Genomic DNA, 144,179 nt, shown 5'->3' on the forward strand with positions numbered 1-144,179 from the left:
GCAATACACCCTGAGGAAGCCGCCTTGCAACAGTTGGCGAAACGTCGGAATTTTACACTACTGGCCATTAAAATTGCTACACCAATAAGAAATGCACATGATAAGCGATTATTCATTGGACAAATATACAGGGTGTTACAGAAAGGTACGGCCAAACTTTCAGGAGACATTCCTCACACACATAGAAAGAAAATATGTTATGTGGACATGTGTCCGGAAACGCTTACTTTCCATTTTAGGGATCATTTTATTACTTCTCTTCAAATCACATTAATCATGGAATAGAAACACGCAACAACAGAACATACGAGCATGACTAAAACACTTTGTTACAGGAAATGTTCAAAATGGCCTCCGTTAGCGAGGATACATGCATCCACCCTCCGTCGCATGGAATCCTTGATGCGCTGATGCAGCCCTGGAGAATGGCGTATTGTATCACAGCCGTCCACAATACGAGCACGAAGAGTCTCTACATTTGGTAACGGGGTTGCGTAGGTGAGTTCTTTCACATGCCCCCATAAATGAAAGTCAAGAGGGTTGAGATCAGGAGAGCGTGGATGCATGGAATTGGTCCGCCTCTACCAATCTATCGGTCACCGAATCTGTTGTTGAGAAGCGTACGAACACTTCGACTGAAATGTGCAGGGACTCCATCGTGCATGAACCACATGTTGTGTCGTACTTGTAAAGGCACAGGTAGAGTATCCCGTATGAAATCATGATAACGTGCTCCATTGAGCGTAGGTGGAAGGACATGGGGCCCAATCAAGACATCACTAACAATGCCTGCCCAAACGTTCACAGAAAATCTGTGTTGATGACGTGATTGCACAATTGCGTGCGGATTCTCGTCAGCCCACACATGTTGATAGTGAAAATTTACAATTTGATCACGTTGGAATGAAGCCTAATCCGTAAAGAGAACATTTGCACTAAAATGAGGATTGACACATTGTTGGATGAACCATTCGCAGAAGTGTACCCGTGGAGGCCAATCAGCTGCTGATAGTGCCTCCACACGCTGTACATGGTACGGAAACAAGTAGCACTCTCCATACAGTGACGTGGTCGACGTTACCTTGTACAGCAGTAACTTCTCTGACGCTTACATTAGGGTTATCGTCAACTGCACGAAGAATTGCCTCGTCCATTGCAGGTGTCCTCGTCGTTCTAGGTCTTCCCCAGTCGCGAGTCATAGGCTGGAATGTTCCGTGCTCACTAAGACGCCGATCAATTGGTTCGAACGTCTTCCTGTCGGGACACCTTCGTTCTGGAAATCTGTCTCGATACAAACGTACCGCGCCACGGCTATTGCCCCGTGCTAATCCATACATCAATTGGGCATCTGCCAACTCCGCATTTGTAAACATTGCACTGACTGCAAAACCACGTTCGTGGTGAACACTAGCCTGTTGATGCTACGTACTGATGTGCTTGATGCTAGTACTGTAGAGCAATGAGTCGCATGTCAACACAAGCACCAAAGTCAACATTACCTTCCCTCAATTGGGCCAAATGGCGGTGAATCGAGGAAGTACAGTACATACTGACGAAACTAAAATGAGCTCTAACATGGAAAGTAAGCGTTTCCGGACACATGCCCACATAACACCTTTTCTTTATTTGTGTGCGAGGAATGTTTCCTGAAAGTTTGGCAGTACCTTTTTGTAACACCCTGTATTATACTAGCACTGACATGTGATTACACTTCAACGCAATTTGGGTGCATAGATCCTGAGAAATCAGTATCCAGAACAACCACCTCTGGCCGTATTAACGGCCTTGATACGCCTCGGCATTGAGTCAAACAGAGCTTGGATGGCGTGTACAGGTACAGCTGCCCATGTTGCTTCAACACTATACCACAGTTCATCAATAGTAGTGACTGGCGTATTGTTACGAGCCAGTTGCTCGGCCACCATTGACCAGACGTTTTCAATTGGTGAGAGATCTGGAGAATGTGCTGGCCAGAGCAGCAGTCGATCATTTTCTGTATCCAGAAAGGCCCGTACAGGACCTTCAACATGCATTAACCTGCTGAAATGTAGGGTTTCGCAGGTATCGAATGAAGGGTAGAGTCACGGGTCGTAACACATCTGAAATGTAACGTCCACTGTTCAAAGTGCTGTCAATGCGAACAAGAGGCGACCGAGACGTGTAACCAATGGCACCCCATACCATCACGCCGGGTGATACGCCAGTATGGCGATGACGAATACACGCTTCAAATGTCTGTTCACCGCGATGTCGCCAAACACGGATGCGACCATCGTGATGCTGTAAACAGAACCTGGATTCATCCGAAAAAATGACGTTTTGCCATCTTGCACCCAGGTTCGTCGTTGAGTACACCATTGCAGGCGCTCCTGTCTGTGATGCAGCGTCAAGGGTAACCGCGGCCATGGTCTCCGAGCTGATAGTCCAAGCTGCTGCAAACGTCGTCGAACTGTTCGTGCAGATGGTTGTTGTCTTGCAAACGTCCCGATCTGTTGACCCAGTGATCTAGACGTGGCTGCACGATGCGTTACAGCCATACGGATAAGACGCTTGTCATCTCGACTGGTAGTGATACGAGGCCGTTGGGATCCAGCACTGCGTTCCGTATTACCCTCCTGAACCCACCGGTTCCATATTCTGCTAACAGTCACTGGATCTCTACCAACGCGAGCAGCAATGTCGCGATAAGATAAACCGCAATCGCGATAGGTTACATTCCGACCTTTATCAAAGTCGGAAACGTGATGGTACGTATTTCTACTCCTTACACGAGGCATCACAACGTTTCACCAGGCAACATTGATCAATTGCTGTTTGTGTAAGAGAAATGGGTTGGAAACTTTCCTCATGTCAGCACGTTGTAGGTTTCGCCACCGGCGTCAACGTTGTGTGATTGCTCTGAAAAGCTAATCATTTACATAATACAGCATCTTCTTCCAGTGTGTAAAATTTTGCGTCTATAGCACTTCATATTCTTGGTGTAGCAATTTTAATGGCCAATAGTGTACATTTGACAATGCAGTCTCAAACCCAGAAGAATTTTATTGACCGTGATAACGGTCGTGGAAGCCTACGTTTACATCTATGTGAACGTGTTCATATCGTTGCTTGGTTGGGGCAAACTGCCAAGAGGTGCCCTGATGTGTTGAGTGATTTTGTTACTTTGACAGGCCAAAAACTGGTGCACAAAAGCTTTATTGGCACTGTCCATATTCGGCCACACAAAAAATTACTTAATCATACAAATCATGCAAAGACGAGGCTGCCTGTTGATGAGATTTCGTTGTCACAAATAGGTATGCATTTGATACGGAAACATCACAATAAAACGTTACGTTGGAAAGAAGTATCTGGATCCGACGAAACTGTAAACCAGTTAGGTGTTCAAGGAAGTCTTTCGGTTCACTCTCATGCTGCTGTACCAAGACGAGTGCTGCAGAGTCTACTTTGGCTGTAATTGTGCCTGCGTGACAATGTTTCTTGTCAGTGCATTTTGTTCCACATCGACATGGACGACAAGTGTCGAAACTGACATGGCGATGCTTCGTCTGGCTTTTGACAAAAAACATACGTTAGCAGCTCGTGATCAGTGATCAGCGTACTCCTTCAGCCATCAAGCTTATGGTGGAATTTCTTTACAGAAGCGTTATGTGCATATAACTCGCGGTCATTGTTGATAGCTGTGCTGTGATGGAGATATTTTATGACTGAAGAAAGGCTGCCAATGTTAGTGTATATATTACTAAAGTTCAGTTGCAGACGTGTCAGTCATTAAAGTGAGAGACGTTTGCGGATGAGGGTGTTCTTGAAAGTGTAACCACAGCGATAGCACTCCTCATGTTGCTAAAGGCATTTTCCGCTTCACTAGTCCTCTGAAAATTGTCACTTGGTTTCGGTGAAACTCGTAAAAAGTCACTCAGTGGAGTGGCCTGAAGCTCTTGGTTATGCCAAAAGTGACGGTAATAGTTAGTGACACGAGAAATCTTCAGAACTCAGGGACTGTCACAGGCTGTGAGAAGTTTTTTATGGTTTCCATTCTCTCCTGCGACGGCCAAATACCTTGGACATTAATGACATGATCTAGGAACTGAACTCCTGACACTTCAAACGCGCACTTGGACGAATGATTAAACCACGTGAACGGGAGCGAGCGAAGATTTGCCGTGAGTGATCCACAAGTTCCGTTTCAGAGCCAGAGATAAGCAAAACATCGTCAGTATACACGGTGTCCCAAAAAACACCCAAGCTTTAGGGCAGCTTCCTTACATCAAAACAAGAAAAAGAGTCTGGTAAACATGGGCTATGAGGAACATACATTAAGAGCTACAAGCACTTATTCATCTTCGATTCTGTGAGACAGATCTGTTCTACTAAAAGAATTTTGATTTCCATATTTTGGATTTTGGGAGAAGGAGTATGAAACAAACCAAGAAAAAAGTGTCCGGTAAATATGGGGTCTAAAATGCATACTTTAAAAGCTATCAGCACTTATTCGTCTTCACTAGTGTGAACCTGACCTCTTCTACTGAAATACTGTTTATTCCAAATATATCGTGACCCTGATTTCGGCAAGATGTGGTTCACGCAAGACGGAGCTCGATCCCATCAAAGTAGGAGACAACAACGATGTTTCGACACTTCAGCGGGTCATGCAAAATTTCGCTATTCGTCTGCGTCACATCATCGCCAATGATGGCAGGCATATCGAAAATGTCATAACCAAATCCGAATATCTGTAGTGACGTTTACATGTTGAATAAAGTGTGTGGGTGCCGTAGCTTGTAACTAATTTATGTTTCTTTCATGTAGTTCAATAATTGTCACCCCATTTCCTCCAACCTGTATCAGATCAATATGTCATCACAATCAGTTGTTCCTTTTTTGGTTCATGCTCGGTTGGTTCAATAACTAACAACAAAACTGTGAGTAAATGCACGGAAAAATTTCGTGACAGCAGCTATTAATATTACGTCACTGGCCAAAGCCAATGACTCATATCGAACATTTCTCTTGACCGCAATAACTGTAAGAAACAACATTACAATTATACCCCTTAATCGTTTCACTAGCAACAATTTAACTTGTGCTTTTAAGTTCCGTCTAACCTTACCCTCGGAGATCGATCAAAATAACGAGAGAAACAGTTAAATATCTGTGAGAAAAAATAAAAATATAGTCACTATTAATTTTTTTATCGACAGTAGAAGGTGTGGTCTCAGGATCCGCCCAGACTACACCATCATACTAAAACAAGTACGTCACGATATATTTGGAATAAACAGTACAGTTTACAAACATCATACATTACACTAGTAACTAACACAATCACAAGTAATGCTTAATAATTTAATAACAACCCGCTGTCATCCTTCCATTCACCTCCATGCATTCTTCGCAACGTAAACTCTTGAGGTCACTCAGGACGCCAGGAGTCAAAGCAGGCGGGTGGAATCGGACCGTGCGCTTGAGATAAAATTTTTGCGGACGCCAATGCTTTGCATACGTAGCAGCAACAATTGTTCAGCACTGACGTTACTAACAAATATCTTTTTCTAAAAAAATAGTGGAATAAATAACGAAATTAAAGTTTCAATTTTAGTTGACAATGTAAACAAGCAGCGTTATACATAAGTCAGGTGACAATTTCGATTTGATTTTGACCGAACGTCATGTGGCAGGTCATGCTCGTTTCAAAACAATTCCCGCAAAGATGGCGTCATTTTGACGTCAAGCTCAATGTCGACGACCACATTATCGGCTATACACTTTGTGACAAGGAAGGATATGTATATTATTGCCCTCGATTCATTCGCAGCAATTTAAGCTGTTCTCTTAGGTTCCTGCCTAGCCACACACTCGGAAGTCACTACATATTCGAAAACAGATACAAATATTTGTCGGAAGAAATATTCAAATCTTAATGCAGCTGATTTTAGTCACACCATTTAAAGCTGTCCTCTTAGGTTCCAGTCTAACCACACGCGGAAATCGCCACGTATAGAATATGCACTTTATTGCTGCTTGTTTCAGTCGCAGCAATTAAGCTGTAATCATAGGTTCCTGTCTAATCACGACCTCGAAAAACGCCACACATTCGTAAATAAACAGCGAAATATTTGTGACAGGAAAAAATAGGAATGTTAACGCTCCTCGTTTCACTCGCAGCAATTTAAACTGTCCCCTTAGATTCCTACCTAAACACAATCTAGAAAGGCAGCACATGTTCGGAAATACAGAGCGAAATATTTAGGAGGAGGAAGAATCTGAATTTTATTGTTGCTTGTTTTAGCTGCAAGATGTCCTCTTAGGGCGCTGCCTAACCACATACTCGGAAATCGCTAAATATTTAGTTCATCCTTCGTTCTCAGATCAGAGTGTAAATAACATCCAATATTACAAAAAAAAAATGCTTGTATTACTTTCGTAAGAATGTAGCAGAACGTGTTAACAACTCTAACATGAAAAAAATTGTACGTAACAGGGTGTGAACCAACAAGTTTCGATTCTAGAAAATGCGATGTTATTCATTACGCTCGTAGTTAACCACGTGATGTTTAACTCCGGACTTGGTTATCATATTCTATCTTCGAAGCTTGTATCGGTGATGCATTATTAAGTAACATTAAATTTGCAATGCTCCGTTACACTGAAACGGGATATTGCAAAGTATAAAAGAAGTGTGTTCATTCTTAATTTGTAAATTATTGACGATAATAATTCACTGCTAAGAGAGCACTCTTATATGAAAGCCTTAACCGTCGGTAAATCATACGTACAGCAATAATTACAATAAATCATTTCAATAATGACGTGTTTTTGTAAGTCTCCGGTACGCGTGCATGAAATCTTGTCAGAGGCCCGTATAGAATGCTAATGAAAGTTGATAGCCCATCATGAGATTGTCAATATAGCGCGTGATGTCAAAATGACGTCATATGTGCGGGAATTATTGTGAAACGAGCTTTATCTTTCTGTGGTTCACTCCATAGATATGCCTATCCATAGATACAAAGTTATTCTTTTCTGGTCTTGTGATCTATGCTGCCAATGACTGTTTACAATCTCTGGCGTCTTCTCTTACCTTGTTTTCCGTTATTTTGTAGTTGCTCATTTGACGCAACACACAATATTTTCTTCGAGGTGCGAAATACAAGCGCAGTTGCCCGCAAATATACGTAGTGAAGTTAGCTTCAGTTTGGTTACCAAATCGTTTACACATTTTTTCGCACAATGTTTGGCGAACCGCCTCCTCAAGATGAATCGAAGATATTCGAGATGGCGATGATGGAGCTGAAACGAGTGCAACATCAGTACAATGTGCTGGCGAGAGGGAAAGCGCCGCATCCACCGGGGACCAAGAGAATCCTTCTTAAACAGAGGTTAGTCTCAAACTGGCAACTCGAAAACTGCAAAGCAGAGTCCGCGCACTTTTTATCTCGACGCATCGACTGCCCACGTCCGTATTCTACAGAAATCGAGAAAGCACCGTATCTATTTTATTTTATTCTGTTGGTCTTATGTATACACTACACAGCCATCTCAGATAGTTACATCTGACACCTCGCGGTTCACAACTTTTCTTTTTATTCATATGTAAATGACGGAGTAGGAAAACACGCATTTTGTACATTATTGACACAAAAAAGGCTAGTATCAATACAAGGTAGCTGTCTGAGTTTCTAAAACCTTGAAATATCTGCGAATATATATTCATATTTAGGCCTGTGTACTTCATTACACTCGAACCATGGATCAAATTTGTATTTTTTATTCTTTCGTTTTAAATAAATTTTGATCTGTCACCGTAAGTTCTGCGATGTAGAGCCTACTATTAATTAGGAGACACAGAGCGATTATGGGTGTCCTAAGTTCCTTTAAATATATAGTTAACTTGTCTTCTGCTTGTTTCATGTAGTGGGCACTGACATAAGATATAGTTGTGATTACCTACTAACTTTTGGTGGCACTATAATGTTGGAGTCCCATAAATTCGTAATTTATAAAGGTTGCTTCGATGCAACCACGGTTATATACACACATTAAAAAAGTTTTGCACCACCTCGGTTCCGAGATTTCCAGAACATAAGCATCATTTCCGGCCTTTTTATTGCTCATGAAAACCACACATTGCACGTTGATCCACCATACAGCGAGACCTTCAGAGGTGGTGGCCCAGATTGCTGCGTATACACTGGTACCTCTAATACCCAGTAGCACGTCCTCTTGCATTGATGCATGGCTGTATTCGTCGTGGCATACTATCCTCAAGTTCATCAAGGCACTTTTGGTCCAGATTTTCCCACTCCTCAACGGCGATTCGGTGGAGATGCTTCAGAGTGGATGGTGGGTCACATCATCCATAAAAAGCCCTTTTCAATCTATCCCAACCATGTTCGATAGGGTTCATGTCTGGAGAACATGATGGCCACACTAGTCGAGCGAATTCGTTATCCTGAAGGGAGTCATTCACAAGATGTGCACGACGGGGGTGCCAATTGTCGTCCATGAAGACGAATGCTTCTGCAATATGCTGCCGATATGGTTGCACTATCGGTCGGAGGATGGCATTCACGTATCGTACAGCCGTTACGGCGCCTTCCATGACCACCAGCGGCGTACGTTGGCCCCACATAATGCCACCCCAAAACAGCAGAGAAACTCCAACTTGCTGCACTCGCTGGACAATGTGTCTAAGGCGCTCAGCTTGACTGGGTGGCCTCCAAACACGCCTCCGACGATTGTCTGGTTGAAGGCGACACTCTTCGGTGAAGAGAACGTGATGCCAATCCTGAGCGGTCCATTCGGCATGTTGTTGGGCATACCTGTACCGCGCTGTAGTATCCAAGATGGACCTCGCCATGGACGGCGGGAGTGAAGTTGCGCATCATGCAGCCTGTTGCGCACAGTTTGAGTCGTAACAGGACGTCCTGTGGCTGCACGAAAAGCATTATTCAACGTGGTGGCGTTGCTGGCAGGGTTCCTCCGAGCCATAATCCGTAGGTAACGGTCATCTACTGCAGTAGTAGCCCTTGGGCACCCTGAGCGAGGCATGTCATCGACAGTTCTTGTCTCTCTGTTTCTTCTCCATGTCCGAACACCATCGCTTTGGTTCACTCCGAGACGCCTGGACACTTTTCTTGTTGAGAGCCCTTCCTGGCACAAAGTAACAATGCGGACGCGATCGAACAGCGGCGTAGACCGTCTAGGCATGGTTGAACTACAGACAACACGAGCCATGTACCTCCTTCCTGGTGGAATGACTGGAACTGGTAGGCTGTCGGACCCCATCCGTCTAATAGGCGCTGCTCATGTATCGTTGTTTACATCTTTGGACGGGTTTGGTTACATCTCTGAACACTCAAAGGGACTGTGTCTGTGATACAATATCCACAGTCAACGTCTATCTTCAGGAGTTCTGGGAACAAGTGTGATGGAAAACTTTTTTTGATGTGTTTAGTATGCAGAGGTTCGACTTTGAACAGCATATCGTTGGTATTCCATACTATTTTTGGAATTTTCTGCTTAACGCAACTACATCTATATCTGCACTCAGCGGAGCTGTTTACAGTGTGTGGCGGAGTGTACTCGTGTTAAATGCCGAAGAACACCCTCTTCTATTTATTGTATAATACCATTCATCAAGCCATTTACAGAACTGTAGAAACTCTTCACCAATAGATAAATTCTCAGTCCGTGCCTCCCTTTCCGCCACCCTGTCTATTTTTTAATTGCTAGCATCCTTCTCAGGCCTTCGCTCAAAATTACTTTACATTTCATAAAAAGGAGCACGTGTGGATCCTGAGCAGAATTCCGTATCCCACACGGAATACGTGCAAGATCTTACATTTCATTTAGCCCCCTCAAACTAGCAAGCTATTTAGTGTAAATATATGGAGCTGGAATCAGTGTGTACTGAAAGAGCTGGGCCATGTTTTCATTTTAATTTTATTTACTACAACAAATAATTAAGACGATGTAGGACAGTTACGAATAATGTATTTCCTGACGTCGTCACCGAATTTTTAACATGCTGGGAAACTTTTCTGTTATGGAATTTAGGTGAACACATTAGGCAAACGAAATTTTAAGGACGCATCGTATTTTCATCTCCTCGAAACGGAAACTCTGACAGAGGTTTCTAACGTGAGTTACTTTGAATCAAATGTGAAGGATTAAGCTCTGTTGGTGCGTCAAAAGCCTGGCAGCCACCCATTCGGTTTCATTTTGAGAGTAGTTGCATAAAGCCATTTCTGTCACACTTTTGATATAAAAGTAATTATGCAAATAAACTAAATTGATGAATTAATTAAACCCACATTCTGATGACATCACGGGTTTTCTCCGGCCGGCACGTGGGTCCCCTTCCCAGCCACCCCTCTGCGAAACACCAACCCCTCGCCAAGCTTTCCCACAACCCCACCCACTCCTGGAAATGGAGGGAAATTCAAATTTATTGGCAGGAATATCATATTTTGTTTGTATACCTTGGCCACCTCAGTATGGCTTTCAATAGTGGAGCTCGGCTCGTTCTCCCCAGTACTGCTACAGTGGCACTCACCAGAATATGGCCAGAAGACTCTGTGCCGAAATATCGTGGCAGGACGTTAATGATAGCCGGCAGTTCTCCCGCGTTTTTATGGGACAATGCTACTGATTTGTTTGACTGATGGGGCTGCCAAGTGCTATACCACCTACTGCACTCCCCTGACTTAAGCCCTCGTGAGTTCAACTCGATTTATAAACTGAAGGAAACACTTCACGACCTTCGGTTCAGAACTGCTACAAATTGTCGGGCAATAGACCGCTCGCTCGAACTGTCAACACAACTGGCACTGCTAAGAGTGTCCTACGACTTTCACATCGTTGAAAACGGGTTCTGCACAATGCTGGTGACTACTCTCAAGGTCAGTAAAACTTCGAAACACGTATCTATCTTGTAAGAGCTGTAAATAAATAGCTGCCACTGTTAAAGCCCCATCTTTTTAAAAGTATCACCTTGTCATTGAAACAGTGAAGTTATCAGTCAACTCTTCTCTTCGCTTTGCTGTATGTGCGCCCTGTCAGTGAGCATTACGCACAACAGTTGTTAACAATGTAGACAAGTAATACGCAAGCCATTTCCCTCAGCTGACGTCGAGTGCCGGTGTCCTGGCCAAGAGACTGAAGGTGAACGTTTTCACTGGATAACATTCATTGACGAATTTGTCTCCGACATGATTCAGCATCATTCAACATACAATAAGTTATGGTAATCTATGTATATATTTACAAAAGTCATTACAGCAAGCTGCCTGAAAGTAATGAAAGAAGCAAATCTTGTAATGTGGTGATGAAAGTTTGGCAACCCCAAATGGTTGCTGCAGCTACACGTCCTGTAGGATTGGCTGAATATGTGTTGGACTTTCCGTATGAGACTCACCCCATCGCCGCTGTCAATCCAAAAGTAATTTTGGAGAGAGCGCGGTTACTTATACAGTCTAAAACACTCTAAGATTCCAGTTATAAGTACACTGGATCTCTGAAAAGCTCTTACGTATTCAATAGCCTTTGATAGTTACAGTCTCGTATAGGAATGCTGGAGTAAAGTGGAAATTGCGGTACGACATGTCTTGTTTGATCAGTGATATACTAAACATATCGGCCATGCGAAGGACAAAGTAACCAACATAATTAAGAGTGATACTTTGTTCTTATGATCGACAATAAATGATTCAGACCATTTTGATTATGAGAATCTTGAGTATCAGAAATAACGTAAATCGAAATAAGACGTCCAGTCCCAAATTAATGGATGGAACATCCATCGGAAAGAAAACAAATATATCATCACATAAGGACATGGATGTAATAGAGACGGCTATACACAGGAAATATATTAACAATAGACACACACACACACACACACACACACACACACACACACACACACACACACACACACACACACACAGTCCATGGTCTCATCCTAACCTAATGAATCGATATCGTCCAAATTTGGTACCGAAGCAGGCCTAATGTGTATCAGCAATGTGGTGTTTATAACCTCCTAAGTGGAAAAGGAGCAAGTATATGGGCAAAATGAATTTTTTACAGCACTGACATATAGTCTGCCCTGCATGACAGGCACTTGTGTGGGAACAGTAATGAACCTGCTTTGCAGGGCAGCCTATATGTCAGAGGCAAAAGACGGTTTTCTGGGCTCCAGCATGTAGACTAACCTGCATGATAGGCTTGTTAGAGCAGTATTAGCCTGCTTTATCGATCTGCTTTGCATGGTGGCCTGTACCTTAGGGACAAATGACATAATTTTCAAGAACCTGATGTATAGCCTGCCATACACGATGTGTTTTGTGGGAGTGGTAACAGCCTGCTTTGTTCAACTGTATTGCAGGGGCTAGACATACCGATGAACATGGCTGGGAAAAAATTGAGATGGATAGAGAAAGGGATGGACAGAGTGAGGGGAAGAGGAAATGACAGAGAGAAAGGGAGAAGAGCGAAATACATGGAGCAGATACTGTAGAAGGTGCAGAGGGTAGTGGATGGGTTGAAAAGGAGGAGGCGAAATGATTATCGAGAGAGAGAGAGAGAGAGAGAGAGAGAGAGAGAGAGAGAGAGGAGGAGGAGGAGGAGGAGGATATGGTCAGATGGAAGGGAAGAAGGTATGGTCAGAGAGAGGTGGTGGTGGAAAACAAAGACAGGAGGAGGAGGAGGAGATGAAGAGATGGAGAGAGTGGGGAGGAGGAGATAGGCAGATATAGGTGGGAAAGAAAGGTTGACACAGACATGGGGAGGAGGTGCTTTGTTCAATAAACGTATCAAATGCATATGCAAGCAAAGCTACTGGTGAAAGCCTAATATCAAATCTAGGAAAATAAATAAATACACTTTATGCATAAAGCTAAAATGGAATCTGTGGTCCACACATAAGTGCATCAGGACCAAACTATTGAGAACCTCATTCCTTAAGAAATATTTTGGTAGAGCCCACAGTATATCACTACTGTGGTGTCATTATCTGCCATAAATCTGTTAGTATTCTCTCCTGCCCTCTTCGATTATGCTCAGTGGCAGGTAGTTAACGACCTGGAGTTTAGTGATGACTTCCCCATCTGGAGCCGGCCGAAGTGGCTGTGCGGGTCTAGGCGCTACAGTCTGGAACCGCGTGACCGCTACGGTCGCAGGTTCGAATCCTGCCTCGGGCATGGATATGCGTGATGTCCTTAGGTTAGTTAGGTTTACGTAGTTCTAAGTTCTAGGGGACTGATGACCACAGATGTTAAGTCCCATAGTGCTCAGAGCCGTTTGAACCATTTGTTCACTTGCAACGATATTCTCTGAAACGATCCATGAGCCCCTTGGGATGGCCTCAAAACTAGTAGTCCAGGGTACTAAGATCCAGAGATCTGGTGGGCAAAGCAGCTGGTCCCAAGCGACCTATACTCTTATAAGATACACAACATTGAGATACCATTTTGTCTCAAAACTGTAATGTACAGAGGCATCATCTTGCATAAGTCGTGAGTTGGCTCATGTAGCGAGTGAGACGTCATGAAATGGACCACCCAATTCATGTTCCAAAAACTGTCTATACACTCTGCCTGTCAGGCATTGTGGAATAGCATGGTCCCTCCTCTAACCATCTCAACTTGTCCCAGCCACACTCATTGTCACATATAGCCTCTGCAATACAGTCCAATAAATCTGGCTGAAACTACTCCAACAATGAGCCTATCATGCTAAGCAGGCTACACATCAGGGGCTTCAAAATCTTTTATTTGGCCATAATGTACAGGCTGCCATGCAGAGAGATTGATAAAGTTGGCTGATACTACTCTGGCACAATATGCCTGTCACGCAAGGCTGCCTACATGTTGGGATCTGGAAAACCATTCTTTGCCCTTCAAATGTAGGCTGCCCAGCGAAGCAGGTTGATATGGCAGGCCAGTACTGTTCCCATACAACATATTTGTCATGCAGGGCAGCCTGTACACGAGGGGCCAGAAAAAGATGTTTTGACTCATTTCTCTGCTCTTACTGGAGTGCTGGCCTACTGTTTCTGTGCCAAAATTAGTTGAATCTGATCTAGGAGTGTTCGAGGAAATCCCAGCCATACACACGAACACACATTGTGCTTCTATATATAACAGATAGAGTAGCCCCTTCCCCTTGCCTGTGTTCCACACATATAAACTATGTGATCAAAAGTATCCGGACACCCCCCAAAACATACATTTTTCATATTGGGTGCATTGTGATGCCACCTACTGCCAGATACTCCATACCAGCGACCCCAGTAGTCATTAGACATCGTGAGAGAGCAGATCGCTCCCCACACCATGATGCCGGGTGTTGGCCCTGTGTTCCTCGGTCGTATGCAGTCCTGATTGTGGCGCTCACCTGCACGGCGCAAAACACGCATACGACCATCATTGGCACCAAGGCAGAAGCGACTCTCATCGCTGAAGACGACACGTCTCCATTCGTCCCTCCATTCACGCCTGTCGCGACACCACTGGAGACGGACTGCACGATGTTGGGGCGTGAGCGGAAGACGGCCTAACGGTGTGCGGGACCGTAGCCCAGCTTCATGGAGACGGTTGCGAATGGTCCTCGCCGATACCCCAGGAGCAACAGTGTCCCTAATTTGCTGGGAAGTGGCGGTGTGGTCCCGTACGGCACTGCGTAGGATCCTACGGTCTTGGCGTGCATCCGTGCGTCGCTGCGGTCCGGTCCCAGGTCGACGGGCACGTGCACCTTCCGCCGACCACTGGCGACAACATCGATGTACTGTGGAGACCTCACGCCCCACGTGTTGAGCAATTCGGCGGTACGTCCACCCGGCCTCCCGCATGCCCACTATACGCCCTCGCTCAAAGTCCGTCAACTGCACATACGGTTCACGTCCACGCTGTCGCGGCATGCTACCAGTGTTAAAGACTGCGATGGAGCTCCGTATGCCACGGCAAACTGGCTGACACTGACGGCGGCGGTGCACAAATGCTGCGCAGCTAGCGCCATTCGACGGGCAACACCGCGGTTCCTGGTGTGCCCGCTGTGCCGTGCGTGTGATCATTGCCTGTACAGCCCTCTCGTAGTGTCCGGAGCAAGTATGGTGGGTCTGGCACATCGGTGTCAATGTGTTCTTTTTTCCATTTCATGATATCCAGTATTACAAATTTACTCTTTCTGGCAGACACATGTCCATATCGTCCGCTCTTAAAATTCTGCCATCTCTCTCCCCACATCCACCACTGCTGGCGGCTCACCTCCAACTGCGCAAAGCTACGCGCTGTTAACAGCCAACTGCCCAACACCACAGTAGCAAATTCCAACAATTTAAACCAGCCACAAACTGCACACAGCACAGTCAGTGATTTTCATACAGAGCGCTACATGGCGTTACCAGCATAAAAACCTAAACAGCCTACTTACAATATTGATCAGCTTGTTGACTCAACATTATTTGACTTTGCCATTTCATAACGAAACTATCGTCTTCGAACGGAGCCTAGACGTCAGGCAGTGCTACAGATTAGTCTGTCATCACAATCAATATTTCAAGGGAGTGGATGACGGAGGGGGGGGGGATACTATCTCATTCAGCCAGCATCTGTAAGAATTGCTACTGACACTTATTCTTGCTTCTAACGATAATATTTTCTGTTAACAGGGATGCCAAAGTTTCTTAGTCATAAACACTATCTTCGTCAGAAACACTAAATGAACATTGGTGATGTGACTGCTCATGTGTATAAATGTTGTTTGACCAAAACTGTTGTCGAGTTCTAAAGCGGATGTTATTTTTCTTAGCGGCAACAGTTGTAAGTGGAGGAGACATGGGCATATTTTGTCCATGTCTCCAGAAATGGTTCGAAAAACACTTCGTAAAATGTTAGAGGTAGGGCCTGCTACTGCCTTTCAACACCAGCTTATGACACATTCAGCCGGCCTAGAGAAGTGAAAGTGTAAGGGCCAGCACAAGTTTCTGGAACAAACACGTACTGTCAGTGGCTGCTGTGACGTCACTTGATGGTGCACATTCTAAATTGTATTTCACTTTCGTATGCAGTTACGAAGAATGTTAAATTGTCAGATTTGCCAGTGTTAAAATATGCTATAAAATCGAACTCACTTTTGGTCTGAATCAAGCGTCGAAGCGATTAAAGCAAAAATAACTTTTGTGGTCAAGATTACAAAACGAATATCACAAAAAAAGGTCTATAGCTGGAATGGAAACAATGCGTAGTACCACCGAGAAACGGTCATCATTTCTGCTTGAGATATTTGGCTGAAAATTATTTTATTATACTGCCAACGGTCTTGCCACAGTGGGAACACCTAAGTTAAGCGTTGTCAGGCTGGGCTAGCACTTCGATGGGTGACCATCCGGTCTGCCCAGCGCTGTTGGCAAGCGGGGTGCACTCAGCCCTTGTTAGGCAAACTGAGGAACTACTGGATTGAGAAGTACTAGCTCCAGTCTCGGAAACTGTCATACGGCCGGGAGAGTGGTGGGCTTACCACATGCCCCCTCCATATCCGCATCCTGTGACGCCTGTGCGCCGAGGATGACACGGTAACCGGTCGGCACCGTGGGGTCTTCCAAGGCCTTTTTCGGATGGAGTTTTTTTTTATTATACTAGTTGCGGTTTCCGTTCGGTAGATACATATTTTTGTTAGCCTATTTGATTCGTCTTTTGTGTCTTTGTCATCGTTCAACTGGTAAAGCTTTCAAAATGATACATGATTTCCTTCATTTGCAATGAAAAGTTGAACTATTTTTACGACAACAACTTCGATTTATTCCTTATTCCTACATATGGGACATTCAAAATGTCGCTTAGCATTTTCAAGTTGTAGGCTCAAACACCCTTGCTAACACAGCTGGTTTTATTTGTTGAGAAGCTGCAAAAATGATGTTTTCAAATGTTGAGGGTTATTGATTTTCACTTCGTATACCTCCGATTCGGTAAATCCTAGACGAGAAAGTCCACTGGCGTCAAATCAGGTGAGCGGGCAGCCCAGTGTCTTGGAGGTGCACGGCTAATCAGTCTCTCAAGAAAAATGGCATTTAGATAGTCACGGACAGGTACGTAGTGTTTCATCGTCACTGAACAGAACGTGCTAGATTAAATTTGCGTTAATAGCCGCATTCAATAACTCATAGCAAATAGCTTCTCTAGTGGCATATTCATCATCTTTATGCTTTCGGACAGTTTGAAATTGGTAGGCACGTTTCTTCAATTTGAATCGCAGTGTTTCCCACACTGTGGTGCATGCGTTTCCAAGTTCTCTGCTTAGTCATCTGCTAGTAATCGATTTCTTATCCTTTCCACAGTTTCATCTGCTGCTGCTGATCTTCCTGAACGCTGTTCGTCACTAACACACCCAATTCGTTTTAATTTGTTGACCGTGTTCTAAATGCCATGTGTGGTAGGAACTGGATTGTGTAATTCACGCGTGAATTTGTTGCGCACCTCGTCATACAACTTTCCACGCAGTCGGTATGCAACAACAGCTGTTCGTTCTTCTATTGTGTGCAATCATTTAGATTGCCTGCAGAAAGTAAAAATTTTTAATCTTACGACAGAAATGCTGACTTCATAAACACAATGTATAAGAGTGTGGGTGAGTGTGAGTCTACGAATTTAGGACGCTCAACAACGAGTTATTAACACCTCTATTCAAATAGTCAGAGTCGAATTTAATTAAAACACTCCGATTTTTACTTATGTCCACCTTCCCGGTCGTATGCAGTTACGTAGAATGTTAAATTGTCAGATTTGCCAATGTTTAAATATGCTATAAAATCGAACTCACTTTTGGAATAAAGTCTAAAAAGATAACTCAGGAAAGTTGTGCCTGACTGACCACTGGACAGTGCGAGCTAACCTCATAGCGCATCACATTCTTCTCCCTTAATAGTATCTGGAACAACTCACATTCTTCACGGAGTCTTAAAAATCGTTTTCTAGTCATCCCATCACATGCCAAACAGAAAGAATGAGTCGCTAGTAAATAAATAAGCATTCAATTGAGAAGTGCCGTGCTGTAAACCAAAGTTCGTAGCCACCACACATTGGAGGATCCTCCTGTTGGAGTAGGAAGGAATGCGCCATCGGACTCTCCTACATTTAAATGCGAGTGATAAGTAATTCATCTCTCTAGTTGGTCTTACTAACCGCAACTTATTGTCCGTCACTTCCAGTCAATCTTCACCCCAGCGGGGACACATGACCCTTTACTTCAACACAGACGACATAGCATGTTGGGGGTAGCACATTGAGTCATCTGATTTGGAAGACATGCTTCCTCGGCTGCTTTATCTGCTAATTCATTTTCCTGTATACCCGTGTGCTTTGGCACCCTCTAGAATGACACATCCTTCCCCGGTCTTTCCAGATGTAGGAGGGAGTCCTGGACGTGCTGAAGAAATATGGCTGCTGCGTACATTCATTGAAGAGATTTAAGAGTACATAGAGTTGAAAGCAGATGAGGAATTTCTTAGCACAGACACCTCCCATCTCCTTCTGTGCCTTTAAGATTCAATATAGCACTGCAATGAGTACAGAAAATTCGTTTGGTAAACTAATCGTGAGGACACACTCTGGGCAACAACTGAGGAGCCATGGGTCTCCCCTTGCTTAGATGCTTCTGCAAATACAGGTAAAAAGCTGCGATGTTGGTTTAAAATTTCATCAAAAATCTAATGACAAACATATGCAGGAGTGCAGTCTCAGCTTACTAAGTCTTTTCAGAAGCCAATAAGGCACTTGGCTTCAACCATGATTTACTGTTGGCGTTTGTCCCGAATTAAGTGCCACTTCATTATGGTTTGCATTAATTCCGAACCACCTCTTTGTCGCTGACGCTTTGTGAAAATTGCTTCAATGGGACAGCGAGTAGCAGTTTGGTATGGCGGTGATTCTGGAACGGCGAAGAACCTGTACACTTGATGCACCATAAGGAGCTGCGGCCAGATGGCAGGTGGAGGTTCCGCAGTCTTAGCCCATAGGCTATATACAGGTCTGTTGCTATAAGAACTTGAGGTCAGCCTAATCCTCTCATGGTGGATAGCATCGACAGTCTCGAGGTGACTAGGTCTTACTGATCCATAGACCATGCACACCCACAATTCAATTGGGGCTATACGAATGCTAAATAAAACAGAAGCCCAGTGTGCACTCCTTAAAACCTATGACAACGGTAATTCAAAATATTCAGTGCGTTGAAACATATTTCCTTTAGCTCGAATTGATGAGGTAGAAAATGTAAAATGCAGATGAGCAACACATTCTTCCGAGTTTCTAATGGTAAGTTGCTGCTGGCGCAGTAGTATGGCTGGGAGAGGAACAAAAGACAGCAAAGTCTTCCACGAATGACGACCTCGACTGTAAACAATGGTAAGCTTCACTAGATGGAAAACTGAGTTATTGCATAGAAAACATAATAAGGGATGTGCTTTAGTGCTCTGAGTTGAAAGTTCCACAATAATCTCAGAGGTAGCAGCTCCATCTCGAAATTCAGATTGTAGCTAGCAGCGGCTTTGGCGGGATATTGCATGTAAACAGTCGTAAGTACCACGGACATGGGTGTCTGCTGTAAAGTGTGCGGTGTCCGTGTCAAACAAATACTTTCCAGGGACGAGCTGACAGAAATGGTGGATGACGTGGATACATAGAACTCCGATAAAGATCCAGCATATGTTCCTGAACGGAAATGCGTATCAAAATATGTCATTCATATTATGTAAATTGAAGGTGGAGGGGGAGGGGGGAGAAAGGAATCTGTGATGTCAACTACATCGGGTCTTTACGCAGAATCAGCCTCGAAGAGTGAAAAATGTGTGCCGACCCAGGATTCGAATCCCAAATCTCGCCCTTACTAGGCGCTTGTTAATCATTGTCCCAGCCCTACACCGTGCTTATATTAATTGCGTGGACTATGTCGGCACGACTCCCGGCTGACCAACATATTGATCTATCGCCACCTATCCCCTGTCCTCGTCTATGTTCTCCACGCTCGCTACTTTGAGATTCCCGCAGGGGGTCGAAAGTGAGTGTGCATCCGCACTGAAGATGACGGATTCATTCCCCATCGACGCGAATCAATTATACTATTTGCTTCGTGTCTGTTATTTCGGGCATGTCCTAAAGAACAGACATCACATATTCGTATAAACATAAGTCGCTTCGTTTCCCACAGTTTACGTATATTTACTGGACAGTGCGACGGCAGGCATGTCAAGCGCCATCCATAACATTGCACCATAGTAAGGTGCTCGCATTGGTTTCTTATAAAACATTATCTACACTGTATCCAAATCCAGAAAATCATACGAACAGAAGTCAATTATGTATGCATAATGAAGTCAATTATGTATTATAAGGATCACGGTGCGTGTATACGAGGTGCGTTCAAGTTCTAAGGCCTCCGATTTTTTTTCTCTGGACTGGAAAGAGATAGAAACATGCGCATTGTTTTAAAATGAGGCGGCGTTCATTGTCAATACGTCCCAAAGATGGCAGGACCGTACGGCAGATGGGATTTTACCGCCAGCGGCTAGAATGAGAACTGTTTTAAATACTTAAAATGGCGACGTTTTCCTTACTAGAACAGTGTGCAATCATTCGTTTTCTGAATTTGCGTGGTGTGAAACCAATTGAAATTCATCGACAGTTGAAGGGGACATGTGGTGATGGAGTTATGGATGTGTCGAAAGTGCGTTTGTGGGTGCGACAGTTTAATGAAGGCAGAACATCGTGTGACAAACCGAAACAACCTCGGGCTCGCACATGCCGGTCTGACGACATGATCGAGAAAGTGGAGAGAATTGTTTTGGGGGATCGCCGAATGACTGTTGAACAGATCGCCTCTTGTTGGCATTTTTGTGGGTTCTGTGCACACAATCCTGCATGACGACCTGAAAATGCGAAAATTGTCATCCAGGTGGGTGCCACGAATGCTGACGGACGACCACATGGCTGCCCATGTGGCATGTTGCCAAGCAATGTTGACGCGCAACGACAGCAGGAATGGGACTTTCTTTTCGTCGGTTGTGACAATGGATGAGACGTGGATGCCATTTTTCAATCCAGAAGCAAAGCGCCAGTCAGCTCAATGGAAGCACACAGATTCACCGCCACCAAAAATAATTCAGGTAACCGCCAGTGCTGAAAAAATGATGGTGTCCATGTTCTGGGACAGCGAGGGGGTAATCCTTACACATTGCGTTCCAATGGGCACTACGGTAACAGGTGCATCCTACAAAAATGTTTTGAAGAACAAATTCCTTCCTGCACTGCAACAAAAACGTCCGGGAAGGGTTGCGCGTGTGCTGTTTCACCAAGACAACGCACCCGCAAATCGAGCTAACGTTACGCAACAGTTTCTTCGTGATAACAACTTTGAAGTGATTCCTCATGCTCCCTACACACCTGACCTGGCTCCTAGAAACTTTTGGCTTTTTCCAACAATGATAGACACTCTCCGTGGCAGCACATTCACCAGCTGTGCTGCTATTGCCTCAGCGATTTTCCAGTGGTCAAAACAGACTCCTAAAGAAGCCTTTGCCGCTGCCATGGAATCATGGCGTCAGCGTTGTGAAAAATGTGTACGTCTGCAGGGCGATTACGTCGAGAAGTAACCCCAGTTTCATCGATTTCGGGTGAGTAGTTAAAGAGAAAAAAATCGGAGGCCTTAGAACTTGAATGCACCTCGTATTTATACATTGCGAAAAAAATATTAGTACACTTAGAAGGACGACGTCGGTTTTGATCCGATGACGGACTATGCCACATAGGGGACAGTACATATACGATAATGGTTTCAACGTCGTTCTCCAACCGAACGTACAGTGGCATAGCTCCCAGAGCGCCAACTGTGTCTACCCTTTACTACGGAAGGCTCAGTGGGGTGTAAACTTGTGAAGCAAGAAGCCAACCATTCCACAAAGACGCACTCGCGCTTCCTATAGCCAACCAAGCAGTAAGAAGCCAACCATTCCACAAAGACGCACTCGCGCTTCCTATAGCCAAGCAAGCGAGTCTGAAGGGGATCAAATTACGGCCTTCACAGAAATGCCACACACATTGGACGAGCAGTGTCTGGCCCGGCAGATCCCTGGATCTTAATGCCCTTTGAGGCCGTCCCAAGGAGCTCATGCGTGGTGTTGCAACTGAGAATGTAGCACAACTGCAACAGCGAATTAAAAATGGCAGTGCAATTATGCACAGAGTGATGATAGAGTCGGCAACATTCCGAGAGCAGTAAGACGTCGAGCACGTCAATGCCTCAACTACTTGAACACTGTTCTGTGAACATGTTTTGGGGTAAATGTGTACACTACTAGCCATCAAAATTGCTACACAAATAAGAAATGCAGCTGATAAACGAGTATTCATTGGACAAATATATTATACTAGAACTGACATGTGATTACATTTTCAGGCAATTTGGGTGCATAGATCCTGTGAAATCAGTACCCAGAACAACCACCTCTGGCTGTAATAATGGCCTTGATACGCCTGGGCATTGAGTCAAATAGAGCTTGGATGACGTGTACAGGTACAGCTGCCCATACGGCTTCAACACGATACCACAGTTCACCAAGAGTAGTGACTGGCGTATTGTGAGGAGCCAGTTGCTCGGCCACCATTGACCAGACGTTTTCAATTGGTGAGAGATCTGGAGAATGTGCTGGCCAGGGCAGCAGTCGAACATTCTCTGTATCCAGAAAGGCCCGTACAGGACCTGCAACATGCGGTCGTGCATTATCTTCCTGAAATGTAGGGTTTCGTAAGGATCGAATGAAGGGTAGAGTCACGGGTCGTAACGCGTCTGGAATGTAACGTCCACTGCTCAAAGTGCCATCAATGCGAACAAGAGGTGATCGAGACGTGTAACCAATGGCACCCCATACCATCACGCCGGGTGATACGCCAGTATGGCGATGACGGATACACGCTTCCAATGTGCGTTCACCGTGATGTCGCCAAACACGGATGCGACCATCGTAATGCTGTAAACAGAACCTGGATTCATCCGAAAAAATGACGTTTTGCCATTCTTGCACCCAGGTTCGTCGTTGAGTACACCATCGCAGACGCTCCTGTCTGTGATGCAGCATCAAGGGTAACCGCAGCCATGGTCTCCTAGCTGATAGACCATGCTGCTGCAAACATCGTCGAGCTTTTCGTGCAGATGGTTGTTGTCTTGCAAATGTCCCCATCTGTTGACTCAGGGACCGAGACGTGGCTGCACGATCCGTTATAGCCATGCGAATAAGATGCCTGTCATCTCGACTGTTAGTAATACGAGGCCGTTGGGATCCAGCACGGCGTTCCGTATTACCCTCCTGAACCCACCGATTCCATATTGTGCTAACAGTCATTTGATTTCGATCAACGCGAGCAGCAATGTCGCGATACGATAAACCGCAATCGTGATAGGCTACAATGCGACCTTTATCAAAGTCGGAAGCGTAATGGAACGCATTTTTCAGTCTTACACGAGGCATTACAACAACGTTTCATCAGGCAACGCCGGTCAACTGCTGTTTGTGTATGAGAAATCGGTTGAAAACGTTCGTCATGTCAGCACGTTGTAGGTGTCGCCACCGGCGCCAACCTTCTGTGAATGCTCTGTAAAGCTAATCATTTGCATACCACAGCATCTTCTTTCTGTCGGTTAAATTTCGCGTCGGTAGCACGTCTTCTTCGTGGTATAGCAATTTTAATGGCCAGTAGTGTAGTCTGCAGAGAAGTTGAATTTCGGGGCCTTTCGTATCCTTGCTTTCTGAGAAGAATTAATTTTATGGTGTTTGTGGTGCACATGTGATCTCAGCCCTACCGCATATCTCGGAAATAAATCAATTGCAGGCAGAACTTTATTTAACGTGTCACTCTTATTTTGATGGATACATTATACCGACGAAGCGTGTACAGTCACTTTTGAATCACTCTATATATTATAGTGTTGTTGTCACGTTAAAGTAAACATTGTAGAGATACAAAAATTTCTGTGGTGTATAAAAGAGAGAGATGTTGACGAAGTAGATGTGTAAATAAGGAACATAATTTTTTGATGTTGTGTGAAGACATGTGTGATGAATATTAATGATAAGGCAGTACGTGTTGAATATTAATTATAAGGCAGCACAGTAGGCGAGGGACGTGTAGAAATATTTGGTCACCGTTATCCTGCATACTATTAGGAGGAGATTATGGTCAAAGGCGGATGATGGTTAATGGAGATTTATGAACAGTAGAGAATGGTGGGCAATAGAGAGAATGATGGTCAGTGGTAAGTTATGGTCAGTAAAGAATAATGGTCAATAGAGAGAATGATGGTCAGTGGAAAATCATGGTCGGTAGAGAGAATGATGGTCAACAGAGAGAATGATGGTCAATGGAAAATAATGGTCAGTAGAAAGAATGATGGTCAAAATTTATTGTAATGTGGAAATCAGAGAGATGATGATATTGATGAGGCAGACGTGAAAATATTGTACATAATATTTTTGATATTCTTGGCAAACTTAATGATGGGAGTTGATGAGGCAGATGTGGAAATATCTAACCACCAAAAAATGGTTCAAATGGCTCTGAGCACTATGGGACTTAACATCTGAGGTCATCAGTCCCCTAGAACTTAGAACTACTTAAACCTAGCTAACCCAAGGACATCACACACATCCATGCCCGAGGCAGGATTCGAACCTGCGACCGTAGCAGTTGCGCGGTTCCGGACTGAAGCGCCTAGAACCGATCGGCCACCGCGGCCGGCATCTAACCACCACTATCCTGTATACTACTAGGTGGAATGGATCATGGTCAATGGAGGACGATGGACAATGGAGAATGGCGGCTTATGGCCAATGTGAGAATCATGGTCAGAACGACGGTCAATGGAGAGGAAATTATTTTGGGTGACTGCAGGAACAGAAATACCTGTTGACATGTTGTGTGTAGTGGAACCACTAGAGGAGAATGTCGTATTGGATGCAACATGATGTTTTTACTTAGAAGTATCATACGTGTACATGATACAGGTGGTGACAGGGCGGTTCCTGTCAACGTGGATAATTTCGACGTTAATGAAGTATGTACGGTTAACGTACGGTTAACGGGTTACTAGTTGCTAACTTAGAAGTGCCAGACGAAGAAGGGCTAGACAGAAAACGGCCAATACAAAAAATTTGAAGAGGTCTAGGAGACTAGCTATGGCTAAATTTTTACTGGAACTCAAGGAATTGTTTAATCCTCTAGGTCAGCTGCCGATGCCATCCGTAACACAACATAGAACTCGGACGGGAGATAAAACACCCGCATATCGAAAACCAGCATGGAACCACCATCACTTGGAACAACCGGTATAGAAGAATTTATCATAAGGAAATTGAACGATGGCATAATAAAGAAATTGATTATTTCCTGGGGAGTTGCTGTCGCCATTGTGCCAAAGAAGTCATCAGACAGAATCAAGAAGTATAGATTTTGTTGTGTGGTTATCACTACTTAAATGGTAGAATAGCGAGAGATGCATTTCCTATACTTAATGTTACAGAAACTCTTGATAATTTAGAGTAATGTAAGTACTTTTCCACAACAGACCTAAAGAGTGGTTGTCATCAACTAGTGCACTGCAGGCAGTTGACAGGGAAGCAAATTCGTGGTTGCTGGAGTACCGGCAGTTCTTTGTGTTTTAACGTCCCTGTGAATACACGACAATTAAACGAAGATCGCACTATACTAATCGCGGACCGCTAAATTGAATGAGCACGTGAAATTCCACTTCCACTTCAAAAATAATTTTGTTCGCAACAGGAAACGAATTGACGTTTTCCGTCGACACTGCTTCCTTGAAAGACATGATGAACCAACTGCAGCTATACTTCGCGAAAGGGAAATTTCAAATATTTGCCGAAAAACCGAAGAATATGCACCTAACAACTTTTAGAAGGAACACTCTGCATCTCTGATCGTTATGACAGAGCATTATGAAACTCAATAGAGGGAAGCCAAGCGCTCCAAAAATTTGTACTGTGGAATGCCTTTTTCTTGCAAGAATCGAACTGAGCCATTCCTCAGTTTATTATTTACAGAGGATTGCCACCGGTCGAACGAAGAAATTGAATTTTTGGAAGAGAAACGTATAGAATAACATTTGATGACGCTGGACTGTACCGCTGGCGCAGCAACTTCCGAGACTTCCTTTCTTGTACTGAGGCAAAAAGAAGTCGTATTGGTGCCAGGCGGGATGGGATGGTGGTCAGGAGATGAGACAAAGCTGTCTGCAGAGGGTGCACCCAGTTGACATAAAGCAGTCACACCTAGCTGGGAGCATTTTCCTCGTGCTATCCGCACGTTGCAGTCACTTGTTTAGCAGCCATTGGTGGCTGTGGTGGCAGTACAGAACGGTGCAGTGGGGTGCGCGAACCTTACCTGTGGTGACCTCTGAGACTGGCGCTGAAGAGATCCCCCCCCTACACATTTCATTTGTTTTAAAGAAAGATCCAAATTCATACCTCTCTCAGTTCTCTCTAGATCTGGAAGATTTCCTAAATAAATAGACCATGCTAAATAACTTTTTTGAAGTACACGTCTTTTATTCTTAGCACATTGCTGGTGATGTCTGTAGCAAGCTTTTTAAGACAAGACTGCTACATATACGTGAGAAATATTCGCAAATAAATAGAGCGTGATTTCTTACTCGGATTTTTAAATGCGACATCATATAACACTTCTCATATCCAGTGTCTTGGGTCATAAATGATACTAATTGGATAATAAGGTCCCAAAGTTCTGGCAGCCATGTAGGCTTATTCCAGTATTTCCAAGCCATCGGACATCACACCATCCACGATTTGTGAATTTCCTCCGTTTTTATGCATTTGCCAATTGACATAGAAGTGTGGGGGACGGGGGAGGTGGGAGGAGAAGGGGAGCGGATGACTTTGAGCTTGATCTTTCGAGAGCACTGGCTACAATGCGACCTGTGTGGAACGAACACAACCCCATTACTTTCAATTGAAATTGCAAGCTGTATGCAGGCCTTGTGCCACTGGCTACAACACTCCGGTGGACGCACAGCCTTTAACAACACCTGCCAACTAGTTTAAATTAGACTATAGCAAGTGCTAATATCAATCTCACTCGATTGTGTAAAGCATTTCTAATGTTTAAATCTGTTTACAGGAGCATCTTGCTGGGACTGGAGAAAGACAAAGAAAAGCTGATGCAAAGTATTCGCCCAGCGACCTCTCCCGAGAATATAGCGAAGGACAACAAACTGACTGTGGGTATCAGTACCCTTCTTACACAACGGCAGACGTACAACGACTTGGTCAGGCAAGAGAAAGACACGGTATGTTTTAAAGTGAAATAGATTTTTGTATAACCATAGGTCTTTCTTCAGACTCTATTCTGCGAATGTTGAATTGTTAATAAAAAAGCTGCAAATGTGTCAGGTGTGGTCTCCGACATCCATAGGGATTTTTCTCGAAAATTATATGTCCAAATCTTTTCTGCGTGAAATGCCTTGTAGTTAAATACTTAATAAACAATTAGAGTGGGACGTTATTTGTAGTTTCCCTGAGTTCAGGGTACAAAGTCAGCTTCATAGTTTCAAATAGGCGGGGTGGTCAGAATTACTGATCACATCAGACCGAAATTAGTGCCGGCCGCTGTGGTCGAGCGGTTCTAGGCGCTTCAGTCCGGAAACGTGTTGCTGCTACTGTCGCAAGTTCGAAACCTGCCTCGGGCATGGATGTGCGTGATATCCTTAGGTTAGTTAGGTTTAAATAGTTCTGAGTCTAGGGGACTGATGACTTCATATGCTAAGTCCCATAGTGCTTAGAGTCATTTGAAACGAAATTAGTGACTCCCCCCGCACAGGAGACATCACGATAGCCTAAATTCGGTACAGTTCACAAGTTCTTCAGGTACGCCACATCCAGCTGAAGCCACTCATATATGATCAATTTCCATATAGCTTACAAATTGCAGGTGTATTTATTTCTACATTCCACAAGCTGTTCCAGACATAGTGCTGTGCAAAACTTAGGGAGGAAAGTAACTTCCGTGTTATGTGTCACAACCAAGTAACATAGCTCATTCAGATTTGGACCATAAATACGAAGACCTGCCGAAGTGTAGTACAGAATGCAACTGAAAAAATGCGCACTGAGATGAAAAGAAATGAGACTTTTATTCAAAGGCAATAATTACACTGAAGTCACCGAGATTTATTATTGTCACCTGGACATTACAGAAGGTGGGACATGGTTCTTATAAGGTGTGTGACCACCACAAACAGCAGTGCATGCTCTGCATTGTGCTCCCATCCTGGCTACAAGAGTGGTAAGGAGTTCTTGTGGTATGGCATCATGGTGTCCCATTCCTCCACCATAATGGTTGACAGTTGCTGGATGATCGCTGCTGCACATGGACGTTCTGCAGTGCGTCCCCCCCCCCCCCCTCCCCCACTGTATCCCACATGTGCTCGACGGGATTTGAGTTGGGGCAGAGGGCAGGCCAGTCTTTTTGCCAAACATTCTCTCATTCCAAGAGCTCCTCCACCTGTGTAGTTTGACGCTGTTGCACGCCGTCTCCCATCATATGGTGACAGGTAGGTACACAAATGCAACTAGAAACATCGTCAAAGATGATCGTTTTGGTGATCCAGGTATTGTGATGTACCATAGGCGTACTGATCTCCTAATCTTTGAACGTACTACAATCATCGCTCAACATTATTGTGACACAGTATATCTTCTACATGTGCGTTTTTTCAGGGATGCATTCAGTCTTGACTTCGTTTTCTCGATGACAGTGCGCGACCGCAATGAAGTGCACAGGTGGGAGTTCTTGTGGAATCAGAGGGTATTCGGCAAACAGAGTAGCCTGATCGTTCCCCCAACTTATATCCCATCGAGCATGTGTGGTATGCGTTGCTGGCAATTTTACAGCATATCTACATGCATTAACCACCACCCAGCTGTAGCCAACCACGGTGATGGAGGAACAGAATGCCCTGTCACAACAATTTCTTACCAACCTTGTGACTATGAAAGGAGCACATTACAGACTATGCACTGCATTTTGTGGTGATCACTGACCCTATTAAGAAGAAAGCCTCACCTTTCGTAATGTCTAGGGTATCGTCAAAAATCATGGTGAGTTCGGTGTAACTATTGTTTTTGAATGAATGTATGTATATTAATGAATTTACTCATGGCACTTTTGTTAGCTACGCTAATGATAAATTTCAAAACTCAAATTAATCATCAAATTAATTAATTTAATAAGATGAACCTCAAATTGCTGATGTACCACCATAATAAAATAAAACTAGTGAATAATTGCGGGGGTATTAATGAGAAGAGAGCCGTATTTAAGTTTACAAGATAACAAGTTTTATCAGTACTTTTGTAACTACAACTGACTAATGAATCGTACACAAGAGAAGACAAACACAAATCATAAAACGAACGGTGTTTTATTGGTAAAGCATGCATAGGTATGCAAGCTATACAAATTCTCCCCTGAATTAATCCGTTTTACAACGCAGTCTGACTTTGTTTACATTAATCCGCTGTGAGGCCCAATTCTATTCAAATGGAATCAAGTACGACCAAGTATTTCAGGAACTAAGTTTCACCCTGGAACAGGGAGCTGTGAATATCATTTGACAACCCTACGCTGGCGCTGCAGTACCTTATCCTTTCACCCTGATTCAGGTGGCAGCAGTGAACAGCGCACTGTGGGAGAGGAGCTGTAATGTTCTGACGTGTCCACGAAAATTTGCAAGCTATACGGTCTGGCGTTCTGATTATCAGAACGTGGGAAACTTCGCTATCAGACACCTGGATTCAGTGTGAGGTGCACCCATTCTCTGGCCTGGCCACACCAATTCGACTCACTGGCATGACGGTGCATGCTGGAATTGCTGAACGTCAACACCCCATTCAGGACGGACAAGTTCACCCTCATGACACATGATACGTCCGAAATGATATGCAGTTCCACTGTCGGTACAGTTGGAAACTGCCACTGGTTCTTAGTCTACCACAAGATACAGATCACAAGCCTCATACACTGGGAAAGGACCTGGACATTTCCATCGTGAGAGGACCAGAAGACAAAGAGGGGAAAGAATCACATCCACTTCTCACCAAGCCTCGGGCTTGCCGCTGTGTCCGAGCGGTTCAGGCGCTTCAGTCCGGAACCGCGCTACTGCTACGGTCTCAGGTTCGAGTCCTGCCTCGGGCATGGATGTGTGTGATGTCCTTAGGTTAGTTAGGTTCAAGTAGTTCTAAGTGTGTGGGGCTCATGACCTCAGATGTTAAGTCCCATAGTGCTTAGAGCAATTTGAACCACATGAACTAAGCCTGGGTATGGGAGATGAATCAGCAAGAATTAAACCATCCCCACATTTCCCAAACCAATCGAACTATCCTCTTTTAATTTAATCTCCCCTCTTGACTGTTGTGTTATCCTGGTAGTCAGTCGAAACACAGCAGCGGTGTTTCCATGCTTGAGGAGAATGCTTCCAGTCTGCATATCCAAGGAGGAACCAGTTAGCAACTCCAAATCCCTCCTGTCGGAAAAAGAAGATTTTAGTATAGTGAGACGTCGTTCTCACGGTAATCATGGCCATGTTTTGGCTGACCACTGCCTCTCATTCAGGAAAAGGTACAATCCTTCCTGCCCGACCATTTACAATTTCTTAAACAGGACTGTTAAGCTGCTCAGACAGTTGTGCGTGTGAAATGTATGTTTTTTTCCGCTCGCTTAAAGAAACTGGAGACTTCCTTGCGTCAAGGAGGTTACGGTCTTGCCTCCTCTACACACGTGCACCAGCCACTCTGTTCGTATTGCCTCAGCTTCTAACATGAGAATGCACGAAATTTTGTGGCATTCCCACCGTTTGCACAAAGCATCAATTTACAGCAGTCTTTCTTAAATGCCTTCCTTCACCCACTTTCTGCCAACTGGCCAATTTTGCGATGGACTGCCACTAGGCCTAAGTAAAATGTGTTGTGAACGGGCGCTCTTCTCTCCAACCCTAAGCCGAAGGACGAGAGGGTATCAGCCAGAAGTCCCTCTGCCGCTGCGGTCCACTGAGTGCTGCTACCCAGAATCATTCGCACAGCCAGGTAGCTGCACTCAGCATTTATGGTTCCCAATTCATATCTCTCCCTGTTCTCTTTCGCCTCCACTATGGTCCGTCGGGTATAAGTTCTCTACAGGTTAGACCTGCAGCTAAATGAACACTCTATTCACAATTTTCTCATGTTCAAAGTCATTAACTACATACAGCAAATGTAGTACTGGGAAACACCGAGATTATGACCTAAAATATGAACATTAATCTGACTGACAGTGTTGTTTAAATGAGAAGAGAGTGATATGCCACATCTCACTCACTACCTTCCTGTTACCCAATAATTTATGGGCGGGGATTGCCACACTTCAATAAAGAGGTTAGCTTGACGCAAAGCAGAAGAAATTACGACACTGTAACTGGGTCTTTGAGAATGACATGCCGGACCAGGTCAGCTTTGCCAACCAAAATCAAAAAAATACCACACCCTGTCTTGACACCATTCAAACAGGAGTCATACACACACTCACTGCTTCATGCCTGGAAAAGTTTTGTGATTTTCTGGGTGTGAGAATTGTTCCTGTGGACCCTCAGGAATTGTTCATGCGAACCCTCTGGAATCGTTCTTGTGGGCCCTCAGGTGTTTGACATACACCCGTGGCTATCAATACAATGACTGTACGGTTAAATGGTCATGCAGACATTTCACTAACCCATTCACACTGAGGCTGAGGTCAGAGATGATTAATGTCCCTAACCACAATACAATATTGTTGGACACTGATCATTTTCTGCGTCAGAGATTTTGTTTGTTCGCAGAGGTTCGATCTTCCATAGAGACAATAACATGACAAATTCTATCCAAGAATTCAGTAAATCTAGTTCTGCCTATTGGCTTCTGTCTCAGGTTCTTCGGCCGACGTTCATCTAATGATTTTACTGGCATTTCGCCAGCACGAGTGACTGGCATTGTCAAAGCTTCACCCTCCATTGACGGTGGTGAACTGTAATGGAGGGTGAAGCTTTGACAATGCCAGCCACTCGTGCTGGCGAAACGTCAGTAAAATCATTAGATGAACGTCGGCTAATAGGCAGTTTGTCAACAAGTGGCCACGAAAGCCTTAACAATTTTGTAAATCTGGTTCTTTTAGTGCACTGGAGTAAATGGTGTTAATACTAAATAAATAACATTTAAATGACATGTGAAACGTAGTGAGACTTTACACAAATGACAAAGACAAAATATAAACATGAGTCAGTTTCAAAAAGTGGTTCGAATATAAATGTATTTGTTGTGTGTGATATTTTGTGAATATTAGATTTTAAATGAGAGTGACCTTATACCACAGTACACATTTAAAACTGATGTTGCTCCTCTTGACAAACATATAAAGAAAGGAAAGTGAAAAATTACATTTAACCTAATAAAATAGATACTGCAAGGTACACAAAAATAAGAATTAAAGAAGACAAACACATTTTAAGTCTCCTACTGCTCCCTTTTCAAGAGTCTTTAGGGATCCCAGAAATTAACTCTATATTAGTCATATGACTAAACACAGAACTACACTCACGAGGTATGTAACAGGTTGGAAGTGGAGGTGTAGGGGTGAGATGGTGCTAAGAGAAGGGTTACCCTTTGCTTAACAACCTCAGTTGTGGCAGTGGCGTCTGTGGCAGGATCTGTCTCCAGTCTGTGGCGGTAACAGATATGCATCTGAACTACAGACAGACGAGAGATGGGGCAGCAGTTGACAAACTGTCACTCTTGTTGAAGACAGTCCTCCAGCAGCAGTTGTCAGCGTTGTGGCATAGTATCCCGAGAAGTTAATTGCTTGGTCGGGCGCTCTCTAATCCCTCCGTTCTCATTGGCAGTGGAATTACCTTCAGGTCTGGTCCCTCGAGACTCTTTCATCAAAGAGCGGTGGTCCCAAGAGGATGCGAGCCTCCGTTACCTGCTAGAAGCAGGCGAGGCACCCCTGCCGATGCCTTCACTCTCCATTGGCACGAGCTCTGTATGCCTCTGTAGCCTTTGAGCTGCCCCAGTGTCATCCCGTCAGCCGGCAGCCTGTAGCTGAACTGCCAATGTGGCCATGCAGTGATGTCACGTCAGCTGGTTGCTTGCTGGAGGTGGCACTCTACTGTGACATCCCGCCGACAGCTGCGTCCCAGTCAACCTCTTATCTAAAAGACATAAACTAACCATTTTCTAGTGGTGAAGCTCTGTTGCTGTAGCATACGTAAGAGTTTTGTTAGTTTCCCAACACTCTGAAAAATTTTTCAGATAAAAACTATTGAACGTCTAACACGTGAGCTGGAGAAGGAAGTGGCAATTCTGCGAATGAAGGACATGGATGACCACAGGAGCAAGAAGCTGGCATCGATCTCCGAGAAGAAACTCGTGAGGCTCGAGAATAAGCTACACGTCGTATGTATTCGTGCACTCTGTTCTGTGATAGTTAATGTCTCGTAGCCGCTGCAGTCTTGACAACAACGATCTACTGCATCTTAACATTTATATTACCGTAATAAAAAGCAACACATTTTTATATTTCTACGGTCTACCAGAATATACATAGCTTCAATAAAAAAATATATTATGTTGCAGGAGACAGTGAAATATAACAATATTGCTACAGAAAAAGATCGGCTGAGGGAAGACATCGATACAATGCTCATTGAACACGAGCTCTTTGAAACCGCCTACCAACAATTACTTAAGAAGCTTGTTACTGGCAAAAAAGTCATGTCAGACCTTATGAAGCTTGCGACCTCCAACTTCGACCAGAGGTAAGCTGCTGCTGGGTGAAACACGATTCACTGTTTCCTGTATCGTGGCTCCAATATGCTTCATTTAGACAATTATGGAACTATTTTCGTACTTATAAGGAGAGCTGTAAAAACAGCCTTCTAAAGCAATACTGTATAAGTACTAGAAAATGTAAAGCTTTCGGAGCTACAAATAAATCACACCACCTTAATTAGAAAACCCATTGCCTACAATGTATAAAGCGCCTTAGTTCAGCTACGTGTTGCAGTACGTATGGTTACTACTGCAGGCGATTTAAAAGAGAAGCTTGTTATAAGAATTATATTTGGTACTAATTTTGAGGCATTCTGCAGGGATCTCTTCAAAAACTATGGCAATTGATATCTCGATAACAACTTCACAATCTGTTTTGTACAGGGTGTATCAAGAGGAATGGTAAGTGTGCGGGGATACGACAGGAGCAAAAAGCTTCATATGAACATATGCCCTATTCCGAATGGTTTTCGAGATAGAACACATTTAAAGCACATTGTTCTTCATTTTTTTGTATTGTGCATTACCTTGTCTTTGTTTATAGCGTATCACAGTAGCGTAGAGAAAGTCCAGATGAACAATTTGGTACAGGACAAATGTGGTCAATGAAGCTGGGGAGCAAACTAAAACTGGGCCACAAAAACTACCTAAGCTACAGCGTATGGCCGCCGTGCGAGAGTCTCAATATTCTCTCACTCTTTTCGCGCAAAATATTAGTCCTAAGGAAAAATGAATCAGATCTTTTTTGTACGAAATTTGATGTAGTTTAATTTTATACTGAAAATGGTTCAAATGGATCTGAGCACTGTGGGACTTAACAGCTGTGGTCATCAGTTCCCTAGAACTTAGAACTACTTAAACCTAACTAACCTAAGGACATCACACATATCCATGCCCGAGGCAGGATTCGAACCTGTGACCGTAGCAGTCGCAAATAAATTTTATACTGATACATGTACTCGCTAGAGGCTGCGGTTTTCGAGTTACTAAACTACTGGCCATTAAAATTGCTACACCGCGAAGATGATGAGCTACAGATGCGAAATTTAACCGGCACGAGGAGATGCTGTGATATGCAAACGAGTAGCTTTTCAGGGCATTCACACAAGGCTGGCGCCGGTGGCGAACGTGCAAGGTGCTGACATGAGGAAAGTTTCGAACCGATTTCACATACACAAACAGCAGTTGACCGGCGTTGCCTGGTGAAACGTTGTTGTGATGCTTCATGTAAGGAGGAGAAATGTGTACCATCAAGTTTCCGACATTGATAAAGGTCGGATTGTAGCCTATCGCGATTGCGGTTTATCGTATTGCGACATTGCCGCTCGCGTTGGTCAATATCCAATACTATCAGCAGAATATGGAATCGGTGGGTTCAGGAGGGTAATACGGAACGCCGTGCTGGATCCCAACGGCCTCGTATCACTAGCAGTCGAGATGACAGGCATCTTATCCGCATGGCTGTAGCGGATCGTCCAGCCACGTCTCACTCCCTGAGTCAACAGATGGGGACGTTTGCAAGACAACAACCATCTGCACCAACAGTTCGACGATGTTTGCAGCAGTATGGACTATCAGCTTGGAGACCATGGCTGCGGTTACCCTTGACACTGGATCACAGACAGGAGCGCCTGCGATGGTGTACTCAACGACGAACCTGGGTGCAAGATGGCAAAACGTCATTTTTTCAGATGAATCCAGGTTCTGTTTAAAGCATCATGATGGTCGCATTCGTGTTTGGCGACATCGCAGTGAACGCACATTGGAAGCGTGTATTCGTCATCGCCATACTGGCGTATCACCCGGCGTGATGGTGTGGGGTGCCATTGGTTACACGTCTCGGTCACCTCTTGTTCGCACTGACGGCACTTTGAGCAGTGGTCGTTACATTTCAGATGTGTTACGACCCGTGGCCCTACTCTTCATTTGATCCCTGCGAAACCCTACATTTCAGCAGGATAATGCACGACCGCATGTAGCAGGTCCTGTACGGGCCTTTCTGGATACAGAGAATGTTCGACTGCTGCCCTGGCCAGCACATTCTCCAGATCTCTCATCAATTGAAAATGTCTTGTCAGTGGTGGCCGAGCAACTGGCTCCTCACAATACGCCAGTCACTACTCTTGATGAACTGTGGTACCGTGTTGAAGCTGCATTGGCAGCTGTACCTACACGCGCCATCCAAGCTCTGTTTGACTAAATGCCCATGCGTATCAAGGCCGTTATTACAGCTAGAGGTGGTTGTTCTGGGTACTGATTTCTCAGGATCTATGCACCCAAATTGCGTGAAAATGTAATCACATGACAGTTCTAGTATAATATATTTGTCCAATGAATACTCGTTTATCATCTGCATTTCTTGTTGGTGTAGCATTTTTAATGGCCAGTAGTGTAAAAAAAGAAAAAGAAAAACGTGCAAAAGTTACAATAAATGTGTTATGTCTTGGCAACCATTCGGAATAAGGCGTATGTCCATGCGAAGATGGTTCATTCCTCCTGGGACACCCTATATATTTATTTATTTCTCGATTAGGACGTCTTATTTCTTTCGACTATTCAGATTTAAGTTTCTCAGACATTTCTGTTACATATTCGCATGGTCTGAAGTGATTTGTTACGACCATAGCAGCGCGCCTTTGAATTCTTTCAACGTATGCTGTCATTCCTGGTTGATAAGCACCCAACTGCTGGATCAATGCTCTAGAATTGTTCGCACTAGCATGTGCTACGCATTTTCCTTGCATTTACCCGAGACCCTTCTAAATAAGTCTTGAATAGAACATCATCTCATCGGAAAGTACTTTGTCAGTCTAATGTGGTATCTGTAATGATGGTCATCCTAAGATCACAAAATAAAGGCCATGGTTCACCTCCACCACTGCGGACAGCATGCTGTCAATCAAACGTGGTTTCTACAGAGGTGACCGTCCTCGGATCATGAGGTTGAGTCCCACCACAGTGGAAACTACGTTTTCCGTCTAACATTAGACTGACAATGTGGTTTGCACGGGGATGGGACTGAATCGTCGCCTGTCTTTTATGATTTGAGAATGGCCGATGCTGTTTAACATCGGTCGTTTCTGTTTAAATAAATATGATGAGGCCGGATAACTGAACTGTTTTAAGTCTAAGTATTCCAATCGCTTTCCCTGACACTGACTGTACGTTATCGACCCATTTCATACCGGTTCTTAGGTTCACGCCCCTAAATTATTATACAATGTGACATTGTATATCTGTATTGTGACAAGAGGTTCACTACTAATCTTGTAATCAGATACTATCAGATTCTTTCTATTTGTTGTAGACAGTACCTTACATTTGTCCACATTTAAAGCTACCATTCATGACAGAAAGTGGGAATTTCATCAAAGACTTTCTGTAACTGCTTATACTCATGCAACGATGATACATTCTGGTTCTCAACTGCACAGTTAGACGCCATATTATGTGTCCTTGGGACACATTCAGTGTCACTTTAGTTTCATTTCTCGCCAAGTATAATGTAAAGGTTTCTATTAGCCAAATATTTCTCGAAGCAATGAGATGTTTTGTGAAGGTACTGTGGATTGTTGCGACTCTGACTCAAGGGTCGTGGGTGCGTAGCATTTCCTCCGGTACTGAAGCGAGTGCAGAGATACGAAAGCGAGAGCAGTTTGCATTTTATTTATCGACCGACACCCTGCGTACAGAATTCGTCAGTAGCTCAGTAGCTGCAATGGTGCGGCCCCTGTTTCATAGATAGGTCGTACCTACGTCCTTGTGACAGAATGGTGACTCGGCGCCGGCAGTGCTATTGTGGCTCGTGGCGCCGGCGTCCTTGCTGACCGCGTAATGTGTCAACTCTGTAGCTCAGCGACGTCTATCAGAAAGCGTGCAAACATCAAGAACTGAACACAGAACCCTCGCAGACCAGCTGATGCATCAGGCAATGTCAACCACTGAGCTGCCCCACCTGGGATCGCAGGGCTAACTCGTAGAACATCTGCTACGACTAGTAAATGTAACTACGCCGAGTAAAAGTGTGGCGCAGCTGCACATTCGACCAATAACTGGCTAGGAGTCTGGGCCAGTCAAATGTGTACCACGCTCGTAGATCAGCTGCTCGTACTAGTAGTTGAAGCTGCATTTTGAGGAACAATATGGGCTAGCTGTACATTCGATCTATGACTGGCCAGGAGACTCTGGAAGCGTATCGCCGGTTTGGTTGCGAAGTATCTTTGCGAGCGGCTGCTTTTTGCAGAGTCTAGCGTGGGACACGGGGCGGCTATGTTGTGTTGTGGGTAGGTCCGCATGCGTAAGTCATTATTATGGAAGTTCAAGTGTTGCTACAAGTGCTATTACAGTGAAGTAATGAGACATGGAAGTGGATTCAGAGTAAAGTACATAAAGAAATGCTGATAACGTACTTGAGAATCCGCCCGTTTGACTGTCGTACAGTACATCAATAATACGCGCCGTGCTCGGCCTCCCAGAATGAATTAATATGAATCAGTAATTCAGTGTACCACAAAAGAAAGTATTCAAGTGCCAGTGTTTGTAACGAGCGTGAGAACGTGCGTGTTTGGCCATCGCGTTACCGCTTCTACAATCAGCCGCTCCGCGACGGTTACGCGCATGCTCTTGCAAATGAGAAGTGTGGAATGTAATTTAACTTATGAACAGTGTTATATTGTTACAAGTGTCAAGAAGGACTGGTACCAGATATCTGTTTGTACGTGATGAGCGTTTCGTTCGACCATTCGGATTCCGCATTATCAACAATCAGCCGCGTCGTGTCGGTTATGCGTACTCTCGTGCAAGTGATATTGTTGACAGATAATCATCATCATAGCCTGTGTATCTATCGGCGAATGTTCGGCCGGAGTAGGACTGTGAAATAAGTGAGACAACGTAAAGTAGAATAGTGACAGACATTAACTTCGTCATGAATACTGTGCAGTAACACAATAGTGATAATTATGGGCAATCATCAAGAATGTTAATTGGCGTCAACACTTACGACTTAGAGTGTAAACAGTGCAACCTGCGACTGTTTTTAATCGTCTCAGAATATAGTTGTTCACGCCAGACGCAGGACAGTGTTGAGTTTAACGTTGAGTGGCTCCCCTAAACCCTCTTGAATATTTAGATACATTATTTCAGGCAAGTCAGTAGCAGTGTGGAGCAGAACAATACGACCGCCGCAGGAGTATCAGGTCGTGGTGAGGACACGGTGCATGGTCAGTGTAGAACAGATTAAGGGTCCCCCACTAGCTGTACCCCCTGGCGTGTTACAACTCCACCAGTAAAATTTATAACTGGCTCGTAGATCAGTTGCTCCGACTAATAGATGAAGCTGCACTTTGAGGAACGGTGTGGCCTAACTGTACATTCGATCGATGACAGCCCAAAAGACTATGCCAGTCAAATGTGTGCCTGGCTTGTAGACCAGCTGCTCCTACTAATACACTGAGGTGAGAAAAGTCATTGGATACCTACCAATAACATGTTGGACCTCCTTTTGCCCGGGGTAGTGCAGCAGCTCGATGTCGCATAGATCAACAGGCCGTTGGAAGTCCCCTTCATAAGATTGTGCCATGCTACCCCTATAACTGCGAAAGTGTTGACGGTGCAGGATTTTGTGCACGAATTGATCTCTCGATTATGTCCCTTTTATGTTCGATGGGATTCATGTCGGGCGATCTGGGTGGCCGAATCATTCGCCCGAACTTTCCAGAATGAAACCCGACGCGAACAGTTGTGGCCTGGTGAGATGCCGTACAGACATCCAGAAAAATTCTGTCGTTATTGGCTCTAAATGGACTCCAAGCAGCCGAACTTAATCATTTCCAGTCATTGGTCGGTTCAGTTGGACCAGAGGACCCCATCCATTCCATGTAAATACAGCCCACGCCACTATGGGGCCACCACTAGCTTGTACAGGGCCTTGTAGAGAACTTGTGTTCATGGCTTCGTGGGGAGTACGCCACACTCGAACCCTGCCATCAGGTGTTACCAACTAAAATCTGGACTCATCTGACGAGACCAGGTTTTCAGTCGTTTATTGTCCAAACAATATGGTCACGAGCTCAGGAGGGGCACAACAGGCGGTTGTGCTGTTAGCAAAAGCACTTGCGTCGGTCGTCTGCTGCCATAGCGCATTAACGCCAAATTTCGCCACATTGTTCTAACGATACATTCATCGTACGCCCAACATTTATTTCTGCGATTATTTCATGCATTGTTGTTTGTCTGCTAGCACTGACAACTCTACGCAAACACCACTGCTCTCGGTCGTTAAGTGAAGTTAGTCGGCGACTGCGTTGTCTGTGCTGAGAGGTACCGAGAGAAATCTGGTGTTCTCAGCACTCTCTTGAATACTTAATTCCATAACGATTTCAGAAATGAAATGTTCCATGCATCTAACTCCAACTACCATTCCGCGTCCAGATCTTGTTAATTCCCATTGTACGGCCACAATGGCGTCGGAAGCCTCTTTACATTAATCACTTGAGTACAAATGACAGCTTCTCCAATGCACTGCCCTTTTATACCTTGTGTATGCAATAATGAAGTCATCTATATATGTGCATACTGCTACCCCATGACTTTTGTCACCCCATATAGATGAAGCTGTACAGTGAGGTCGAATGTGTGATGCAGAATGATTTTACTTGCTGAGCCAGGAGTATTTTTACTCCTTGCAGCCAGGTGCATTGCGGCTGAAGGCAGGCTTCCATAAAGAACTCAGTTCTGGAATCGCCATGCTGTACTATACCTTGTGGTAATACCGCACGACACTGACGATATAATGCAGTGATCTGCAAACTACTCGGCTTGTTTGAATGCGTTATGCAGCTTAGGCTGATTCAGTACGATCGTATCTTGGTGAATGAACTATCTTTAAATGTCCGACATCTCGGGCTCAAAATTCCTGCGACGATGAAATACGCTGATTGTGCCCAACGTGCTTATCCTGCTTTCAACAGTCGCACTGGTGGTCAGCACAAAGCTTGATAATATCCCTGTTACCTGACACTATGAAGTATCCCATTCTCTCTACAATATGCGAGGGTTGTCCAGAAAGTAAGTTCCGATGGGTCACGAAATAGAAACAACTGGGAAAATCCGGTAAAGCTTTGCACAGATGTGTTGGGCATTGTGCCTAGTGTGTCCCTGTCGATCGTGTCGCTTCGCTCTTTTCAGTTTTGAATTAACAGTGAGCATGTAAAGATGCGTAGGGAATACCGTCTCCCACCAAGTATGAGGGCCTAATTAGAGATTTCGCCTGTGTCATGCAGCCCACATAACACAACTGTCGAGCAGTTCCCTTTTCATGCCAATTCTCGTCCGCACACTGCAGGGGCAATGAAGACGCTCCTGCTCCGTTTCCGATGGGAAGTGTTTGATCACCCACAATACAGTCCGTAGTTGGCTCCCTCTGAGTTTCATCTCTGTTCACAAGAACCGCAGGCTATGAAGGCAAAATTTTACCACATACAACGTGCTGCAGTTCAGTGCAGATAACTGGCCGAAAGCACAGGCGGCTGCTTTCTATGACGAGGATATTGGAAAGTTGATACAATACTACAACAGCACCCGAAGTTGGAAAGGCGACTATGTAGAGAAGTAGGTGGAAGGTGTACCTAACTGTTGCAAATAAAACGTTTCTGGTTTTAACTGCGATTTCCATTTCGCGACCGACCGGAACTTACTTTCTGGACAACCCTCGTAGCAGCTGCTGTTTGAAATTAACTGCTAATGAGTGTTTTCTACATTACCTCATCGACTCATGAATTTTCCATCAGTCTAATCCACAAACAGTCAACACACATACCGGGGAAAGCTGTACGGATACGTAGTGGTTTACTGTCAGCTAGTCCCTGGGATGGGAAAGCAACAATTGTCGTGTGCTATAGGTCGATAAGATGCACTTTGTAGTGTCAGTCCCACAATAGTAAGCTAGTGTTCGTGTAGCAGTGTTTGGGCATTCAGCATAGTAATAAACTGTTCAAAAGAAGTTTCTCAAAAGGAGCAGGAGACGGAAAAATAAGCCTTCTGAAACTTCAATGTGAAATAATTGCAAAGCAAAACAAAAATATGGCAGTCTGTTCGAATGCATTCAGCTTTGCACTTATGTGGAATCACAATCTACTGCTGCGCAACATTCAGTCCCATGTTTCATTAGTATTAACGGTAGAACTAGCACATTCATTGTAACTCTGGTACCGCGCGCCGCCGAATTTGAATCCCGCCAGACGTCATGGACGTCGAAGACCCCTAGATGTCTCTGTACCATCGCGCCGTAAGCTGTGGCGGTGCGCGCCTCCTGGCCCGCTTTCAGTGTGAGGGCGCCACAGTGGAACACGTGGTTCCAGCGGCCAATAGCGGCGCCCCCGATAGAGTATTTAACAGCCGGCCTCTTGCTCAACCAGGTAGGCATAATTACTCTACATCTACATCTACATCCATACTCCGCAAGCCACCTGACGGTGTGTGGCGGAGGGTACCCTGAGTACCTCTATCGGTTCTCCCTTCTATTCCAGTCTCGTATTGTTCGTGGAAAGAAGGATTGTCGGTATGCTTCTGTGTGGGCTCTAATCTCTCTGATTTTATCCTCATGGTCTCTTCGCGAGATATACGTAGGAGGGAGCAATATACTGCTTGACTCTTCGGTGAAAGTATGTTCTCGAAACTTTAACAAAAGCCCGTACCGAGCTACTGAGCGTCTCTCCTGCAGAGTCTTCCACTGGAGTTTATCTATCATCTCCGTAACGCTTTCGCAATTACTAAATGATCCTGTAACGAAGCGCGCTGCTCTCCGTTGGATCTTCTCTATCTCTTCTATCAACCCTACCTGGTGCGGATCCCACACTGCTGAGCAGTATTCAAGCATTGGGCGAACAAGCGTACTGCAACCTACTTCCTTTGTTGTCGGATTGCATTTCCTTAGGATTCTTCCAATGAATCTCAGTCTGGCATCTGCTTTACCGACGATCAACTTTATATGATCATTCCATTTTAAATCACTCCTAATGCGTACTCCCAGATAATTTATGGAATTAACTGCTTCCAGTTGCTGACCTGCTATTTTATAGCTAAATGATAAGGGACCTATCTTTCTATGTATTCGCATCACATTACACTTGTCTACATTGAGATTCAATTGCCATTCCGTGCACCATGCGTCAATTCGCTGCAGATCCTCCTGCATTTCAGTACAATTTTCCATTGTTGCAACCTCTCGATACACCACAGCATCATCTGCAAAAACCCTCAGTGAACTTCCGATGTCATCCACCAGGTCATTTATGTATATTGTGAATAGCAGTGGTCCTATGACACTCCCCTGCGGCACACCTGAAATCACTTTTACTTCGGAAGACTTCTCTCCATTGAGAATGACATGCTGCGTTCTGTTATCTAGGAACTCCTCAATCCAATCACACAATTGATCTGATAGTCCGTATGCTCTTACTTTGTTCATTAAACGACTGTGGGGAACTGTATCGAACGCCTTGCGGAAGTCAAGAAACACGGCATCTACCTGATAAACCCGTGTCTAAGGCCCTCTGAGTCTCGTGGACGAATAAAGCGAGCTGGGTTTCACACGACCGTCTTTTTCGAAACCCATGCTGATTCCTACAGAGTAGATTTCTAGTCTCCAGAAAAGACATTATACTCGAACATAATACGTGTTCCAAAATTCTACAACTGATCGACGTTAGAGATATAGGTCTATAGTTCTGCACATCTGTTCGACGTCCCTTCTTGAAAACGGGGATTACCTGTGCCCTTTTCCAATCCTTTGGAACGCTTCGCTCTTCTAGAGACCTACGGTACACCGCTGTAAGAAGGGGGGCAAGTTCCTTCGCGTACTCTGTGTAAAATCGAACTGGTATCCCATCAGGACCAGCGGCCTTTCCTCTTTTGAGCGATTTTAATTGTTTCTCTATCCCTCTGTCGTCTACTTCGATATCTACCATTTTGTCAACTGTGCGACAATCTAGAGAAGGAAGCACAGTGCAGTCTTCCTCTGTGAAACAGCTTTGGAAGAAGACATTTAGTATTTCGGCCTTTAGTCTGTCATCCTCTGTTTCAGTACCATTTTGGTCACAGAGTGTCTGGACATTTTGTTTTGATCCACCTACCGCTTTGACATAGGACCAAAATTTCTTAGGATTTTCTGCCAAGTCAGGACATAGAACTTTACTTTGGAATTCATTGAAAGCCTCTCGCATAGCCCTCCTCACACTACATTTCGCTTCGCGTAATTTTTGTTTGTCTGCAAGGCTTTGGCTATGTTTATGTTTGCTGTGAAGTTCCCTTTGCTTCCGCAGCAGTTTTCTAACTCGGTTGTTGTACCACGGTGGCTCTTTCCCATCTCTTACGATCTTGTTTGGCACATACTCATCTAACGCATATTGTACCATGGTTTTGAACTTTGTCCACTGATCCTCAACACTATCTGCACTTGAGACAAAACTTTTGTGTTGAGCCGTCAGGTACTCTGTAATCTGCTTTTTGTCACTTTTGCTAAACAGAAAAATCTTCCTACCTTTTTTAATATTTCTATTTACGGCTGAAATCATCGATGCAGTAACCGCTTTATGATCGCTGATTCCCTGTTCTGCATTAACTCATTCAAATAGTTCGGGTCTGTTTGTCACCAGATGGTCTAATATGTTATCGCCACGAGTCGGTTTTCTGTTTAACTGCTCAAGGTAGTTTTCAGATAAAGCACTTAAAAATATTTCACTGGATTCTTTGTCCCTGCCACCCGTTATGAACGTTTGAGTCTCCCAGTCTAGATCCGGCAAATTAAAATCTCCACCCAGAACTATAACATGGTGGGGAAATCTACTCGAAATATTTTCCAAATTATTCTTCAGGTGCTGAGCCACAACAGCTGCTGAGCCCGGGGGCCTATAGAGACATCCAATTACCATGTCTGAGCCTGCTTTAACCGTGACCTTCACCCAAATCATTTCACAATTCCAATCTCCGTCAATTTCCTTCGATACTATTGCACTTCTTATCGCTATAAACACGCCTCCCCCTTCACTGTCCAGCCTATCTCTGCGGTATACATTCCAATCAGAGTTTAGGATTCATTACTGTTTACGTCTGGTTTCAGCCAACTTTCTGTCCCTAGTACTATATGGGCGTTGTGACCGTTTATTAATGAGAGCAGTTCTGGGACCTTTCTATAGACGCTCCTGCAGTTTACTATTAGCACATTAATATTGTTATTCCTTGTTGCATTTTGCCTACTCCTGCCTTGCCGCGTCTCAGGAGGCGTCTTGTCGGGCCTAGGAAGGGAATTCTCTAAACTAAAAAAACCCCAGGTGCACTCCACACGTACTCCGCTACCCTCGTAGCCGCTTCCGGCGTGTAGTGCACGCCTGACCTATTCAGGGGGACCCTACATTTCTCCACCCGATAGCGGAGGTCGAGAAATTTGCACCCCAGCTCTCCGCAGAATCGTCTGAGCCTCTGGTTTAAGCCTTCCACTCGGCTCCAAACCAGAGGACCGCGATCGGTTCTGGGAACGATACTACAAACAGTTAGCTCTGATTCCACCCCGCGAGCGAGGCTTTCCGCCTTCACCAATTCCGCCAACCGCCTGTACGAACTGAGGATGACCTCAGAACCCAGACGGCAGGAGTCATTGGTGCCGACATGAGCAACAATTTGCAGTCCTTCCTTCCGTCTCCTCGACTTCTATATCACCTTTTATGGGCGTCCTATCACCCTAACCCCCACTCTTAAGTATCTTGGCGTCACACTTGACCGTCGCCTCTCCTGGACCTCCGTCTCCGGACAATCGAAGCCAAGGCACGCTCCCGACTCCTTCTCCTCAAGCCCCTTTCTGGCCGAACATGGGGTCTGGACCCCTTCACCATCCTCCACACCTACAAATCCCTCATCCGCCCTATCCTCTGCTATGCCCAACCCGCCTGGATTTCCGCCCCTTTCACCTTTTACAAATCCCTTCAAATCCTAGAATGCCATGCGCTCCACCTCGTCTATTGCATTCGCCTCCCCTCACACATGCGGATTCTGTATGACCTTATCCTGATCCTGCACCTCCTCCTTTTCCTTGAACGGATAGGGATCCTGTAAACCTTCTGTAAACTTGATCCACCTCCCCCATCTTCTCCCACCTCTATCTGCTGCCGTGCCTGTAATCCCACGTCCCACCTGCTCTCCATCTCTCCAATTTCCATACCCTCGCCCAAGGTGGCTTCCGCCAACTCCCCCTGCCTGATGACGCCTCATCCCCTCCATCTACCTCTCCTACTAACTTTGATCCTCCCCTTCCACCCCTACATCTTCTCTCAAGGGCACCCTCTCTCCCTTCTCTCCCTCCTCCTTTCCTCCCTCCCTCCTCTCCCCCGGGCTTCCCTTACTCCCTCCCTTCTTTCGTCCCCCTCTCATCTCCTCTGCCACTGGCATCTACACCCTCCCCTCTCCCTCCTCCCCCACCTTTTCCCCTTTGGCAGGTCCCCGGACTTGTACACGTACAGTGAAATTGGCGCGCTGGAGATCATCGCCATCGGTTTTTTGTGTGTGCCATCGTGTTAGTGCTTTAGTCTTTCACCGCCCATGCTCCATCGTTCACGTGTGTATTTCAACTATCTGTGCTCGTGTACCAGTGCTGAACGGTTCTTTTATTTTTACTACGCCTGTGAACATCTCCATGTTTTTTACTTAGTGTGTCTACTGTTTTTTGTCCATCATTTTGTTTTGATTTTCTATGCTGTCCTAAGTTCCAGTTGTATTATCTGTGGCCGAAGAGCGGCGTAGTATTTCTGCTGCCGGCCTACCTTGTATAAGGTGTTAAAATAACAATAAAAAAGCTCAGCCAGCAAATCTAATCGTTGCGTGAGTCTCGACACACCGCCTCGACAACAGATAACGTGTTTATCTTTCTTTGTTTTCATTAATCGTGGACGTCTTGCATTCGTTTGGTTGGCTCTGTCACTCTGTTGCTTCTTGCGTGTTGTCGTCGTAAGATCTCTCCCCATCGTCCATCGTTGTTTCGTGTCCGACCTTTCCGTTCGTTTGTTTGTTCGCAGGCTGCTCCCCGTTTGGTCCCGCCTCGCTTTCTGGGCCACCCCGAGACCATTCTGGTCGCGGTCACAACAGGTTACAACAGTAACAGGCTTGGATATTCATTGGCATGCTCTCCACAATGTGAATGAGACTTTTCTAGTCAAGCTCGTCACACTATAGGACAGTGGCCTTCCTGAGGCCATCGAGCGTGTGACGAACGGTCTCTGATGCACTCCAAGTTCCAACTGGTTCCAAGCATACTGAATGGTGTTTATGTCCCCTCATACCGCATACCACTCCATTTGATTGATTCCCAGCTCTGGGAAAAAAGGTGTTCCGAGGTGGGTGCAGAATGCATTGTAGTACCGAAAGACGAATTCTTCGACGAAATGTTGACTCTAGGGCAGGGAAACGGGTTTAAACAATTCTGTCCATTACTGCAGGACCGTCAAACTACCCCCCCCTGTAGCGATGTCAGACGATTGCTGTTAATACATCACACTGGCCCAGAACATATTTACCCTCCATCGTGTTGCAAACCTGGGACTGACTGCCTGAGAAGTTCATTGGCACTCTCTTCTACGGCGACCATTAGACATGAGACAAATTTTGCGGTTCTGGATAAAGAGAACCTGAAGCCATTGTTGGAGCGTGGATATTACCACAATATTACGACCATCACTCGTGCGAGCCATCTTAGAATATTGTTCAACTGCGTGGAACCCTTTCCGAATGGAACTAACAGGGAATATTGAAGGAATACAGAGAAGGACACGGCAAATGGTCACAGTTTTGCTAGACCTGTGGGAGAGTGTCACGGAGATGCTGAAAGAACTGAACTGCCACAATCTTTAAGTTAGACAGAAACTACTTACAAAGTTTCAAGGACTGTCTTTAATTGATGACTCTAGGAATATACTACAATGCCTAACTTATCGCTCCTGTAGAGGTCGTGATGACAAGAGTAGATTAACTGCAGCGTGCATTGAGGCATTGAAACAGTCATTCTTCCCACGACCCGTTTGTAATAAGACCCCAAAAAAACCCTAATAACTGGTACTATCGTACGTGTCCCCACCATGCATTTCACAGGCATTTGGAGAGCATGGTTTGAAAGTACCTATTTCTTCAACATAATAGCTACAAATTAGATGTAGAAAGCTACGATTTTAATTATTTAGACTATAATCTTACTTTTACTTTAATGACAGCTAAATTAGATTAGTTTAGTTAAACATTCATTTGCGAAGAGCAAGACATATGATACCATTATTAGTACTGAAAGAAGTGTAGTTACGTCTCTTTAAATTATCATTATCAAAATTAGTTTCCATTTCAGGTGTTGCCTTGTCCACCTTCTTCGCTTGGTCTCTCTTGCATGACGATTTTCAGGCATGAGAGAAATTTTGCAGTCGTGGGTGAAGAGAAATCGACGTCGTCGATACAGGTTCCATTCCAAGTGATGCCCTGGTCATGTTTTTCACACATCACTGTGGTGAAGGATTCTTAATGTGATTCGTAATGGTCGCTTAGAGACCAAACTGGTCGTGTGTGGACGATTGGGTACTGTCTGTATCGACACAACCCTCACACTTGCCTACAGAAAGGCATCTTGTGTTTTCGTGCGGTTTTCCTCGTCCGAATTCCCCGGGGGTGAGTAGTGTACCGTACCTTGTTTCGCAAATTCTTCTAGTTATTTCTCAAATTTGCTTTCGGCAAAGCAAACGCGTGCGTAACAGGGCCGACGGGAAACTTTGCTACATCTCGTTGCTCAGATCCAAGTGCTGTCACGAGGACTTATTTATCAACAACCTTTATTCGCTGACGATGAAGCATTCATAACGCATACTGAAGACAATCTTCAAATATTTATGGACGAGTATTCTACAGAATGCAAGCTCTTCTCTATGTCTGTGACTGTAAAGAAGACTTTGATTGCGGAGCAAGGATACACAGATATGCCTGTCATAATATCAGATTGCTCCTTATTGACTGTTGGCAAAAAATTCTACTACCGCGACTAGCAAGTGTCGGAAGCTCTCTCTCTGGACTACGAAATAGACGCGAGAATTGGAAAAGCGGCGAGCACTTTCGAGAAGCTCCGCACAAGAGATAGGACAACAGACATCTTACGGTGACCACAGAAATGTTCGTCTGTCAAACATTTGTGTTAAGCACCCTCTTGTATGGTGCTAAGGTAAGACATGAACGTCATTCGCCAAATAAGAACGTAAGCTAAATGCCTATCATCTGCGGTGCTCACGAAGCATTCTACGCATAACATACAGAGACCACGTGACAAATGAGATGGTCCCGAATGCTGTGGAGTTCAAATGGTTCAAATGGCTATGAGCACTATGGGACTTGACATCTGAGGTCATCAGTCCCCTAGAACTTAGAACTACTTAAACATAACTAACCTAAGGACATCACACCCATCCATGCCCGAGGCACGATTCGAACCTGCGACCGTAGCAGTTGCGCGGTTCCGGACTGAAGCGCCTAGAACCGCTCGGCCACCACGGCCGGCACTGTGGAGTTACCTAGTATCACCACAACCCCCAAAGAACATCACTTGCGGTGGATAGAACACTTACGTCGTATCGACCCTCCCATTTCGCCCGACGCATACTACTTAACGAGATAGCAGATTCCAAGTAACCACCTGGAAGATCTGCTTTGTGCTTTAAAGATTCTGTAAAGCGCGGCAAGAACGGCGACAAACGGGAGGAGCTCGCCGAAGACCGCAGCAGATGGAGGGAACTCCTCAAGCTGGACAGCAGCAAGTTCCACGATGGCGTCGGGCTCAACAACGAAGCTGCGAAACGAGCGGGTAGACAAGCGTCTCAAGCGAACTCCTCTTTCGGGGTGATATATACGACTGCCCCACCTTTGTGTGCTAAGTGGTGTATCGTTCTAGACTCCAGACTCACCAAAGAAAGTGCCTGCATGATTTCCATTAGGAAATATAGACCACTGATGATGATGATGATGATGATGATGATGATAACCTACATCCATTATTTGCAGGTAGCGGCCGTCAGGTGGTATTACTGGTCGCGACTGCTAGCCAGATCTTCAGTATTTTGTGTCTCACGATAGTGGCTGAATGTTGAAATGACGTCGCTATCGCATAAACCAGTTAGGCTGAAAACTTCCCGGTCTGACAACCCACCTTATCGTAAACTAACAGCACACACAGGCCAAGCTTCAAATGACCCTTGACATACTCAACGGTGTACGCAAGCCGCACTCTCCCACCCACTTGTCCCTCCCAACACCTCTCCATTCTCTCACTCCTCCTGGTTCTCTTTGTTTCTCTCAGAGTTAAGTGTGATGTCAGTCCACCTGTGACGTACTTTGACATATCCCGCACTGCTCCATTCGGACTTTTTTAAACTTATTCCAGTTGTTTTGCACACTGTCCTGTTTTCTTTCGTCCATTTGTTCCCTGCTAACCAAGTTGCGTTCCATGTAATCTTATTCAATCTCTTTCTCTCCGTCTTCCTGATGTGCCAGTCAAATGTCAGTCTTCTCTTCCGTATCATGCTTGAAATTGTTTCAACACTCTCATACAATTCCTGCATTAGTCTATGTGGCCAGACTTCACCTTGTATTTTCGTGCCCCAGAGTCTCTCAAAAACTCTCTTTTCTCCTCCTCCAGCCAGATACAAGCTTTCGTGCGCAAGACGCTCGTGTCCGTTACGCACAATGCGGCATTTCTGGGTGTTGACATGTCTCAGTTTGGTGTTCCTGGGTAGGTTTTTATTTCCACAGGTTGTCTTTTGCAACATAGTGAAGTTTTTGTGGAGTTTGGGACCTGTCTGTCATGTTCTTTTTGGTCCGTAACTTTCCCGTGATGTATATTCCCCAGGTAATGGAAGCAGATCACATTGTCCACCATTTGATCTTCAGTCTTCCAGTTGGTCATTGCATTGACGACCTTGTTGTTATTGTACGCTGTCTCTATTATATACAACAGTAGTTACACAGATTTAATTATCACTTCTCCTGCCGCTGTGGCCGAGCGGTTCTAGGTGTTTCTGTCCGGAACCGCGCTGCTGCTACGGTCGCAGGTTCGGATCTTGCCTCGGGTATGGATGTGTGTGATGTCCTTAGGTTAGTTAGGTTTAAGTAGTTCTAAGTTCTAGGGGACTGATGACCTCAGATGTCAAGTCCCATAGTGCTTAGACCCATTTTAACCAATTTTGAATTATCACTTCGAAAAACTCATGCTCAGACTGTGAAACCTGGTAATTGAGTGTTAGTACTCTTTTCATCTTCAGTCTTCAATGCGTCACACTTTCCTCAACAATGGAGCAACTGGTCATAGCAGTCTGCATTTTGGCTCTTCAGGAAATTTTCCATCTCGCCGAGATTTTGCAAATGTGTTATTGCTGATATTTGTTTTCTCGGCATAACCTCGTGGCCCAAATCATATTTCTGTGCCTAACGTTTCTTCTCCAATGCTGGAGACATCATTAGAAGCCTTAGCAACCCATAAATCAGTTATAGTCTCAAACAAGCTCAAGGAGCCGAAATTTTTGTATGTCCCCACGCAACGTCCGGTTCGTGACGTCACTAGACCGCTGCCTGGGATCGCGAAGTCACGCTGACGCATGTTATGGATCTAGTAGTGAAGTTGTTTTTGCGCTGTTGAATTTCTATGGCCCCTCTGCACATTCAATCTTAATTATGATTTGACGTTACTAGAACTACAGCCTCAGAGATACAAATTTCGTGGCTCCCTGGTCCCAGATTCGCTACTGCTATTTATCCGTTTTGTTCAGGCGACAATTGATCTCGTGTTTCTTAAAGCGGATACTGATCCGTTACTACTGCTATTTATCCATCTTGTCCAAGCGACAATTGATCTTGTTCTTCTTAAAGCGGGTGTTAATGCTTCTTGATGTAGTTCCTATTTGCATTTAATCACAAGTACAATAGATTTTACTTCTGCCATGGAAAGCGCCAGGACCAGACAGAAAATAAGGAAGATTGAAGTTAGACAAGTCGTGGGCTTTAGTACTCCACAGCGGCACCGACAACGGTTGTCAGACGTCATTACCTGAGGCCGCCCGATAACATTGGCCGACAGATTGGTCACGGTGTATCCAATCTTCTTCGCCAGGTTTTGTAGGAATCAAGGAGGTTAGGTCAGGTTAGTAAGTTACTTCTATTCCATGTACGAAGTAGGTTAGCTTTTAACCTCCAAGTGTGGGATGGGTTCTGTAGTAACCTCGTCGCCTCTATATAGTCTTTTACCACAAGGAAGCAAGGGAGAGGAGGATGGCCGATATCCTATTTCTACAACACAAATGCACACATGGATTAATATGGTTCTTTATTTACATAACTGAAAGAATTTACTTAACTGGGATAGAGTCCATGTGTTATGGTACAAGCTCTTCAGCAATAGTTCTCTTGCAGACAATAACGGTAATCTTGCTATTACAACTTAAGTCTCACTATAAGTCCTGCTTGACCACTACTCTGGTCGCTATGTACTGTCGTAGCCTGAATGAGTCAGTGCTCCCTCCAGTCAGCGGTGGCGGCCTAAATACGTGGTATCGAGAGGGCGTTGGCTGTGTGTTGCTAGTCAGTGTGTCTCTGGCCTGTCTCATGATAGGCGCGCTTGATCCAGAGCCTAGTATCGATCTTCGCACTATATCTTTGACGACCGGTGTGCTGGCGACAGATTACGCCGGCACAGGTACCATCAAGCATCTATGCTTGGAGACAGCTGCAATGCGACGTTTACTACTAAAAAGACGCAGAATGGGTGTAAATAAGCTGTGTCTATCTCGAAAGGAATGTGGCGAGTGTTGTATACTTTGTCGTCAGTTACCAGGAGACCCAGACAACTTTCATTAATACACTCCTGGAAATTGAAATAAGAACACCGTGAATTCATTGTCCCAGGAAGGGGAAACTTTATTGACACATTCCTGGGGTCAGATACATCACATGATCACACTGACAGAACCACAGGCACATAGACACAGGCAACAGAGCATGCACAATGTCGGCACTAGTACAGTGTATATCCACCTTTCGCAGCAATGCAGGGTGCTATTCTCCCATGGAGACGATCTTATAGATGCTGGATGTAGTCCTGTGGAACGGCTTGCCATGCCATTTCCACCTGGCGCCTCAGTTGGACCAGCGTTCGTGCTGGACGTGCAGACCGCGTGAGACGACGCTTCATCCAGTCCCAAACATGCTCAATGGGGGACAGATCCGGAGATCTTGCTGGCCAGGGTAGTTGACTTACACCTTCTAGAGCACGTTGGGTGGCACGGGATACATGCGGACGTGCATTGTCCTGTTGGAACAGCAAGTTCCCTTGCCGGTCTAGGAATGGTAGAACGATGGGTTCGATGACGGTTTGGATGTACCGTGCACTATTCAGTGTCCCCTCGACGATCACCAGAGGTGTACGGCCAGTGTAGGAGATCGCTCCCCACACCATGATGCCGGGTGTTGGCCCTGTGTTCCTCGGTCGTATGCAGTCCTGATTGTGGCGCTCACCTGCACGGCGCCAAACACGCATACGACCATCATTGGCACCAAGGCAGAAGCGACTCTCATCGCTGAAGACGACACGTCTCCATTCGTCCCTCCATTCATCCCAGGAGCAACAGTGTCCCTAATTTGCTGGGAAGTGGCGGTGCGGTCCCCTACGGCACTACGTAGGACCCTACGGTCTTGGCGTGCATCCGTGCGTCGCTGCGGTCCGGTCCCAGGTCGACGGGCACGTGCACCTTCCGCCGACCACTGGCGACAACATCGATGTACTATGGAGACCTCACGCCCCACGTGTTGAGCAATTCGGCGGTACGTCCACCCGGCCTCCCGCATGCCCACTATACGCCCTCGCTCAAAGTCCGTCAACTGCACATACGGTTCACGTCAACGCTATCGCGGCATGCTACCAGTGTTAAAGACTGCGATGGAGCTCCGTATGCCACGGCAAACTGGCTGACACTGACGGCGGCGGTGCACAAATGCTGCGCAGCTAACGCCATTCGACGGCCAACACCGCGGTTCCTGATGTGTCCGCTGTGCCGTGTATGTGATCATTGCTTGTACAGCCCTCTCGCAGTGTCCGGAGCAAGTATGGTGGGTCTGACACACCGGTGTCAATGTGTTCTTTTTTCCATTTCCAGGAGTGTATGTGAGATGAATGGAAAAACCCCCTGCCACAAAAGCTATAAACGCTGTAACTTTCTGACGCTGCTTGCCTTCTACCACCGCCGATTACCGTCAGAAAGGGCTACCTCCTTTGAATGTAACAAGATTCACTTAATTTTTTACTATTTATAGATGTGTATTATGAACATACGTAGTTCCAGACACACGCCGCGTTAAGGATCTCTCCAAAGTACGGTGTTCCGAGTATGGTATATTATGCTTCACTCGTAGGATGTAGGACTTAGGTGTATAAAGTTTTTGCCAATGAGATTATGAGCACATAATGGTTAAGTTACGCGGTGAAAGCAAATAATGTTTCTGTTGCGTGATGCATGGATAATTTTGTGTTAATAAGCAAATACTATTTAATTAATAGATGGTAGATTTGTTGTTTCACAGTAGCTCACTTTATTCTAAGAATGACGAAAATTAATGCTATACTGGCAGCATATTCAGATAATCATATTGCGGTACTGGAAGCTTCAATGCTCTTTAAACATTTATCTGGTGGACCTGAGACAGGAACTAACAAGGTTCTTGGTGACAGTGTAACTTCAGATTGAGTGTAGCTTTTAATAAAGAAAATCAACTGTATTACGCTGTCTTTTAGTTCACTTGCACAAAAAATAGCTCTAAATTCGGAATAAATTTAATATTTGGGGTTCAAGAGAGAAGACAGCTTTTAAATTAGTTCTTAGGACATCGTAAATAGCACCCAACATATTAGACAAAAACTTCGAAACTGAAATTTTCAGAACGTGGTCTAAGGCTAAATATTCGAAAGATCTAATGACCAGACGTCGAATATCGGAAGTGTCACTTTTAGTTTTACTTGAGTCAGAACTGCATCTTTAATGTGAGTGTTGGATTTCTTAATGGAACTCAAATCATACTTCTACAATTGTCGAAATTAACTTTCGTTATATGAAAGCGTCTCACTTATGGGTATTCGCCTTTACGTACTCGAGATGATTAATGATGACCCTGCAAAGCAATATTACAAACACTATGTTTTGCTGAATAGATTTGAGGTTGTGATAAGTGAATTAACCTTCAATGACTGTCATTCGGCGTACTTGTGAGACCAACATAAAGTTTAGAATAAGATACCCCGAACATCTAGGGCTCTGAAAAGTGGAGACACATACACCACAACTGAAAACCACTTCATGTAACAGACTCGCCACCCTACTGGTATACAACCGCCAGTAAGTAATAGTAGTACTTTGTTGGCAGATAATGTGCATCTACCATATCTCAAAAAAGATCCATTTCAGTAACTTTCAGCAAAAGATACGCCATCCTTCTTTCTTTAACATATAATTTTTGAGGTTACAGTCTATACCTAAAATTTCAGATAAAAATTTTACGTATTTCTGGTTTCCAATAAACCTGTAATTTCAGTCCATAGATTCCAAACTATACCCCGAGTATGATATTTAAGTTACTTTGTTACTGATCTATGTTCTGTAACTACCAGGGACGATGCGACGAAGCATCTGCAGGCGCTGAAGGACCGCGCAAACCAGGACCAGATGGCGCAGACCAAGGAGATAAACAAGCTGCAGCGCTACTGCGGCCGGCAGACCATCATCCGCGACTTCATGGCCACCAAGGGACACCAGAGGATCACCGCGGACGTCGTAGCCCAGAGGATACAGAAGAAAGGTGCGCAAATCCGGTAGTCTTTCTATAATTGTAGGTGGTGCAATGTCCTCGAGCAAAATTACTCCCAACGGTCTTAATGAGTTGTCAGAAAAGGATAACTCTTCCCCTTTGTGATCAACTACTCGACACTGAAAGTACCCAGAAGTTTATGTGCGTTACCTCGCCAAAGGTTTGTAAAAATGACACTTGGAGAATATATTTTCATCCCCAACAGACAACGTTGATTCGAGGGCGTGAGACAATTCTGTCGAATCCTTCGTTCCTTTTGTCAATCTAAGATCATATCAACATCAGTCAACATCTAATCAAATTGTATAACTTCCCGTTGTTAGCAGCCACCCACAGACGGTCTTTTCTAAGGAGTTTGCCCTGGCCTACAGGGCAGCTAATACTAACACCCCTCTGGAGTCTGAACTGACATCACACCCTGCCTCGAGCTTAGAAAGCACCGGCTTCTCCCTACTTTCAGTGGGTCCCTGATTCATTAGGAGAGGTGAGTAGGGGATACAATTCGAATTTAAAAATAGGTTAGAACTAACAACTGGATTATTCTGAGAACAGAGTTCCAAACAAAAACCGAGAGCGGTTTTTGGTGAATGACGTCTGACATGTTGGGCATTTGTTATAAAGAACATCGTCCTTGTTAAAAAAAGAATCGATTGTTAGTCTAATTACTGTTTTGTATCATATGAAGCGCCATCCGTTGGTCATTTTCTGCACATTTTTTTGATTTCAATTAAACCCCATATAATTTCAAAGGTACATGTCAGTTTTTACCCCTCTACTTATGTTACTCCGTGCAATACTGAATTTGCAAATAGTAACGGGCTTTTGGGTAACTTGTAGATATGAAGATTTATTTAACTTTCTACAATCCATTTCCAGAGTAAATTTCTTAGTATTTACAACTGTCTCTCAGTGTTAACGTATCACTTGGTACAGATTTATGTACAAGATTGCTCACTTGAAGAATAGTTGATATAATGTTCACATCAAGTTCTCCATAAGATATTTAATAGACTGCTGGCCTATCCAAATCGATGCTGCCGTCTTCATCATTAACCGCGAATTGAGCCGACTGTTCCTCTCCTCAGCTGTAAGTAGGCCATCGACTGCGGTGGCGTGGCGAACCTCTAGGGGGCGTGGCTACGCTGGCGTCATTCATTTGTCCCTGGTGGATGCAGCGACTATACTCTTCTGTGGTTTAGTTGCGAGGAGCCAACCTTCCATTGGCGATCTGGATGCAAACTAGCGACTGAGAGAATGATTATGGTGGTTCCTGCACCCCGGACTTCTATGACACTGCACTTCAGTGAACTTCCTACCATAAAAACAGGGCCGACGACTTCTTGTTCCAGCCTAAGAAACTGCGGTGGGAGGTTTCTCATTTTGCCTCACTTCCAACCATTGGAAATGGTTGTCCCTGCACCTCCATGCTCCCACAGGCTGGATAAGTAGCCTTTGGAAATTTTATGTGCTTTCAAGCGATTGCCATCATTTTGATGCAATTATCAGTTTTTCTCTGAATGACGGCGATTGAAATCCAATTTCGGATTTCTTAGTCTTAGCAGGATGTAGGCCTTTACAGAAGAGGGTCATAAACAGGAGCAACAAATGAGCAATGTACTGAAGGTTGATTGGCTAAAGGACTTAAATGTTAAAACAATCTCGTAGAACTATTTTTCTAGCTCTAAGAAGCGGAACTCAGTTGGGAGCTTTTTTGAGAATAGGACGCGAGTCGTGGTCCCTGTGGGATGAAGTGGTGCCTTGAAAAGTTACGTTGAGTGTGTTTAAGTCGGGTGTGAGTGATCCTTAATGATCCGTAAAGTTGTCTCCCTGCGAAGAAAGTTTGTAAAGTTCGCAAGTGCGATCCCAAGAGCGGTCGTGGGACTCACTTGGCAATTTGTCTGTTTCAAGGAAGTGTTGGAGTTAAGTGGTCGCACACGAACCCGGCAGGGGGAGTGGAGCCACTAACTGTAGTAGCTGGAGCTCTGGGTTAACGAACGAAGCAGAATTGAGGAAGTCTAATGAAATGCAATAAATTCCATAATGAAATTTTCACTCGGCAGCGGAGTGTGTGCTGATATGAAACTTCCTGGCACGTCAAAACTGTGTGCCGGACCGAGACTTGAACTCGGGACCTTTGCCTTTCGCGAGCAAGTGCTCTACTGGCGGAAATAAAGCTGTAAGGACGGGTTGTGAGTCGTACTTGGGTAGCTCAGATGGTAGAGCACTTGTCAGCGAAAGGAAAAGGTCCCGAGTTCGAGTCTCGGTACGGCACACAGTTTTGATATGCCAGGAAGTTTTTACAATAAATTCCTTTTGTTTCAATGGAAACTTGAAGTATGGTGTTCTCATGTGTGCACTTACTCTTGACTTTAGACTGTGTTCCTGTTTTGTTTGCGGAGGTACTAACCTCAAAATAAAAGAGCGCAAATCGATGGAAAACAACGCGGCATTGACCGCAACACACGAACATCCACAGAGAAGCTACGAATAACATAAAGTTCCAAATCGAGAAAGTCAACTGCGCAAGGAAACCATACCAACTGACCGAAAAAGTTGGCTCAAAAAGCCGTGTTGAAAAATCAGTTCAGCGCATCGATTCAAAGATCGATTGCAACTTCTGTTAACATGAAAGGAAAAACAGATGCCACGAGAATGTGGAACAAGGAACGCAAAAGGCTGACAGTAAAGTGAAGAATAAATCATCGTTAAGCAAAATTGTCATTCTGTTGGATGTTTCCCACTCGTCGCTTATAGGGTGCCTAAAGGATGATGCGTTCTCGGAATGCTATACAACAATTCAAGCAAATGACATTAGTAGTTTTATTTCTATAAAGAAATTGACAATACTTAACTTTGGGGTTACATCGTTGTCGCAAGTAGCACACAAACAGTAAGATTCTTCATTATAGTCAAAGTCCAGACAAGTAACTGACAAGGATCACAACTAGTTGTTCTTGTAGCACGGTCCGTAAATACGTTCCACTAATGTCAGTACACGGTGGCGATCTGAGCGGCCGAGGCTGGCCGGAGCGACGTTTATATTCATTTCTTGCAGTTTCCTCACCGCCTTCTCTGGTTTTCCCTTCTTCGTCTTCGTTCCGGCGCTGGTGGTTGCGCCAGAACATATTCAGTCGATCAATACTGAAAGAACGACAAATATTATCGACTCTTAATGATTTTAATACAACAGCTGCTGATACTTTGTCAAAATGAAGGAAAAGCATCTATGTCCAAGAACTTTTGAAATTTTAGTGGGATTTAGACAGAGTAGACCCAAATAACAAGAAGAGTTTCACCCAACTGAGTGAAGGACTGAGTCCCTACACATATCCTCGAGTTCTTGCAGTTTAATCCTACTCCTATTTAGTTCCACACAGTTTCACACCAATGGCTTGTTTAGGCTTATCAGAATGTGTATTCCTGTAGCAATGATCGTAGTGTAGTCGCTAGAACACTCCGTTTTGGGTTCAGTATTATTAGAAAAATGAAGCTAATTTTACTTATTGAATGATTTCTGTACTCCTCTGATTGTTGTGTGGCCTGCCTTCTGAACTTTATCAAGCGCTGTAGCAGATGACAGTCAGTGCTGAATGCAGACATGCTCAAAGATATCCGCAGTTCTAGGAGAGAAAATTGTTTGGTGCATGCTACCCATGTCATTATTAGTAAAATAATATTGGCCTCTTTCTACTGAGAAACTCAAAGGCAGCGACTCGTTAAATAAGAATTTGAGTATTAAGGATGGATGAATGTGAAGAAACTGTTGGACGGAAGCATGGAGAGCTCCCTGCTTTTTCGCAATGTTTCGGATGGCAACTAGAGTAAGAATCTGGTGCCACATAATACTGCAGAATCATAAAATGTTAATTTTCTCACTTGATACTAAAATGTGTGCTATGGAATAAGTGGAATAAATGAATTATATGCTTCTCGGAAAACGTATTTACTCGTGTACTACTTTCGAGTGCAGAGAAGCTCCTTATCTCTTTGTTGTGCGTTGCATAGATGTGGTATCTGCTGAGGAGGTTCTTTCTTCTTGGGATGAAAGTGGAGTGAACAATCATCTCCGATTTATATTCTTACGACTGATGACGTGATACCAGTTTTACACATTCTATGAGATATGTGGACAAGCCTTATTCCGTCAACTTGAAGAACGTGCTGATAATGAGGCCTGCCCACTGCATTCTGAGCCAAGATGACGGCTTTGTATTTATATCTTAGCCCCTGCCGTAACGTTCGGTCAGCCAACTTTAACACATGGATATGGCACTGCGCATCCTTCATCACTTCACTTGTCCCAAATCACGTCCTCAAGAGCGCACTGCCAATTTTAAATATATTTTGGACTTAATGCGTCACATATTTAATAAGGGAATATGCATGGCACGAGCTGCGTAAAAATTAATTTTGTTGCTTTCTGCCATGTTAAAATACTTCACTGGGATATTTAATGCTTTTTCTATTGTCTCATTTGTTTTTAACTCTGTTGGTATTCATTTATACGTTCCGCCCGCGCACATACACGCACGCACACGCCCGCGCTCACATCTACGCGCGCGAGCACTCAGACACACACACACACACACACACACACACACACACACACACAGTATCCACCGAGCTAGGTGTCGGAGTGGCTAGCACGCTGGACTCGCATTCAGAGACGATGGTTCAAATTCTCAACGAGCCACCCAAATTAGGTGTTCCGTAATTTCCTTAAATCGCCCCAGGCAATTGCCGGGATGGTTTCCCCTGAAAAGGGATTTCCTTCCCCATCCTTTCGTAATCCGAGCTTGTGCTCCGTCTCTAATGATCACGTCGTCGACAGGCTATTGAACTCTAAATCTTCCTTCCGTCCTTCGTTGTGTCCAGTGAGAGAGATGACCGATACCTGTGGGTAAACACCATTGGTTTCGTATATCACAATCTCTGTGCCTTGTGAGAGGTTTGCCAATGTCTTGGTGGGGAAAGAGCTGTGGGAAGTAGGCTGAAAGATGTTAAACTTTTCTGATGGAGAGCTATTACAAAGGAATGAATGACTCATTGTGAGAAGATAACTACAAGGATTTTGCGGAAGGATATAGTGTTAGTAACCATTCCATCCACCATAAGAATACATAATTTCTCAAAGACGACGTGACATTGATTCTGCAAAGTTCCTCGATATTGTAGAGTGATGGTTCATCTTCTACAAAGCGTTTCCTACATTCGTCCAAAGGTCACTTGCATTTGCGGATCCGCGTGACAGCGACTTTGAATTCTCTCTCCACATATTCTCCATTGGGGAGGTCCAGTGATCGCGGAAGGAATGCTTTTGCCATTAGTTTGACCTAGAAACAATACTGAACAACTCTGTTCAGATGGATTGGTATGTGGCCTTGTAAATCAATTGTTATCAATTTATTTTTAAGTAAAGCATTTCTAATTAAGCAAGTTTGTCTCCATCGGAGCAGCTGTGTCAGCGATTGTAGCATATTTCAAAGAGAGAAAAGTAATTCAGGAATCAGTTGACAATTCAATCTCTATTTTTACTGCACATCTAGATTTCAGCTGTTGAATAACTATTTTCAGTGCGTTTAAATCGAGTCGTTTAATGTCGTCAAGTTTTTGACAGCACATGCTACAGCACTGTAAACAACAGTCTCTGTTAGTATCTGGTCACTTACACCTTAAATTCGTATAGTAAGGGACTGGATTCGTGACTAATTGCTGAATTTCTTTTCATTTTCTTTGCCATTTGAATTTAGTACACTGTATCAGTATTTTATATACTGGGCAAGAATTCAGTTCCTGTCATACTAGGGGTATTCGGAAAGTAAGGTCCGATCGATTGCGAAATGGAAACTACAGTGAAAGTCTGATGACGCTTTGCATAGATTTGTTGGACAGATTGTCTAGTATTCCCGCCGATCGCATCACTTCGCTCTTTTCAGTTCTGCCCACACAGTGAGTACGTAAAGGTATACAGTGAAAATCCGATGAAGCTTTCGATAGATTTGTTGGACAGTGTCTCTAGTATTCCCGCCGATCGCATCACTTCGCTCTTTTCAGTTCTGCCCACACAGTGAGTACGTAAAGGTATACAGTGAAAATCCGATGAAGCTTTCGATAGTTTTGTTGGACAGTGTCTCTAGTATTCCCGCCGATCGCATCACTTCGCTCTTTTCAGTTCTGCCCACACGGTGAGTTCGTAAAGATATCTACAAACAAGAGTCTCCTGCCAACTATGAGTGCCTGTGGGAGATTTCGCCTGAATTCGTGCAGCCCACACAGTGTAAATGTCATGCATCTACTTCTTCATGACAATTCTCAACCCAGCTCTGCAGGGCAATGAAGATGCTCCTGCAACGTTTTGGATGGGAGGCATTTGATCACCTATCATACAACCCGGCTTGGCTGCCTCTGATTTTCATTTCTGTACACATGAACTGCTGGCTACTAGGACCAGAGCTGCAGATCAAAGCAGAGAATTGGCGGAAAGCACAGGCGACTACGTTGTACAACGAAAGTATTTAAAAGTTGGTACAACGATACGACAAATGCCTGAGTCGGAGAGGCGACAATGTAGGGAAGCAACTGGAAGATGTAGCAAACTGTTGCAAATAAAACGTTTTTGATCTTCAGTGTGATTACCATTTCGCTACCAATAGGACATTACTTTCTGAATAGTCCTCGTAGGTGAGAGGTCTAGATTAAATTGTATGCAGCATCCGCACCTACACACTGGCTGGAGAGCAATCGCACGAACAACCGCGTCCCATGGGTGGTTTAGGCTCAAATGTCATGTGCTATGGGCATAGGCATCTGCCTGATAAAATGACAACAGTTCCGAGAAGCAATCCAGCACGACAACAGCCATACCAGCGCTCCTTGTTAACAGCTGGAACTCAGGACTCGACCACTACAGGCTTCACTCTCGCCGCCTGTCGTCGTTGCAATTGGCGACAAGAGGCGCAGCCACCGCGGTACTACTACATGTGCCAGAAGATAGTCTGCTCTCTGTACTTCCTCCTCAGCAGTACTTAGGCCGGCGCACGGCCCCAGAAGAGTCATTCCTCATCGGCATTAACTGCGAGAAATTACTCCGAATGCGCTCTAGTCACTCATTCGGAGTGCTGGACGGACCACTCTCTCGCCAGGCACTGACGTTCAGACCTAGGCCTTATACTACCTGTTAGAGCTTTTCATCACGAACTTCCTACAGCGTAGGCTTCGATTATCTATTACCAGATAGTAGCCTTCCTACAACTGTTAAAAGCTTGTTATGTTTCTATGACTAATATCAAATGAAATTACATGGTTCGAGAGACCTTTTAAAATCTCAAGCATCTATGACCCATATATACGCTGATCGCAACGGATGAAAGTGCTTACCAAGGGCGGGGTTTGAACCCAGGTCTAGTACTCACTAGGCAGTTCGCTAACCACTACGCCATCCTGACACTGTGACTCCGCAAAACTGCACGGACTACCCCAGTACGTATCCATCCTTGATCCAAATTCTCGTTCACGGCTCAGTCCACATTGAAGAGCATTGCTGAGACTCAGCAACTGTATTAGAATGTCACCTCGGTATCGAACGAAACAGGGCATCCCGCCTGAACCCCAGGCATAAGTGATTTAATCAAATGAAACAATATGGTTCCGGAGACTTTTTCAGATCCCAAACATCTATGATGTATATATGCAGACTGAATCAACGAATGAAAATTTGTACCAAGGCTGGGGTTCGAAACCACATTTCATGCTCACTAGACATATGCTAAGGTGCTATTCCAACAGAGTTGGACAGTTTCTGCAATGCTGTTCGACTTTAGGGTGAATAATAATTGGGTTGAAGGGTGAATGGGAATTTAGATTGAGGGCGGAAGTGTGTTAAGGTAATCCGTACAGTTGTGGAAAGCCACTGTGCTACGGTAACATAGTAGTTAGCACATCATCCTATTCAGCAGGAGACCCGATTTCTATCACCGGTCTTGGTACAAGTACTCATTTGTCCCTTCAGTGTGCATACACACATCATATGATTAACGGTCACATTGTCTCATTTTTGCCTTACGAATATAAATGTGCTCTTACTTGCAGTCTACTCAGCTGCTGTTATATCTGTATGTACCGAACCCCAGTATGTAACAGTTTGGCAACGAGGATAAAGTCTCGACTCAAAGCCTCGTCCACCATATCAGAATGGTGACGACGGTATAACTTTTGTTTGCGATGTCCGTTTACGTCGTTGGCGACGTAGGATCCATGTTGCTCTGTGCATTTTCATCGTTGGCGCAGAGGGTAACCGATTTCATTTGTCCCGTTCTCGTCCCAGTGCCTGAATAGGCGACGGTCATATCATTTTCAGTCTCCTCTGTCATACAGCCGCTGCCTCCTCCAACCGCCCTGAGCTGCTTCCAGTTGTATCAGCACACTGCAGCTACGGCGGGTCGTCTTCTGCTGCGGACATCAGCTGTCCATCGGGCTCCAGCTCGTTTCAATTACAGAGCCTCTCCACGGCCGGCCTCTGATTTATTTACGACTGTACGGAAGGGCACCATCGTCAAAGGCAAGCAAAATGAGGTGGTTGAAAACCTTTAAAGAGACAGACGGTGTCAAAGACGTTCCTTTACGCGGAGGTTTACCTGGACATGCTCTGACAGTTCCTTCGACCACAGATCAAAGAACAGCACCCGTCCAGCATGCTTCAGCATAATTTTGCCCCCCCCCCCCCCCCCGCAATTAACGAGCAGAATGCTCTGAATGTCCCCTGAATAACACTTTTCGTGAGAGGTGCACGGATCGTGATGGTCCCATCACGTAGCCCCAGCAGTCTCCTGATGTCACGCAACTAGACTTCTTTGTAGAGTAGTGTCAAGGACCGCGTGCGCACGACACGAGTCATTGATATTGCTGCCCGCCATGCAATCAGTGAAGCAGTCTAATCTGTTGATACCTCAGTGATGACTTGTACATTGGCAGAACTCTAAAGCTGCTTGATTTCGGGCATACATTGAAATTATGGCATAACAGAAAAAAGTTTGAAAGTTGCTTTACAATAAACCACGAAGCTCTGTCTGTAATAGTTTCCAAGTTATGAAATTTTGACATGATAGCTAGAGGTTATGGATAACGTCTTGGAGCAGCTGTACAGTCTTTCCATCCAGTCTTGTTTTAGGTGCAGGCCATGTCTAGTGAAACCTCGTTTATCGATAATCCCGACTGGTTCAAAAAATGGTTCAAATGGCTCTGAGCACTATGGGACTTAACTTCCGAGGTCGTCAGTCCCCTAGAACTTAACTACGTAAACCTAACTAACCTAAGGGCATCACACACATCCATGCCCGAGGCAGTATTCCAACATGTGACCGTAGCGGTCGCGCGGTTCAAGACTATAGCGCCTAGAACCACTCGGCCACAGCGGCTGCCTCCCGACTGGTAGCAGCGCAACATGTGCAAAGTCAATTCTCAGCAGTGCCACTTCTAACCCCACATTTATCCATCTCACAGTTCGTGAAAATTTTAAAAATACGTTACCTGACAAAACAAGCCTAGCACTCAGAAGGTGAGAATGAAACGAAATGAAACTTCAGGGACTGGGAGAGTATGAAATGCTATGTCAGTGATTAAGGAAGAGAGTGACATTTACAAAGAACTACATAGTGTGAACCGACTTAGCAGTATGACGTTGCGCTCCTTCTGACCTGGATGCATGCCTGATTCGGTTGGGAAGGGGTCATAAGGCAGTTGCATCCTGTCCTGAGTCAAGCAGGGCAGTAACTGTTGTAACTGATCCCACACATGTTATGTAAGGGATAGATCTGTGGATCTTGCTGGCCGTGGGAATATCTCAACACCACGGAGACTGTTCATAGAGATACGCGCCATGTATGTATTAGCATTGTCTTGTTGAAAGACGGCACCACGATAGTGTCGCATGAGAGGTGACACATGAGGACGCAGGATGCCCATGACGTACCACTGTGCCATCAACGTTCCCTCAGTTACTACCAACCGTGAACTGAAATAATACCCTGTGCCTCCTCACACCATGACTCCAGAATAACATCGCTATGCCTCTTTAAAACTTTGGATGAATGGCACCTCTGTCCAGATCGCCGCCATGTTAGGCGACTGTGGTCATACATGGTAGTGTAGAACCCCGATTCATCGCTGAACATAATGCGGCGCCATTCATGGGCAGTCCGTGCTTCCCAATCATGGCCCCATGACAAACGTACGCGTTGTGTTGTGGTGTAAGAGCAACCTACGCATTGGATGACCAAATGGAGAGCCATAATGAAACCCCTTTCACGTTATGTCAGGTGGTGATAACACTGTCTCACTGGAGTACAGGCTATCTCTGTGCCCTTGACAATGTTTACACAAAATCTGGTGCTGTTCGTGCCCCTTATATACCCATCAGGCACGGTAACAACAGTAAACACCAAGAACACTAATGCACACTGGTGGTCATTGCACCTGTCAGGGAGAATTGCTACTCTAACCATTGCTATACCAACCGATGGTGAGTACATCTAGGATATTTCATTAACATCCGACCTTGTCTTTTGGGTGTTTCACTTCTTTTATCTTGTAGTGTATACTCGCATTTAACATGTCAAATCTTAACTTTGTGTTTATGCAAAATAATTTATTCTTTATTCTGAAATATTTTTCTAATTGGTACTTCAGAACTTCAAAAGGAAGAAATGAAGAAGCTTAGGGAGAAGTATCAAAAGATTCTAGATGACATTAAGGAGTTTACTGATCAGCATGACGTCGATGCACTAACTGTGCGCTTCATAGAAACTCAAGAAGAAAACTTTGCTCAGTTTAACTGTTTGAACGACATGTACAATGAGGTAAGCAAGTGTCAGTGATTCCAACGTTAATTTTACATTACATAGAGCTAACATCTATCTGCACTAAAGAGCATCAGTCATATACTTTGACAAATGGGAGTGAGGCTGAGAAGATCAGAATGACACAGTCTGTGTATCCACGGGATAGCGTATAATAAAATACAGTACTGGCCATAAAAATTGCTACACCAAGAAGAAATGCAGCATTGGTGTAGCAATGTAATCACATGTCAGTTCTAGTATAATATATTTGTCCAATGAATACCCGTTTTTCATTGGACAAATATATTATACTACAACTGACATGTGATTACATTCTCACGCAATTTAGATGTTTATATCCTGATAAATCAGTACCCAGAACAACCACCTCTGGCCGTAATAACGGCCTTGATACGCCTGGGCATTGAGTCAGACAGAGCTTGGATGGCGTGTACAGGTACAGCTGCCCATGCAACTTCAACACGATACCACAGTTCATCAAGGGTAGTGACTGGCGTATGTGATGATCCAGTTGCTCGGCCACTATTGACCAGACTTTTCCGTTGGTGAGAGATCTGGAGAATGTGCTGGCCAGGGCAGCAGTCGAACAGTTTCTGTATCCAGAAAGGCCCGTACAGGACCTGCAACATGCGGTCGTGCATTATCCTGCTGAAATGTAGGGTTTCGCAGGAATCGAATGAAGGGTTGAGGCACGGGTCGTAACACATCTGAAATGTAACGACCACTGTGCCGTCAATGCGAACAAGAGGTGACCGAGACGTGTAACCAATGGCACCCCATACCATCACGCCGGGTGATACACCAGTATGGGGATGACGAATACACGCTTCCAATGTGCGTTCATCGCGATGTCACCAAACACGGATGCGACTATCATGGTGCTGTAAACAGAACCTGGATTCATCGGAAAAAATGACGTTTTGCCATTCTTGCACCCAGGTTCGTCGTTGAGTACACCAACGCAGGCGCTCCTGTCTGTGATCGAGCGTCAAGGGTAAGCGCAACTATGGTCGCCGAGCTGATAGTCCATGCTGCTACAAACGTCGTCGAACTGTTCGTGCAGGTGGTTGTTATCTTGCAAACGTCCCCATCTGTTGACTCAGGGATTGAGACGTGGCTGCACGATCCGTTACAGCCATGCGGATAAGATGCCTGTCCTCTCGACTGCTAGTGATACGAGGCCGTTGGGATCCAGCACGGCGTTCCGTATTACCCTCCTGAACCAACCGATTCCATATTCTGTTAACAGTCATTGGATTTCTACCGACGCGAGCAGCAATGTCGCGATACGATAAACCACAATCGCGATAGGCTACAATCCGACCTTTATTAAAGTCGGAAACTTGATGGTACGCATTTCTCCTCCTTACACGAGGCATCGCAACAACGTTTCACCAGGCATCGCCGGTCAACTGCTGTTTGTGTATGAGAAATCGGTTGGAAACTTTCCTCATGTCAGCACGTTGTAGGTGTCGCTACCGGCGCCAACCTTGTGTGAATGCTCTGAAAAGCTAATCATTTGCGTATCACAGCATCTTCTTCCTGTCGGTTAAATTTTGCGTCTGTAGCACGTCATCTTCGTGGTGTGGCTCTGAGCACTATACGACTTAAGTTCTGAGGTCATCAGTCCCCTAGAACTTAGAACTATTTAAAGTTAACTAACCTAAGGACATCTCATACATCGATGCCCGAGGCAGGATTCGAACCTGCGACCGTTGCGGTCTCTCGGTTTCAGACTGTAGCGCCTAGAACCGTTCGGCCACTCCGGCCGGCTCTTGGTGGTGTAGCAATTTTAATGGCCAGTAGTGTAGGAAGAAAAATTTGAGAAGTGGGATGATGAAGATACTGGTATAAGCAAACAAATAAGTAAGTCTTACTTTGCATGATATAACTGCAGACAGAATGACGAGAAACAATGCGAGTGGCATTTGTGGCCAAAGACAAGGACCTCGACGATTAATGAGAGCCTTAAATGTTCAACCCGAGACGGGTGGGGATAAAGTGTACTGGTATAATTAGGATGTTAGGAATAGTTAGGAATATAGGTACAGTTATTGTGGTAATTGTTATCTTGGTACGTTCCCATTTCAATGCGTTATTTGTTTTTTCTCTGCATGTAACAGTCTTCCTGCAAACACATCGCATCATTTACCACCTGATGCACTGTGCGTAGTTGTAACTGTGCAATGAAATGTTCTATGTCTGACAGTCTAGGCTATCCGTTTCCTGTCCACGTGTCCAGTACTTGAGCTGTTACCCAGGGGAAAATAAACTTTAATGGCTTCCTTGTGACACGAGTAGTTGGAGATACTAACCAAACTAAGAACATACTACTCACAATAAGTATAATTATTAGTGTGCAAATGATGTAAACACTGATGTAACATTAATCAGTGCCCTCTCCTTAGTCATCCCTAACAGCCTGATGTAGTGTGGGTCGCATAAGACGTAACACTCCTTTTACACTTTGAAAAGCTGAAGACATGGGAAAGAGGCTTTCAGCGCATGACGGTATACAGTGGGGCACATAATTTTGTTATATAGGTAACACTCTTGTTTTTTATATCGACCGAGATATGGAAGAAAGTATTTTCTTTTGTTTAGAACGATACGGGTATCTAATGGCATCCTAAAACTATGGAAGATACGAATACAGTCCTTTAACGCTTGTTAATGTTAGCGTTAAAATCTGTCGCAAAATCTGAGAAACGTGCTGAAATTGAAATTCAAGCCAGCCGGACTCTGACATTTGGCGTGTAAAAACTGTGAACTGGGGCTGTCACACCAGGCTCTAGCTTTATATGCAGCAACAAGATAGGCCTACATTATTAAGATAAAGCATATTTCGGAATTAAAATCATGATACTTTAAAAATGAGAGAAAAATAATTAACTATTTTCATGAAACTCGGAGTGTAAATAATCAGTGTACGAGTAGAAGGCCAGCAGGATAGTAAGGATAACAAGTATGGGCAGCTGGACACGAGGATGTAGAGTGTGAAGTGCTGGGGTGTCCTTGGTGCGGTGAGTGGTTCAAATGGCTCTGAGCACTATGGGACAACATCGGTGGGCCGGCCGTGTGACCGTGCGGTTCGAGGCGCTACAGTCTGGAACCGAGTGACCGCTGCGGTCGCAGGTTCGAATCCTGCCTCGGGCATGGATGTGTGTTATGTCCTTAGGTTAGTTAGGTTTAATTAGTTCTAAGTTCTAGGCGACTGATGACCTCGGAAGTTAAGTCGCATAGTGCTCAGAGCCATTTGAACATCGATGGTCATCAGTCCCCTAGAACTTAGAACTACTTAAACCTAACTAACCTAAGGACATCACACACATCCATGCCCGAGGCAAGATTCTAACCTGCGATCGTAGCGGTCGCGCGGTTCCAGACTGTAACGCCTAGAACCGCTCGGCCACTTAGACCGGCGCGGTAAGTGGTGTCAGCACGTCAGCACAGTCCCCCTATGGAGAGGTGGCCAGCAGAGAGTCAGTGAGTTCTGTCGGCAGACACAGAGGGAGGCGGCAATTTAGACTCGACGTGGCCGGAGTCGAATCCAGGCTCTCTGCGGACACAGGAGGCACTGACGTGTGCAAAACGGCCCCACCGGAGTGGACCCAGTTCGGTGCCTCAAAGCATCAGGGTAGCTGGCGCTAGCACGCCCGTGACTGCGCCTAGTAGCCTATGTGAACCGAGGAGCCAGCTGGCTGCTGCTGAGTCTGGAGCTCAGGTCCAGACCGGAGTCGAAATGCAGCAGGGCGCCGGCGCTAATCGTGACGGAAGCCCTTCTGACGTCGGGACAGGACAAGTCCGATATCGATTGATGAGAGACAAGCTCCCATTGCAAGTGATCTCCGGATGGGCTGGAGCAACTTGGCCTGCTGTAGGGCACCTTATGGAGTGCGTGATGCTGAGGTAGCAGTACTACAATGCCTGCCTCTGGAATATAGTAACAGATGGACCACTAATAATTACTACATTAACACAGTTTTGTAAATATTATGTCGCTCTTTAGTGCCCAACTCGATTGTGACTTTCTTCTCAGTAGCTGCGACTAAACAAAAAGTTCTCTCTCTCTCTCTCTCTCTCTCTCTCTCTCTCTCTCTCTCTCTCTGTGTGTGTGTGTGTGTGTGTGTGTGTGTGTGTGTGTGTGTGTTTGTGTTTGTGTGTGTGTGTGTGTGTGTGTGTGTGTGTGTGTTTGTGTTTGTGTGTGTGTGTGTGTGTGTGTGTGTGTGTGTACGACAAGTTTCGTCTCTTTTGGTCATGAAGCACAATCAGTGGTTAATTAGTGTCATCTTTTCTTCACCCCTACGTCTTGTCACGAATCTAGTTGGTTGCCCTACACAGTCCATTAGTCCTACTGCGAGGGAAAGTTGTTGCTGTTGTTGTTGTGGTCTTCAGTCCTGAGACTGGTTTGATGCAGCTCTCCATGCTACTCTATCCTGTGCAAGCTTCTTCATCTCCCAGTACCTACTGCAACCTACATCCTTCTGAATCTGCTTAGTGTATTCATCTCTTGGTCTCCCTCTACGATTTTTACCCTCCACGCTGCCCTCCAATACGAAATTGGTGATCCCTTGATGCCTCAGAACATGTCCTACCAACCGATCCCTTCTTCTGGTCAAGTTGTGCCACAAACTTCTCCCCAATCCGATTCAATACTTCCTCATTAGTTATGTGATCTACCCATCTAATCTTCAGCATTCTTCTGTAGCACCACATTTCGAAAGGTTCTATTCTCTTCTTGTCTGAGCTATTTATCGTCCACGTTTCACTTCCATACAAATACTTAGAAACGACTTCCTGACATTTAAATCTATACCCGATGTTAACAAATTTTTCTTCCTCAGAAACGCTTTCCTTCCCATTGCCAGTCTACATTTTACACCCTCTCTACTTCGACCATCATCAGTTATTTTGCTCCCCAAATAGCAAAACTCCTTTACTACCTTAAGAGTCTCATTTCCTAATCTAATTCCCTCAGCATCACCAGATTTAATTCGACTACATTCCATTATCCTCGTTTGCTTTTGTTGATGTTCATCTTATATTCTCCTTTCAAGACATTGTCCATTCCGTTCAACTGCTCTTCCAAGTCCTTTGCTGTCTCTGACAGCATTACAATGTCATCGGCAAACCTCAACATTTTTATTTTTCCATGGATTTCAATACCTACTCCAAATTTTTCTTTTGTTTCCTTTACTGCTTGCTCAATATACAGATTGAATAACATTTGAGAGAGGCTACAACCCTGTCTCACTCCCTTCCCAACTACTGCTTCCCTTTCATGCCTCTCGTGTCTTATAACTGCCATCTGGTTTCTGTACAAATTGTAAATAGCCTTTCGCTCCCTGTATTTTACCCTTGCCACCTTTAGAATTTGAAAGAGAGTATTCCAGTCAACATTGTCAAAAGCTTTCTCTAAGTCTACAAATGCTAGAAACGTAGGTTTGCCTTTCCTTAATCTTTCTTCCAAGGTAAGTTGCCTCACGTGTTCCAGTATTTCTACGGAATCCAAACTGATCTTCCCCGAGGTCGGCTTCTACCAGCTTTTCCATTCGTCTGTAAAGAATTCATGTTAGTATTTTGAAGCTGTGACTTATTAAACTGATATTTCGGTAATTTTCACATCTGTCAACACCTGCTTTACAGTTACATCGTTATAATTATTGCCTCAGAAAATTTGAAGTTACGTATTTAAGTTTATGTTTGTTTGCAGGTATATATCTGCAGTACTGGTACATATTAACACGTTCACGCCGGCGCTGAGAACTGTGTTTCTTGCTGTGGGGCGTCGCGTTTATTCATGCTTTCCTTCATCTGCTTTTCCTGTTAATCGGTGTGGAGGGCGGTCGTATTTGCGCCCTAGGCTACTATTTATGGGCATTGACCATTTGTTTTTAAAACAATCAGAGATCATTTCAAATAAGTTTACGCTAAATTAATAACAAATTTTGTGATATTTCGTCAGTAAGCTCTCTCGTTGAAGTGTCACACGAAATTATATTGAGATCTTGTCGTTGCGCCTGGATGACAGGCAATATGTCACACGTTATTGTATTGCGGGTAGCATAATTGGCAGAATCGAGCGTGAGCCACTGGTGGTACACGCTGTCTGATGAGAAGATCTAGCGTGACTACCAAAACTACGGTTCGGTAGTTTCGGTGCGCTCCATAAATGACGTACTAACTGGTAGGATTACCGTAGTACTCGTAGAGAAAGAAACATGAATTAATGTGTAAGACAGGAACTGGAAGTCGACGACTTCTCTTTGTGTTTGGTTGTTTGTTTGTTTTGCACAGTAATAGAATTTCACATCATTTATTTTCTAAGGAGTAAAAATTGGTTGATCGCGTAACTTCTACGGTTTTAGGTAACCGAATCAATTACTTTTGATGCAAGTAAACTTCAAATGCACAGACATAAAAAATATATAATGGTTGCTGTTATTTTGTACGCAGTAGAAAGTTCATCATCATGATGAAAGACAAGAATTTGCTGTTACTATTGATAAATACGAAAATTGTCTATGAACAACACAAACATTTTTATACAAGTTCGACTAAGTACAGAAGCGATCTTTGAAATATTTTTTTTATTATTTCATATTTTTGTTGAAGAAATCGTATTTTCTGGCGTTGCATGATAAATCTGTATTATTGTCTTTATTTTTACTGTAACATTCCTCTGTTTCAAGTTAAAAATTTATAATTTTCGAATATCTGAATTAGGCATTGGAAATGTCAGTTTTGTTCTAAATATCGTTAAATTTTAAGTAACAGTAAATCAAAAATATTCTGTAGCTCACCTGACCTCTTATATATCCTCACTCAGTTTCTAAATGGATCTCCACTTCCGGTTTTTAGCGGAGTCCAGGAAGAGACAGGTCACATACGCAGAGATACCGATCGTTATCAGTTAACGTCAGAAAGGTATGCAACACACCTAACGTACCGGTAGTACAGGTACGACCTCAACCCATTGGCTTATGCGGTTGGCTCTCACACAGTCGCAGGTTTCAGGTCCGTTGTTCATTGCCGTCTGTGAGAGGGGCCGAGCATTATAGCTTCTTCTTACTGTTTTTCCTTCTCTGTTAATAGATGACATGACACGTTATATATCGTGGGTGTTATGGAAAGAATGACGGTCAGTCATGGACCAGTTTTCAACAACAGCTGATATTTAGAACATGAAGCACAGTATTCTAGGCAAACTCTTATCACTGTGGATCTCGCAATATTGAATTCCCTAACGATTTCCGAAATGAAGTGTTCCATGTGTCTAGCTCCAACAACAATTCCGCCTTCAAAGTCAGTTAATTCCGGTTCAAATGGCGCTAAGCACTGTGGGACTTAACTTCTGAGGTCATCAGTCCCCTAGACTTAGAACTACTTAAACCTAACTAACCTAAGGACATCACACACATCCAGGCCCGAGGCAGGATTCGAACCTGCGACTGTAGCAGCTGCGTGGTTCCGGACTGAAGCGCCTAGAACCGCTCGGCCACAGCGGTCGGCAGTTAATTCCGGTCGTGCGGCCATAATCATGTCGGAAATCTTTTCACATGAATCATCTGTGAACAAATGCCAGGTCCGAGAAGCAGTGCCCTTCCATATCTTGCGTACGCCATACTATCACCATCTGTATATGTGTATATCGCTATCCAATTTCTTCTGTCACCACAGTGTATGTTTCCTTTCTAGCAATGATTCCCATTTAATATTCCGAGTAATTCTGTTCCAAATTCCTCTGGCCTATTCAATCTCGTTCGATCAAAGTAGGGAGTGGCTGCGTTTGATGCATGTCTGTTGTCGCGCCTACTGGATGTTTTTGTAGTAGTAGTAGTAGTAGTAGTAGTAGTAGCAGTTATTGTTGTTGTCTTCATTTGATGCAGCACTTCACCCTATTCTATGATGTGTAAGCCACTTCACCTCTGCGTAACTAGTGCATCCTCATCCATCTGGACTTGCGGGGATAGGCTACAATCCAGCCTTCATCCTTCTCAACCACTGGCACTGATCTTTGATTTGTAACCTATCGCTTCCCACGCCCGGGTTCCCGGGTTCGATTCCCGGAGGGGTCGGGGATTTTCTCTCCCTCGTGATGACTGGGTGTTGTGTGCTGTCCTTAGGTTAGTTAGGTTTAAGTAGTTCTAAGTACTAGGGTACTGATGACCATAGATGTTAAGTCCCATAGTGCTCAGAGCCATTTGAACCATTTTGAACTTGTAACTTTGTAACTGCCGTCCGGTTTGTGTACAAGTTTAAATAACCTTTGCTTCTTGTATTGTATGTCTGCTGCCTTCAGAATTTAAAAGAGTGTGTTGCAGTTAATATTATCAAAACCTTTCCATACGTCAAAAAAAGTTTCACTAACAGAAAAAATCGCAACATCAAAAAATAATAATTTAGAGTAATGAAATTTTGGGAATTCATTTGTCTGGGTGACGTATTTATGTGATTAACATTGCAAGATCACAGGTTAAGCGTGAGATGAGCCACTGTAAATGCGAAATGCTGATACACTAACAACCGATGTAGCCATTAGAATGCTGAATGCAAGTATGCAAATGTGGTGAACTGTGTTGTACAGGTACTGGATGCCATTTTGTGAGGTAGAGCTCGATTCCTGTTACACTTGTTCTGTCAATGAAGGGACAGTTAATTCTATTTGTGGATGATGCTGATGTTGTCGTCCGATGATGTCCCATGTGTGCTCGATTGGAGACAGATCTGGTGACCGAGTGGGCCAAGGTAACAAGTCGACACTCTGTAGAGCATATTCAGTTAAAACAGGGATATGTGGGCCAACGTTATCCTGTTAGAAAACAGGCCCTGCAATGCTGTTCATGAATGGCAACATGATAGGTCGAATCACCACATTGAGATTCAAATTTGCGTCAGAGTTCGTGGGATAACCACAAGAGTGCTCCTTGTTGTTGTTGTGGTCTTCAGTCCTGAGACTGGTTTGAAGCAGCTCTCCATGCTACTCTATTCTGTGTAAGTTTCTTCATCTCCCAGTACCTACTGCAACCCACATCCTTCTGAATCTGCTTAGTGTATTCATCTCTTGGTCTCTCTCAACGATTTTTACTCCCCACGCTGCCCTCCAGTGCTAAATTTATGATCCCTTGATGCCTCAGAACATGTCCTACCAACCGGTCCCTTCTTCTTGTCAAGTTGTCCCACGAACTCCTCTTCTCCCCAATTCTATTCAATACCTCCCCACTAGTTAGGTGATCTACACATCTAATCTTCAGCATTCTTCTGTAGCACCACATTTCGAAAGCTTCTATTCTCTTCTTGTCCAAACTATTTATCGTCTATGTTTCACTTCCAAACTTGGCTACACTCCATACAAATACTTTCAGAAACGACTTCCTGACACTTAAATCTATACTCGATGTTAACAAATTTCTCTTCTTCAGAAACGCTTTCCTTGCCATTCCCAGTCTGCATTTTATATCCTCTCTACATCGACCAATATCATTTATTTTGCTCCCCAAATAGCAAAACTCATTTACTACTTTAAGTGCCTCATTTCCTAATCTAATTCCCTCAGCATCACCCGACTTAATTCGACTACATTCCATTATCCTCGTTTTTCTTTTGTTGATGTTCATCTTATATCCTCCTTTCAAGACATTGTCCATTCCGCTCAACCGCTCTTCCAAGTCCTTTGCCGTCTCTGACAGAATTACAATGTCATCGGCGAACCTCCAAGTTTTTACTTCTTCTCCATGGATTTTAATACCTACTCCGATTTTTTCTTTTGTTTCCTTTACTGCTTGCTCAATATACAGACTGAATAACATCGGGAGGGGCTACAACCCTGTCTCACTCCCTTCCCAACCACTGCTTCCCTTTCATGCCCTTCTACTCTTATAACTGCCATCTGGTTTATGTACCAGTTGTAAATAGCCTTTCGCTCCCTCTATTTTACCCCTGCCAACTTTAGAATTTGAAAGCGAGTATTCCAGTCAACATTGTCAAAAGCTTTCTCTAAGTCCACAAATGCTAGAAACGTAGGTTTGCCTTTCTTTAATCTTTCTTCTAAGATAAGTTGTGAGGTCAGTATTGCCTCACGTGTTCCAATATTTCTACGGAATCCAAACTGATCTTCCCCGAGGTCGGCTTATGTGCTCCTTATGTCATACGAGATCGCACCTCAGTTGTGCGACCAGTGCGTCCAGGCTGCTGACAGGATGGTTGCAGGCGCTCACTGGGCCTCCTCCTAACCAACACACGGCCATCAACGGCATCGAAGCAGGACCACCTTTCAACAGAAAACACAACGGGCCTCCACCATGCCCATCAGCGTGTTCTTATTTGACTCTACTGAAGTCCCAAATGGCGGTGGTTTGAGGCCAGTGGAATGCACGCTACAGGGCGTCTGGCTGGGACCTGCTCGTGAAGTAACAGATTTGTGACAGTTGGTTATGTCACTGTGGTGTCAACTGCTGTTCAGATTGGTGCTGCAGATGCAGTACGATGCGCCAGAGCCATACGCCGAACACGATGGTCAAACCTCTGGGTAGCGCCACGTGGCTGTCCGGAGTCCGGTCTTCTTGCAACCGTACATTCTCGTGACGTCCACTGCCAGCAATCATGTACAGGGCTACATACCAGCCAAGTCAGTCGTTACGTGCCGATACCTATTTGTTCTGTAAGTAGGCTGTTTAGGTTTTTTTTATTGGTAACGTCACGTAGCGCTCTGTATGAAAATCACTGACTGTGCTGTGTTTGTCTCTGATTTTGTTCCATTGTGTCTAACTTTTGAAGATTTTGTTCCATTGTGTCTAACTTTTGAAGCTTTTGTTTAATTTGTTGCATTAATTGTAATAACAATGCACTGGTGTCTGAAACATATTCCTCAGTGCTTTTCGGCAGTGAATTTGCACCGAAAATATCCGCATTTTGAAAAACAGATAATGTGTCTTGACTTATTTGAGAAAATGATGAGGACGCAAAACCTGAATCTACAGTATTTGCAAGATTGTGTCCTGTCATTTCGAAATCCTGAGGCGAGCTGTTACTGACCGATCGATCGATAATGCTTCCCTGTTCACTAATTGTTTCACTGTCTACACCATTATTAGCAGCCCGCTCCATTTCCCTATGCACAATTACCAAATTACTATGTTGAACATTAGTTAATGCATTACACGGTGGCGCTATTACATTGTTTTCGTCTTCACGGTCATTTCTCTGTTTACTTTGGAGCCTAGTATTACGTTTTTCACACGCCATTATTGTCACAATATTTCACGCGATAACACAGAAAAGCACAATTTGAAGAGCAAAAGAAAAAAAAAACATATTAGCATAGCACTGAAAATATTATCTAGTTAATAGCAAGCGCAGCTGCGAAATACTTGGTGCAAATCTACAGGCATTTGACAACTGTTTTACTATACAATAATGAACTACAACCACAAAGGAAATTCTCTCTGTTATTGTGCGCTAGCAATAAACAGTAGTTACACTAATTACACAAACTACAAGAAAAAATCAGAAGATTCCAGTGAGGTATCCTCGGCTAAGGGTCGACATATGAAACGTCCCCTTAGAAAAATTAGTGAATTACTGTGCTGATAAACCTTTTACGTTATTTGCTTTTCAAACAGCTGAGCAAAACTGAACGTACTCAGACATTACTCTCTTTACTTATTCTGATCAACACTAAACTGACACACAATATTTTTAGCGCAACGCAATCTGACTTTCAATAATCCCTACAAAAGAATGGCCCTGACTAACAATAAGCTATACCTTTCATGAATCACTTACCTCACACCGCTCTCAAAACTCCCCCATCTCTCTCCCCACATCCACCACTGCTGGCGGCTCACCTCCAACTGCGCAACGCTACGCGCTGTTAGCAGCCAACTGCCCAACACTACAATATTCCAACAATGCAAACCAGCCACAGACTGCACACAGCACAGCCAGTAATTTTCATACAGAGCGCTACGTTGCGTTACCAACATAAAAACCTAAACAGCTTACTTACACAGTGGCTTCAGTATCGCAGAAGGAACATCCAACTGTTCATAGCCTTATAACACGATCCCGTTCAAACTCAGTGAGATGTTTATAATGGGACCTTTGTAGCAATAAAGACTCTCTTGACTAGCCTCAACTCGTCATGTTCAATCTCAAAGGAAACTAACGCTCACGACCATTACAGCGTATATTTCAAGTAAAGCTGAATTGCATCCTCGTGGTGACGCTACTAGTAAGACTCTTATGTAACTGGCGGAAAAGTTGAGTAGATGTAGAAACCCGCCTACCAACTTTTGTTTGTGACGTATAGCTCCTTCTTGGTGTTGCGTTTTTTTCCGTTAGTGTATAAACGTAGATTTTCTTTTCTTTAGACTATCGCCTAAGAGAATTCGTAGGACGGGTTGCTACATTTGTACAGAACACAAACTGATTTTTTCTGAGGTCTACTTCTACGAGTTTTTCCAGTTTTCTGTAAACAGTTCGCGTCAGTATCTTTCGACAGTGAGGTATTAAATAGATCGTTCGGTTGTATTCACACCTGTCACCACTAGCTTTCTTTGGATTTGGAATATTACATTGTTCGTCAAATATGAGTGCATTTCGCCTGTCTCATACATCTTCCATACTAGGGGAGTAGTTCTGTCGTGGCTAACTTCCCCAAGGGTGTCAGAAGTTCTTAGGGAATGTCGTTTACTCCAGGTGTCTTGTTTCGTGATGAGGACGTCAAACACTGAGAATTAGTCGTCCATTACAGATACATCACTCTTTCCCGAAATCCTTCCAACAAATCTAAGTCTCCAATTCGCCTTCCGTGATACAGACTTTACGTGATGGTTGTTCTCAGTTTTACTCATATTATTATTATTATTATTTCTAATATTAATGGAATTACTACTGTTATCAAAATTAGTGGCAACAGATGCAACAGTACAAGTACAGCCAGTATTAATTTTATTAATTCATAGTCAATATTATTTATTCCCATAGTAACTCAAATCATGGTAATACTATCTGTCATGTTAATATACACTCCTGGAAATTGAAATAAGAACACCGTGAATTCATTGTCCCAGGAAGGGGAAACTTTATTGACACATTCCTGGGGTCAGGTACATCACATGATCACACTGACAGAACCACAGGCACATAGACACAGGCAACAGAGCATGCACAATGTCGGCACTAGTACAGTGTATATCCACCTTTCGCAGCAATGCAGGCTGCTATTCTCCCATGGAGACGATCGTAGAGATGCTGGATGTAGTCCTGTGGAACGGCTAGCCATGCCATTTCCACCTGGCGCCTCAGTTGGACCAGCGTTCGTGCTGGACGTGCAGACCGCGTGAGACGACGCTTCATCCAGTCCCAAACGTGCTCAATGGGGGACAGATCCGGAGATCTTGCTGGCCGGGGTAGTTGACTTACACCTTCTAGAGCACGTTGGGTGGCACGGGATATTTGCGGACGTGCATTGTCCTGTTGGAACAGCAAGTTCCCTTGCCGGTCTAGGAATGGTAGAACGATGGGCTCGATGACGGTTTGGATGTACCGTGCACTATTCAGTGTCCCCTCGACGATCACCAGAGGTGTACGGCCAGTGTAGGAGATCGCTCCCCACACCATGATGCCGGGTGTTGGCCCTTTTTGCCTCGGTCGTATGCAGTCCTGATTGTGGCGCTCACCTGCACGGCGCCAAACACGCATACGACCATCATTGGCACCAAGGCAGAAGCGACTCTCATCGCTGAAGACGACACGTCTCCATTCGTCCCTCCATTCACGCCTGTGGCGACACCACTGGAGGCGGGCTGCACGATGTTGGGGCGTGAGCGGAAGACGGCCTAACGGTGTGCGGGACCGTAGCCCAGCTTCATGGAGACGGTTGCGAATGGTCCTCGCCGATACCCCAGGAGCAACAGTGTCCCTAATTTGCTGGGAAGTGGCGGTGCGGTACCCTACGGTACTGCGTAGGATCCTACGGTCTTGGCGTGCATCCGTGAGTCGCTGCGGTCCGGTCCCAGGTCGACGGGCACGTGCACCTTCCGCCGACCACTGGCGACAACATCGATGTACTGTGGAGACCTCACGCCCCACGTGTTAAGCAATTCGGCGGTACGTCCACCCGGCCTCCCGCATGCCCACTATACGCCCTCGCTCAAAGTCCGTCAACTGCACATACGGTTCACGTCACGCTGTCGCGGCATGCTACCAGTGTTAAAGACTGCGATGGAGCTCCGTATGCCACGGCAAACTGGCTGACACTGACGGCGGCGGTGCACAAATGCTGCGCAGCTAGCGCCATTCTACGGCCAACACCGCGGTTCCTGGTGTGTCCGCTGTGCCGTGCGTGTGATCATTGCTTGTACAGCCCTCTCGCAGTGTCCGGAGCAAGTATGGTGGGTCCGACACACCGGTGTCAATGTGTTCTTTTTTCCATTTCCAGGAGTGTATAAATAACTACAAGACATGATGTACTCTGCATATTCCTCACAAACCTTGTAGTCAGATAGTACTGGATTCTTTCATCATCAGACGGCCTTCTGAATGACCGTTATAAGGCGAGAATAGATGACTGGTTTGTGGAGCACAGATTAACGGACCTGTTTTGAAAATAAAATTGCTTTCAATAATATTACAGAACACTGATTTAGATGATCTGTCAATGAAGTGGACGTGCGACTGCGGCTGGTCATAAACTTGTAGAAATAAGGAGTACTAACAGCTGTACTTTTTATAAAATACATTTATTAAGTATGCGACCGTTTCGACATCGCATTAGTGTAATCTTCAGGTCTCAGTGCAAACTGAATGGCGATCCTGAACTAGCGGGGCATTTGGACAGGAACGATGCGCATTCGCTGGTCTCATGAATTTCTGTTTACAAGATGGCTAGGGTGCACGCAGTCCATTAGATCAGTGAACAGACATGGTACCTGTCTTAATGCATCGATGGTTGGGTATCACCATTCAATTTGCTCTGGGGCCTGATGATGACACTAATGCGGTGTCTAAACTGGTCAGGTAAGTGATATATTAGGTTGGTAAACAAGTTCGTAGCGGTTTTACATATGTTTAATAAACACAACAGGTACACGTTACAGAGACTTTAGCCATGTATAGTATATTCTAGTTCATTATTTACAACAGTGTGCAAACGCTGACGTAACTTTTCCATTCCGTGACTGTAGAAATTACGTGGTTTTGAGGCGAAGAACTCATCGAGCTATGTTCAGAGCACATTTTCATCCGAAAAGGAACTGCTTTCAAGGATTTTCGTTAGGGACAGAAAAAGGTGGAAATTTGAGGGCACAAGATCAAGTGAATGAGGTAGGCGCGGAATGAATTCCCAACCCTTCTCCTAGATAGCTTTTTTTTTTGCTAGTGTAGCAGAATGCGGTCGGGTGTTATCGTGGAGAAACATCACGTCACGCAGCCATCATGGTCGTTGATCTTGGATTGCGTCTGCAATACATCTGTCTGTTGACTACAAACACTTCGGCGAAGCAATTCGGAATAAGCGAAATAAAAAAACCATAAAAATAGTGATTTAAATGAAATTACTAACAATTTTGAATGAAATTGTTAAGTATTTACGATTAAAAACAGTCTTGATCACGATTTATTAATCAAGGTGGCCGGTTTCGACCACTACTGTGATCATCTTCAGACCATTGGATAGGAACCTCTTTCTGCTGGAGAATCACTTGAGCAGTGATTCTCCAACAGAAAGAGGTTCCTACTCAATAGTCTGAAGATGACCACAGTAGTGGTGGATACCGCTCACCTTGATTAATAAATCGTCATCAAGACTGTTTTTAATAGTAAATATTTGTAAGACATTGATCACTGCCTCTCCCGTAATGTTTTCATAAGAAATTGTTAAGGCTATCGTGGACACTTGTTGATAAACTGCCTATTGGCTTCTGTCTCGGGTTCTTCGGCCGACGTTCATCTAATGATTTTACTGACGTTTCGCCAGCACGAGTGGCTGGGATTGTCAAAGTTTCATCCTCCATTGCCGGTGGTGAACTGGAGCCGAGCTCGCGGCCGCACACTGTATGTGCCTGGCGCGCCAACGTTCGAGGGCTTCTCCGCGGTCATTTCGGTGCGGTTCTCCTCTTGCTACCTGCGACGGTCGTTCACTGCAGTACGGGAAGCCAGGATCCGTTTACCTTAAGGCTTTCCTCTTTCTTGTTGAAACTGTTCGCGTGTTTTTGCATTTCTACAGCTTCGCTGAACAAGCGCGTGTGATAGTGCTTCTCTACAGCCTCTTAGTCCAGTGATGGCCAACTTCTTCATGGAACAATTCGAAGCACAGGCATTGGACTTGGTGACTTGAGAACCTAAGGTGCGGTACAGGTACGCCGGTGATACTTTCGTGGTGTGGAGCCATGGTGAAGAACAGCTCGGTGACTTCCTAAGACACTTGAACAGCCTCCATGCCAACATAACATTTACCATGGAAGTAGAAAAACACAAGAAACTGCCATTGCTAGATGTGCTGGTCACAAGGGACGGCGAAAACCTGGGACTCAGCGTTTATCGAAATCCGACACGCACAGACCGATACCTGCACGAACTATCAAACCACGACCCGAGCCAGAAAAAGAGGCATGATTAATGCACTCGTAACGAGAACAGGTCGAATATGCGAGCCGCAGCACCTCAGACGAAAAATTCAATACCTGGAAAGTGTTCTGAGGAGCAATGGATACTCCACAATTTATATCAGAAGTGCAACAGAGCTAAACACTCGGCGAAGTAAGGAATCAGAAAGAGAAATGTTAGGTACGGTCGTTCTGCCATACATTCCCAGTGTGACTGACAGAATCGGCCGTATATTGCGAAAACATGGCGTAAAGACGATTTTCAAATCGACAACGAAGATCAAAGAGTGTCTTAGATCGGCGAAGGAGAAAAGGGACTCACTTGCAATGTCGGGAATATACCGTATACCATGCGCATACGAAAAAGTTTTGTCGGAATGACTGAATGATCAATCAACACCAAAATCAAAGAACACAAGCGACATAGCAGGTTGGGGCAGTTGGAGAAATCGGCCATTCAGAGCACGCACTGAGTGAGACCGACCACGTAATAAAATTCGCCGACACAGAAGTTCTGGCTGTAGAGACGCACTATCACACGCGCTTGTTCAGAGAAATACAAAAACACGCGAACAGTTCAAACAAGAAAGAAGAAAGCTTCAAGGTAAACGGATCCTGGCTTCCCGTACTGCAGCGAACGACCGTCGCAGGTAGCAAGAGGAGAACCGCACCGGAAATGACCGCGGAGAAGCCCTCGGACGTTGGCGCGCCAGGTACGTATAAAACTTCCTGGCAGATTAAAACTGTGTGCACCGACCGAGACTCGAACTCGGGCCCTTTGCCTTTCGCGGGAAAGTGCTCTACCATCTGAGCTACCGACGCACGACTCACGCCCGGTTCTCACAGCTTTACTTCTGCCAGCACCTCGTCTCCTACATTCCAAACTTTACAGAAGCTCTCCTGCGAACCTTGCAGAACTAGCACTCCTGAAAGAAAGGATACTGCGGAGACATGGCTTAGCCACAGCCTGGGGGATGTTTCCAGAATGAGATTTTCACTCTACAGCGGAGTGTGCGCTGATATGAAACTCCCTGGCAGATTAAAACTGTGTGCACAGACCGAGACTCGAACTCGGGCCCTTTGCCTTTCGCGGGAAAGTGCTCTACCATCTGAGCTACCGACGCACGACTCACACCCGGTTCTCACAGCTTTACTTCTGCCAGCACCTCGTCTCCTACATTCCAAACTTTACAGAAGCTCTCCTGCGAACCTTGCAGAACTAGCACTCCTGAAAGAAAGGATACTGCGGAGACATGGCTTAGCCACAGCCTGGGGGATGTTTCCAGAATGAGATTTTCACTCTACAGCGGAATGTGCGCTGATATGAAACTCCCTGGCAGATTAAAACTGTGTGCACAGACCGAGACTCGAACTCGGGCCCTTTGCCTTTCGCGGGAAAGTGCTCTACCATCTGAGCTACCGACGCACGACTCACACCCGGTTCTCACAGCTTTACTTCTGCCAGCACCTCGTCTCCTACATTCCAAACTTTACAGAAGCTCTCCTGCGAACCTTGCAGAACTAGCACTCCTGAAAGAAAGGATACTGCGGAGACATGGCTTAGCCACAGCCTGGGGGATGTTTCCAGAATGAGATTTTCACTCTACAGCGGAGTGTGCGCTGATATGAAACTCCCTGGCAGATTAAAACTGTGTGCACAGACCGAGACTCGAACTCGGGCCCTTTGCCTTTCGCGGGAAAGTGCTCTACCATCTGAGCTACCGACGCACGACTCACACCCGGTTCTCACAGCTTTACTTCTGCCAGCACCTCGTCTCCTACATTCCAAACTTTACAGAAGCTCTCCTGCGAACCTTGCAGAACTAGCACTCCTGAAAGAAAGGATACTGCGGAGACATGGCTTAGCCACAGCCTGGGGGATGTTTCCAGAATGAGATTTTCACTCTACAGCGGAGTGTGCGCTGATATGAAACTCCCTGGCAGATCAAAACTGTGTGCACAGACCGAGACTCGAACTCGGGACCGGGAATGGTGGAGCACTTGCCCGCCAAAGGCAAAGGTCCCGAGTTCGAGTCTCGGTCTGTGCACACAGTATTAATCTGCCAGGAAGTTTCATATCAGCGCACACTCCGCTGCAGAGTGAAAATCTCATTCAGGTACGTATAGTCTGCGGCCGCGGGCTCGGCTCCATTTCACCACCGACAATGGAGGGTGAAGCTTTGACAATGCCAGCCACTCGTGCTGGCGAAACGTCAGTAAAATTATTAGATGAACGTCAGCAGAAGAACCCGAGACAGAAACCAATAAGCAGTTTGTCAATTTTGAATGAATTAGTCGTCTTTATTGGACCTGCTATTTCTAATTTTGGAGTTTTAATATCAAATTCGTAATCAGAGACCCCAGTAACCCTTATATACGAACTTACGTTTAAATCTGAAGCTATATCCATTTTTGGTCAACTTTCCTGAGATCCAGACCACTGTGTGATAGTTCGATATCACAATTCATTTTGCACAGGGACCTGAAAGTGATACTCATGCAGTATCGAAACTAGTTGTGTAATTAATATATTTTATAAAAAGTGTGGCTGGTAGTATTCCTTCTTTCTACGAGATTTAATACGAAATTCGAATTGTTTCTTTTTCTGGTTTACACAGATTGACGAAATGGAGAACCAGATTAATGAAATTAACGAAGAGATCGAGCGGCTGAAAGAAGAGAAGGTGACGCAGAAGGAAGAGCAGATCCAGGAGCTGGCGAAGGTGCAGGAGGAGCTGGAGGCGAAGAAGGCGGAGCGCGAGGCGGCCGAGGACCGCCTGCAGGACCGCGACGTCTCGCTGGAGGCGATCTTCCGCGGCATCGAGGACCTCTTCAACGCGGCCGGCTGCGACAAGACGCCCACCATCACGCACCTCGGTGAGTCGGTCTCGCCTGCCGCGCCCCTCCGTCTGGGAGTCAGGCAGTGCTAGACGGACTCAAAGTTAATGCGAGGGGCGTTCAAAAAGTGATGCAAAACAGTGTTTTTTCGAAACCTGTTTGATTTTATTCGCGATTCCAATTCACCATTTTGCTCGCCACTGTTTTGACTATAAAACTCTCCCTTTGTCCGCACCATACGCACCTGCATACCAGCTTCCGATGGCACGGCTATTTCATAATCGGCAAAGAGCGACGCGGCCCTATGGGATTCGCGCACAGGATTGACTCTCTGCGACGGATGTGACTGGTCTTCATGTTTTCCGTCGCGGTTGGAGCAGATTTTCACCTTGGCTCCTCCGAAGACCCAGACTTACACTACTGGCCATTACAATTGCTACACCACTAACATGACGTGCTACAAACGCGAAATTTAACCGACAGGAATAAGATGCTGTGATATGCATATGACTAGCTTTTCAGAGCATTCACACAAGGTTGGCGCCCGTGGCAACACCTACAACGTGCTGACGTGAGGAAAGTTTCCAACCGATTTCTCATACACAAACAGCAGTTGGCGGGCGTTGCCTGGTGAAACGTTGTTGTGATGCCTCGTGTAAGGAGGAGAAATGCGTACCATCACGTTTCCGACTTTGATAAAGGTCGGAATGTAACCTATCGCGATTGCGGTTCATAGTATCGCGACATTGCTGCTCGCGTTGGTCGAGATCCAATGACTGTTAGCAGAATATGCAATCGGTGGGTTCAGGAGGGTAATACGGAACGCTGTGCTGGATTTCAACGGCCTCGTATCACTAGCAGTCGAGATGACAGGCATCTTATCCGCATGGCTGTAACGGATCGTGCAGCCACGTCTCGATCCCTGAGTCAACAGATGGGGACGTTTGCAAGACAACAACCATCTGCACCAACATTGAAGACGTTTGCAGCAGCATGGAGTATCAGCTCGGCGACCATAGTTGCGTTTACCCTTGACGCTGCATCACAGTCAGGAGAGCCTGCGATATTGTACTCAACGACGAACCTGGGTACACGAATGGCAAACCGTCATTTTTTCGGATGAATCCAGATTCTATTTACACCATCATGATGGTCGCATCCGTGTTTGGCGACATCGCGGTGAACACACATTGGAAGCGTGTATTCTTCATCGCCATACTGGCGTATCACCCGGCGTGATGGTATGGGGTGCCATTGGTTACACATCTCGGTCACCTCTTGTTCGCATTGACGGCACTTTGAGCAGTGGGCGTTACATTTCAGATGTGTTACGACTCGTGGCTCTACGCTTCATTCGATCTGTGCGAAACCCTACATTTCAACTGGATAATGCACGACCGCATGTTGCAGGTCCTGTACGGGCCTTTCTGGATACAGAAAATGTTCGACTGGTGCCCTGGCCAGCACATTGCCCAAATCTCTCACCAACTGAAAACGTCTGGCCAATGGTGGCCGAGCAACTGGCTCGATACAATATGCCAGTCACTACTCTTGATGAAATGTGGTATGGTGTTGAAGCTGCATGGCAGCTGTACCTGTACACGCCAACCAAGCCCTGTTTGACTCAATGTCCAGGCATATCAAGGCCGTTATTACGGCCAGAGGTAGTTGTTCTGGGTACTGGTTTCTCAGGATCTGTGAACCCAAATTTCGTGAAAATGTGTTCACATATCAGTTCTAGTATTATGTATTTGTCCAATGAATACCCGTTTATCATCTGCATTTCTTCTTGGTGTAGCAATTTTAGTGGTCAGTGGTGTATTTTAAATTTGACTAATTTTAAGAAAGATAGTACACCAAATTATACATTCCATTCCCGGTTTTTTTAAAGATTTTAGATGTGCATCACGGTTTTACCGTCGTTTACACTGATGGCTCCAAACAGGAGAATTTCCTTGGCTGTTCTGCAGTTTTCCCTGATCATGTTACCCGGATTCGCCTCCTTGATGAATATACCGATTTCGCAGCGGAGCTCTACGCGATCCTGAGTGCACTGGAGCAGATGAATCGTGTTCGGGGCAATCGATTTCTCCTCTGCTCCGGTTAGTACCTGACAATCATTGCAGAATCTGGTATGGGGGTGAGGAGATGGTCCAGCTGATATATGACCAACTGTACTTGCTCCAACGACAAGGTAAGGAGGTGTCTTTCTGCTGGGTGCCTGGTCATGTAGGAATATGGGGCAATGGACAGGCCGATCTGGCTGCCAAGGAGGCCTGCAGAGCGCAGGATGTGGTCCAGTGTCCTATTCCCTTGCAGTGTGTCATCTTTGCACACCACAGGAAGTGCATGGAGCTGTTGGAGGAAGAATGGCTGGCGGTGGTGAAATCAACAACTCGACCGTGGCGTTCCTCCTGCCTGTTGCTCAGGCGGGAAGAAGTGACTCTCACGCGTCTTCGGATTGGGCACTATCCCCACACACATAGCTTTCTATTACGGCGAGAGGATCCCCCTTTTTGTGATGCTGGTGGTGTGCACATCTCTGTCCGGCACATTTTAACAGACTGCATTTTATACCGTGATGCAAGGGCAGAAGCACAAGTTGATGGGGATCTGCCCTGTGTTTTAGCTAATGATGAGACGTATGAGTCTAGGATTTAAAGTTTTGTGATGTGTCTGGACTCTGGCCTAAACTTTTAGGCTGGAGGTTTTTAGTGTATTGTAGAGTGGCTGGCTCCTCCCTTTTTTTCTTTTTATCAGCCAGCCACTTCCATCTGCTATAATGTTTTAGCTCCCTCTACCACTTTCTTCTTATGTTGTCCATGTTTTACTACTGACGGCATGCTTCGTCCCACGCTTCGGTGTGGGTAGGCACATATTTCTCCGAGCTTGTTACCAGTATTTTACGTTCTGTTTTATCTTACTGTCCTGAGTGTTTTCTTGACACCCGTCTCAATCTGTTACTGAGCGGGCGCTGAAGACCTTGCCGTCGTGCACCCATACAACCCTCTCCATCCATTCATCTGTCACCATCTTCCCTTAAGCGGCGAGAAACCCAGCGGGTACACATCTTTGAGTACGCCGAACTGGTAGACGAGTGTGCCAGCGCTACCAACAGAGGCATCCAGTAGTGCAGCGAGGCGTTTGTCATGCGTCGGTCACCGTGAAGAGAGAGTGTCCACACGTTCCAACATCACAGGACACACAGCTGTGTGCGACTGGCTGGCACGCAGGAGACTGAGCAGGTTTTGCGCGACCTTGTTGCACTGATGACAGAAGCCTCGCCCAACGAATCACGGTGCTTTGGGTCACTGACATGTCTCCGTAGACATTCTGCAAGCACCTACAGTAGAACCCCTCTAATCCAACCATGGATGGTCCGTCACTCCGATCATGCTGAGGCTCGCGAGCCTGTGCCGACTTGTCACTGACTGGACGCCTGTCGGGCCATTGTTAAGGTGTCTATCGTTGTGCATATTGTTATACTGTACGTTATTGTACAGTTTCATCCTTTGTTGGGGTGAAAAAACATCGTTGTTTGCTTTTTTCCGTGCTCTCTACTGTACTTATTACTGTAGATTCACTGTGTGTACAGTTGTCTGTTTTTCATCATGTCTGGATTCGAACGTAAACACGTAACTCTTTCACTAAATGAAAAATTAGCAGTGCCACAAAGACTGGACGAAGGAGATTCGCTCCCAAAAACTGCAAAGAAACTGAATGTAGGTGTTACGACAATTAAGGATTGGAGGAAGAATCGGAAAGCCATTGTTACGATTGATGATAAAAACACTCTGAAGAATCGCAAAACATTAAAAAAGCCTAAACTTGAACTGCTTGATAACGCATTGTGGATGTAGTTTTGTCAAGAAAGAAGGAAAGAAACTCCAATATCCGGGCCAATTGTCAAAGAAAAAGTTTTGCACAAACAACGGGAAGCCGAAAGTAAATTTGCTGCCAGTGAAGGCTGGATTGATCTTTGGAAAACTCGTCAAAAATGTATCCCTGACCTTTTTTTCCAAGTAATTTGTTTTCGTTTTTACTGTAAAAACAATGCATACAGTATAATCATTTCTTAGTTTATACATACAGTAGTTTATTTCTTTGTAAAAAATATCGTTTTCTATACACTGCTATATACATTTTTAGTTTACAGTTTATATCTTATTATGTACAGTACAGTACTGTAATTTGTTTGTCGTTTTTCCTTTTAAAACCAATACATATTATAATGTGTATAGACGTTTTTAGTTAATATGCTGTTTAACACTGTGTAAAAAACGTCTTTTTATATTACTGTAGATATCTTTTAGTTCTTAAATCGTTTACTTTTTTGTACTAAATGTCTATTTTTATTTTTTGCAATAAATATTAGATTTTTCGAATAATCCGACCTTTTTTTTGTTCCGACCATGGTCCCGGTCCCGAAGCTGACGGATTAGAGGGGTTCTACTGTATGAATATCTGCTATGCTCTGGTATGCGAAAAGACAGTTTTCTACGTGGAATGCAGCTGCATTACGGACGCCAGTTTGAAGACTATGTATAGTACCGCCACCTATCGGAGCTTCATGCAACTATAGCGGCAGAAGTGGAAATATTCCTCGATGCCCCACAGCAAATTTCGCACTTTTGGAACAAAAACTGGCAGAGAAAATAAGTGTTGAAATACATATTGAACGCTCCTCGTAAATGTACCGCGTTGGCGAAGATACCCACTACTGCCTGATTACTCTATGTAGCGGAAAAATAGCCGGGGTGGCCGAGCGGTTCTAGGCGCTACAGTCTGGAACTGCGCCACCGCTACGGTCGCAGGTTCGAATCCCGCCTCGGGCATGGATGTGTGTGATGTCCTTAGGTTAGTTAGGTTTAAGTAGTTCTAAGTTCTAGGGCACTGATGTCCTCAGAATCAAATCCCATAGTGCTCAGATCCATTTGAACCATTTGAAGTAGCAGACTGTAGTGATCTGAAGAGAAATGACCACATAAAAGAAGCAGTAGGAAAAGCAGATTATAGGCAGAGATTCATAGCAAAACTCTTAGAGAAATGAAATTAATTCATGAAACAATTTGCTTACACCTTACTTGTAAGACTTATCCTTGAATACTTGTCATCAGTCTGGGACCCTTGCCAAGTAGTATTAACAGAAGTGATGGAAGAGGTCCGACGAAGAGGAGCACATTAAGTCACGGGATCGTTTAGCCGCTGCGAGAGCTTTACGGACGTGCTTGAATAAACTCCAGTGCCTGACGCTACAACAAAAGCGTTATGTACCACGGAGAGGTTTACTATTGAAATTCAGAGAACTGCATTTCGGCAATATTCGGACAAAGTATTGCTTCCTCCCTCATACACCGTGTGATCAAAAGTATCCGGACACCTGGCTGAAAATGACTTACTAGTCCGTGGCGCCCTCCATCGTTAATGCTGGAATTCAATATGGTGTTGGTCCTACCTTAGCCTTGATAACAGCTTCCACTCTCGCAGGCATACTTTCAATCAGATGCTGGAAGGTTTCTTTGGGAATGGCAGCCCATTCTTCACGGAGTGTTGCACTGAGGAGAGGTGTTGTTCGAAAACATCAGGACTTTGTGCAGGCCAGTCCATTACAGGGATGTTATTGTCGTGTAACCACTCCACCACACTGTGAACAGGTGCTCGATCGTGTTGAAAGATGCAATCGCCATCTCCGAATTGCTCTTCAACAGTGGGAAGCAAGAAGGTGCTTGAAACATCATGTAGGTGTGTGCTGTGATAGTGTCACGCAAAACAGCAAGGGGCGCAAGCCCCCTCCATGAAAAATACGACCACACCAGAACACCACAGTCTCCGAATTTTATTGTTGGCACAACAACCGTTGTCAGATGACGTTCACCGGGCATTCGCCATACCCACACCCTGCCATCGGATCGCTAAATTGTGTACCGTGATTCGTCACTCCACACAATGTTTTTCCACTGTTCAATCGTCCAATGTTTACGCTCCTTACACCAAGCGAGACGTCGTTTGGCATTTACCGTCGTGATGTGTGGCTTATGAGCGGTCGCTCCGTCCTAACTGTCATAGTACTTGCACTGGATCCTCATGCAGTTTGGAATTCCTGTGTGATAGTCTGGATAGATGTCTGCCTTTTACACATTACGACCCTCTTCAACTGTCGGCGGTCTGTGTCAGTCAAAATATGAGGTCGGTCTGCACGCTTTTGTGCTGTACGTGTCCCTCACGTTTCTGCTTCACTATCTCATCCTAAACAGTGGACCTAGGGATGTTTAGGAGTGTGGAAATCTCGGTACAGTCGTATGACACAAGTGACACCCAATTATCCGACCACGTTCGATGTCTGTGAGTTCCTTGGACCGCCCCATTGTGCTCTCTCACGATGTCTAATGACTACTGAGGTTTCTGATATGGAGTACCTGACAGTAGGTGGCAGCACAATGCACATAATATGAAAAACGTATGTTTTTGGATGTGTCCGGATACTTTTGATCACATAGTGAACGTCTCGCGAAATAAGCACGACGCGGTAACCGTTCTTACCTCGCGCGATTCGCGAATGGAACAGGGAATGGGGTAAGTGACAGTGTACCAGAAGAATCCTCCACCATAAGGTGGCTTGCGGAGCAGATGTATATGCAAATGTGATGGAGGACTCAGCTGAGTAGCTTCTAAACTGGGATCGTTGCTCACACCTGTAACAGGGGTTATCTGCAGAGGAAATGGAACTACTGGTGGAAACCGGCCTGGGACAAGACAAGTTTGGACATCGGCTAAATGTGACAACACGTGATGCAATTATGACCCTACGACTTATCTTAGAAGATAGATCGAAGAAAGGTATACCAACACTGGTAGAATCTGTAGACACAGAAAATAAACATTTCGCAACATTGACTGGAATATAAGCTTTGAATTTCTGAAAGTAAGGTGAATAAAACTCAGGGAACGAAAGATTGCCTACAAATTTCTTAAGGTGCGACATGGTCGCGGATTAAAACAGTGATCCAGGAAGTGTAGAATGCTAGTGCTTGTTTTATGTGGTCATTCCTCTTCATCATAAAACTTTTGATACTTAGACTATCGGTTTCGGTCAGCAATCACCATCTTCAGATCTGTTTTATAACACATCCTAATGAAGCAACTAAGGCGTTATTATGTTAGGACACGTTATGAAACAAATTTGAAGATGACCGAAACCCTGTAGTCTAAGGACCAAACGTTCCGTGATCATTGGCGGAAGTAAAAGATATTCATTCTGTCTACAAGCTGTACAGAAACAAGACTGCTCTGATAAAGGAGACCAACACGATAGGGAATCAGTTGTTGAGAAAGGAGTGAAATAGGTTTTCAGCGTATCCCTTATGTTATTAATTCTGTAAATAGATTTAGCAGGGAAACGAAACCGTGTAGAAATCTGGAAAAGGAATTAAAGTTCAGGAAGAAGAAATAAAACAACAATTATTTTGATCCATCGGTCCACAGACGAAAGATGTTTACTGAGAAAGCTATTTTCGTGGTAAGAGGTACTGAAGTAGTCTATGAGCTTTGCTGTTGAATTGCACAATAACTTTTCACTCGTTCTGATATTTTTTGTCTTTACTCATCTGTAAATGCCCTTTTGTTGTTTGTAGTTTGTCTGCTTTTGGTTTAAATCTTATTTTTATGTTTTTCTGTTTCTTTACGTTTTCTGTTTTCTTATGCAAATGGTCTAGGGTTAATTTAGCTCTTTCATATCCTCCCTGATTTCCTTTATTCGCCGTACTTGGTGTTTTATGTTCCAAAGTTTCTCTATAATTGTTTTTTGGTAAACTGTTTTCTGGTGTCATCATAATGAGCCAGAAATGGAGATCCTTTTTTCCGTATAGTATCTGTAATGGGCTCTAGATCACTGTACATCACACTACTTGGAACTATAAGCCATTGTCAATTGTTTTGATGTTTCTTATTTGTGGATGTCCTAGCTATTCATCTCTCTACCTTTAGGATTTTGTCGATCTGTTTTTCTGAGTGACTTCAGAAAAAGTTGCACTTCCGTATGTCACCTGTGGTTGAACCACCGTCTTGTAATGTTGTAGTTTTGAATGACCAACTTTTTTTGTATAAACACTGTGTTAATCTTTGAGCTCTTATCATATTCTTAGTTGTTTCTTATCATGCGTGTTTCTCGTTCAAGTTTCTCTTTCCTGTAACTTGGTGTTATATGGATCTGCTACCATTATCTCAGTCTGTTAGAACGGTATCTGGAGTCCTATTTTTTGTGCTATATTTTTTAGGCTTCTTTAATTTTTTGCTTCTTGAATGTTATTAGCTAGTAATGCTAAGTCATCTGTGAATCCCAATTAATATAAGTTTATTTGCTCCTTCTTGGGTACAATTACTGTATTTTTAGGATTTTCCTTGAACCATTCCTTCATCACACATTCCAGAGTACAGTTGGAAAATAATAGCGATAAACCATCTTCCTGTCTTGACATGTTTTAATCGTAAATGCCTCAGATATTTCTACTCTGATTTTTATTTTAGATTTGGTGCTTTTTAATTTATTAATTTGGGGTAGAGACCGAAATTCCTCAGCACCTTCATTACTGAAGGTCTGTGGACACAATCATAAGCTTTTCTGGAGTCCACGGGATTTCTGACTTCCTGTTTTTGTCTTCTTTTGTAGTAATCCATTTCCAGTTTCAAAGTGGTAATCTGTTCTAGGCAGCTTCTCCATGGTCTAAATTCTCCTTGGTATTCCACTGGTTCACATTCCATTTGATCTCTACAATAGTTGTACGGAATTTTTGACACGGCGTTATGGATGATATCCGAAAGGTACATTCCACTATAGTTGTCTGGATTTGATTTGCCTCCTTTTTTATGCAATGGATGGATTATGGCTGTAGTTAAGCGTTCTGGTAGATCTTCTTTGTTCCAGATTTTCACTATCCGTTGGTGTAATGATATCTTTATTTCATCTGCTGAATATTTCCAAAGTTCCCGAAATGTTTGATCGCCTCCACTTTCTATGTAGTTTTTGAGCTCTTACAAAGTTTCATAGAGTTCTTGGATTGCAGGAAGGTTTATATTTCCTATTGGTGTTTTAACAGAGGCATCTGTGTTTATTTGAACTAGTTCTGGGAAAGTAGTCCAGTTTCAGTAATTTTTTAAATGTTTCTGCTAAAATTTGTGTTTTTGTTTATTGCTGTGGGTCATCTTACTATTTTTATGCTTTAACATTAACGTTTGCGTGTCGTACCTTTGTAGTGGTCTGCAAAATATTTTGTAGTAATCCCCTGAGTTTTTATCCTCACTATTTGTTTGTAGCATTATAAGTATATCTTTTTGATATTGGTGTTTAACCCTTCTTATAATTTCATGGGTTATCTTTCTTTGTTCCGTGCGTTCCACATCTGACTCTTCACTTTAATGACTCTTGACAGCTTAACCACACTCATCGTTGAACCATTACTATTAATTTTTTTCTGAATTTATTTTTGTGGGTTGTAACGTTAAATACAAGAAGAGAATAGGAGCTTTTGACATGTGGTTCTACTGAAGAGCGCTGAAGATTAGATGAGTAGATAGGATAACTAATAAGGAAGCACCGAATGGAATTGAAGAGAAAATATGTCCCTAACGACCTTGCCGTCGATTCTAACTTCCCTTCCTAGACTAAAAGAAGCGATAGGTAGATGCGATACACATTGAGGCCTCAAAGAATTCTCAATTTCTTAATGCAGGGAATTGTCGGCGATAATAACTATAGAAGGGTGGAGGGGGCTGGGTTTTAATGCAGCAGGCAGTAGCAAGTGACTGCTGGTTGCTCAGAATGTAGAGGTCTGCACAAGATAGACTATGTCGGAGAGTTGCATCAAACCCATCTTCGAACTGAAGACCACAATAACATCTGGAAATGAAACCGATGAGCCGGCCATTGTGGAAGAGCGGTTCTAGGCGCCTCAGTCCGGAACCGCGCTGCTGCTACGGTCGCAGGTTCTAATCCTGCCTCGAGCATGGATGTGTGTCATGTCCTTAGGTTAGTTAGTCTATGGGACTGATGACCTCAGATGTTAAGTCCCATAGTGCTTAAAGCCATTTGAACCATTTTGAAACCGATGAACAGCTGGGGTTAACGCAGAATTGGATCTCTGTTCCTTGAGCGACTTAGATGTTCGTTTATGCTGGCTGACCTGGGTGTTCCTTAGTGGTATCTTTGTGTGTGTGTGTGTGTGTGTGTGTGTGTGTGTGTGTGTGTGTGTGTGTGTGTGTGTGTGTGTGTGTAGAAGGAAGGACGGTGTACCTATATTGAGAAAAAACTCATTGCATAAGAAAAAGGGTGTTGTGGAAACACGTACCTCATGAGCACGTGTATCAGAATACAGTTTTAAAACAAGTGCCATTAACAGATATAGTATCAGTGCCGATATGGTGTTCTGATGACGCTGATAAAGATTTTGTTGCTAACGGGATAAGTTTATGATGATGTTATCATAGTTGCAATTAATAAATTAATCGGAAATGTCCACTGCGTCACATAAGTGTCTGCACCACGGGAAAAGTGAAACAAAAAACACCAGTAACTCAAGTAAAAACAAATCGAGTCACACAAAACATACCAGAGTGCCGGTTATTACACACAAAACTACCACCTGGTACCTCTGAACCGCTGTGTTGCCGACTGATGGTTGTGACAGCTATTGGTACAATTCCCAAAACAAACAGATTTACACTATAAAGTTATTCAGAAACTGCTGATAAACTTAACATAATGTTGTATCGGCTTTCATAACAACTGCACCTGTGTTCATCCATCCGACGACCACTGCATTAACTTATTAGCTTCGGTATGGCAAAACAGAAACGATAACAAATAATTACGTCAGTCTTCACAAAAGATCAGTACATCTTCATAAAATCTAAACATGCATAGAACAGTTGTTGACTGCATAACTTTTATAAAAATTCTGATATGCTTAAGTTCAGTTTTGTGAACATTTGTTCTTGTGAGCCCCGTAACAACGATACTTAAATGTCTCTCTTCTCTTCTCTTCTCTCTCTCTCTCTCTCTCTCTCTCTCTCTCTGTCTGTCTCTGTCTCTCTGTGTGTCTGTCTCTCTCTCGCCTCCTCTCTCCCTCTCTCAGAAATATCATCGATTAAAACAATTGCTTCAATGGTGCTGCGAATAGTATAACTACTCTCTGTATTTTTTTTAATCTGATGTAAAAATTAGAATTACTAAAATTAGAATTACTAATGGTACTAATGGTAACTGTGAATGAAACATCTCAAAAATATAATTCTTACTACTTTCAGTGAAATCTAATAAATATTTCTTATACTTTCTTTCACCTTCAAAAGTAAAATTTGGTAAAAATTATAACACATTATTGTATTTAAATTTGCCATTGTATAGTTTCTTTTTTGTCATAATCCCGCAAAAAGATTGTTATCATAAAAAAGTACGTCAACTTAATACATGATTGTTAGTCACGTTACGAAATTTTATACCACAAAGTTATGTGAAATAAATGCCTCAAATGTATTCATTAATTTAAATAAAATTGTCCCAGGTCTCTTATCTGAAACACACGTAAACTAGTCATTTCGAATTTGCTGTTTTATCAACTTTCCAACCGTCACGTAAGTTACACGTGGTGTTCTACGCTAAGACCTTTGCACACCAAGACGTTCTGCTAGGGTAGGGATAACAGCCGCGTCATAATGTGGGAGTGAAGTTTCGCGGGAACTGGAAACGTACTCCAGAGTTGAAGTGCGCGGGACGCTGTGGTTCTTGTGGACAAAAGGACTAAATTGCACGCAGATTTACCATTAAACTCTACCGTTGAATGGGTCAAGTGCAATGTTGCGTCCAGCCGTTGTGAACTGGTACTAAAAATTTGACTGAGGTCACAAAGACGTGGGTAATACTGGCTGAGGCATAATACCATCAACATGGACCACAGACGACAATGTCCCGAGGAAGTGATTCATAGAAATAGTAAATTTTCCGAGATGAGGACGTTTACAGAGCGGTTCTCCAGTGGCTCCGTGACCAAGGAGTGGATTTCTATTGACGAGGAATTTAACATCTGTAGGACAAAATTTTGAAAAACACAGCCCTCAGTCGCGAACACAATTAATTTGTGACCTAGGTTTCGGTGTCACAAGGGACACCTTCATCAGAAAAAATTAAAACTAAATGTTACAGCATAACGAACCAAAAAATACGAAAGCTGTGGTCATATCTGACAGTGTCAGATAGTCAGAATTAAAAGAAAATGCAACATGGGTGCAAGCCACTAGGGGCTGCCATGTGTCCTCTGCTACAGTCAACACAAAACTGAAACATCATGTGACTTGTGCGCCACGGCAACTTCAAGACAATACCGCCATCTGGTGGCTAATTGGTAAAACAAGCTATTTTGTAAACATCTCTTGTAACTGCAGAGAGGGACATGAACAAACACCTGAACGGTGTACATGAAGTAATTACAATAGCGGGATACTGCATGATATAAAATACAACTAATGAAAGTCTGACTGTAGTACAAACAATCCAGAATAAATGCTTAAAGAAGACATATACGAAATAATCCATTAAATGACATTACTGCTTGATATAATAGATACGTTATAAAAACCAATAAAGTATTTTTAATTTACGTATATGTGCCGTAAAAAGTAGAAAGAAAAGTCTCTATGAATCTGCAAGAAGTAGTTGGTACATCAGAATGTTAGATCTCGTCTAGCAGCAGCTTGATACCATTGAAATAACTTCTTCCGCGCAACTGCACCTGCTCGTTGAGAAAAAGTGCGTCATTCGAAAGTAAATGCTTGAAAATTTCCAGTTCCTCCAAAGTATGAAGTTTACGCCCATTTTTTTTCAATATGCAAAATTTCCAGCTTCTCAACCCCTTTAGGAGAGTGCCCTGTGATTAACAGGTGATCTGCAAAAGAAGAATTAGGGGCACACGAACTGTTTTTCCTCAGAAAGTGTTCTTTACAGCGAATTGAAAAGGCACGTCCTGTTTGACCAATATAATAGGCACCGCAAATGTCACATGAAATCTTGTAGACACCAGAACTCTGCAGACGGCTAGTAGTTTACTTTAAATTATGGATGACATTTTTTCTCAAGTTGTTATGTGTAGAAAAGGCAATATTAAATTTGTATTTAATCCGAAGCAACTTTTGAGTCTGGTATTACACTGGTCCTAAAAATGGAATTAAGAAGAATTTTTTCTCCTATTCTTCTGGGACGTTGAGTGAAAGAACCAACTGTAGTCCCCTTCTTGCCAATCTTCTTTCTGAGGATATCATCTACCAACGGAGCTTCGTATCCATTATTGACTGCCACAGTTTTAATAAGATTAATCTCATTATTAGTTTTCTTTCGAGAGGTGAATGGAAAGTGCTCTGTGAATAGCCGAGAAAAAGAAAGCATGTTTGTGAGAGGCTGGATGCGTAGAAGAAGCTGGAACGATTTGTTCAGTTTCAGTCTCATTACGGAAAATGTTGAAGGAAATTGTGTTTTCAATTAACGACAACGTAAGATCGAGGAAATTTAATTGACGATTTTCATTTTTTAGTTCACAAGTGAACTTAATATTATCATGATAATTAAACATTGCATTTTCTTTTAATTCTGACTATCTGACGCTGTCAGGTATGACCGTAGCTTTCGTATTTTTTTGGTACGTTATGCTGTAACATTTAATTTTAATTTTGTCCGAAGAAGGTGTACCTTGTGACACCGAAACCTAGGCCACAAATTAATTGTGTTCGCTACTGAGAGCGCGTTTTTCAAAATTTTGTATTATACAACAGTCGCTGATTGACAGCCATGTTAAAAACCTTAAGACCTGTAGGACGTTCCTATCGTTCTTTACGAGACTTGGTGACTACGGTGAAAAATAATGTCATGTATCTGTGTCACTTTGAAGCGTAGAGTACCATTCAGTAAAAGCTGCTTGGTCTGCCGTAATAATGTGTAGATTACTTTATGAAGTTCTATCGTAAATTCTTGTTTCAGTTATTTGATGGTGACATATTTCCTAACGGTCAAGATGATAATTTGTGCTCTAATTATTATGAAGGGTTAAATTTGCGCCGCGCGTGGTTAGCCGAGCGGTCTAGGCACTGCAGTCATGGACTGTGCGGCTGATCCCGGCGGAGGTTCGAGTCCTCCCTCGGGCATGGGTGTGTGTGTTTGTCATTAGGATAATTTGGGTGAAGTAGGGTGTAAGCTTAGGGACTGATGGCCTTATCTGTTAAGTCCCATAAGATTTCACACACTATTGAACATTTTTGGTTAAATTTGCGTTTCAAGAACGACAGGATACAGACAATGGTTTACTATACGGCATATGCTGCCGACCCCACGCTGTCAGCGGACTAGCAGCCGTACAGCGCAGTTTTCCGGAGGGAAAATTCACCGTAAGCAGGACTGAAATGAAAATACACGGTCCAGTCACTTTAACTTGATATGTCTGCGCAAGCAGAAGAAACTAACGATCAAAGTCCGATAACAATTTATTGGACTGTTCAAGTAACCAAAACAAATTCTCCAAGTATAACAGTAACACAAGAAGCGATCCGTCTTCGAATCACAACTACACACAAGAATAATACAGAAAACAACTGAAATAACTTCCTACTAGTCTCCGATATACCAAGCCTAATCTAGAGATCGGGGAGAAGATCCAAGCCGGGCTGCCGGGGCGGCGGCTATCCATACCTGCTGGTGGTCGATGAACTGCTGATGTGTGGTTTTTTTTTCCTTTATTGTTATTTTAATATCTATACTAACAGGTAGGCTGTCAGCGGCATGCTACGCCGCTCTTCAGCCCTAGTGTTGACAATGACAGAACACAGGTTGGAGAAACAGAATGAACATAGTGACGGGCTAAAAAATAGTGGTCACAGATACACAAAAAAAAAAAAAAAAACACGGAGCCGTTCACACTCGACGATAACGACACCGAAAACACGTTGACACGGCACACAGAACACTGACGAATCCGATGGCACAAGTGAGCGTAGAAGCATAACGGCGGACACTAAAAACACAAAACGACGTCACACACACACGAGACACAGATGGCGATGATCCCCGGCGCGCGAAAGTCCACGTAGCGTGTGCGAGTCCGGGGACCTGCCAAGAGGGGAAGAAAGGTGAGGGTGGGGGAGAGGGTGGGGAGGGGAGAACAAAGATGCCAATGGCTGAGAAGATGGGAGGAGGGGGAGAGGGACAGGGGAGGGGAAGCCCGGGAGAGAGGTGGGGAGAAAGGGAGGAGGGAGGGAGGGTGCCCAAAGGGACAGACAGAGGAAGAGGGAGTGAGGATCAAAGTTGATAGGAGTGGTAGATGGAGGGGAGGAGAACATCATCAGGGAGGGGGAGCAGCTGGAAGCCACTTTGGGAGAGGGTAAGGAGGGTAGAGAGATGGAGACCAGGTGGGACGTGGGAATACAGGTGCAGCAGCGGGCGGGGTTGGGAGAGGATGGGCGAGACAAGCGGGTGAGGAGGGTCGAGTTTGCGGGAGGTGTACAGGATCCGTATCCTCTCAAGGAAAAGGAGGAGGTGGGGGAAAGGAATGAGATTGTACAGGACCCGCGTGGGGGAGGGGAGACGGATGCGATAGGCGAGGTGGAGAGCATGGCGTTCAAGGATTTGAAGGGATTTATAAAAGGAAGGGGGAGGGGCAGAGATCCAGGCCGGCTGGTTGTAGCAGAGGATAGGGTGGATGAGGGATTTATAGGTGTGGAGGAGGGTGGAGGGGTCCAGACCCCACGTACGGCCCGAAAGGAGCTTGAGGAGGCGGAGTCGGGAGTGTGCCTTGGCTTGGATTGTCCGGAGATGGTGGGTCCAGGAGAGGCGACGGTCGAGGGTGACGCCAAGGTACTTGAGGGTGGGAGTGAGGGCGATAGGACGGCCATAGATGGTGAGATAGAAATCAAGGAGGCAGAAGGAAGGGGTGGTTTTGCCTACAATGATCGCCTGGGTTTTGAAGGGATTGACCTTGAGCAACCACTGGTTGCACCAAGCGGTGAACCGGTCAAGATGGGATTGGAGAAGGTGTTGGGAGCGCTGCAGGGTGGGGGCAAGGGCAAGGAAGGCGGTGTCATCGGCAAACTGGAGAAGGTGGACGGGGGGGTGACGGCGGAGGCATGTCCGCCGTATACAAAAGGTACAGAAGGGGGGAGAGGACGGAGCCTTGGGGCACACCGGCGGAGGGAAAAAAGGTGTAGGAATCTGTGTTATGGTGGTAATGTAGGAAGGACGGTGGGAGAGAAAGGAGCCGATCAGACAGACGTAATTAATGGGAAGGGCGAAGGTTTGGAGCTTGAAGAGGAGACCGGAATGCCATACGCGGTCATAAGCACGTTCGAGGTCCAGGGAGAGGAAGATTGCAGAGAGACGGGAATTAAGCTGTTCAGAAAGGAGATCACTGAGGTGAAGGAGAAGGTCGTCGGAAGAGAAGGATGGCTGAAAGCAACACTGGGTGATGGGAAGGAGGCGGTGCTGGCGAAGATGCTGGTGGATGCGGTGGGTGAGGATAGATTCCAGGACCTTGCTGAAGACCGAGGTAAGGCTGAGCCGATGTGCGGCCGAGCGCCGGCCTTTATAGCGCTTCGGCGGATGAGTACCTCGGAACTATTTTCCATCACGTGGTTTCATGTGTGAAATAATTCCGGGATCTACAGCGACCTCTTCCTTATGTTTATGTGGGCCGGTAGTGACCCCTGGTGGCCGCTGGTGTTTTTGCTGTGGTGTTGTTGTTGTGGTGGTGGTTGTTGTGGCCGTTCATCAATAACGCCAGTTGGTTGTGTAGTGCTTCGGTGTGCCTGCGAGGCGGGCAACCCGCGGCTGCAGGCTGTCAGTTTGGTTTCTGATACTGTAGGTGCCGTGACGTCTGGTGGAGAAGGCCACAGCACAACTGTTGAACAACTCACTACCCAGAAGAACCACGGTGCTACCAACAGTGTCTTCTAAACGACACTGGCGAACTTTCCAGCTCATTCGCCTCCGCAGCAGGCGGTAGGTTCATACACACATGGTGATTGCAGTTCATCGGTGATGAAGAATGTAATTTGCACACCAATACAGCAATTGGACGTCCTGTGAGTGGCGATAGGTGTCCTTTTCAGATGAATCACATTTTATGCTCCATCGGGCAGATGGCGGTTGACGTGTAAGGTGTGTAACGTCTGAAAGCAAATATCGTAGGCAGTCGTCGAAAGGGGCCAGGGGGGAGGGATTTCCTCTATGATTTCAACAATATGGAGAGTGCAGTGTATCAACTCAAGTATGCATCTATTCTAGAGGTCTATGCCCACTCCTACATGCAGTTTGTTTTTCCTCGGCACTATCGCATCTACCAGCAGGTCAACACAAGACGTAACGCAGCTCGCAGTGAACTCGTGTGGTTCGAGGAATACCAGGACCATATTATCGCACTGCTCTGGCCACCAAACTCCCCAGATTTAAACCCCGTAGAATATCTGCTGGTCTATGTCGATCGGACTGTTCGCGCCATCGACCGTTACCTTGTGCAGGTGGTCATGGTATTGAAGTCGGCATAGGTCCAGATCCTGTCGATACTTTCCAGAACCAATGAGTACGAACCTCCTTCTGGTGGTAAATGTGGTGATTTACCACCAGAAGGAGGTTCGTACACATTGATCTGAAGATGACCACAGTAGTGTTCGAAACCGGTCACTGTAATAAATAAATTGTGATCAGGACTGTTTTTTGATAGTAAACATTTGTAACACATTGATCACTGTTCGCTCCCACAATGTATTCAAAGGTAATTAATTCATTGAGCTCCTGCTTGGCTCCGAGTGTGGCATGCATAATTCCTCCTCACTCTTGGTAAATGATTAAATGTTATTTTTATGTAAATTGAAGGCTGAGGGGGCGCAAAGGAAAGAAAAGGGAAGGAGCTAAAGTTATCAAATACACTGGGAATTATGCCGAATCAGCGGCGACGAATCAAAATGAATGCCAGACCGGGACTCTAACTGGGGATATCCTGTCTACTAGGTGGTTGCATTAACCACTTCACCACCCGACCACAGTGTCATCAAGCGAGGTAGCCCACTGGTTAGCACTCTGGAATCGCATTCGGAGGACAATGGTTCAAACCAGCGTCCGGCAATCGATATTTATGTTTTCCGTGATTTCCCTAAATCGCTTAAGACAAATGCCAATAAGGCCCCTTTGAGAGGCCACGGCCGATGTACTCCTCCATTTTTCACTAACCCGAGCTTGTGTTACGTCTCTAATAACTTCGCTGTCGACGGAACGTTAGCCCATTAAGTACCAGTGTCCTATTTTGAGAACAGAGCACGTATTTTTTTTATAAATACACAATGAATTATTAATTTGCAACTATTACTGTTCTACGTCATTTGTTGATGCTTTTTATATCAAATGTATGCTTACAGGAAATTAAAAACATAAATCCTACCATTAATTGATTATTGAATACTAAAGCACACTTTTCGTTATTACAGGTATTTACTTTATCGACAATTTAGTAATATTTGAAATGTGTGGCAGAGATCTTTTTATGATTATTTATAGTCAACAATGTGTCTTTTAAACTAATTGCATTGTTAGCTCAATTTGAGTTATATTCATTGTTTTCCATTGTTATAAAATTTGGTGTACTCGAAATAGGACACTGTAACTTGGTGTTTTCGTTTCAGTTATTTGTATTGCTGTACGTTCGAATATGAAACTATATATAGATATTACAGGGTATGAAGTTACTTTGAAATTTACTGCGTATTATGTAAGTATATTTATGAATATGTTACCCATTAGAAAACAATATAGTTCCAGATGGACAGAGGTATTTACACATTCCCTTTTCTGTAGTTTGTGGTAATGTATTATTCTTTCATTTCACTTTATTTTATTACCTTTTATATCATTTCATTTTATATAGATTATAATGGTCTTCGGACGAGATAGATCCTCACTAACGAAGAAATAGAAGAAATAATAAACAGTGACGAGTTCTACAATACGGTGTCAGATGATTAGGACCATATTGATATCACCGTATGTCCTCCTGAAGTAGCAAGTGGCTACTGTTTCAAATTTGATTTATACTGTGGAAAGGATCCAGAAGATACTGCAAGGGATCACCTACTATTGGGATCAAGAGCAGTCCTAAACATGCTGGACTGCATTGAAAAACCCGAGAACCATTGTGAGTACTTTGACAATTTCTTCACTAGTAGAGATCTTCAGATTCATCTGAGAAATTTGGGTTTTCGAGCAACTGGGACTGTCAGAGAGAATCGTTGGTGACTGTCCACTACTGAGCAGCAACGAGCTGAAAAAGACATTTCGAGGAAACTATGACTACCGTTCTACAGGAATGGTGAAGTCTTATTTGGTCGATGGCACGACAACAGATGCGTTACAATTGGTAAAATTTTTGACAAAGTTGAACCTTTGGGAGCAGCTACGCGGTACAGTAGACACGCAGGTAAGAAGACACATGTGCAACAACCTGCCGTTTTGAAGTAGTATAATGCGTACATGGGAGGGAGGTGTTGATCACCATGGTTGGTCAGTTGGAAAATATGCGACGGTAATTAGAGGGAAAAACTGGTACTGGGTCCTATTTACATGTATGCTGGAAATGGTCCTCTTAAATGCCTGGCTCTTCTACAGACTAGTACATGGGGAAAATGCACTGGATTTACTGGATTTCAGACGTGCTGTTACAGTTACATCCCTGAAATTGGACACTGAAAGACCGAATATTGGACGTCCAATGGATTATTCCTAAAGTCAGTTGAGAGTGATACCAGACATCAGGTTTGATGGAATTGGTCATATGATTGACAAAAGAAGCACGCAAAGAAGATGTGTAAGAGCTAAACGCAACGGGAAACAAAAAACGTATTGTCTTAAATGCCGTGTAACACTGTGTGTGAAGTGTTTTGTACCATTTCACAAGAAATAAATAGTTAAGACTTGAATACAGTTTAGTATGCTATACGATACTGTTAGATCCCACGCGACTGCTACGGTCGCAGGTTCGAGTCCTGCCCCAGGCATGGATGTGTGTGATGTCCTTAGGTTGGGTAGGTTTAAGTAGTTCTAAGTTCTAGGGGACTGATGACCTGAGAAGTTAAGTCCCATACTGCTCAGAGCCGTTTGGACGAGTTGGACCATTCTCCTACGGACACGGTTTTTACTGCAAGTCCGCTGACTACCTGGGCGAGCTCCTCGGCCGACTACCCACCTAGCGCCACCTGTCCGCTGTGCCCGTCCGTGCTCTCCACGCTCGCTAGTTTTAGATTCCCTCTGGAGGTCGAACATAAACATGTCCAAAACAACAGACACCAGGCATTCATACAAATGTTATTTGTCCAATATGAGTAGCAGAAAGGCAGAAAACGGAATTGCGACGGGAACGAATTTATGGATCAGCACAATCTCTAATTCTTGATCTGCAACTAATAGAATGATGCAAGAACGTGGAGGTAAATGTAAGTATTTATAGTATTATCGTAGAAGAGCAATGTTTCTTTAAATGGGTCGGATATAAAAAACCAAATTTTGGAAGAAACGCAGGTAGTTTTATTGATCATTTCAGGCCGCCAATCAGTAGCTTCGCCGTATGAGCAACACCGACGTCCCAATCACACTTCTGTAAAATACAATCAAATATTAACCACCATTAATTCAAGTTTAGAACTAATGAAATTAATCTAAATTGTACAACAGTATCACCTTCTACTGTCTGTGCAGATCAAATAGTTTCGAACAAAAAGTCACAGGGAATGTAATATCTATGGTATATGAGATTTATGGAAGTTCATTTTTCTTAATTTTTAATGTACTATTACACCTTCTAGAACGCATCACTACATACTGCCGCGACAGTCGTGGTATACCGACCAATGCAAACAGCTGTCTCAGAGAACGACAAACAGCATTCTCGATGGGGCCCAGTCTGCTTGACGTAGCCGCACCGGTCAACGGCGCACTGTATCAGCGTTCGACAGCATGCATCCCTGGTGGAAATTTCGGGACAAGAGGCACTGTCCCAGGCCTTGAGCGAAAGTTGGAGTTCTTTTCAGCTAGAATTTTGGAAGTTATTTCACGATCCACCTACAGTACACTAGTTGTTGAGGCATGGACATGACGGCCTGCTACTGCTAGATTTCAGATGCACCTGATGATGGGGCTAAGACCCGAAACCGGTGGTACCGTATAGCGAATTCTGTAATGCAAGACTTCAGTCAGTAAAATATTTTACAACTCTAGCGGGTTTCTTTATTATGAACATAAAAACAAAGTTGTTGCACTGTATTTGAGCTGTACAGCACTTCACTTCCGATATACGTACGGATATTTTGTATTTACTTATTATGCCCCTCGTCTCAAGGTCGATTTGTTAGAACGAGTCATGTGGTGTAATTATTTGTTTTAAGATCAAGTCAAATTTTCAACTTGTGATGTAATGATATGCTAAAAAATTAAATCTTTTGTGTTAGGGAATCTGCATTATATTGCTTTGCTAAGCAAAATGAATCCTACTTTGCAAACGAGGGGTAACTTAAATTACTAATCCAACTGTGGCACAAGTCTCGAAGCCTCTGGGTTTCTGTTGCAGGTGAAAACGAGCACGTGACTCAGCACAACGTGATGATGTTCCTGAACCTCATAGAGCTTCGCACCGACGAACTCCTGAACCAGGTATTCTACGCCGAGAAGAGCAAACCGTGGAAGTTGGTTCCGTGCCAGCTTCCAATCATCAAGATCAGGACGCCCAAGAAGCCGAAGGTCAGCCAGGGCGACAAAGGAGCTGTGGACCAGCCCCACATCTGTGAGTTTCCCGCATCCTACTGTTTCCTTGCTTTAGTAAACAAATCAGTCATCAACCAGAACGTCACTTCAATCTCCATCGAGCCTTAATAAATACGGTAGCTATATCCGCATAGCCATAAATCTACTGTGTCGAGCAGCTGCTGCATACACTCAAACCTTGGCGACGAAAACTTCTTTAATGCTCGTTGCTACGCTTCTCAACTCACCTTGACCTCATTAATCGACGTGTTATTCACAGTTATCTGCTTCTCCAATCTCTCATTATTTGGCGTTATCTGCGCCCCCTAGATTTCCGATCTCACACATTTGCTTATTATTCGTAGCCATTAGCGCGTCAAAAGTTGCCATAAACTGGGCTCTATACGGTAAACACGGCTCCAGGCTTCTATCTATACTGTTATCACTTTCTGCAAGAACTTTGCTTGCCTGTGAGAACTCTGTCGCACATAGTTCCGAAGAAACTACTTCTAGAACCTGGTCTCCACCTTCCAAACGTAGGATATCGGCAGCACCACTACAATCCAGTTCACTGAACAACGAATTCGGTTCGCGAATAGTCTACGAATCAGGAACATTGCTCCCTACATTCCATGTTTTGCGATTCTATACTTGCAACTTCTTCCGATGGCGTGTTACTCACGGACTCTTTAAGTCTAGAATTACATTTTCAACGACTGCGCGTACCCATTTTTTTAACCACATAATTCGTCTGCATAGGACTAATTCTGAATACAAATTGACTAACACAAGACCGACGTACTCAAGATGCTCACACGAAAGTAACACATATATGCACAAATTACAACGAAAATTAATTGACCCAACAGATATACACGAATTTCTCCAGGTGCAAATCACATTGAAAATTAATTTTCCTGACTCATATATCAAATTCTCCACACGCAAGTTACAATAAAGTCACACGATCCTACTACCGAAGCCTAAATTAACGCAGAAACACACACTCTCATGTAAAATGAAAACGAGAGAGAGAACGCCGAATGCAAAACACTGGCTATTGCTTAAAACAATCCAGAAGTTGTCCAAGCTCCAAGGAAAAGAATATTTAACTAAAACAATTTACACATGGCACTGAAATCTAACTCCTTTTCAGAAAGTTCTCTGGCAAGCGCATTATTCAGGGTCAGGATCGCCAGGTGAAAGGACAAGGACAAGTATTTAAGAACGTAAAATCCAACCCTATCTAACCTTGGGGTAATTTGAATAATTCATAATGAACAATGACCTGTGTCCAATTATTGCGCAAGGAAATGCTGTAGGATGCGCCATGGATCAGAGGTGGATGGGGCTTGAGATGAATTTGAGTTACTGAAAGCCTGAATACAATTACGAATGTAATGAACGTTTATTGACCACCATATATTACTTAAAACACTTGTGAGCGTAAAATAATGTGACAATTGATAATGCCTTGTGTATATTCAGTTCCATACTTGATGAATCTTAAACCTTATATCTGAGTCCGCTACTAAAGTCGTGGTTTATAGGACGGAAATAATCAGAGGATGGGTTAACCATACACGCTCTTAACATCCACTTGCTGTTGATGAGGTTTACGCAGAGGCCCTCCACAACGAACACACTTGGCTAGCAAAGAGATCGATCGATATTAACACGTGTAATGCAAATGTAAAATTACTGTTGCAATACACAAACGAAGATCAAAATATGAACTAAATACATATTTAACTTAAATACACTAATAAGACGAAGATTACGGAAGCTACAGCAAAAAAGCTCTTAAACCAGAACACGAGCAAGTGATGGTAACGAACAGAGGTAAGTACTGAACAAACAGGAATTTCAGGAGAAACGAATTGGAGTTGCACAGAGGTAACAAGTAGTGAGAGCTGAAGGCTCTTAAACATGAGCACTAACACATCGTTGCCTTCACGATTAATGAAAAAGCTTTCGACAAAGTCAGTAGACCTATATTGCGGCAGATCAGGGGAAGACCCCAATGCACCTCATTAACTCTGTAAAAGCTCTTTACAAAGAGACAAAAATTGTAATTTAAGATGCAGCTAACTGGTACAAAGAATTACCAACAACAAAGAGAATGGACAAGAATGTGGCCTGTTTCCAACTATTTTAACCATCTACACAGATGACCTAGTCAGTGATAGGCGACAAAATTTTACTTACGGCATAATGTTCATCAGGGAGCAATGCTTAACACACTACTATGCGCAGATGATCAAACAGTAATTCAAGAAAATGAGGATAATCTTCAAATATCAGTTTATCACTTTCTTGTATTGGCTTCTAACTATGACATAAACGTCTCCAGTTTTAAAACAAGAGTTGTGTCATTCAATAGAAAATTGTCTCCAAGATCTAAAATTATAATACTGGAACAGATGGCCACTTTCAGTATCTTGGTTGTGACGCGGTACAAAATTGGCAACAAGATCCTAAAATTTGACGCAATCTATTGAACAAATAGAAATACGCTAGAAAATAAAAATCCAGGTAAGATTTTTACAAACTTTGCAGTATGGATTTGAAACCTGAATTCCTACAAAAAGGGATTTGAGCAGGGTGCAGGCTGCAGAAATAAGATTTCTCCGTAGTGTTGAAGGTTGCACCAGAGGAGATGGCTTCAGAAGTTAAGACATTAGAAATGATTACAAATTGATTCAGTGCAAAAGAAAATGGATCTAAACAGAAACAGATGTGCGAATATGTAGAAAGAATACATGAAAATCGACTCCCAAAACAAATTACTAACTACGAATCGAGAGGGACAAGACAGGGTGAAGGCCACGGAAGAAATGGCTGCATCTAGTTGACTGGAACAGGCGAAAACACTTAATCTATAAAGGAAGGAGAGGATAATGGTGGTGGCAATGAAGGAGAAGTAGACAATATCGAATTAGGTCCTCGTTGACCGTATTGTGCTGTTTTCATAGACAAACGGCCCATTTTTGTTTCTTTGTGGCAAACAAAAAACGCGTCGACAGTTATTTTCATCACAAGAAGCTCTTGAGTGCTTCCATAACCATGTCTGAGGTACTAACCTCATTCTGAAAAAAAGAAGGTTACGGAAGTGGTCTGAATACATGCATGATTCTATAAATTTCAAAGGCGAATCTATTGAGAGTACTATGTGTGTGTCCAGGATATGAGCAACTATATCTTTCACATATTCGCATAGTGGCAGATCTACGTAGACTTGAGCCTCTTTTCCATTCACTGGACGATGTCACGTGTCCCAACAGGGACACCGCGCAATGTTTCCGCATATTTGACAAGGGCAGTTATTTGCTGGGATATTCTGCATGCTCGGTAACCCGTGTATCTAACACGATCTAATGTTCCACCAATCTGAAGATGCCCAAATCAGGCGAAATGCGTCGTTGGTACATTAATAATAATTACATTCCCGCAACCAAGACAGCTTGTTTCTTCAGCATGATCATAATATAAAATAGGGAACATTCCCTAACGTTCCGCAAAATTATATTTATTTGGTCACGAGGCAGCTTTCGGATCCTTAGGTCATCTTCAGGCGACAACTGAATGGAGCAAACACGGATAACATGACGTCCGACTTGCAGCGGTGTCATTTATACGTCAGATACTAAAGACAAAAAAATGATGACTGTAGTATTTAATTCGGAAAAGATTAGTTTATGTCGCAGGAACTAGTGACATTAACTAACGAAGGGAACAAAGATTTTTACATGGAGATACGTTTAACAGCTGATCAAAAATAAAGTTGAATTTCAAGTTTTAGTCTATTATTTGTAACTAAAACTTAGTTTAACACAGGGGAAAAGGAAACTGAGTTTGTTCTTTCAATACTAAGCTGGCATTCTCTGTCATATGTTTATTGACTTCCAGTACTCCAGTAAGATCATTTTTGTGCTTTTCTTAACATAATGTAAAACTTCACAGTCTACATCATATGAGTGATTTTTTGTCAAAAGATGATTGTTAGAGATTGAACTTTTCTTTCTTGACTCCAGCTTCCCTCATGTTCCGATAAACTAACTGCCACAAGTCTGACGGCCTAGCTATGGCTTTGCCTCTTAGTCCTATCGTATCTCCTGTTTTAATGGAAAACTTCGAAAAAATGTTCTTATAGAAAAAAGCACTGAAGTGCAAAATAAATACTGGTTCAGATACGTGGGTTATATGCCGTGTTTGTGGACATTACCACTAGGCAATTAGAGACATTACTACAACATTTAACTTCCAACGCGGGGAAATTCAATTCCCAATGGAGCTGGGAGAGTTTTATGCAAGGTAGTCACAAACAGTCTGAAAAGACTGTAAGGGTAGGCTGTACTGAGAAATGATTGTTAAGAAAAAATTCTATACACTGCGCTGTTTCCGAGCTAGTTAGCTTGAAGTTAGCCAGCGAGACCGCTGCGAGCGCAAATTCAAATAGCCGTCAGAGTCGGTGTTGCCAAAAAAGTTCTCTGTTTGGTTTCCTAACAAAGAACAAGAGGGCGGTACAAAAGTTGGACATGGGGCAGAAGTAAGGACTGAAACTGAGCCAAAGGCTGAGCAGTCTCGTGCGCTATTGTCTACACGGTGAGAGCAACTTACACTAATTATATCTGATGTGAATAAATGCTTTTTTCGAGATTTTGACGGTGCTAACCATTTTTTGAAAATTTTACTAATGATTTTTTGTTAATAGTTATGATTTACGATTGAAGTAATCACTCAAGAAACAAACTTTTCTCATTTTCCACCGCAGTACCAGGGTTCTCAAAGTCAGAGGGAAAGTTTGGAAACCCTGTACTAGAGTCAATAGTGATTTGTGTTTCTTTCTAGTGACCCTGGCTTTGGGCTGCGTCCCTCCTGCAAGAAAACAACCTGCAAAAATCTCACATGGTCATACATCAGACACCGTCCCCCGGAACAGGCACAAGCGCTTGCAAGCCAAACAGTGATCCGCGCTCGTCTCGTATGTTGGTAAATGTTCCGTAAACAACAGTTGCAGCAGTACCCTGGTTTGTTGTCGTCGGAGCCTCTGGAAGCAGCCATGAGAGGCGTCAAGTCTGGTGGCAGCAGAGCGCGCTTCCACGGCCACGGAAGAGTGAACACGGGCAGTATTCTCCTGCGTTACGTCACTTGTTCGCCAACAGCTCGCACTTAATCTGAGCGCCGTGGTAGTATATAGGCGAGCGCTCAATCACGGATTAGTAGTTTGGTTTCAGCTGTCAAAGCAGTCATTCCTTTGAGTTCTCCGAGACAGGCGCCGACTGCATCCGCAACCCAGCAATCCGAGTTTCACTAAAAATCACCCACATACAGTGTTTAGCTTCTAATCTGCACCGAACAGTGACTTCACTTTTTCAGGCTTCGGCTTTACGCCAACGTAGTACTGATCATGTGATTAACTTATGAACATTCAGAGTTATTCTGGGCTTGAACTCACTTTAGCCTTCAGTGAACACCACTGAACTTTCATTTGTATGTAACTTAACAATCCACGAAGAAGACTTTGTTCTTTACTACTCTAATGAAGCTAGTCTACATATTTTACCTGGGCAATGTCCTCATTGCGCCTTCAACGACACAAGACACATATCTTGAGAGTTTCCTGGCTCTAATGCCCCCCCCCCCCCACCCCACTCTCAGTTTTTGTTGTGTGTCATTTGGCAATGAAGAATTTTCTGATCACTGCGACCCTCTCCCCCCTGCTCTCAGTTTTCATCCCATTGTCACTTGGCGCTGAGGAGTTTCCCAGCCCCAGAACCCCCTTCTAGCTCAGTTTTCGTCCAACCATTTGGCGACGAGTAAACATTTTCCAGGCTTCCGTGCTGCGTTTCCAAATTTCGTCCCATCACTGGCGACGCCTTCTATATTTCATCCCACAATTTGGCCATATGTAAACGTTTTCGCCAGTCCCATCCCTCCAAGTTTTGTCCCATATCAATTGGCGACAGGGTTTTTTCTGGCTCCATCGTCTCCTCTGGCTCCAATGCACCTCCAAGATCCGTCTCAGAACATTTGGCGATGTCATACTTCCTTCTGAACTCAGTTTTTTTATCAATCCTAGGTAGACAGTGTTTTCTTTACGGCTCAGGCCTCGATGTTTTCGTCGCTGCACTGACGGCAGTTTTCAACATTTTCATCCCACTACAGACGATGGCTTCCACATTTTCGTCCCACCACTGGTGATGGCTTCTACATTTCATCTCACAATTTGGTGATGAGGGTGCAAACTCCCATTGACTCCAGCGCCGCTGCTGCCCACAGCATCACTGCGCAAAGTTTCGTCCCATCAACTGGCGACGTGGAAGAACATTTTTAGTTGTGTTCGGCACTGTCGTTAGCTCCTGCGCTGCGTTCCAACGTTTCGCCCCATCAACTGGCGACCATTTAGCAGAATTTTTCATAGGCTCCAACACTATCTCTGGCTCCAGTATCTCCACTCAACGTTTCGTCCTATCCAATGGCAACTAGTATGTTCGCGCTTGATAGAGAAATGACTCTCCAAATCCCTTCCATCTTACACACCATGCAGCTGACACACAGACTCATTTTGTAGAAGCTATCCCTGATCAGTACGACACCAGAGGTATGCAGCTGCTGTCCCTGGCATGCCTGCAGGGTCAACCATCTTTGGAAAGCGACACTGCAGCTCCCTCCTTCTGGCACAGCCCCAGTCCTTCGACGATATGTTTCCCCATGAATTGACCTCTTGGCGACTCCCACCAGTAAACCTCCACTATCACATCTGTTCCCTTTCCCCTGCCCCAGCCAATGCCTAAGTCACATAGGCAATTACTGACCCTTTTATCTCTGTTTAATCTACACACACATTTTAGGACTATCCTTTACGTGTCTAATATCAGGAACGTTCAAAAAGAAACGAGCTGGAGGCATTATTACATAAACCAATGCCTGTATGTTAGAAGTACTGACCCTGGCTGTTGAGATACTTGTTTCACTGTGACACAAGGCGGTGAATGGCTGTCTGATAAAATTCCTGGGGCTGCGATGTTAGCCAGATCTGTATGTACAGCTGGACGTCGTCGTCCGTGGTGAATCGTTTGCCCCTCAGAACCTTTTTAATGTGACCACAAATGGCGTAATGACAGGGAGAGAGGACCGGACTGTATGGAAGGTGGCTGAGAACCTCCTATTTGAATTTCTGCAGGAGTGCCGGGACTGTGTTGGCCGTATGAGGCTTTGCATTGCCTGCTCATTTTGATTTGATCGCTTGGCGAAGGGTGGTCAAGGTTGTCCAATGTTGCAGGAAGTGAACTAGAAGAACGTCAGCATAACTTTTCCTGCACTCATATGGATGGTCTTGGATCTTTTTGGTGGCGGTGACCCTGGATGCTTCCACTGGAGACTTTTTCGCTTTGATTCTGGTTCCAGGTGATGACACCATGACTCATTTCCAGCTACCATTCGTACCAGGAACGCATTCCCTTCCCGAGCATAGCGCTGCAGATGAGCAAGACAGTGGGTCATTCGACATGCTTCTTGGTGTGGTTGAAGACTGTGGGGCACCCATTGGGCACACACTTTGGACATGTGCAGTCGTTCCTTCATGATGGTGTGAACACTTCCGAAGCTCAATCCGACAACAGCGGCTATGGCTTTCGCTGTCACTCTGCGATCCTGCATAATCAGTGCATCTACCAGCTGGACGATGTCATCGGTAATGCAGTGTGGTGCTCCAGACTGTGCATCATCGGCTAACGACACCCGTCATCCATGAAGTGCTTGTGCCACGCGTTGACCCTTGCAAGGGACATGCAGTGTTCGCCGTACTCTCGTGACATTCGTCGATGAATGTCTCTTCCTCCTACTCCTTCCGCTGTCAGAAAACGAACAACACCTTTTTGCTCTTATTTTGACGCCTTCATGTCACTGTCTGGAAATCGACTGGCAGTGTTGGACGATCGATGCATGGTGCTGCTAGCTCTGTATAATCACGTGACGTGCACGCGTCCCTTCAGTGACGGGCTGTGAACTTCCACGCTCTGGTCGGTACCACACTTCGTTACACAAGTCACGATATCACCCCCCTGTCATCGGTTTGCTCATTCCAGACTCGCATCGTTTATATTTGAGCGCCCTTACACATGCGTTCGCTTACCGACACTTCAAGTGGTCCTGACATTCTGGAGCACAATTGTTTTGTTTGCATACTGCTCCCACATCCACCTATGCTCTCCAGGCACAATGTTATTGCATTATACATGCTACATACATTCAGAGGACAATAATTGTATTTGTCACGTGCTGTCACACTCTCATTCGCCCTCCAGGTACACTTTTCCTGTATCCTTTCCGTGATGCTCTCACACCTCTATCAGTCATCTGCATGCAGGATCCCATACTATGTTTGGCATCCTTGCAAATTCGCTCCAGCTAGCTCGCTCCTCAGCTGTTGCCAGTCTTGCCAACCACTCCAGGTCTACCCACGCCAGCCTGATGGTGAGTCCAGGAGCTCAGCCTCTGGACACAGCCGCTGGTCACATCACACGCAACTTCGTCAGGGTCAACGCTGCAAGTGACTCCTCTCCCTACACATCCATCGTCATGTGGGACGAGGAAGCTGGACCGATCGTCGTACATGACTTCGCCATCTCTACCCTGAGTGAAGGGATCCTGTGTCCGTTCTACGAAACAGTAACCTGCAAACCTGCAACTCTCACATCACTTTGTTGGTTACCATTCAGGCATCTTGCGCCGCAGCAGGTACAAGCTCCTGGAAGCGAAACAATGATGTATGGTCATCCAACATGTTGGTACAAGTCCCAGGCTACAACAACAACAACAACAACCATAAAAAACAGTATGTTGGTTTGTCGCCAACAGAGTCTCTTTCAGGCGCCATGAAAGACGTCAAGCCTGCCGGCGACACAGCGTGCTTCCACTACCAGAGCACTGCGATCACGACCACTATTTTTATACGTCGTCTCACCTGCCCACCAGTAGCTCATACCATATCCGCGGTCGTGACGGTGGTTAGACCAGCGCTTAACCGTGGGCTGGCAGTTCGGAATCAAGTTCGAATCACCCATTCCTTTGATTTTCCTGGGCTAGGCGCCAGATGCATCCCGAGCCCATCAGTCGGAGTCTCGCTAAGCTTCTAATGTGTGCCAAGCATAGGGCAGTGACTTTACATCTTCAGGCGTTGGCCTTGTACCAACTTAGTACCGATCGTGTGATTAACTTCTAGACATTCCAAGCAATTCTGGACTTGAACCTTTTGTTACTCACTTTTGTTTTTAGTGACTGAATCATTATTTGTCTTTCTTGTTTGGGACTTAAAGCACCAAAGAACTTTCATTTATGTATACATGTATAAATATTACACGCCACGAATAATGTTCCGATAAAGCAACTATAGATCGTTTACCTATATTTTTCGGGTAGATGTACTGACTTCTTTAATATTTTTGTGAGACTGATTGAATGCTTTAGAATTGTTGCTGGAAGATTTAGTGTATAATCATGTTTCTTTGTTGCAAGTCATAGACCGATATTCATCATTTATCATCTATTTCAACTCAATTGTTCACTTACACTGTGCAATGCCTGTAATGAGTAAAGCGTGTATTTTTTAGCTGGTAGAGTAAACGTTATGTAATACAATTACTTTATTTTTGCAGGAAAGTAGAAGGCGGCGATGGGGCTGGAAAGTGAGATGGGTCTGCGTTCGAGGAGCGTTGTTCGTCTATGAAAATGTAACAGAGTCAAATTATAGACAGTGTAAAGTAAAAATGCTTTGTACCAAACTTTTGTAGTGTTTGTAACAGGAACAAAAATTGTTTTACAGGTATCTTAATTTACTGTCAAATGAGTTTGTGATATAGCTTTTGCAAAGACAAACTGTTGTATCGTCAGCTAATGTACATTCTCAAGCATGACAGTTACAAGTGATATCCAAATATTTGAAAGTCATTAGTAGGTGACAGATTTCATTATCTACAATTATTGTTTGCTATACATGTAAAACGTGGTTTCCATTTGTCCAAACTGAATGAAACCATTGTAAAATTGTGTAATCAGTTTCATTATCACTACAGGGTCTAGGTTTTGAGCTATAAATCCATTTTCTCTCACACAACTGTCCCCAATGATGGGAACAAAGCAAACACACCAACCTCATAATGTATCTATTCTTGACTTAAATCACATCTTTTCAAGTTCAGTTCATAATATTACATACTGACACTAAAGAGTCAAGACGGATTACTTTTCTGATGATAGTAGCTTGCTTGTGCAAAGAGTAATATAAATAATATTCTGATTTCAAGCTGTTAAATTGGGACTGTAGTTCGGAGGAACAATGTATTCATTTTTAACGATATTTATTGCACAGTTATCCCTAAGCAGATCATTTCCTTTATTCGTGTTTTGCTTAAATGTTGTGCGAACAGGGGGCTGAGCACTATGCCACCGTATAAGCAGATACGATTAGTTTGATTATCACTGTCTCGTCGACACTTTACCTGTCTGTTACCGTTGCGCTGTAGTCAATTGATCCCTATTGCGATTGCACTTGAATATACGGTTTCCAGTACAAATTAATTAGGATATACACAAGCAATTATATTTTCAACGCATCTAATTTATTATCCTCGCATAGTGACTCGTTAGTTCTTAATTGATAGCTTGTATGTACTAGGGAATCATTTGAAAGTGACTATAGTATTTGGTAAGAAGCTCTGTCAAGTCTTTTTTAAGTAAATACTGGTGAAGGAAATTATCTGTCTATGAATTCTTAGACAGTTCTGTCTAGGTTTCTTTTCTGTGAAAAGTTACTTAAATGCTATTAAAGGTAGTGCGTAGAGCGAACATACATCACAGACTTGTAACACTTTACTACTTAAAAATCTATTCTGACCATAGTCGTTCAAAATTTTATAGAATGTCAGTGTTAAAAATAACAGTTTTCTCTCAATGATATGAAATCAGGAGCAGCAGCGAATACTACTTACGTAAACATTAATATTTCCGTCAAATGAAAATTACTTTCTTTATCACTATCTCACGGAGATTAAGCTAGGTGTCAAGTCAGCGATTTATTTTACTACCTACACTAGGCTTCTTTGGTTCTCTTTGTAAAATTCTCACCTCTTTTGCGTCTCATATCTTTGGAAAAATGTAACTAGCTTCATAATATTTATAACATTAATAGAATATATCTTTGAATTTCAAGTAATTTTCCTTTACATGTACATTTTTGTCACTTTTTAAAATAAGAGAGTCGTAATATAACGAAAAACACTTTGCATCATATTTTATGCGATTCCAACTACCTAGAGAATATTAAGAACCTTCGCTTTGTCTCGAATGAAAAACAGCCCACAGTTGCACTAACTATGTTTATTCTAAACCTTGACCATGATTTCTGTTATAATAATATAGCCTTCTTATTGTATCAGAAACCACGGTCATGGTTTACAATAAACATAATTATTATGCTTAATGGTATGTTTATTCTAAACCTTGACCATGATTTCTGCTATAATAATATAGCCTTCTTATTGTATCAGAAACCACGGTCATGGCTTACAATAAACATAATTATTATGCCTAATGGTATGTTTATTCTAAACCTTGACCATGATTTCTGCTATAATAATATAGCATTCTTATTGTATCAGAAACCACGGACATGGTTTACAATAAACATAATTATTATGCCTAATGGTATGTTTATTCTAAACCTTGATCATGATTTCTGCTATAATAATATAGCCTTCTTATTGTATCAGAAACCACGGTCATGGTTTACAATAAACATAATTAGTGCAACTGTGGGCTGGTTTTCATTCGAGACAATTTCGTAACGGTTGCTGGTTTTCCTGCCAAGATGAAAATGACCTTCGCTTTCATTTGATAACGCTTTCAGACTCTTATTTCTCAATCATCTTTAGTCTTGGGATTGACAGAAGTCAATGAAGAGTAATTTCTTATACTTATAAGTCGGAGAACCAATATTAGCTTAAGTAACGAAGCTTTATTTTTTCTTTCATCTTTAATGTCAGGTACAGTGAACAGATCACAACTAACGCATTATAAGGAAAAAAAAGCAAACAAAGAAGACCATCACTTTGGTCCATACACTTAAAATATTTAAACAGAGTTCAATCCTCCTTAGGTGTTGGCGTCATGAGACTACTAAAAATGCCTAATGGTAAAGTTCAGTCAACATTGGTAAATCAGAAGTAATACAAATACTTTCAATAATGGGTCCTTAAAAAGAGTGGGTTCTCTTTTACTATTTTAGGACAGATCTTCTCAAACTCATGGACAAATTTTCACTTAAAGTGCAAGATTAGTTCCCGCTATCCAGTGGTAGGGTCTGTCACCTTAAATGAAGTGTACTTGAGACATTATCTCGCTCAAGGCCAAACTGCCTTCTATACAACACCACAAAATAGAAACAACTCAATTACCTCAGAGTGTGCTACCACAACCTCTAGCAATATTATACGAAAGATAACAGTCCGTTATCACATACCAGCAAATCACAATCGCAAATATTAACACTTGTTCTGTACAGCCCACAAACATACTGTTTTAACAATAACTAATTACGCACGTTAAAAGAATAATTCGTTACAGATCTCCCATTACCATGTGAATCGTTAGGTGAATCCTGATTGTATTAACCACGAAAATAGAAGCTTATTCCTACAAAAATCTGTGTTGGGAGGATATGCGAAGTTATAAATATAGTTGGTAGTGTCTTCTTCTTGTGACTTAACGTACCAAACAACTCGCTCGCGACAATTATCTTCAGCAAGACTGACAATTATCTTCAGCAAGACTACCTCCCTTCAAGGTTCGAACGACACTAGTTCGGCTGAAATGGTACTGGCTATGAGGATCATTTTAAACCTGACTGGAACTATTAATTTGGACAAACGTAGAGCCCGGGTATTCCTTTTAAGAATTTTAATATTGTCGACTGCTTTCTCCGTGGCCAGCCCCGACTGCAGGCTCTAACTTCTCTGGATTGCACGTTGGTATGTTGTAGTGCACCACGGAAATTGTCGAATACTGGTGTACTGCATCTAGAATTTATGGCATCTACAACACAAATACGACAGACATATAAGAAAACTTTAATAAGCCTTCCTTTAATATTTCCTTGGACACGAAACATATTTTCAGATGCTTAATCAATAATTCAAGGTGACAAAAAAAAATCGTGTGTTTGCGACTTGACACAGCACAGTTGCCAAATAGTTGACACGAGGTAGCTGAATAGTGGCAGAAGTGAAACTTATTGTAATCATTAAATTACGTGCCATAAAACAAGGTTAAAAACATGTTACAGAATGTAGCACAATCTCCACGCAGCGTAGTGCGAGGGCTGTCCAGGATAAGCTTAGGTGTCTTCTTGCCCTGCAGATCTCTCGTCCACTTTATTCTTCAGGACGAAACTGTACTTTTATTACTGAAGCCTACTTCAATGAGTAGTCATAGGATGATTGTAATCATCCGATATACTGCTGTATTAAGATACAACAGATCTTCTCAACGTAAAGCGTATCAAACTACTGAATGTATGTAACAGCCAATCGTAATTTCTTTTTTGGTACAACACTGTTAGCGTTTTGCATGGAGCTTTCTGCTTGAAGTATTTAGTGGAGAGCCGTACGCCGATGAAAAGTCTCTGCTACGCCTCTGCTGACGTCACAGCATCTGCTGCTGCGTCAAAAACAGCACATGAAGGCCAATGAATACCTCAAATAGAAATTACAAAACACAGGCGAAATTTAATCTAGAACATGTTACATAAATAAATCATTGATTTACAAACTCCAAACCTTACTTAATGGCAACTCAAGTCAATTCAGTATAACAATAAAGTACGCTTGCTCATTCATAATCAGTGCCAAGAGCACAGAATTTTTAAATCGAAAAAATATTCATGAGAATATCCCAAACTAAAATCTTAAAATTTCCGTACCCTGTCACGTGCCACCCATATTGCGTAAACGTAACTCACTAATTCACCAATTAACCGTATATATAGAGTGTCCCAGCTGTCTTGTCCACCCAAAAATCTCTGTAACAATAACAGCTATTGGAAAACGACTTTAACCGGTATCAATGTAGGGCTGAGGCCCATGAATGTCCATATTTGGAAACATTCTAAAACGAAAGCATTTGTGTTTTTTAACACAAACTTATGTTTTTTTAAATGGACCTCCTATATTTTTTCTTCAGCAATCCAATTTCATGACAAAGCACATACACAATGGCGTTGATTGTTTCGCAATATTCCCATTACATCCCGAGATATTGAGACGCGAAGTTGACGCTTGAAACACCCGACATGCGCTGCTAGCGCACGTCCTGAGGCTCAGACGTGAACCCCATGCTGCCCGTAATCGCGATGTAATTGACAAGTTAAGTGTCCCTCTTGATAAGTATGGAAGTGTGATTACACATGTCAATCTCATCGCGATTACGGGCAGCATGGGGTTGACGCCTGAGCCTCAATGCGTGCGCTAGCAGCGCATGTCGGGTGTTTCAAGCGTCAACTTCGCATCTCAATATCTTGGGATGTAATGGGAATATTGCGATGCAATCAACGCCATTGTGTATGCGCTTTGTCATGATATGGATTGCTGAAGAAAAAATATAGGAGGTCCATTTAAAAAAAATATAAGTTTGTGTTAAAAAACACGTATGCTTTCGCTTTAGAATGTTTCCAAATATGTACATTTATGGGCCCCAGCCCTACATTGATACCGGTTAAAGTCGTTTTCCAATAGCTGGTATTGTTCCAGAGATTTTTGGGTGGACAAGATAGCTGGGACACCTTGTATAGCAACTTTTTTATATCAACAGTTATTATTAGACACAATATTGTCATCATTTTCATTTATCTTTAAAAATTACGTAACCATGTCAATCAATATTCCAACAAAACATAAAGTACTTTCCTCTAAAAACATAAGTAAAGTGTAACTACCACCTTGTAGAAAATTAGAAAAATCCTCCCAGGTGTGGTTTTCTGATTAAACATCCCATATAAAATTTAAGATACTCTTGCATAAAACTTATCCACAAAATTTGCCTTAATGTTATTTAACCGGCCGCGCGGGGTAGCTGTGCGGTCTGGGGCGCCTTGCCACGGTTCGTGTGTGTCGTTCGTAGCGTAAGTTAGTTTAAGTTAGATTAAGTAGTGTGTAGGCCTCGGGACCAATAACCTTAGCAGTTTGGTCCTATGGGAACTTACCACAAATTTAGAAATTTAGTTATTTAATCCATAAGATTACGTGATCCATTTCTGGTTTAAAAAGAGTACACAAAACTTATGCTTTTTGGGGATGGACATTGTTGCAATGGAACATGACATTCATACTGGAGTGCTCTAGGAAGGTTTTATGCCCTTTTTCAGGTGTGCAATTTACAACATCATTACTTGCTCTTATAGCCTCTGGTGTCAGAGTACTTCTAGTTCCTTTACGCAGGTGTAGAAGGTACATTGACCTCGGAAATGTCAACAGTTCCCCTTGGAGCTGCCACCTCTCCGATTATCTAAAACACAAACTGACAAACACCACCATCATCTGAGTAAAACTCGTTTTAGGGCGCTCTAAAATAAAATTGGTTCATTGACCATCATAGTATTTTATGCACTCGAATCTTCACATGATGTAGCACTATTGCTAACGCTGCCCCATTCCTTCTGCGAACTGCATGTCATTATATTAGTTAATTTCTGCCATATTTTCTCCACTATGCTAGGTAACTATTACTGTCTTCTCTCCTAATAATAATACAGCCGAAATGTTACTTCCCCCTAAGTGCCCAAATGTAGTCTGAAGGTTGAGAAGAAACTTCTGTTATTAAATATTTTGAAGTGTTAAATTTCGGACACTTGGTAAGACTTTCTCAAAGATCTTCACAAATCTGTAATAATATCTTGTCACTAACTGTGTTTCAGCTACACAAATGCACGCCAGTGGGAGTGCCTGCCACTCTTACAAGGCACAGGGAAGCGTAGCAACGTTTCGCACTGCTTTTCTCACAATGCTAAATATAAATTATTTACTAATTTCTGGCATTCTGGAAGGCATAACGTCAGCTAACATACTGGTTAAACAAATTATCGAATAAACTGAAAGAACTATCAGAGTCGAAATATTAATTTCCTTTGTTACTTGATGACTAGTTTCGAGCCTAATCTCAGTATCAAATCACCAGATAAGCTATGTGATAACATACATTACGGCAGATACATGAATGGCCATTGTAGTTAAACACATTTTAGTATAAACCAATACAGGGCTAAACTTCTATCACCTTCAAGAGAGAACTGTTGGAATTGTATTGGATGTTTCTCACTTAGAAGCTTAACTGTTGCATTCGCCGTGAATGAATGAGTACATACTTTGTAAAACAGGTCCGCTGCCCTATACATCGCTACAGGCAAGAGCACAGACTATTAGTACTACATGTTGGTTACACACAACTACTCGCTTTCGTCTCCTATTTCATACGGAGACAAGCATGTCCTTCATCATCCATTGCGCTAATTTATATGAAATTTTGTGCTGTGTGACTACTTTTTAAGTACTATTTTGAGTCAGCAACGCTAGAAACTTTCCGTGCCCATTACGTATTTCATTTTGTATATCATTATAATACCAGGGCTTGCACATCACTACCTCTGAGAGTGATTGATGTTTTTCACAAAATACATGCACCTTTCAGAGTGGCTGATATTTTGTACATTGTGGTAACAATTGTTCTGGTATACAATTGTGCCAAGCACCCGAAAGTTCTAATCCCACATCGACTTTATAATGCGGAGTAATATTAATGGCACAATAACCTTCCTTGAAATCATCATCTATTTTACTGATACTTTGTCTATGTTTTCCATCTTTTATTGTTGATTTAAATCTCATTGCATTAAAAGAAACTGTACGGCTAAATCACAATAAAAGAAAAAAATATTTTCCAGTTGCGCAATTGTAGCTAAACATTCTAAAATGTTACGCTCTCATACATGTGTGGGTGGAAGTGCCTGGTCGGGCAATAAAATGTCCCGTCGTAATTACAAGTCCACGCCCAAGTGTTGGCTGTGGCCCCCACACAACCACTTAACGATTGCACAAGCAGAAACAGTAAGACGTATGCAAAGATATAAAATAAACACAAGAGAGAAACGGAGCAAAGATTTCCATCCCGTCTAAAACGAGGCTTCAGACATGCTATTCAGCCACACTACGTATGTAAGCTATTATCTCCAACAAGAAACTTTTCTGTGTTTTCATACTTCTGATCGAGAAAAATGCAGCATCCAAAGAAAATGTCTTTATGTCAGCAATACTTTTTATATAACTTTTTATTGAGATAAATATGCGTAATAGCCTAAGATAAGGTAATCATTATGTAAATTACTAGTTTTTATCAACATAGCGGCTCAATGAGCATGAATTACAGCTTTGAATGGGATTCATAGACTTTGAGAAAATATTTGACTCTGTTTTAACAAAAATCAATAAGCGTTTCTCAACGGGGATGGTAGCGGTGATGAGGTCTGGGAAGTGGGGCGGTTTTGGTCCAAAGCAAATTCTAGGGGTGTTGACGGCCAGTCGCTATCCCCTCGACCGTCTCCAAAAGCCGCGACAATCTGAGACCGTTGCGGGCGTATCAACGAAGCTTACGTTATACCAGTCTGCAGCGGTTCGCGGCAGGATCAACACACATGCAGAATAGCGAACGTATCCGTATTTTCAAAGGTACACTTCATATTACGGTACTACAAATACGTGAAAATCAGTGCACCAAGTTCAGCCTTCCCATTAAAAGTATTGTAAAATTTTAAAGTATATGTTTGTTAATTAACCACTGAGAATGCACCAATATTGCTAGTACCTTTTAATAAAATAATTTTAAAATCTATCCTTCCTTGAGTTCTAATTAACAGTTAAATATTAATTGCTAGACGAGACGAGCTGGAATTTGAAGCCAGATTATTGCTTATTTAGAGCGGTGCTATTACAAATTCAGCAACTGGAGCACAACTCGCAACAGTTCACAATTTAATCTTCCATTTCCTGTCTCCGTATCTTTCCACACTACAGAAATACCGTATTATTAAATTGAGACTGCGATTGTCGATTTTTTTTCGAAAAATGTGTTATGATCAGAGCTAATGGAAAAGCTTTGTGTTATTTATTTATGGAACGGGATTGTATCAGATTTACTTTCTTTGAAAGAAGGGGTTGAGGCCTCTGAGTAATTTTTTCTTCGAGAAGAGGGCGGTAGGCTGGAAATGGTTGAGGAGCTATGAGTCTATACTGATAGCCATTGAGAAATAAGGCATAGATTCTACTAATGTTAGTATACTGAAGAGTATATACGTCAGTACTACAAATCCCATTAGATTTCGAGAGGAGAGTAAAAAATTTAACATCTGAACTGAGGTCAGGCTCTGATATTTTGTATTACCAGAATTATTCTCACCAGTTAAAGACGAAGTCTTTAGATTCTTAAACTTTGCCAATGATGGATGGATACAAGTTAATGGTACACACCTGAAGCCCCTCCATTTTTCTGTTGACACTGTACACAGTTCACCTCTACTGCAAACGAACTTCACCGGTATGGAAGAACTTAATAAAGCAAGATTGATATCAGGTGTAAAAATTAAAAGCTCTCTTCTTGTAAATTTATCACAATTTAATGAATTTGCGGCAATTGGACTGCTTAATTAGAAGAAGAGCTCACATATGTTGGTCGTATTCGCATTTAACTGTGACCATATGTCCTAACCAATACGCTCTTTATAGTCATTATTATGCTTATATGCTATTAATGTTTGGGAAACTACTGAATGGTAACAGATAAAATTTCACAACTCTTTTGAAATTTGTTAACATATAACAATCAGTACGATTCGTAGGTTTTAGATGCGCATTATTGAGATTACGGTCTTATCTTTTATACACGGCATTCGATTACAAACGAAAATTCTTCCAGTTACTTGTAATAAAGTAAGATACATTCTACACAAATTACTTGCGATATCATCCCTTCTCTCCACTGCCGACTAACTGAATTATACACTCCTTAATACCTTTACGTGATCATACTCACGCCCCCGATACGACATCTCCTATTATGTTGACTCGAACAAAACAGTAGGTGTCATCCGCTCTAGCGGTTCTGCAGTTCAAAGACAATCAATGCGGAGGAAAGAGTATACCGCCCTGGATTAGGTGAGCGGTACTCCAACAAATACAGCTACTATAAATACAAAATAATGCGGAACCAGTGCAACGAAAAGAACATTGTTCAAATTAATAATGACATCACATGGAAATATCATTTTCATGTAGTGGACTTAGAGAGCACTTTTATTGCACATTTCCACCCATTTAAATGTCGAGCTGCTCATTGAAGATTTTCCTCGTTAGAATCTATGTAATTACATGATTGTGTATTCAAATGTATATTATTGTTGTGTGTTACATTATCTGATCAAAAGTATCGAGACATTAATAGGGGATGTGTCGAACCTTATAGCCTTTACGACGTCTTGAACTCTGCTAAGAAGGATCTCAGTGAGATGCCTGAATGTCTGTGGAGGAATAGCAGCCCAGTCTTCCTCAAGATCCGAAACCAGAGAAGAAAATGATGTTGGACGCTAGAATCTGGGACAAAGTCGACTTTTATAACTCATCCCAAATGGGTTCCGGTCGAGACTTTGGGCAGTCCATTCTATTTCAAGAATGTTATTGTCCACATACATTTGCCTCACGCATGCTGCTTTATGGGAGAGCGCATTGACAAGCTGTTACAAGCAGGCATCGTCTCCGAACTGTTTCCCTACTGTGCGCAGTGAAATATGTTCAAATCCATCCACGTCTATTGGTTTCTTAAACATAATAATGGGACCACACTCCTGTACTGCACCTCCTCTGTACTTCACTGTTGGCACTACAGATGACTGGCACCGCCCGCCGAAGGTTCGAGTTCTCCTAGGGCATGGGTGTGTGTGTTGTTCTTAGCATAAGTTAGTTTAAGCAGTTTGGTCCCTTAGGAATTCACACACATTTGAACATTTGAACTACAGATGATTGCAGGTAATGTCTCCAGGCATCTGCCAAACCCAAGGATAATAAAGATATTCATTTCCATTCATCAACTGTCCAATAGCGTCGCTCTTTACAACACTTCAAGCTTTACTTTGCATTGCCTAGAGACATGTATGACATATGAGATGCTACTCGACCGGTGTTTGTAGGTATCACTCCCTACGCGCAGTCCTTGTCTTCGCTGCTCTACTGATAGCACTTTGGAGATTACGAGTGATTCCTGTCACTGAGTTCATGCGTTTCTTTACCGCCACCTTCTGCAACGCCTAGTCTTGTTCAGCTATGGATGTTTATCAGTCGACTTGGGACACTGTAGAAGAGTTGAAACGTCTCTTATCAATCTGTTACGTAAGTGACATCTAACGCCCAGTCCAAGTTCGAAGTCACTGAGCCCTCCTTAACGTGATAATTGCAGTTAAAGGAACTACAGAAAGAAAACTCGAAATTATGCCGTTGCTAAAATTGCGATGACTCATAGCGCTTCTCTTTCGTCCGTTTCAGTAGTTACATCATAGAGTTCACGGTAGTTTACCTGAGCCAGCACAGCTATCGTGGAGGTGTGCTGCAGTAGAGTCAGCGAAAGAAGATCCCTGGCACCTGGCAGCATGGTTGCCAGCTTTCAAATGCGAAGCGCCAATGGCCGATGGCGGAAACAGCGATCGTCTACAGAGCTGCTACAACACTGAGGCGTTGCCATGGAAACGTATACAAAATCGCGTTACACAGTTTGTTGAGGCAGACTCACGAACAGCCACGCCAAGCCCATTGCAACTCACAGGGATCTTATTTCGCCGACTCTGATATGGGAGCAGGTATGGTAGTTCACCATGAAATAGTACATGAAAACTAGTGGGCTTTGAATCTCCAATATTGACTTGTGTGGCTGAATTTTAGCTGTAGAATATTGCGAAGGCCTAATGGGATAGATCTGTAAACAGGATAGAGAGAAATTCCTGAACATGGTAAAAGACCTTTGTTTGGCAAGAAAAAAAAGTGGTAGAGACATGCACGAATTTGCTCAGATTTTTTGTGTCATTTCTTTTGAGTGGCTATCACAAGCTACACTTCACGAGGAAATTAGCTGAATTTTAAAAGGAATTTTCTTGGTTCGTAACCATACCAAACAGTATAAGATTAGCACAGTGCATATTATATAGTTACTTCCACCCCCTTCTCTTTTGTTCTGTCATACATTTAACAAAGTTAATTTATAATAATAAATGTTAATTAGCTGCTGGCAAATAAGAATATGCTAAAAGTAATCTAAATCTTCGATGATAAAGTTAAATCATTACCACTACATGCGTCACTCATTACGAAAACATTACTATCAGACGAGTTATATGATTTGTCCCCACTGTAACTTTTAACCTGAATGTATTTTATTGAAGTGGGAAATTTTTATTTGACTGTTTGGACAAGTGACGTGATACATTAATAAACTTGTGAACCGCTCCGGATTAGCACGGAGCGCACAAAATATCTACGGCCCGACGATTTTTCTGGCATGGCAGTAATTTTGTTTACGGGCCACTGCGTAGAGCTATGACTAAAATTCAGAAAGGACGTTAAAATGAAGTGAGTCTACCGTTCGCCTATTTGACGGCTTGAACTCTGTTTCGGACACTTTTAGTGAAGTGTCTTAATGTCTGTGAAAAAACAGAAGCCTATTCTTCGCCAGGGGCCGAAAATGAAGAAGATAGTGACGTTGGATGCTTAAATCTGGAGCGAAGTCGTCGATCTAAATCATCCCAAAGGCGTTCCATTGGGTACAGAGCGATACTCTGGATACGTTAGCCAACTTCAGGTACGGTAATGTCCACAAATCATTATCTCAGAGATGCTGCTTTATGACAGGCTGCATTGTCGTGCTGACACAAACAGACGTCGTCTGCGAAGTGTTCCTCTTGTAAAATATAAACTTTCAAGGCCGGAAATCTCACACCTAATAAAATGTTCTGGTCTATTATGTTGTGGTAGATTAGATTTCGACTTAAAACCGAATGTTTCGTCCCTAACTGCGGAGAACATTTTTCAAAGGGGGTCGGAACTTCTTTGAATGTCCAATTCAAACCCTGGATCGCTACTGAATACACCAAAAGTCCGCTTCCACGTGCTTCGGCACAGTGGCGTGACGTCACATGTTTTGAATACGCGAGCGCAATTGGCCGTTTTCAACTGCTGTCGTCCGCTTTTGATATCACGCCATTTTCTTCAGCACTGGAATCCAAATGTCATTCGATTTTACGCCTTCTTCCTTCCTACTGAAATTCCTGTGGTGTTTTACGATACCTATGGCCTCTCTGTATAGCTTTTCATGACATCCGTTTGTGACTTCCAGCACTTGAGTCCCATCAAAATGAACGTGGCGGTCTCTTGGCTACAAAGCATCTCCCTCAACAGCTGATCTGTCAGTGTCCCCTCTTCTGCCCTTGTGCTATTCTAGTCATTTTGGACCGAAGTACCCACGTACACCTACACAAAGCTACTCGGAATGCTGTAAATTCCTGCCTTTTCCAACAGTTGGAGAACATCCTTGACCGATTTTAGGTAATCTTGTATCTTGCGGGTGAATTTGTAGATTACCGCGATGTTAAGGTTTTTCAAGATTTTTCCTATGCGGTCAGTAACGTCCATATCAGTAAATTAAATGGCATAGTGGTACAGCTTGAGGGTTAGTTAGTTTCGATCTGGTATCGCTATTCACTATATTTACGCTCAATGAAGTGTTGCAACGGCTGAAACAAATTTTTCCTTCCGGTGTTGCAGAACTGTTTAAATATTGGCTCAAAACCACGTATTTCAAATGGAACGATAAGTTCTGTGAATAGGCGGATGGTGTCGCTATGGTGAGCCCCTTAACGACAGTCACAGGGAACGCCTTATTGAAAAATTCGAGTAGCAGGCACTGGAAACTGCAATTAAGGAACCGAATATATGGTTCCTCTACGTGGATGAACTTTTGTTTTGTAGCGGCATGGCAGAGAGGAACTGGGTCGTTTTCAAAAACATCTCAAGGGGATCAGTCCGAAGGTTCAGCTTGCCGTGGAGGAGGCAGTAGGCGGAAAATTAAATTTTCGTGATGCGTTAGTTTTCGAAAAAGAAGGTTGTAGTTGGGGACACAATTTACTGAAAGCCCACGCACTTACACCGTTACATCCATCTGGATTCGAACCACTCCCACAACAAAAGCGAAGCATCATAAAAACTTTGACGGATAGGGCCAGGAAAATTTGTGAACCAGAGCTGTTTGTCGCAGAGTTAAAACATTTCACCATGCATCGCTCAAGAATAGTTATTAGTTCACTGAGGTGAAAAGAACGTTAAGACCGCCGCGTAGAAATCATAGCGATGCTCAAGAGCCGGTGAAATAGGAAGTTTTCCTGCCTTTCATTAAGGACGTTACTGATTGCATAGGAAAAATCTTGAAAAAGCGGAACATCGCCGTAATTTACATACGCGCAAGGAAGATACAAGATCACCTACAATCGGCCAAGGATGCTCGACAACCGCAGGAAAAAACAAAAATTTACAGGATTCCGTGTAGTTGTGGGAAGGTGTATGTGGGTCCTAGAAAACGAACGGTCGAAAAACGGTTAGAAGAGCACAAGGGCAATTGCAGATCAGCTGTTGCGGAAGATGCTTTTCATTTTGATAGGACTTAAATACTGGAAGCCACAAACGGATTCCATGAAAGATTATACAAAGAGGCCATAAAAATTGTAAAACATACCAGGAATTTCAGTAGGAAGGCAGAGGGCGTCAAATCGAATAACATTTTACTTCCGGTGCTGAAGAAGATGTGGTGATATCAACAGCTGACGACTGCAGTCTACAACGATTGCGTATTCAAAACATGTGACGTCACGCCACTGCGCGGAAACAGAATTTTGCTGTAGTCAATAGCGAACCAGGGTGTGAATCAGACGTTCAAAGAAACTTCGTTCTCCCTTGAAAATGTCCTCCACAGACGAGGAGGCGAAATCCATTCGGCCACGGCATAATAATCCCGAACATTTTATTAATTGGAACCGTTTCTCTATTGCGCTCAGTACACAGTGCTGTAAAGTGTGTTGCTATCCTTCCGCATTTAGCGTTTTATTAAGCGCAGTAAGGAGGACATACCCTAGTCACGGACAACAACCTCATACCGTAACACTACGTACTCCGATCTTTACCGTCGACACTACAGGGTGTTACAAAAAGGTACGGCCAAACTTTCAGGAAACATTCCTCACACACAAAGAAAGAAAATATTTTATGTGGACATGTGTCCGGAAACGCTTACTTTCCATGTTAGAGCTCATTTTATTACTTCTCTTCAAATCACATTAATCATGGAATGGAAACACTCAGCAACCGAACGTACCAGCCTGCCTTCAAACACTTTATTACAGGAAATGTTCAAAATGTCCTCCGTTAGCGAGGATACATGCATCCACCCTTCGTCGCATGGAATCCCTGATGCGCTGATGCAGCCCTGTAGAATGGCGTATTGTATCACAGCCGTTCACAATACGAGCACGAAGAACACATTTGGTACCGGGGTTGTTTAGACAAGAGCTTTCAAATTGCCCCATAAATGAAAGTCAAGAGGGTTGAGGTCAGGATAGCGTGGAGGCCATGGAATTGGTCCGCCTCTACCAATCCATCGGTCACCGAATCTGTTGTTGAGAAGCGTACGAACACTTCGACTGAAATGTACAGGAGCTCCATCGTGCATGAACCACATGTTATGTCGTACTTGTAAAGGCATTTTCTAGCAGCACAGGTAGAGTATCCCGTATGAAATCATGATAACGTGCTCCATTGAGCGTAGGTGGACGAAACTAAAATGAGCTCTAACATGGAAATTAAGCGTTTCCGGACACATGTCCACATAACATCTTTTCTTTATTTGTGTGTGAGCAATGTTTCCTGAAAGTTTGGCCGTACCTTTTTGTAACACCCTGTATACACGATGGCAGGAAACGATCGCCAGGAATTCGGCAAATCCAAACCTTTCCATTAGACTGCCGCAGGATATGGCGTGATTCATCATTCCAAATCAGTCGTTTCCTGTCATCCAGTGTACAGCCGAGTTACTCTTTACACCAAATCAATCGTCGCTGCAGAAATATGAGGCTTATGAGGAGCTGCTCGACCATTGTGTCCTTCTTTTTTCATTCACTTGGTACAGTCAGCTTGGTAGCTGGGCCGCTGGCAGCACTTTGTAACCCACGTGTGATTCCCTCCGTTGATTTACGCGAATGTTTTACAACCACTCTCCGCAGTGCTCGACTACCCTTGTCTGTCTGGTCTTGATTTAGCGGCGGTTGTTCCTTCTCGTTCACATTACCAACAGTCGACTTGTGCAGCTTTAGAACGGTAGAAATGTCCCTGATGAGTTTGTTACTCAGGGGACATCGAATGGCTAATCCACGTCTGGAGCCACTGAGCTCTCCCGATCAATCCTTTGCGCTGTTACTGCCTCTCTACTGACAGCACAATACCCTCTCTCTCCTTTTACACTGGCGGGTCTGCCTCTCGTGACATCTGGAGGTACAGAGCGAGGTGGCGCAGTCGTTACCACACTGGACTCGCATTCTAGAGGACGACGGTTCAAACACGATTCCGGCCATCCTGAATTAGAATTCCCGTAATTTCCCTAAATCGCTTCAGGCAAATGCCGGGAGGGTGCCTTTGAGAGCGCACAGCCAACTGCCTTCCCCATCCTTCCGTAATCCAGCCGGACGAAGTGGCCGAGCGGTTCTAGGCGCTACAGTCTGATACCGCACGACCGCTACGGTCGCAGGTTCGACTCCTGCCTCAGGCATGGATGTGTGTGATGTCCTTAGGTTAGTTAGGTTTAAGTAGTACTATGTTCTAAGGGATTGATGACCTCAGAAGTTGAGTCCCATAGCACTCAGAGCCATTTGAACCAATCTTCCGTAATCCAATGAGACCGAGGACCTCGCTGTTTGGCCTCTCTCCCCAATCAGCCAACCAGCCATCTGGTAGTCAATTTGGTATTGCATGGGGGTGTCCGGATACTTCTGATCTTTTAGAGTGACGGAAAGTGTGGAAACTTAGGCAAGGTTTAATTTATTCACTTGTTATTGTTGTTGTGGTCTTCGGTCCGGAGACTGGTTTGATGCAACTCTCCATGCTAGTCCATCCTGTGCAAGCTTCATCTCCCAGTACCTACTGCAACCTACATGTTTCTGAATCTGCTTAGTGTAGTCATCTCCTGGTCTCCCTCTACGATTTTTACCCTCCATGCTGCCCTCCAGTACTAAATTGGTGATCCCTTGATGCCTCAGAATATGTCCTACCAAGCGATCTCTTATTACTGGTAATATTCAGCTATTTTTCTGATAATCCGTTCTGTAATATCACGTTTCCCAGTTCAAAAATGGTTCAAATGGCTCTGAGTACTATGGGACTTAACTTCTGAGGTCATCAGTCCCCTAGAACTTAGAACTACTTAAACCTAAGTAACCCAAGGACGTCACACTCATCTATGTTCGAGGCAGGATTCGAACCTGCGACCGTAACGGTCCCGCAGTTCCAGACTGTAGCCACTAGAACCGCTCGGCCATACCGGCCGGCTCTTTCCCAGTTCTAAATATTTATAAATTCTAATGAGTAATGATAATAAAAGCACTGAATGATTCAACGCTTGTATTGTTCTGTTTAAAATTTGTGAAAACAGATCCTCTACCTCTGTTATATTTATTTATGCATTTATTTTACCTGGCAAGATTAGGGCCTTTAGGCCCTCTCTTACACCTAACCAGGCATACTCAGATTGAACCAATTTCAGTTTGTATAGAACATTATGGACATATCACGTGTTATACAGTATTAATGATAAAGAAAACATAGAGATTATAACAATAGTACAAGGATAATTATAACAATAAAAAATAATTATAACAATCAAGAATAATAATAATAATAATAGTAATGACTATGTATATGGAAGTAAACATATTTTTCTTTTATGAATGTCAGTCCTATTGCTAGGTATAGGTTGCTAATTATAGATACATTTCAAAAAGAGACATAGAGGGGTTTCTGACGATAGAGATTATCTACCCCAATCTTTTCTATACAAAATAAGTATTGGTAGCTCAAAGTAGCGATTTTCTTCACACGTCACTGTGGCCGCACCTCCGGTAGAAGTTTACCACAGCGCTTTTGGTGTCTGATTGCGAGGCCAGTACTCTGGAGCTCTACGCGGGATACAAGCCGGATCGGCTTGAGGAACGCAGATCTTGCGTGCACACGCGTTTGTGCGTGTCTTCATGTGTGTGTGTGTGTGTGTGTGTGTGTGTGTGTGTGTGTGTTGTGAGTCCACGATTTTCCTTTCCGCCGGCTCGCCGGAGCGATCCGCCTCGTTCATTAGGCACGGTAATTGCTCCAGATCTAGATCCGGCCTTCTAAGGAAACGCTCGCCATTCGCAAAAACGCAATCCCGCCGCGGCAGCGGCCGTGTAATTAATAAGGCCCGATAAGATGCCACGACGGATCTAATTTGAAACGTAATGTGTTTCTCTGCTCAGGGCCTCCCCCCGTGAAACAATATTCCGCCGAGACGGCGCTCCCTTCCAGTTATTACCTCGACTAATTATAATCGCCGCTAATGAAATGAGCCACAATAAATCTCGCATCTGGCGCGCGACCTATCGCGCCGTTCGATCTCTCGCCGCCGCCCCCTCCCGCGCCGCAATCAGACGATTCGAGGAGTGGTGGAGAGGGAAGGGGGGAGGGTAGGAGAGGGTCCAGGAATCTGCAGCTATGCGTACACAAGCACACACGCACACACACTTAAAGCAGAGCACAGCAGGTGCACGACCAGCTAATAACCAGCCCTGGTTGTGCTCTGTGCCTCGAAGGCCCAGAAATGTTTTACTCGGCGAGGTAGTAAAGCAAAAGGCTTGCTTACCTTCATTATCCGCAGAAAATACGAGCGCGGGTAGTTAACAGCTGAATGGGGCTCCCCCTGCTCCCTCTGACCAACTCTCGTCTCACTGCAGGCTGACAATTAGGGACGTTCGAAGGTGACTGATGTTTACAAAAATATCGATGTTTGGAATTTCAAAGGCCTTGTTATAATATCGACTCTAAAGTCTGTTAAACAACTTAATATCGATGGTTAATACAAAATATCGACCTTGGACACTGTCAAGAAACTAGGCTACTTGCTACTACTTTCAATCAATACGTTGAGAATGTGAGTTTCGTGGGAGGCGTGCCAGAGATAAATCCCTGCAGTCGCGCTATCCTCTGTGTCCTCGGTGGCTCACACAGCCGGCACTGTAGCTCAGCGTGTTCGGTCAGAGAGCCGGTTGGCCTCTGTGATAAAAAACGGAGTGGAAGGATCAACCACCGAACTTGAACAGGGTGTCTTGCGACGTTCGCAACGACCAAACACAACGATCAATAATGAACAAAGAAAGATGGATAGAGCGACTGCCACGTAAGCAGGAGATACCGGGTTCGAGTCCCGGTCGGGGAGCACATTTTCATCTGCCCCGTCGACGTATGTCAACGCCTGTAAGCAGCTAAGGGTGTTCATTTCATTGTAATTTCATATTTTGATCGTTTAAAAGAATCTTTCTCTGGATGTGTCACATAACGTCGCCAGTATAACTCGATTGCGACTTGTACGTGGAGAACGTCGGTGTCTGGGAGGGAAGAGATGGGGGACGGTGAAGGTGGTCGGGTGGGGGGGGGGGGGGGGTTACACTTCTCCTTTTCGACATTTCATACTGCCACAACTGAGTAGCGAGGGGCACAAGCGACAACACGAACAGATTAAATATCTAATCGATGTCTTTCAATTCCTTGGGCAACTTTCAGTGATTACTTTTTGAGTCTGTTCGGTGGTACGGGGCAGTTGTAGCACTTCGTTTATAAAAAGAGTGCAAAAGAGCAGCTCTCATCCTCTCTTTCAAAAGTTATTGCTAAAATATCGAAATTAATCGGCCAAATACAAATACTAATTGTAAACTGCTGAAGCAGGCAGTCACCCCACCAACGTGTCCCGCACTTCTACTGTTGTTGCAAGAAGTTCGACATTAGTATAACAGTATAACGTTTGTTTGAGTAGACGGTGATGTTGCAGAAAGGGCAGGAAACCTACCTCAAAAAAGGTAAGGTAGTAAAAAGGTAGCCAATTTTGTTCGTCAGGCGAAGAGATACTGTACTGTCCGACAGCCTGGCACTGAGGGCCCTGAAGACTGCACTCTTCCGTTGCCTTCGGCACTACTTGGCCACTACTTGCCGACTGTGCTGGGATCACGCCACTGGTTTCGACTAGGGAGGAGTCTGGGGCGGTTCTTTCAGATTACGCCCGTTTGTGTCGCTATCTGGAGCCAGGTGGAGGCGGCTTTTCTCAAAGGAAACAATCGAAATGCGAGTCTGTAAAGCCACCAAAATCGCGTTGTTATCTATCATTATTTCTGACAGTTTTTCGCAGCTCTTACAGTGTTAATATAACTGAGAAACTGCAGGGGCGGATTCGTGACTGGAAATAGAGGACATGTTTTCGAAAAAACGGTGTGCGTGCAACGATAACAAATCTTCCCGGAACACAGTGCAGAGCTGCATCGCTTCCATGCCGCAACAGATGCTCAAAGCGGCCTCCGTCGGATTGCAGGTGATAGGGGTACTAGCGGTGGTTCTACAGGATACACGTAATCGTACTTTTGCTCGCAATGTTGGGGGGCCACTTGCTTGGAGCTTGTACTAGGGTTCGTCTCAATATCCCGTTGAACCCTGTTCTCCAAATCTGGTGTACGCACAGTCCGCCACCTCTATGCAGCTACGTCTGTCTGAACGGACCCATTATCGCGCAAACACCCAAAAAGAACTTGAAATGTTTTGTGATTTGGCTGGCGTCTGTTGCGTTGTTTCGCTTTACCGCTAACGCAGCCACAACACGCAGTTGCGCCCACTTTTCGACCTTTTTTATGCTGCACTGGAAAGCTGGACGGAGTGGTCACGCGAATTCGGATTCCATCTCGCCGCCTACAGAATTCAAGGTAACGAGCGGCAGCCTTTCCTCCTTTCCTCCGTCGGGGTACAAACGTGCCGTGTGATAGTCAAATTATTTCCCCGACGAGACGTAGCAACTCTGTCCTACGAAGAAATTTTGTCTGCATTAGATGCATATTTCAAAGAATCAGTCAATGTAGTTGCGAAACGGTATACCTTCTTCCGTACAAAACGTACGGCAGGTCAGACTAATCGGGAGTGGGTTGCAACCTTGCAAGGCTTTACTAGGGATTGTGCTTTTGAGTGTCAATGTGGACTCTCTTATTCAGATACTATGGTACGTGACCCAATTGCACAGAACGTTTCTGGTGTTCGTATAAGGGGACAGATTTTGAAACTAGTAAATCCCTCCCTTCAACAAGTGATGGACATATTGGATGGGCAGGACACACTTGACTTTGCATCATTTGAAACTTCGCCAGCAATGTGTCAGGTTAACCGGCCCGCCGGGCAAGCTGCACGGAGCAGTAAACAGCCGTCGCGCCCGGCCGCGCCGCTGCCGCCAGGCTCTCAGCCACGTGTGCCGCGCATACAAGCTAATGCAGAGATCAAATCATGCCCTCGATGTGCTACTAAACATTCACGTGCGAATTGCCCGTCACGCCAAGCTATTTGCTTTTATTGTAATAAAAGAGGACATGTTCAGAGTGTTTGCCAGAAAAAGCTCAGATCGGAAACTCAAAACCGTTCCAGGCCCTTTGCTTCGCGCCGGAATCGGAATCGAACCAAGGATATACAGGCTCGCGAAACTTCGCCCATGGAAATAAATGTAGTTCATTCCACTCCGCCCAGTGCCACTCTCTCTAACAGTGACTGTGTTCGTCCCAGAAATAGTGTGCGTCGACATCGCCGGAACTCCCGTCAAGTCGCAAGTGATTATGTACCAGTGTCAGTTCACGTTGCACGAGACAGTCGCTCTTGTCGTCAGCAGGACAATAAACTTTTTGTAGACTTGGACATTAACGGCAAAGTGATACCATTCCAGCTCGATACAGGAGCTGCAGTTTCACTGCTCAATCAAGACACTTACAACCTGCTGGGCACACCTCCGTTGCGCGCCGCAAATGTTAAATTACGTAGCTATTCAGGACAAAAGATCCCTGTGTTAGGACAGTGTAGTCTTCTTGCAACATACAAAGGAAAAAGAAAACTTGTGTCATTTTACGTCCTTCGTTCTTCTTCTGCAGTGAACTTGTTTGGTTTCGATTTATTTCAGTTGTTTAACTTGTCTATAGCAAATCAGGTCCTATCAGTGAACCAGACTGTGCCTTCAGACAGTGTTTCTCGTCTATGTGAAGAATTTGCGGACATTTTTGTACCGGGCCTCGGTTGCGCTAAGAACTATAAAGCACATTTGGAACTGAAAGTAAACGCGCAACCGAAATTTTTCAGAGGGCGCTGTTCCCCACGCATTGCGTGATGAGGTCACAAAAACATTACACGAACTGGAATCACAAGGTGTAATTGAAAGTGTGCAGGCTTCTCTCTGCGCATCACCCTTAGTAATTTTGCCAAAACCTTCCGGCAAATTGAGACTTTGTGTCGACTTCAAGGCAACAGTGAATCCACAACTAGTGATTGCAACTTTTCCTTTATCCCGCCCGGAAGATCTTTTTGACAAACTGTGCCCGGGTAAATATTTTTCAAGGTTGGACCTAGCAGATGCGTACTTGCAAATATCGGTGGACGAAGAATCCCAGCGCGTTTTGGTGGTTAACACGCATCTTGGTTTGTATCGATTTTAAACGACTGCCATTCGGGTGTGCATCCGCTCCTGCATTGTTTCAGCAGTATCTACAACCTGTTTGTGCGTCGGTCCCTACTGCAGCAAATTATCTGGACGATATTGTGATCTCCGGAAAGACGGAAGAAGAACATTTGGCCAATCTCAGAACATTATTTCAGGTCTTGCGACAAAATGGTCTTCGCTTGCGGAAGGACAAATGTGTGTTTTTTGCTCGGGACTTACCATACTTGGGACATGTACTCAGTGCCCAAGGCATACATCTCAGTCCAACGCACCTCCATGCCATACAAGACTTGCCTTCGCCGCAGAATTTGAAGCAGGTACAGAGTGTGCTGGCAAAAATCAACTATTATCATAAATATGTGCCGCATGCCTCTTCCATTTCAGCTCCGCTTCATCGCTTACGCCGTAAAGCTGTTCCGTTCGTCTAGACGACGGAATGCGAACGCGCCTTTCGCCAGTTGAAATCGGCGTTGCTTTCCAATACTTGCCTTACGCCATTCGATCCCCAGAAGCCCCTCTTGTTGATGGTGGATGCATCGGATTTCTGGATCGGTGCTGTGCTTGCGCACAAAGATGGGTCGCACGATCGCCCTATTGCCTTTGCGTCCAAATTGCTCTCGTCTGCGCAAAGAAATTATTCACAGATCGAGAAAGAAGCATTGGCTCTCGTATTTGGTGTTACAAAGTTTCATGATTTCTTGTATGGTCGCCACTTTACCATAATCACAGACCACAAAACATTGACATCGCTTTTTCATCCGACCAAGCCTGTACCTCCACGTACAGCGCAGAAATTCATTCGCTGGTCTATTTTCCTCTCGCAGTACCGCTACGATATATTGTATCGGTCCACTGCTAAGCACGGAAACGCCGATGCGTTGTCCCGCTTGCCTGTTGCTGAGGATAAGGCATTCGATTCCTCCGAACTTGCTTGCATGTTCATTGATGCGGAAACCGAAGACGTGGTCGAATCGTTTCCGATTGATTTTCGTCGTGTAGCTACAGCCACAGCTGCCGACCATGTCCTTCCTCCCGTTCTGCGTTTTGTTGCTACGCAATGGCCCTTGTTAAAGTCACGGATCGGTGACCCGTTGGTTCGCCGATTATTTGCTCACGAGGGGAGACTTTTTGTGCGACGTGGTGTTTTGCTGTTGCGTTCTGATAATGATCAGTCCAGGGTCGTGGTACCACGTTCGTTACAGTCCTCTGTCTTACAGCGTCTCCACCAAGGACATTGGCGTATAGTGAGAACGAAACAACTTGCTCGTCAGTACTGTACTTGGTTCGGAATCGATGCCGCGATACGAATATGTGCTCTTCTTGCATGGTGTGTGCGGAACAACAATCAGCACCACCGCGGAAATTCTTTGCATGGCCAAAAGCCACTTCCCCTTGGCAACGCTTACACATCGATTTTGTTGGTCCATTCTGGAATGCTCGATGGTTGGTTGTGGTAGATTCATTCAGTAATTTTCCTTTTGTTGTCCGGATGACTTCCACCATGCAAGCGTTATCCGCTATCTTTTGCATTGAAGGTCTTCCACAGACTATTGTTTCGAACAATGGCTCACAATTCATGTCCGCCGAATTTCAGTCATTCTGCAAGGCCAATGGTATTCAACATCTGACGTCCGCGCCGTTTTCGCCACAGTAAATCGGTGCAGCTAAACGATTGGTCAGGACTTTCAAATCACATATTTTGAAGTTGAAAGACTCGCATTCTGGCTTCTGTCGTCGCACGGGATCTGCCGCTCGCCGTCTGCTTTCAGCGACGGTGCCGTCCGGTCAGCGCCCCGGGGACCCATCTACTGGCTCGCCTCAGCTCCAGGTGTTACCGACGCTGCCTTCCATTTTGCCCCATGGCGACGCGACGCCGCCGCCGCCGCCACCGCCACCGCCGCCGCCGCCGCCTGTTCTCCCACCGGCGACGCCCGCAGTGGACGCGTCGGTGCAACCGCCGGGCGCCTCCCTGGGTCACGCGCCGCCGATCGCTTACCGTGGCCAGTTGTCCTCCGACATGGAACTCTTGCTCGCTCCGGACCATGTGTCGTCTTCGCCCGTCGGGTGCCCCGGCCCGATGGAGGTCGACCCTTCGGCCCCTCCTGTCTCTCTAAGGGCGCATACACCGCATGTTGGCGTGCACCCTGGAGCAGTTTTTCAGGCGTTTCCTAGCTCCCCCCGGTGTGAATGGCAGGGTGCGGGTGGCACAGCCTCGCCTGTTGTTAGGCTCCCGACCTCGTCGCATACGTCAACATGCGGTCCTCCCCACGGCGGACGGAAGCCTTATAGCACAACCGTACGCCGATTTGCGGGGAGGAATGTGGTGTCACCGCCAGACACCACACTTGCTAGGTGGTAGCCTTTAAATCGGCCGCGGTCCGTTAGTATACGTCGGACCCGCGTGTCGCCACTATCAGTGATTGCAGACCGAGCGCCGACACACGGCAGGTCTAGAGAGACTTCCTAGCACTCGCCCCAGTTGTAAAGCCGACTTTGCTAGCGATGGTTCACTGACAAATTACGCTCTCATTTGCCGAGACGATAGTTAGCATAGCCTTCCGCTACGTTATTTGATACGACCTAGCAAGGCGCCAGTATCCGTACTATTGATATTGTGAATCATGTACCATAAAGAGCGACGTTCTTCGTTAATGGATTAAAGTTAAGTATTCCACCAGCTATGTTCGTTTTTCTCAATTCTAATTCCCTTGTCATGTTCCAGACCTCACGCCAGCCTGCGTGAGCTAAAACGCGTGCATTTCGGCCTCCTTTAGAAAAACCCGGTTGGCTCTCCTGCCAACCACAACACAAAATCGCCAACAAATAGAGAGATGGAGATTCTCGGCGTGAGACTGGCCATTATAGGATTAATGGTAATAGCAAAGAGGACGACGCTCAGGATGGAACGAACCCAGAGGAACACCGGTTTGCTGGATAAAGGTGTCTGACAAGGCAGAATCGACTCGAACCTTGAAAACTCGGTCTTTTAAAAACGCCTGAAGGAAACAGGGCAGGCGGCCACGGAAACCCCACGTGTAAAGAGTACGGAGGATACCAGTCCTCCGGCATGAGTCGTAGGACTTCTTCAAATCGAAAACCATGGCCACAGTCTGGGATTTCCGCAGAAAACCATTCATGACATGGGTCGACAAAGTAACGAGATGGTCAACTGCAGAACGACGCGCTCGAAATCCACAGTGCGCATTCTTCAGGAAATTGCGAGGCTCGAGCCACCATACCAGCTGGTCGTGAGTAATACGTTCCATCGCCTTGCAAACGCAGCTGCTAAGAGAGATAGGACAGTAGCTAGAAGGAAGGTGTTTTTCTTTAACACGTTTAGGTATGGATATGACGGTGGCTTCACACCAGCGTCCAGGAGATGCCCAGTTGCGGTTGTACGTGTTAAGAAGAAAGTGCCTGCCCTCAAGACGAAGGTGCTACTGCATCAGAATGTGGAAGGCGTCTGGCCCTGGGGAGGGTCGCGATGAACTGAGAGCATGATCTAGCTCCCTCATAGTAAAGGCGGCATTGTAGCACTCACGATTCCGAGAAGAGAAGGGTCTCCCCCTAGCCTCCTCCGCTCGTTTCCGATGGAGGGAGATAGTGGTAAGAGCTCGAAACTTCAGCAAAATGGTGGCCCAAGGTGTTGGACATAGGAATAGGATCCATTAAGACATCGTCTGCAACTGTCAGGCTGGAAATTGGGGAATGGATCTTGGCCCCAGAGACCCGTTGCAGGTTGGCCCACACGACAGAGGAAGGGGTGGAACTGCTAAGAGAAACAGTAAATAAAATCATGCTAGCTTTTTTGCTATCTCGAAGAACGCGACGACACTTTGCACGCATCGGTTTATAATGAATGCAGTTTTCAGTCGTAGGATCACGGTTAAAAACGCGGAGAGCACACCTCCGTCCTCGAAATGCGTCGCGGCATGCTACAGTCCACAAAGGGACTGGGACAAGACGTGGTAAAAAGGAAGTGCGAGGAATGGATCGTGCTGCTGTAGTAAGGATAACATTTGTGAGATATTCCACCTGGTTATCACAGCTGGAGAAATCTTGTTCTTCGAAGGTCGCCAGGGAAGAGTAAAGCTGCGAGTCAGCCATTTGGGCGTGCACACGGATGGGGTAGGAGTCAGAAAATGGCGAGCACACGGGAAATGGTCGGACGAGTATGTGTCAGGCAGAATGGACCTCTCGAGGCGACAGGCAAGCTGGGCATTGCAGAAGGATTGGTCCAAATGGCAGTCCCCAAGGGGGATGGTGCTCATTAAAGTCACCGAGAAGCAGAAAGGGGTGAGGGAGTTGCCCAATAAGGTGGAGGA

General features: G+C 44.1%; 2 protein-coding genes across 2 annotated transcripts; both read left to right on the forward strand.

The window, feature by feature from the left end:
- The first annotated feature begins 7,189 nt into the window (after positions 1 to 7,189).
- On the forward strand, positions 7,190 to 55,830 carry LOC126285066 (uncharacterized). The gene is made up of 5 exons (XM_049984389.1): positions 7,190 to 7,379; positions 27,198 to 27,366; positions 33,392 to 33,535; positions 33,716 to 33,897; positions 55,626 to 55,830. Exons 1-5 carry the CDS (start codon positions 7,231 to 7,233, stop codon positions 55,828 to 55,830), a joined length of 849 nt encoding a protein of 282 aa, XP_049840346.1. The 5' UTR covers positions 7,190 to 7,230.
- A 10,764-nt stretch (positions 55,831 to 66,594) lies between these two features.
- Positions 66,595 to 117,708, forward strand: LOC126285308 (uncharacterized). Its single transcript, XM_049984604.1, has 4 exons — positions 66,595 to 66,675; positions 85,904 to 86,162; positions 107,756 to 107,968; positions 117,588 to 117,708. Coding segments are annotated over exons 1-4 (486 nt in total). The 5' UTR covers positions 66,595 to 66,663; the 3' UTR covers positions 117,590 to 117,708.
- The last annotated feature ends 26,471 nt before the right edge of the window (positions 117,709 to 144,179 follow it).

The sequence above is a fragment of the Schistocerca gregaria genome, chromosome 8, assembly GCF_023897955.1.
Source record: "Schistocerca gregaria isolate iqSchGreg1 chromosome 8, iqSchGreg1.2, whole genome shotgun sequence".
Taxonomy (NCBI): domain Eukaryota; kingdom Metazoa; phylum Arthropoda; class Insecta; order Orthoptera; family Acrididae; genus Schistocerca; species Schistocerca gregaria.

Excerpts from the sequence above, each read along its gene's own strand:
- LOC126285308 (XM_049984604.1), top strand. Across the intron at positions 86,163-107,755 it reads GCCCACCATCACGCACCTCG|GTGAAAACGAGCACGTGACT; the intron begins GTGAGTCGGTCT and ends TTTCTGTTGCAG.
- LOC126285066 (XM_049984389.1), top strand. The coding sequence starts at position 7,231 with ATGTTTGGCGAACCGCCTCCTCAAGATGAATCGAAGATATTCGAGATG. Across the intron at positions 7,380-27,197 it reads AGAATCCTTCTTAAACAGAG|GAGCATCTTGCTGGGACTGG; the intron begins GTTAGTCTCAAA and ends ATCTGTTTACAG. Across the intron at positions 33,536-33,715 it reads TCGAGAATAAGCTACACGTC|GAGACAGTGAAATATAACAA; the intron begins GTATGTATTCGT and ends ATTATGTTGCAG.